The sequence below is a fragment of the Vidua macroura genome, chromosome 2 (genome assembly GCF_024509145.1).
Source record: "Vidua macroura isolate BioBank_ID:100142 chromosome 2, ASM2450914v1, whole genome shotgun sequence".
Classification (NCBI taxonomy): Eukaryota; Metazoa; Chordata; class Aves; order Passeriformes; family Viduidae; genus Vidua; species Vidua macroura.
The window spans coordinates 100204724-100348902 of NC_071572.1; the positions used below are offsets into that span (position 1 = coordinate 100204724).

Consider the following 144179-nt stretch of genomic DNA (forward strand, 5'->3'; position numbering starts at 1 on the left):
TGAATACCAAGGACCAAGTCTGGTGGAGACTGCAGACAGAAGCCTGCTGTGCACAGTGCTTTACTGTCCTGTGCATTATTAAGCAAATGATCTCCAGTATTCCATGGATGATACTTACAGAAAAGACCTTTTAAAAAACATGTGAAGGGAGCAGTCTGTACTAAAAAGGATTTTTTTCTCCACTTGTCTTTGATTCTTAGTGTGAGAGACTTGTACTGTGTATCTTAGATGTGACAGGACTGAGAGGAGATTGCTAAATACATCTGAAAAAAGCAATTTCTATCTAGATGAACTAATATCTCATTGCTGAAATCAAGTATGCTTATTTTACAAAATATGGCAGACTTTAGTCCTGACAGTTGTAGATCTAAAATAGCTCTTGGTGATATAATTCTGCTGGTTACCTTGGACAAGAACACAGATCACCAGTAAGCTGCAAGTAATCACCTGTAAACTCAGCTTTCTCAGGGCTCAGGTGGACCTGAATCATTGCTCAAACCTTGACTCACTCTTGCCAGAGGAAATGCTACCACAGATGTAGGATGGGTTTTCTTTTTTAGGCAATGCTGAATGATCTCCTGTGTCTCTGGCTCCTGCTAGATTCTAGGTTACATTCTAGGGAGGCTGGTGCTGGTGACAGCCTTAAATTATGCAGACTTGTATCAGTCTTGCATCTATTTATTCATGAAGTAAGCTCTGAAGGCTGGGAAGATACAACTGTGTGCATTGCAAGAGCTCTCCAGAAGGAAATTATTGCAGAAAGGTCCTCTGCTTCCAAAATCCCCTATCAAATGTGAAGAAGTACAGCCCATAAAGTCACCTGTTCACTAAGGTAAAGATACTCCATTAGAGAAATTGGAATCTAGGAGAATCTGTACTTGGATGACTTCAGAAACCTGCATGGGCAAGAGAAGGCTGGATGCTGTGACCTGCGCCTTGTTTCTGCAGCCAGGGGCAGAGCAAAGCAGCTGAGCACAGCCCTGGCACACTGGGTTATCCCCAGGGGCGAAGGTGTTACTGTGTTTACTGCTTGGATTCAGTACCCTCCAGGAATCTTCAAGTTTTGTTTGCTGGAGCAGAAGGCTGCAGAACATTTCAGGAGAAAAGGCTGCCCTGTAGAGAGAAGAGTTAGAAGTAAAATGAACAACTCTCATATACCAATGTGAGCAGGAGCAAACTGAAGGAGGGGTCTCCCCCCATCTCCCTGAGCCCAGCCCAGCCCAGCTGTGGCAGCAGAGGGCAGATAATTCACTGCCACTGACAGACTGGCAGGAGGCCTTCACAACAGCAACAGCAAAGCTGCAGGGAGAACACTCCAGGTACCCAACAGCTACCAGCCAATCTTATGCCTACTTTAGCTGCAAAACTCCTTTATTTGCATCACATCATCATATCATATCATAATCATATTCCCCCAAACCCATAATTTCTCCAACTACCATGTCTTTTACAAGAAATCATCAGTCACAGGGATAGGCATTAAGGGGTTTCTGCAAATAATATAGTTTAATTGAAACTACAGTAAAGATTTTCTATATACATTATGTTCACTGCAGAGGGTATTACAGATTTGCCATGCATGTTTTATTGCACATATAAATATTGTACAAAGGATCATGAAGATTCTCTTTTTAGCCATACAGGTTAAGACTGCATAAAAAAAGCTGTATTACAAAATACTTAGAGCTATTTATTTACAGCCAACTTCAAACAAATACTGAAAGACACTATCAGGAGAAAAAACAAAATTTTAATTATGAAAAAAACAAGATTTGTCAAAATAATTACAAAGCTTCATGTTGCCATATATACATTGTAAAAAAATATTCAGGAAACCTGCATTTTTACCCTCAAGATGCAGAAATCAATATTCCTATTTTTATACTTGATCCTTGAATGCTTCTAAAATTTGATAAACTCTGACTTGAAAACTTATTTTCTTTACATTGCTCGTGCTTTTTGACAAAACAGATATTTGTGCAGCTCTGTAAAATATTAAAATACATTTTCATTTAGTGTTAAAGTGCACAGTACATTTTATAGGAAACAATATGCTAGCTGCCAATCAAATTACAATTTAAGTCAATGTTCCCTCTATAAAATAAATGTTTTTGCTTTGGTTGAAGTAACTGGATATTCCATGCATACTGTCTGGCTCATTGTCTGCGAGTCCACTTTCCTCCTCCTCACACGCTGCTGTCACTACCTCCCAGCCCCATAGCAAGTGGTGGTGTTGAAGTGTGAGCTCTGCGTCCAGCACCATCTGAAGCTCAGCAGCTCTGCTGCTGAACATGGGTGGGTTTAAATGCAGTGCCTGTGAACATGTCTACAGCTGCCTCGAGAGGGGGTCGTGACAAGTATGCATCACTCTGCCCAAAAACCTTCATACAATAGCTCTCTCCACATCCTTGTGCTTAAATATTTAGTCCTCACACCCCCTTGCCTCTTTTTTTGCCACTCCACATTTCACACTCCCTGCTTGTGTGTCCCCAGCTAGCTTCCCTTTTCACCACATGCAGTTGCCCCATCCTGCTTGCCCAAATCCCATTACTGGCTTATTGTATGAATGAAAATGGCATGTTCCAGATAGCAGAAGAATCACTGTGCTGGAACTTTTTGATCTAAAATGTGTGATGCCTTAATAATAAATTATACTTTTCAAAATCTCTTTGAAAAATGTAAAGTGGTAAGAAGGAGAAGAACTTTTATTTCCTATTGCTGACGTGAAGTAGAGGTCTGATGCTGCAAATGTGCAGTACAGAACATTGTGCTTAATTCTGTGGATACTTTTATAGAGAAGCACTGTACCCAGGCAGGTTGGATCTGGAAGATCAGGTCTTTGAGACTGCCTTTGGCAATTTCAGTAATTTTGTCTCCTCTTGAAGGAATCACTGAAGAAAACAAGTTAATTTTTTGGCTACCTGTTAATCTTGTTAACATTCTTGTGCTATTTTTTACTATTTGTTCTGTAGTGCTGTAATCTTTAAAAGAAATCAAGTTACAGTGCAAAATTACATTTCAAGACATATGATCCTAATGCACATAAATAATTCTGTTGTGGCAAAAGTTAAATGTCTTATGCATAGTAAAATAAGCAATCAAAAATATTTTTTCACATTTATTTTTCAACTTTACATATTTCCTTTTGTTTTTAAACATCTATATACAAAAAAAATGGGTGTGCTCTCACTTTCAGCCAATTTAGTCTATCTAGTGAGGGGAGAGATGTTACTGGAATGTAGGAAACTCAATGGAATGCAGACAATTTTTTACCAATGTTCCATAGATTCAAGAAATAAAGAATGCCATTCCAGCTACCTGTTCTTTTAATAGAAGCACCTATTTTGTTTGCTTTTTATCTTACATATTAGAAAATACAATTTACGGAGATCTAGAGCTACTGCACACCAAGTAGAATAAAAAATAACTAAGTATTTATATTAAAATAAAGTGTTTAACCACAAAAAAAGCAGTAATAAAATACAGTTTCCTAATTTACATTTTGCATCCAAAGGATGAATAACAACTCACTAATAAATAATATTTATATAAATATTTAATGTCTGGATATTTTTAAAAGGCAATAGCCTGAAGCAACTGCAGAAAAACCTAAGGTGGTAGCAGTCTGATTTACTCTCCGTCTCCCTCCCCCCAGGTGATTACAGTGATTCTTAGCTTAGTAATACAAAGGTATCTTGCTGCAAGACAGCTGTGTACTCTACACAATTTTAAGTGGCAGAGGGGTGGTTGTTTTAGTAAGTACTGTACAAAGTGACCTATAAAAGCAATGAAGTGCCAACTTCCTCTAGAAAACGCTTCTGTTCAGTTTCTGCTTTGTAGTTTGACACATACGTACAGTCTGAAACATGGCTTTAAAATCGTAAGAATACTCTTGGAGTACTGGACTTGTTTTCAATGCAGTTTGAAAAAATGGGCAGTTTTTTGATTCATTCATGGCACAGTGTAGCTGGTAACAGCTGAGAGAGTAGTTTCATGTGAATAAAGCTTGTTTCACTGTGGTTACATCTAGCAATGCTTGAACTGTTATGCTCACTTTTACCAAGCCCTTTTCTTCTAGGATGTGATGTGGTAGGCAGAGCTTCTCCTAGAAAAAAGAAAAAAAAAAAGGAGTAAAAATTAGAATAGTCAATACTCACTACAGAACCTCACTTCACATGATCACATTTGGAAGACAAATTCCAGCAAGCAGAAGTCATTTCCTATTTTTAATTTGAAAGAACTTCCTGTGATTTTGACTGAAAGCATCTAATTTTGCTCCTGCTACATTAGAGTTAGTGAGAGATATGTTAATGCTCTGGGCTCCAGAAGCCAAGTTGTTCTGTGGTCATTGCAGCATGTAAACAACTAAGAGTGAGGGCCAGCAAACACGCACCAAACTTTCACCTACAAAGCAGGATAAAACAGCATTTGTCCTGTTATGACTTATGTGTGAGATGGGGGATGGAAGGCTGACTTTAAAAAAAAAAACAAACCAAAAAACCCCTATTCTCCCACTGAGCTCTAGACAGGGCCCAGGATATGCACTTTGAAAACTACACACTAGCACGTACAGGGAAGTGTGTGCAATGTCATGCATTCGATGGGCAAAGTATTTAGTTTTGAGTATTGGCACTTTATTTGAAACACCCGGGAATCAACTATTCACCATAAGGACACCGCAGTCATGACCGGGATGGAACTCACTAGCTGTCCACAGAGGCTCTTATAGCAGGAGACAGTCAAGCAGCAAATACTGTATCTCCTACAGGGAGAGCAAGACACCCACCCATGAATAATTAGAGAAAGCTTTAGAGGAGAAGCCTTGTATCATGACTGGCTCTCTCTTTAGAAAGTTTTTCTCAATGTTACTAGGTATTCTTGTTAAGAAATCAATGAAATTATGAAATTGGGCAGCAGGTCTATAATAAATAAATGGAAAAGCCAGACTCCATCACATAAACCATAATTACAACTGTGAGACTCACTGCCACAACAGAGAAGCCAAAAGCATAAGTGGGATGACAAAAATATACAGGTAAGAGAAAAATCCAAACAGAGCTACTAAACACAAACACATGGAAACAGTGTCTGGCTCATGAAGTCCTTCAGCTCTATGTAATTGCTTTAAGCATGAAAAAGACACCATCTGTGTGGTCTAACCTGTTTGTTCCCAAGACACCCATACGTAACCATCAGCAGACTTGGAATACTGATTTTTTGCAGAGAGAAGGTGGTTTTGATATTCTCATTATTGAATATCTTAGTTATTCAATAAACTTTCAGCTTTTAAAACTACTGATGCATTTGAGATTCTGTTTTAATTAACTGCTGTCTTCTACTTAATATTCCTCTTGCATCTGTAAAGTTAACTAAGGGTGTCTTATTTCTATCTTTATACAATTCAAGTCTGCTTTTCCACACTTCCTCATATTGATTACTTCTTCAATTTAAACCTCACTGATCTCTTCAACCTCTCTTCTCATGACACATTTTTTCAGCTCTAGTTCCTTCCTTGATGCCTGTGGACCCTTACAACTCAATACAATGGAACTGGTACACACAAGAACAATTCATACAGTCTTTACTATATTATGCACCTATGTTTAATTGTTTTTATCTCCTTCCACTCTTGTCCAGTCCTTGCTCAGGAGACCTCCTCCAGTGGGCCACAGCTCCAGAAAAGTACCAGTACTAAACAGCTGTTCCACTACTTCTGGTGTTTATGACTTTCTTTTGTTAATGAATATTTCCCTTATGCATAACCAACATTTAGCTTGCTTAAATTTCTTGTGAAGTTCCTCACAGCCTCAACGAGAGGAAAAACTGCAAAACATAGCTATTAACTACTGAACCTGAAGATGAGAGCCAAACTTCATTCACAATCACAGCATTTGATACTGATAACTATAATTTATCTGTATTTTGTTTACATTTTGTATTTACTACTGAAGTTGTTCTAGTATTTATTTTTTTTATGTTTGAAAGATTTCTTTAAGACCCAAGAAACAACTTCAAACAGATCATTTTCAAGGAGCTTGGCTGAGTAGGTCTGCTGGAGATGGTCAACATACATTTCCCCACATGGAAGAGAGTATATATAGTAATATTCTTGCTAATGCTGAGTTATTACTTCCACTGAGTTTGTGGATTCTGATTCACATTGACCAAACTGTTGTGGCAACAGCCTCCTGTTCCTGTCAGCCCTGCCCCTCTCTGCTGCAACTATTTGTCCAGTCAGGCCAAGGAACTACCCCCATCTTGCAGCCCATTCCAGGTCAGCAGTCACGTTTCCATTCCAAACCTACCTACCATAAACTGATCATTTAAGTTAAGACGGTGAGTCTGCAGTTCATTCTTCAGAGATGGTTCCCCCCAGCTTTTATTCCTCTGGAAAAAAAAAGTGTCTTTTCCAGAAAATCATATAGTTTAGGATGCTGATTAGCTCTGGAGTAGCTACATAAGAAGGTAGATACAGTGATATCAAATAAAAGGGTGAAAAAAAAACACCCAATATTCTTCTACTTCAAAGGTGTGATTTCTACTAGACATTTTGCCAATCTACTGTCCTGGGAGCAAGTTCATCTAAAAATCCACAGTGCTCTGATTTTGATAATTTTTTTAAAAATAATAATCCCATTAATCTTATTTGAGAATACAAATCAGACACTTGAAGTGAAATGTTATTCTTTCCACACCCTTCTACTTCTTTCCAGTGTCCTTGCGCAGTAGGCTCTTGTTTCATAAATTCGGTGGCCCTCAGCGTGCCAATATTTCATTATTCTTCCATGCTAGACAAAAGGCATTTAATAAGAAGGCCTGCTGAATCCAGTATCTGAAAACTAAGGGACTGGCATTACACAGCTGAAGGATATGGACTGAACCCAAAAACCCAACCCTAAGAAAACCTACCTTGCTAGATATTTATGTTTGAAAATATTCTACATTCTGCTGTTGAAGTCCGATTTGCTTAAACCACCACAGTTAAGAATGTTTACTTAAGAAAAATTTAATTTCCAAACCCACTGTTTTTGTGGCACCTTGTAGCACCCACTGAGCTGTTCTATCATGCTCTCTTGCTAGGATTTTTGACTTTTCTTAATGTGTCACAAATCAGTTCTGATATGTAAGCCCTAAACACTATCTTAAAAGCTTTGTAAATGGCTTTCATCAACCCTGTCTCTCATACTTTTCAAATCAGATTTTTTTGAGTCAGAATATTTTTCTCAGACTAAGAAAAGTCAAATCTTGCCAAGATGGCAGAGACAACAGCTTTCCATAACAGCAGTAACATCCCAGGTGTCGCCATACTTAAGTTCAGCAGCTGTCCCTGCTTTCCATGTTCTGCCTCATTCCCTCACCAGATACAACTGCTCTCTAGAAACCAACAGCAAAGCTGCAAGCCATGGAGATTTCAAATCTTTCCTTAAATCCTAGCAATTTGAAGCAAATGCCTGACCAACCAAGAGGAGAACTTGCCCCTGACTCTGAGGACACTCAACTTCACTCACTTCTCCCTACATTAAATAAAATTTCTGTACCAATTACAATAAACACATTTCTGTAGAGAGGTGTGAATTCTCTCTCTAAAAACATCCCTGTCGAAACCATCACTGAACAAACTCCAAAAGAACAGATGGAAGATATGGAAACTAATTCTACAGACCAGCCTAGAACAACTGTGGTGGGAAGGGCTGCCTCTCCTCTCACAGCAGCACCAATTTCTCTATTCACTACACAAATGAAGATCTAATATATTTTTACTGCCTTTTTTCTCTCTAAGAACACAAAGGAACTTAAATTACTTTTTGCAAGCAAATCAACTTCTACAGACACACAGCCATTTTGAATGAATAAAGATGTTTTCAAACTCATAATGAAGCAAAAGAACAAACTCCTCCTGAAGGAAAAAATGTTAAGAAGTGCACAAAAAGGAGGCAGCAACAGGAGGCTGAATCATAAAGCAGCACAAAGAGACAGTACCACAGATGTACCCACAAATGTGCACGTGTGCATGTGCTTGCCACAGCAAGTTTCTAATCCTGGAATGAAATACCTGATTTAGGATAGAAGTCAGGAATACAGAATGACACTAATCCCTCAAGAATACATGACACACTTCACATACATATCTATTTTTATTTGACACTAGATGACTTCAAAGTCAAGACAACTGAATTAGTTTATGGCAGGGCAAGGAGCTTGGCAATTCAGATACAGTAAGTATTTATAAAAAAGATGTTGCTGTCATAATATCAGATTGGTAAGTGGTAAAATGACCACACCATGATAAGAGCAAGGCCCAACTGTGTTGCATCCCGGAGCAGCCGCCCAACTGTCTGTATTTGTTAGTAAAAATACAGAGGAATGGAATGGAATCCCACAATTCAGCAAGAGCCTTTCTCTTTCTTCCTTGTACTTGTAGAATGTGAGATTTCAGATGTACAGGGGAAAAATATTAATAAAACAATGAATATTGGAATGTGCAATTTCTCAAAGCACAAATTAAAAAAACTAAGTCCATGTAATGCCCATTATTTCATGTTTGAAGCCAACTATTTTGAGGTGGGATGTCAATAAAAGAAATTTCAGGGCATTACACTTAATCAAACTTATGTCCAATATACTCAACCTTTGCATATTTTAAAGACAAAACCAATTTTCTTTCTAAAGGTCAGAAAAGGAAGCTATAGAAAATATTTACTTCTTCATATATCTAAGGCAATTTAAAATTATGTCCTTCTATATATTTTTTCCTTTTCCACTATTACTGTTGATGTTTGTATAGGCCCAGATGCCCTGAACTACCCTTTCAAGTACAAATGAAAAGAGATATAAAAAAGCGCAGTAATTCAAGCTATACTGCAGCTGCAAAATCATGTACTTGGTGTCACAGCCAGTTAGACATCTCAACAGGTGCATCTTCTGCACATTCAATAAATTGAAAATATTTGCAAAACTGTAATTTCCGATGCCCGAAACTTCAAGGAACAAAAATCTTCATAAAGACAAGACACACATGAAACAGTAAGAGAAAACAGAGTCTTACAAGGGAAATAAATACCAATTATAACATAAACTTACATATTAAATTCTGAGAAAGTCATAAGTGTTTTGTATCATCAAAGCAGAATACCTCATTACCTTACAGTATTTTTCTACTGCTCTTTCTGCATAATACAGCTTGTGTTCTAGAAATGAAGGAAATGGCAAAGCTTCACAAAACCAGCTGTACTGTTTTTTTTCCTCAACTTGCATGTATGACTGGATTTTTTTTTTTTTTTTTAACAGGAGAAAAAAATTTGTGAAAAATAATGACATGGCAATTCTTTGGTAACTTATTAATGTATTCTGAGTAGAAAACTCTATTAAATATTTGCTCAGATCGAATTCAGCCCCCATTCACATGAAGTTCAACTTTCAGAACAATTATTAGGAGCACAATAGGATCTATATACAGCTTTCAGCTATAAAAACTTGTTAATATACAAAAGGCATTTGAAGGACTACTACACTGCATTACACTGCACTTGGAAATATTTATCTTTTCTGGATCAAGGAAAAAGAAAGCCAAATCCTCACATCAAAATGCCATTTGTGATCCAGTGCAAACACATCTGCCTGCATGAATATCCACTACAAGCTGTATTTATTATTTTATTGCTGTATGGATGGGATGACCTCCACAGGACATGAGAGCATGATGGTCACAGTACAGACTGGAAATCCATTAATTAGGATATCATGGTTTGAAAATCTCTGATGATCACTGCAACACAAAAAAATGAATGGGAAAATAAACAGGAGCAAATATAATTAATGTTATTAATGAATATAGGGGTGAACTACAGTGCACTTTTTTTATTTTAAACCCAAGGTGATCACCCTAATTATGCGACTGGCTATGAGCAGTAAGTACCAATTATATCTAACTGGATATCTCAATATTGACATCATCTCAAAGGTAAGGAACTATCAAAGAGTTGAATTGTTTGATTCACAAGTACTAAAGCCACAGAACAGCAGCAAAGAAGCAGGACTCTGAATTTAGCAAAGAACCCATTCGAGTAGATTAATGATGTTTTAGTTTCCAGTTCCTCATTTAGTGTAAGAATTACTGACTTCAGAGACAGAAAGACATTTTTCATATTTGCATTACATTTGAAATATATTTTGAGAAATTTTCTTATATTCAGACTTAGAAAATGCAAGGGAAATTTCACTACTTCTTCCCCTGTAAGATTTACAGATATTTGGAAACGTAATCAATAACAGCCCTCAAAAAATACCAATCTGGGTAAGTTTCATGTATGTTGCAAGCTGTGCTTGTCATGAACCAAGTAGGTTTGGTGTTTTTCACCATCTGTTTCAAGAGGCCTTCACCATTTCTAACTACCAGAAACTGCACATAATGCTACACTTTGAATACCAGATATTGTCATAGCTGAGAACAGACAGAAAATGGTCCCTAAGTGATGACTCTGTTTGCATGGTAAGCATATACAAAGTTAGGACACAGGACAAGTTTAAGAGTTAAGTGTCACTGTGACAGGGGGACGTTTACTTGATCTACACTGGCACAACAGTACTTCAGTTTCTAGCCCAGTGTCTACTCTGAAAAAGCATTCAAAACCACTGAAGAAATGAACTTCATTTCTGCACACTGAAAATGCAAAACACATTGATTACTCCTCTTACTGCACTCCAAAGTATTGGATACAGTGGATAATCAGATGTGCTATTAGACAAATAGACAGACGTGTATTATAGGATGGTAGCAAAACCTTTCTCCGTGTGATTTTCTAATTTGAAAAGATGAACTCATACATGTAGGTCAGCACTATACAAGGAGGGCACAACACAAACCATTGACAGACCTGTTTACCGCTTATGGGAGCAGTAGCAAAATCCCAGCCCTATAGAAGATGTCACTTCTGTCTCAAATGCCAACACTGGATTATAGACAAACATATTAGTAGATTCTGATCTGATTCAAGCCACTCAGTTTCATCAGAAAAGCAAAATAATTAGAACAAGACAACAAAAAATCAAAACAAAGATCTGCTCAAAGTGGAAGCTGAAATGTCAAGCTGTGACTGAATAAACAAGTGTCTGGTGTTGGAATTGCTGAAATTAGGCACACAGGTAGAAGACAAGCCTGTGCAGGATGAGGGAACAAGTCTATATCTACATACCAAATAAAAAGCTTTGAAGCACTCATTGAATTCTCACTTGGCCACAGATGACACTCTTTACAATAAAGTTGTTATATGTATGCACTGGAAGCTGCTAGACACCAAACCCTTTAAAAATTTTGATTTATCCATCCACGGACATTAATTTTTTCATTGTAAAATATGAATCTAATAATACATTTACTACTTTTTATGTATGCATAGACAGATATACATATATGTAGATATTTGTCTATATATGTATCTATCTGTATCTGTATATTTAAGCCACAGAAACCAGGAATAGAACTGCATTTAGAAGTTTTAAAATTTTACAAATATCTGTGGAGTGGGAATATTTCTAGAGCAGCATTAAATAATAACTGTATGGCCAGAATAATCAGTAACATACAAATTCTTATCCTAGTTATACTCTAAAAGTCTATAGCTTATTTTATACTGTAGTCTATAAAGTCTATAGCTTATTATATACTAGATGGGGGGAAATGAATGCATGTATTTCCAAGACACAAAACTGAGGTCCTTTGGTTAGCTAGCCTGAGTTACAAATTTAGGCAACAGAATCTAGGCTAATATTGCAAGGTCAATATAGGTTTGTACTCAAGGGTTTGCATTTTTCAATCAATTTTCATTTGTATATTTCATGTCAATAAGGAGAAAACCCAAAAATTGTCTTATTTTAAGTTTAGAATAGATGAACAGAGCCCAGAACTGGAAGGGAAATGGAAGTCATCGGTCCAGCAGTCTAACCATAGGCAGTGTTCAAACATACCAAAATAGCTCCTGCCTAATGTATGTCTAAACTGCTCTTTAAAACTTCCTAGGATGGAAAAGCTAGAGTCTTCCCAGAGGATCTGTTTTCCTAGCTACATTGTCTTACATTGGTTACACAAACAAACAAACAAACAAACAGTATCTGCATTTTCACAGGTGATGAAACAGAGAAGATAATGATGGGACTTGCTTGACTACTTGCTGGACTCGCCGCACTAAAGAATGGCAGGTAAAGGAATCTAATAGCTTATTCTTAAACCGTCTCGCTGTACCTGAAACATTCTCAAGTCCCTTAGATTCTATGGCTTTGCTCATACCCACTGCTAATTTACAGTCACCTTTGAGGCCTAATGTAGCAAATGTTTAAAAGGAGTCCAACACTGTTTTGTGTGACAGAAAAAAAAAGATTATTCTATCATAGGAAAACATAACTACTCCAGTATGGAATTTAATCAGAACAGTAGAGACGAACAATAATCTTTAAAGTTACAGTACTCTTGTTAATATATAAGACTTTAAAAAAAATCACAGTAATTTGAAAGATAGTTCTCTAAGTGCTCTTAACACAGCACATGCAGAGATAATTAGCACCCACTCAGAAAATACTATCACTTGCTGGAAGTGCCACCTGAAGCTGCTTCAGTATCTGCAGCATTTTTGGATTTTCACAAAAAGTAAGAGGCTTAGCTCTATTTAGCTTGTGATACACATCTAGCCTACACCCAAATATGGAACAAGAGGAGCTTCACTGCTTTAACACATTTAGTGAGTAGTCTAGGCAACATGAAAGAAAAGCTATAAATAAAGAGATACATAAGTTCTTAAACTACAGCTGGAGGGGATAGAAGACATGGGACTTGCCTTCAAGATGCTACTTCTCTCTTCTATTTCAAGAGATTAATAAAGATATTACAAGGAAGGGAAGCAAGGGAAAGGGAGAAGTTTGAAAGGCAAAGGAAGGAAATTAAGTACCTGTAATTTTTCAGAGACAAAGCAGAAAGTTTGTGCGCACATGCGAACAGGTTATGCTGTTAGCAAATTCCAGTGATAAGTTATATACATCAAGACTATAAAAAGTATATGGAAAAGACAAAAGCCTATTAGATCCCAGGAGCGAAAAGTAGAAGTTGATTGTGGGGGTTTCTCCCCGAGGGCGAGCAGAGTGTCAACAGTCTTTCGAATGTGACGAATATCCGACTGCAGGATGTCATACGGAGAGCAGAGGTCAGCCTATCCCGAAGGGCAGCCATTAGAACAGAAAAAGAGTGCAAAAAATTACAAATACAAAAATAGAAAGATATTGATAAATAAACTATCACAATATTCTAACATAAACATGTAGGAATAGTTTCTTCATAGTATCTCCTTAGTCACTAGACATCCCAGCTTTCTTTTATTTCCTCTAAATACTGAAGCTACCATATAACATCAGAATGTTAAGACAGAAGAGCTCAGGCTTTCTAATCCTTCCAAAATTAAGCCCAAGTTCACAAGGGTGAGGAAGCGCATGTGATCCACTCGTTCCAATGATGTCTGTACACTAATGCACATCTGGACCTTATTCAAATGCTTAAATGGAATCAACTGAAAAAACTACCTTATAAAATAGCAAACAGTGGGTTAGAAAGCTGTTAAAAGCACAAGCAGCAGCAATATGAAGTCTAAAGAAAAAGTACTTACAGAAATCATTAGGAGTATGCAAAATTATCTAATATAATAATCTAAAACTTGGTATTCAAATATCACCTGATACTTGAAAAATATCTGATCTTTGAAAAATGATACCCAGGGATAGAAACTCAAAAAGGCACTATATTTAATTTTAATAAAGTTTCTAAACTGAAGCATTGGACACTAAATTTCTTACATAGCATTTTAAAAATTATTAACAGGTTAGATTCCCATACCTTTTTTGGAAAGTACCAATGACTTGCTGTGGCAACTTACTCTAGACTAGCTATACAATATGAAGTGCAATATGTAATAGTACCAATATATTCATACAATATTTAACATTTAAATCAAACCAAGCAACACTAGTACTTTCAAAAGGCTATCTAAGATACACCATTTTACATTGCAAATAAGGGCTTACTGAGATAATGAATACTTACTGAACAAAATTACATGCAGTAAGAGTTTGAGACAACACTGTTCCTGTGGAAGCTTTTCAGTCTCACTTCCTTAATGAACTGACAGTACACCAAATAAACCAAGACATGGAAGTTCAATGTCTGTTTTCTGTTGGTGCATCGTTTCAAGCTCCAGTTTGAAATAAATTAAACTTTAAATAATTTAAATGTCCTTCTATCCTGAAAAGTGGCTAGTGAAACTGGAAGTCAAAGCTGTCATTCATACACAAATTAAATAGTGACAGTTTTTTTTTAATTCTTTTTTGTTTTATTATTTCTTACCATGAATGGTTCTAGCTTCACCAGGAGTCAAAAGCTGCAAAATTTCATTACTTAGGCCAGCAGATACAGAACAGGGAACCAACCTGCCTAGCAACAGCATTTTTTTTGCAGTTTTTTTTCAGAATTTAACTCAAAACTCTAATGTGATAATAAACTTCAGTGCAATTCTGTTATTTTTCAGAGTATGAAAACTCACAGACAGCACCAAACACACTGATCTTGTTTAAAAATGGGATAGAACTAGTACTGTATTTGAGAACACCTACATCCACAAGCTGCTTACTACAGAAACAAGTTTTAGTGCAAACTATTCGTGACTACCAACTACATAATATATTGCATTTATACCAAAGACACCAATAAACCCAGTAAATGCTGGATTAATTTTGGAACAACATCCTAGACTCAATTCCTACTTACTGCAAATACATATCAAAAGTAAATATCTAAGATACATTTACATTCAACTTATATTTTAAAAAGAAAATGCCAGAACTTTATAACAAGGACCTTTTAAAATTTTTGTCCAAAAAAAACCCCAAAACAATGCCAATAGTCCCTACTGCAGTCAAATAGAGAAGGGAGTAATTTCAGATTTTAGAGAATGAGAGCTGGTAATAGGTTGACTTTTTACAGATACTGATGAAGTTGCTAACCCAAGATTAACATCCTAAGCAGCATAAGGAGAAGCCAAAGCGCACAAAAACAGCCAACACATGCAGAAGAAACTTTCTACTGAAACTGCCATGATGTGTTTTAGTTAAATTCAGTGAAACTTGGGAACATCTATTTTTGTGTGTTCTGTGATGATGGATAATTTGGTATTATATTCACACTTTATAATGTAAAATATTTTTATTTTATGTATTTTAGATTTCTGTAATGTAACTACTGTAGATGAAAAATACATCGCTTTTCTAAAATGGTAGAAGTATTTCCACTTATTGTACTGATATTGTGCAATAAAAATACAAAACTAAAACAGGACATCATGAAATAGTGAAAAAGCACATGCCCTCCATACAAAATCTCAAAGATAATCACCCATCCACCCATCTATGACAAACACTGCCCCTCTCATTTAGGGGACTGAAATTACTGCTAGTAAGAGTGACAAAGATACACCTATTTAATCATTACATTTATGGCCTGACATTTTATGTCTATGAAGCTGTACGATTAAATCATAGAGCTGTCAATCATGCACACAGAAAAAACACAGTAAGACAGAAACAGGGCAGCAAAAGCATAACCAGCTGTTTGTGTGCACAAACCACCCTCATTCCACATGCCCTTGCAGTGACTGAAAACAGACAGCGTTTCAGAACTGACCTCCTCGGATTTACACTCTGGTAAAAAAAGTCAAGAGTAAGTTTGAAGAAGTGCATTAAGGAAAGAAATCTGTAGTGCATATGCACTATACTCAAAACACAAATAAAAGGAATCTCAGAACTCTGCTTTCAGGACTGTAACTGAGAATGTATTGAACCACTTAACTCCATACCGTCGGCCAAACAGTGTCCATTACCGAGTCCGGAGGAAAAAGGTGGAGAATGAATCATACTTGATAAAACTTACTGCAACTTCATGGATGTCTAATGAAACTATGGAGAAGTTACTGATTATGTGATTAGAAAATAATCAGAAGTAGCAATGATAATACACCTTGCATTAAACTGAAAAACATGATTACCAGTTGAACAACTAACAGGTGGATAGAAGATAAACCACTTTACAGTCACTGCCTGGCTGCCTCTTTTACTTTGTTTTGCTACTTTTAGAATACAAAAGCCTCCTGTTCTGTTTTTCTTTATTATTGTTTTACTTAATTTCCAATTCCTACACTAACTCAAGTCACACTGATTTTTAGAGCAATTCTGTCTGACATTGCCACATAGTGAGTGGATCTCATTATCAGAGGAGAGGCTGATACACAGTATTGGATCCCATTTGCAGAACTCAAAAGTCACTCAGAAGGGGCACAGACAAACCTTTCGTAGTCTGCATCTTTGTACAATGATTTGAGATCCAAAAAGCCATTCCTTATCATCACCCCCTTTTCTGTTCAATATGTTTACACAATGTAAATGACTGAAAATTTAAGAGATATGGCAGAAGTCTCTTATTCCTACCCAAGGTATTATTTGTCACACTAAATCATGCTGCATCACTGCTGATATGCTGGAACACAGACACTTAGTAAACCTGCTGGAACATTTGGCTGTGAAAGATTTTATTTTATCACTACCTTTTATAAATAGAAATTACCATTCTAGTAGTAATCATGATAACTTCAGTCTATCTTTTTTTTTTAAACTATATGACGAGCAATACAGTATGTCATGTGGGGAAAGTCTTTATTTCCTTTTTAAAAAGATAAATCATATTTCTCTGACCTGATGCCATAAAGGGTCAAAATATGCTCAAGTGCCTAAAGTGTTACGATATTACATTAATGTAAGCTGAATACCATAAAAATTAATTCCTGTCTTTGTAAAAAGCTAATTTCATGGACATTGAAAATACTTCATTTCTTTTTCAAAAAATGCTTAGAAGATCCTACTTCTGATACCCCTTATTTGTTCATAACTGAGAACGAGAAAAAAATGCAGACCAAAACTTATAACTTTTGTCTTTCAAACATATTGCATGTACAGCTTTGTTTTCGTCTAAATCTTACTTATAGTAAAGTATCATTCAACCCACCACAAATCAATTATTTTTAACTTTTGAAAGGAGTATTGGTTAACACTACTGAAATTGCATAATACCCTGTAATATGGATTACCAGGAATAACAGCTACCAAGAAAAAAAGCTCAAGTTTAATTAAATTATTAATTTACAGGTTGAAATAGGAAAGTCTACATCCTTATTCCTAGTATGAATACTGATTTGGCAATGACAATTTGAAGAAATTTTCATTAATATTTTTGCCTTTATTTACATATATTGTTACTGGTTTTATGAAAGAGCAGTTGTAAACAAAATAGTTCCATAACTCCACATACAAGGTAATGTGATGATAAATCACTCTTCTGACAATTTTTAATATCTCTGGCATGAGATGTCACTAGGAAGAGTAAAACTGCAATAGAACCATTACATTTGACACTTTGGGGGCCACACTTCCATGGAAAGAGAAGTAAAAAATCCAAATTTATTTTTCAAACCCACAAAGTATGAGAGGGTGGGTGCAGCATGGATGAACTCAGTAAGCAGTGAGGGTGCTATTGTTTGTGGGTTCACATGACATTAAAATATAAGTCCCATGAATGACACAATCCAAGTACTGCATATCACTGAAAAATGTAGCAGAACCTCAGTCCTGCTGAGGTAAATTGGGTAATTTGATGGGTTTTAGTTAACAATGTAAAATATTCTTTAGCGGTTTTCTAAGAGACAAAGATTGTGCCTCCTGAGGGGCGCAGGAGACATTTTCTGAATCTTCATGCTTTCAGATACTTATCTGACAACATCCCTTTCTTACATCAAATAAAAATATTGTTTTTTCTCAAAAAGTGATCTAAGACGTTCACTGATGAGGTGCTACAGCAAAGCCTAGTGGCAAAAGTGGACACAACTTGATTGTTCTGCAATTCTCACACTTTTGACAGCCTCCTGGTGCAGCCAGAGCATTGCTATTTAGTTTCTTATTAAGAGTAAGACGTCAAACCTCCCTTTTGTGTGTGATCCAGTACATTCCTTCTGCATGCAGTCAGAAGCATCAAGTGGCTGTTAACAGAAATTAATTTCAGTGTGTCCCCCACTGTACTGGAACTCTCACCTGGCAGGTAATGGCTCTCAGAGTTTTCTACATACCAGTCATTATAAAGAGACACTGATGTTCCTCAATTTTATATTTGCAATTCTTTGGTCAAGATGCCAACTCCTGATACTCAGTGTGACACATTTAGATAGCAGCTGCATTGTTCTGCATTTGTATGAAACTTCCCAGGATCATTCTGGGAAAGCAATTTTGATCCAAGAATTGAATGCTGAAAACCACAGAAGTAAGAAACCATGCACATCAGCACAACACAGCAATTACTTAGCTATTTTCTTATTTTCATTTTACATGACTAAACAGGAAGTTATTCCAAACCTGTGGAGTTCAAGAAACAGCACGTACTCTATTTCTCAAATAACTGAAAACAAACCAACACAAATTATGACCATTTAAAATCCTTTTCAAACCCATGCAGCAAAATTTCAAGTCAATTCTCAGGAACTAGACATAGGCATAAGTACCACAGAAAAGCCCAATACCTGCAGGTATATAAGGACTCAAAAATAGAACCCATCACTTTCCCACATAAGGTGCTTGTTTTAAAAAAGAAGTCATTCACTGCATTCCTTTTCCTGGTTTCTCCAGAGATAGTTAGGCACTGCACAACTCATCAATCTGAAGGAGCATGAGCATGCCATCTGTAGCTCTTTAAAAACTTTGACAGCTGACTGTCATACTTGCTATTACACAATTTTGCATTCCTAATCCACATCCCTGCAACACACAGCAAAGTTCTAGCATCTACCAGCTAGTTCCACAACATGATGTGTTTTCACAAAATATAGCAAAATTTGCAAATTTACATTTGCAAATTACCGATGGCTAATCAAACAGAATATGCTCAGAGTACTTAAACCTATTGTAAGTTTACAATTGCAAGCAATTAATTTAATGTTTAAGTGAATGAGTTTTTCCCTTCAAGAGAAGTTAATGCTTATTTAGATACATAAAGATGGTTAGTTTACAAATCAGACTGGTAAGATGTGGCTTTGAGCCCAAGCCTCCATGCAACTCTCCAACAAATAAACTTTAATAAAGTTGTAAAAAATCCTAAAGAATTCAACAGTAATTTTGATGAAAGGATTAAAATTGAGGGTAATAATATATGGAAATGCCTATTCACATAATACCAAGAAGATATTTCTCCAGAGAGTTTACTTAGAGAAATCCAAAATCAAAAAGAAGGAAAGATTTCTGAAAGATCTCATACCAGCAATGAAAATAGAACTCAGCCTTTTCTTTCCCAAAAGGCTACAGCCAGGAAAATCGGACCTGTATTCTATTCACTGGTAATTTATGATGTATCAGAAGAATTTTGGGGTGGCTTAACAAATGCTCTAAGTCTAGAAGTCCACAACAATGAGATTTTCATCTTCTCTGAAGTGAAATTTTACCTTTAATATGAAATCATTCTAATATAATAAATTACATAACTACAAGAACTAAATGAACCATTACAGCTTAAGAGACCCAGCCATTACACTGAATTGTCAAATTAAATTTATGATGAACCATTCATTGGAACTGTTAAGAAAGTCTCCCCCTCAAAATTCCTACAAATAGCAAAAATGATCTGTCACTTTTGCTGTCCTCCAAATCAAGTGCTAAAATATAGATAAAACAAAGAATTGAAACTAGAATTCTTTCTCAATGTGAAATTTTGCATTACCATCTGCTCCCCAAGGGGATGGTGGTGGAAATCACACAAAATATCTTTACATTTCAGCATTCTTGAAACAGACGAAAAAGAACTCAGCCTTCCTTACACTGTCATATGTAGGCACCAGTGAAAATACATAATGCAATTTTCCTGTGTTCAGTTTAAAATGACCTTATATAACACTTCACCTTCTTTTGAGGGTCACGTATTTGAAATTTAACTCTTTCTTAATAGGTTCTTCTAAACCATAAGGGAGTCTTTGAAATAATCCCAATGCAACTCCAGTATTCATTACATTAGTTATGAAGAGGAGAATAAATTACATGATGAGTGATGCCATTCTTAAATTAAAATCAGAAAACACCAAGCACTGCAATTTCCTTGTTTCCAACTTCTGAAACACTTATAACTACGATAGAATCTTACACACATATGCTTTCCATACTTAACATACAACGCTTTCCATACTTAACATACAACGCTTTCCTTCAAATCACTGCAGAAATATTTCAATACAAAAGATGAGTCTGTTATTAGTCACCAATGCATAGAGTACTTAACATTGTAAAAAATGGAAATATGACAAAAAAAGAAAAAATTAAAAACAATGAAGTTCATATTCTAAAAGCTTGAGATAAAAATGCAGTTATGTTGTGCAATGAAAAAAAAATAGCAAGCTTTTGGCTACTTACATAATATATTACCATAATTCCTTATTTATTTTCCATAGTAAAAAAAGAGGTATTAGAGATAATAGTGAATTACTCTTTTGAGACAACACTTGAAATTTTTAAGTGCTATGAAATAAGCCATTTAAATGCACTAAAGCAGTATTAAATCACATTATTTAGCTCAGGTTTTAAATTCCATGTCTTTATTGCTAAAAACCTGTAGTTCATAAAATTATCCTTCAGCTTTCCTGTAATTAATGTATTTTCATTTTTGAACATCCAGAAATAACAGACTTAATTAAATTACCTCTGGTATCCCCAGTTTTCTACATGCATCCAAAAAGTTTTCCACGTTTCTCCTGCATTTGGCCATGCTAAGTTTTGGCTGTAGAAGAGAAAAAAAATTGTCTGTGGCTAAAGAAGTCATGAAGAACAGACCTAACTATAATTAACAGGATCACACTTTTAAACTCACAAATTTATAGTAGCTATACACAGTATTAATGTGTCTGAAGAATCAATGTCCTATTACCTTAGAATCTCAAACATTTCTACAATTTGTCTCACTCAGAACTATGCATCAAATACTTACAGAAGTATCATGTTACTAAAAAGAAAAGCCAAAACCCAAACTCCTCACTATTTTAGTTTCTCAATATCAGATGTGAAACAATGGTAATTCCTGAATATTCACTTAAACCAAGAATTCACTGTAGTAGCAAGGAATTCAAAGAATTAATTTTCCAGGCTAAAGTAATTTGAAGTCTGTTTCAAGAAAGAGAACATCAATATAAAGTTGAAACAAAATGAAAAAAAAATTAAAATATGTGCATTTTGTTACAGAAAACACCACAAGATATTTATTTTAAAAAATCAGCATGAGAAGTTTTTACCCCAGAAACCCAAGTTTGCATATTTTGGCAATGTCATATTTTTACCAAAGATAGAAATTATTTTAAGTCAAGGAACAGCAAAAGAAATTCCACTAGAATGTCTGAAAAATTATACTTTTCTTAAATCTGTCTTCTTGAAAGTTCTTACAGGTTGCCTCCAAAATCCACATGGTATTCTCAGAATTGAGTATCAGGGTGCACATGGCAAATTTTTACCGAAATGTACGTTAAAAAGAAGAAAGGCAAATAGTCTGAAAACACACAAAATCTCTTCAGAACCAGACTGTTACCAGAAACCTGGAACAATGATCTATTCAAGAAATAGACATAAACAAAGAGAGAAAATGCAATACTGTTTTCTTAAGTTTTAATAAGTGCACACAGAATTTATGTTCTGAAACCTTCAGGTCCTTAGATTTAGGCAAGTCAAAATTAAATCACTATAGTGCAAGTTTCTGTTCTGTCTGCAGGTGAAAGGAATCACCTCTGCATTTAACCCAACAGCACAAATATACTGGTAACTGTTTTAAGCGCTTTAGTAACATGACATCTGCTACGCCATACATTGCTGAAGAAAATCTCACTTTTTTTCAATCCACAAAGGAGAGGCTAGTTTTCTTTTTTAAGGATGTACTAGAATGAAAACTTGCAATCAAAGCATTTCATACTGTTCTGAACAGAAATGCCATAATGAAAATACCCAATCTTGTTACTAGATCAGGTACAAGGCAGGGAAATTTTGTTCATTTATAAATGTGCTTGTATATATATACACGTATACCTAGATGATATATATAAATGTATTTTATATAAAAGTTAATGAACATTTGCAATCATGTAAATGTTGCCCTTAACAGCAAAGATCTTTCATTGAACAGTAACATGGTTTATGTACCCAAATATCATTTGGGAGTGAAACAGTAATCAATAAAACATTTCAGTGCAGGAAGAAAGATGCAACTTACTACTGCTGGTGAGGGTACATGAATGCTCCCGACAGACCGAGGGCGAACGTGATTTACTAAATGGCACAGAACGACACCATCCATCAGAGCCGAGCCCAGGTCTTCGGGCAAACAGATCTTCAGTCTTGTTTCTATGTTCTGCAAAGGAAGAATGCAGGCACACTTTGATACAGAAATGCACAAATGGGACAAAAAGGGAATAAATACCCTCGTCTCCTGTGCTGTAAGCACATAGCCAGGATTGGAGTTTTTATTACCAAAAAATACAATTCTTTTATATAATTAATTCTTTAGAAACTAAACCACAACGTCTTTTATGCTGGTCACTCAACTACATTAACTTCTTTAAATGAACTCAACACTGCAATTCTGCTGCCACATGAATATGCATGTGTTTTTATACAGAGAGGTATAAAAACACATCTGCATGCAATTAGTCATGTGACTGAACTGCACGTGGTTCCTTCCTTTTACCATTCCCCCAAGTCTTCTACTTATCCATTTTAAATTTTCTTTATCAGCAGAAAATTGAAACAGAACTACATTGACTTAATGACTAAACAAGCAGAGAATAAAAGGCAATCTTTCCCTAAAAATTACTCAGAAAGATTTAGAGTGATCAGAAAAATAGGTAAGAGAAGGCAAAACATTCAGATGTAAAAGAGAAATTCTGGATACATGTTAAGAAAAATGGAAGACTCAATGAACAGAATTTGATATTGCAAAATAAAATACTTTTGAAAATATTTAAGTATTAAAAAACCACCAAACCCAATAGATTGTTATATATGATGAGTTTCCTGAATTGTGCTCCAATCTTGAAAACATTCCAACTCTCCACTTAGAGATAATTACTCCCCATTATCTTTAAATAGCTATGTCTTAGTTGAACCTCTTAATGTCATTACTCTCTATTAATATGTTACCTCAACCTATACCAGTTGAATATGAGTATCTATGAATAGATAATTATTTTTAAAATAAGGGAAGTAGGTTGCAAGAGATTTTTGGAGGTCACAGTCTAACAAATCTGAAGTGACACCAGAGCCCTGGTTAGTTAAGTTTTGGATAGCTGCAAGGACAGAAAGCCCTCAAAATCTCCAAGCAACTTTATTCAGTGTTCCGCTGCCCTTATGGCAAAGAATTTCCTCCTTATAACTACTTGAAATTTCTTTCTCTGCAATTTGTGCCACTGTTTTTCATGGGTTCACTGTTAATCTTTGAAAAGCCTGGCTTTACACCTTCTCTTTTACTACCCTTCAGGCAGCTGAGGACAGTCACATGATATTCTCAGCACTCTAAAGCAGGAAATCCAATCTAAAGAAATCTAGCTCTTCACTTCTTCCTCATACATCCTTTATTTGGGTGGCCTCACCATGAAATAGCCTCCACTGAAGCACTCTGGGGTTTCATTATATTTTTTCATTTTTTCTTTTACTAGACACACTATTCAAGTACTTACACGTAGGTTTCACAAGTGGCAAACAAGGGAATGCCTCATGTTCACTAATACAATGTTTTGTTTTCACCTTGGTTTAATTCACAAATCAGAAAACATTTTTAGTAAATAAATACATAAAAGAATACACTTTGAGACTGTTTTTACAAAACCTGTTACAAAAATATTTATATAAAGTTAATAAAATAAAAATGTATTTGTTAGAACACTGGTTTGTCTGTTGGGAGACTGTGCAGTGTAGACCAGGGTATGCTTTTTATAGGAGCACAGTGCATCTACAATACCAACTCAATGCCATTTCATGCTGGAGTTCATGGCTCCGTGGAATCTCACTACATGCTAACTTACCATCGAACAATTCAAAAGCAAAATTTATTAATATATGTATTTATTGAATAAAGTACAAACTTTATGACTTATATGTTATGGGCTATTTTCTTGTGCAGTACATAATCAAATGCTCTGGTGGTTACTAATGTCACTAAAGGACCCAGTATATCTAAATAAGTTTTATTAATTTTAACATCTCATTTTGTATTTTCAAACACGGTCAGTCTTCTAGCTCATTGACCTGTAATTAAACTTCTCCCAAGAAACAAAATAATTTGCATACCAGGACATGATATTTCAGGGTGAGAGCAAAGGATCGTGAGTGGAGCTAAAATGTAACACATTAAGACAGCATTACTGGTAATACCTAATACTGTGTAGAGATAGCCTTATTACTTCTCCACAATCATGCCTGACACAGTGAATAACCTTGTTCTAATTTTCTTTGTGAGGATTAACTGAACTAATGCACAAGGCAGGAATTTTGCAGAAATTACCTATGATTATTTTTAGGAACCATGGTAACTCTTCAAAGAAATGTTTAAAAGCTGCATTGATGCTGCTGAACAGACTAGCTCAGAATAACTACAAACTACTGCAGTTTATTACTGTTACGTCCCCACTGCCACATTTTGTTTCCCATTGCTAATAAGTCTGTCTCATCTAATTAATGCATCTTGTCCTTTTGGCATCATTCAGGTTTAGAATTGATAATACATTACGTTCTATCAACTATGTTAAATCTTTAACAAGACCTGTTCTGTTAAAAAATATATATAACCAGCAGGGCAAAGTTAGGTTAATTCATACTTAGAACAGGCGAGGGCCTGAGGTAAGACAACGCAAATCGACAAGTCTGCATAGTTCTGCATTAAAAATCTCACCATTTAAACATTTTTTGGTAAAGAGAAGAATCCTGTTGCTTTAAAATTAAATATCTAAAACAAACTGATAATTTTTCAATTAGCCATTCCATGAGGATAATGAGATTAGGACAAATAATCTTGTAATTCAAATGTGAAGTGAAAATCACTTATCACTTTCAGGATTTGCAGTTATGTTAATATCTGTCCCTGTCCTGTTAATGGGATATAACTGGAAACCTTGACAGGTTCAGGCTTGTGACATTCCTCACAGCAAAGGTTGTCATCTCTTTTTGTCAGCACAACCAGGTGTCACACAAACATTGCTACCCAACTATTGTGTAACACAAATCCTATGCACCAATTTTTCCATCAGGTTCTAGCTCTAACATTCACGACAATGTATCAGGAAATCACCTTCTGTATTCAGATTTTCCAGTGATGAAATACTGATTTAATTTCTAAGAAAGCTGCTTCAAGCATTAGTTAACTACTTTCAGCTTAAACTAATAAATTTTACTATGCCTTTTACATACAAAACTGAAGATTTCTCCAGCTGCTTGGAAATAGTTCCTAGACCTCTCTCTCTGTCTCTCTCTCAAGTGCTCACTTCATCCTTTCTGATTAAATTAAACAAATAATTAATTCCACCAGTGCAAGGCATGCTGATTAACTGGATGTCATTCAGGTAACTCCCATTATTATTTCTCATTTTTACAAAGTCTTTCCCGAAACACAGACATCTGATTGTGATAAAGAACTTCAGCAATAGTCTAATCAATGTGATTTGCAGAAATAATATTGCCTCATTTAACCTTTCTTGTATTTTTCTCCTTAGGCAACTTTCCCAAAGAAAAATTTAAAAATACATTCCATCAGCATAAATTAATTCTACCAACACTCACATACCTCACGTAGCTGTTCCACAAGCTCTCTCTCTTCTCTCATCTGCTCCATTTTTCTTCGAATTGTGAACTGTGGATCTATTGATTCCAAATTTCTTTGTGGTCTTAAGAACACTGTGATTTTTAAAAAGAGAGATTTTAGTTTAAGAACAAACACTTTGATTTATTTATTTCTAAATTAAGCAAAACCCTTAGGCATTGCCTCCAGCAAAAACAGTTAGAAATTTTTTTTGTCCTCAAGAGGACAGAAAAATCTGATCTTGGATTACAATTATGAATGGCTGCTTTTTGGATATTGCTCTGGCCAGTGTCCTGAGGCACCAATGGTGCAGATAAATTATCCAAATCCTAATCTGAAGGGGCAAGTTTTGTCAGATGATTAAGCACCAGCAGTGTCCCTTACAGAGTCTGATCTATACAACACTTTGTATTTAACATGGCAGGAAACACCTCTTACTCTTAAGTAGAACTCTCTCCTAACAAGATGCTGAATTGCGTAAAAAGCTGTGACAAGCCTCCTACACAGATCAAAATGCTTACTAGATAAGGTTATGCTAAAAAAATAAAAAACAAAAACAAACCCACCAAAGACATATGTAGGAAGACTCAGCCATTCAGTAAGTGCTTACACTAAATAGTCATATTGCAAACGTCGCATTGCACACACCCTTGGCAGTTCTCCTTCCTACCAGTCCTGTCAACTCTATCACTTTGCCCACAATACAGCTCCTTGAAATCATTACATGACATTTCTGCAAATATGCACCTCTACCCTTCCACTTCTGTGAGCAGTGACTGCTTTGAATGGGTTGGAAGAACAAGATGTACAGCCAAAATGCAACTGTCCCTGTTTGTGACTCTGTTTGCCATCTCACACAAGTGTAGTCATGATGAATCTCACCCAAACTGTGTGCAGGTTCACCTGTATACAGGCTGTTTAAGTAATGAGATGAATGATCTAAGTTACTTCTCTAATCAAAGGGATAGACAGACAGCATCTATGGCACTTCAGCCAAAAGGCAGAGTTCTTTCCCCTAGCTACTATAAAAAGCTTAAGGCAACAAACTCCTTGTATCTCTTTAGGCTATTCATCTTAGGCATCAAGACACAATAAACCATGGCCAGTTACTAAACTTGCTTCCTTCCACTACTTGACTCATACAGTCCTAATTTAACTTTTCTCAGGGAACTGAAATTTGTTACATTGCTGTAATTTCAGTAAAAACAGTAATTTCTGGAATGGCATATTAATGCTGTTTGTTAAACAGAATTGCTTTTAAATAGAACACCTAATATTACAGTTCTATATTAGTAAACTCTATTCTTTATAATGTCGTCAGAAATCCCAGGGACAAAGTGGGAGAGCATCCTATAGAGAATGTGCAGGACTGAGAACTACAGAGTGACTACAGCTCAGTTCCCTTCTCCAGGTGGACAACACATCTTCAGTGTCACCACCCAAAAGCCTCTACACAGAGGTGCACACATCATAAATAAAACCATTCTTCACGCTGACCTGCCACACAATGCATGAGAGTAGCAGAGCCATGCCTTCAGATGCAAAAGGCTCACAGTTTTACTGATATTTAATCTTCCGCTTTGTAGCAAGCAAACGCAATATTCAGAATTGAATTCTAAATCCAAATTACGGTGTATGAACAGATCCATGCTTCCTAACATTTTGTAGAAAGGTGACACGTGATTATGACTGTTCATGCCCAAAAACACAGAGGCTGTTAGAACACTGATATATGGTGAAAAATATCTAAAATGTTATTTATAAATTGTATCATTTAAGATGGCTAAAAAAAAAAAAAAAAAAAAAAGTTTTTCAAGAGCAGAAACCCTTATCAAGGACTTCTATTAACTCCAGAACTGTACTGTATTAACATTTCTGCATTAGCAACTCTAATAATTTCCTGGAGGCTGTTTCTAAATTTTTAAGACATGAAATAAAAATCTCCTATCACATTAATTAAAAATAGTAGCTGCAATTAGTAAGATTTTCTAGTTTCTTGCACAAGTCTAATAGCTGACCTTTGCTCACAGATTAAATACCTAGATAAAAATCCTTCTTGAAGAGTACAACCACGGTTTAAATGGTACTTAAAAGCCACTGTAGCTTTATTAGCAGTAGCAACATTTCAAATAATTATCTACAAAACAGTAGTACAAAATTATGTTCAATTTTCATAGAATGAGAGTATAACTGTGGTCTTCATTCAGTTTAGCTGGCCATAGCTATCCTTTTTTAGGTCTTTATGAAGTCAAAGTTCCAAGATTTACCTCCTTCCAGTTTCAGATTACACATGTCTGTTACTGAAAGGTTTCAGCATAACTTTGTCAATTCCACCACAAGAAAAAGGCAGGCTAATCTTAGGCAGTGAGAAACTACAATTAGAAGCTTTTTAAAAAAATAAGTTAATTGATTAAAAAACAGAATTAAAAAACCTCCACACCCTAAAGCATTAACTACAAAAGTTTTAGCTATGTACTGAATTTTTTAAAAAGTGCTCCCATAGAGGAAGTTTTGGCAGTCCTAAATATTGCTTACTTCTCAGCATTACACACAATCTCCAGCAAGGGGAGCCCATACCTCACACACACCTGAATGTCAATTTTTCACTCTTTCAAAGAGTAGTTTCTGCTTTTTAAATCCATGCTCAAGCCAGGTTATTAAGTAGTACTTGTTCCAATAATTTTTCTTAAAATTATTTTGCACAAGTGTCAACAAGTTAGATGAGTAATAGTTAATAACATAGTATGTACTCAACATACCACAGTCAAGGACAAACTTCCTGGTGAAAATTTTCATCTCTGCACTGAATTTTAATGCACATTTCTGTACTATTAATTGTACATCAAGGAATTCAATGTACTGAGTACTTAGTGTGACAATGTCATCCTTCAGGCAAACCAAAAAATGATTTAACCTGACTCTAAATATAACTGACAAAAAGAAGGTTGGACTATGACAGGAAAGCTGAAGTCAGGCCAAAAGTTCAAAGTTACATTTCTCTTTGATTGACTTATTCAGTCTAAATTTAAGTAACAGAAATGCAATAGATCCAATTTAAAAAACAGGCAGGTGTAAAAGCAGTTTCTACTCTAACACTCCAAGACAATAAACGCTAACATTTCCATTTGGCTTAAGATTTGAGTGACAGGAGGCTTCTGTATGTTCCAAATGCACAAGCTAGTCTGTGCCTCTCATTTAGAAGATTAAACACTAAAAAATATGGGTTAATCACAGACCAAATTCTGCACTGATAGAAGAAGCACCTCTAGGTTTCTCTGTTACACTATTCATCAGTGAAATATTAACTTAGTTTCAGACCATCATGAACTAAGTTCAGTTTTTTCAAGGTACCAGTATCAGAATTCTTATATTCCACACTCACTTCCCTTATAGAGCAGGTTCCTTATGTATGCTTTTATGGTTTTATAATCAAGAACTCTGAGGCAAATAGGAAATACCCTCAACTAAAGAACTGAACTAAGAACCAAACAGCCCTTGTGAAGGGGCTTCAGTCCTTAAGTCTTGGGTGATACAAGTGTGACTTCCAGAGTGGCATCTGAATAGTCAGACAGGAAAGGAAAGTTAAGGATAACTGTAAGCTAAAGGTTTGCATTTATCATTCAATATTTGTGGTCTTCGTTTCAATCTGATGAGTTTGACAGTTTCGTGACCTTTTAAAATCTAAACACCCTTCTACTTCAGGGCAACTGGCAAAACATAGCCCACTTTGAATATTAGTGCTGTGACTTAGTGTATTATGACAATAAAACCTTGGAGAAAAACAAAACAAAAGCAGCAGTAACAAAAGTCCACTAATGTACCTGATGTTCACTGTGAACAGCTTATTAACAACAGTTTCTGTTGGACAGAAATCACTATTTTTGCTTAGCTGATTGTTTCAGCTTTGTTTCTTTATGGATTCTTCTATTATGCTAGTTATGCACCTGCACTAATAAATACAAATGGAATCAGGATATTTTAATAGTTAAGTAACTTTCAAAAAATAATAAAAAATGCAGAAGAGAGCAGCAAAATTAACTGCTGTTTGAGTACAACTTTTACAACTCTCGAAAATAAAGCAAGTAAATAAACCCACATTGAAAACAGTTCTTGCAATTAATATCATGGGAAAAGTTGTTTTGCCAGAGAAGAGTGAAACTTCACTCTGACTTTTGACACTACCTATTCCAGAGCAAATTAAAGTGCATTTTCTGAGGAATTTAGTCTTATAAACATCCCCTGGAGAGTATTGTCCTTTGTCCTTAACCACGTGGGGTATTCACCACATACTCATGTTTCTGAAAACACAAAATTAAGTAAATTATATATGGAACACCTACCATTGTCACTGTCTCCTTCAGATGGGATACTGTAGCTAAAGTTGTCCCATGTTTGTGCCTGTGTAAGTGTGTTGAAGGAGATAGGAGGAAAACTGAGGGATGGGTCTGCTGGAGGGGAGTGATAACCAGTCCAGCCATGGTGGTAATAAGGACCGGAGTGGGGATAAAAGTGGGCAGCAGCATTTTATATATGGCATTAGGATTGTATGGTAATGGCAAAGATGCAATTCAAAGGTGATTAATACAAAATGCATAAATTTTGAGAAAAGAATGAAAGATGGTGCAGAATAAAAAGAACGAAGAGTTAAATGTTAGTATTTGCAAATCATACATTATATGTGCAGTTAAGGCTGTCAAGCTTAGTATTTTTTACAAGATCATTGTAACAATAGCACTTCACACAACTTGCTAGAACCAAGTTTTAAGAAAAAGTACCCATAGATTTTACATTACTGTTTGATAAAAACCTTGACTCTGAGTCAGAAGGTAAATATACCAGCTGTGAAGTTTCAAGAAGGAAACTATCACAGAATCAGGATTTTTATATATTTGTGAAACTATGTAATAAGAACACTTCTCACAAAGACAAAGAAAATTTACACATCCATATGAAAATATTACTGCATTACAATTTCCAAGCTGATTTCAGAAGTAGCAACTACATTATCACTTGGATTCTCATTTTGTTGAAGGATGTTCAGTAAGTACATGTACCACAGTTGTTATCACTTCATAATAAATGAAGCACTACCTTTTTTTCTTGCTAACTCCCCCAGCAAAAAATTCAAATCTACAATGGGTCCACCACACTAAGTAAGTACTGGTCCTCCACAACTTTTAGAGGCTTCCCAAGGACAAGAACAAGCATAGAATACCCCCAAAGGCTGATGCTGAGTTTGCACAACAGGCTTTGGCAAACTTGCACCATAGACAGTCTTCTAACAAACACAGCATCATTAGTTATTCGACTGGGGTCCCTGAAGTACACAAGACTGTACAATTCCACAGAAGCTGCAATAGTCTGCAGATTATTCACCAGATGACTGTAAAAGCATGTTATGCCTACAGTTCATGAACCCATTATGGAGCTAAATTGGGGCAGCAATACAGCTTCTTTTCTCCCTATCCATTCTGCCTTTTCTCCATTAACTAGTCACAACGTCACCTCTTACTGATCCTCAGATCCTTCTGCAGAAATTTTTTTCCTTCTCCACCACATCTACTCTGCATTTCTGTCTCGTCTCGACTGTGGCAAGGATTCCTGCCCAAGCTTTTCTCAAACCTCCATTCTACAGTGATGAGAACTGGATACTGACACCCTAAAAACATCTCCCTACTGAATCTCTTCAGAATTTCATCCATCCTTTCAAAGCTTCATACTGGTTTCCTATTTTATGACAGAGATTTAAATCTCTTTTCTGCCTTTCACAGTGATGTTGCTCCTTAATGAACTCTTCCTGTATCTGATCACAACATTCCTTACCACTTCTGCAAAAAAATTATTAGTTCACTCATTTTTTGTTTTTCTTGTATCTTCACATTTATCTACTGAATCCTACACACAAGAGACATTCATGCTCCTCAGACCAAACTAGAGATTATGAACTACCTCTGCTCTAAATGCTAATCCATAAACACAAATCAATCCAAGATTGCTGTGAAGATCTAAAAGCAACAAAAACCACTTAAATATTAGAAGAAATTCCAAAGTAATTTACCATAAGCGCAGAAAGTCCCTCTTTTCTACCATTCCAAACTAATATTCAGAAGGAACTTAATCATGTAGGATTTCTCCTTCCCACAATTTTGGAATCTGTACTAACATGATAGTAATTCAGACTGTGTCACATAAAACTTCACCTTAAACTTTTCAGAGTTCCACAGCTCTCTTTTTAGACTTTCCCAAGGCTGGGTCATTGCTTCTGGCTATTGGGACACCAGATCAGTTGAACTCAAGAGTCAGCACAAACTCAGAGTCAACACTGGGTAACAGTATACAGATTTATGGAAAAAGATAAACACTCTGACTCTAGTAGCAATTGGGTTTCTCAACTGTTTTCCAAAGTACACAGATAATGCAGTTAGGGAAGAAAACAAATACATGGAATAAATATCCAGAAATAGAAAAACAGTAACAAGCACTAAAATGAGAGCAAAATACTGTCAAGTTTCATTATTCATTATATGTTCCAACTAACTTCAAATACAAGCATGTCTACCATAGATACAAACACTGTGCTTCAAGTTCTCTACAAGTCACCCAAACTGAAGGCACTAGATTCACAATGTTATGCTACGTGAACATTTGCAAGGGAACAACTTCTCACTTCAGAATACAAAGTGCTTTGTGTCTTTGAGTTTTGTCAGTACTTGCTTCAGCCTTTGACAGTAGAATTTTTTTTGTCTGTGTTGCTGTCTCTTTGTTCAGCAGAAACTAAGAAACACAGTGACCTAGAAATGGCACAACACAAAAGGAAAGACAATACATCTTGATTGCAAGATGTATTAGAAGCTGTTCAGACTTGAAGGTCTGGTATATTAAAAGTACCATTATATACACCATAAGGCCATGGCAACTCTCAATTTCAACAATTAGCACCACTTTGAACATTTTAATCAATTTATGGATGAAGGAGGGAGAATTTAAATTTATTTGCTATTTTGAGTGATTCCTTTTCAGAGAGCTAATGCACTTCCCAGGAGGAAAACTACAGCTCTAAGAAAACTGTTTCTGTTCAATGGAAGTTTTTTAAGGTTTTCAAAATTAATGTGAATTTGAAAAGTCCATACTCTCTGAAAATATTTTAAATACAGAAGGAAGTAATCCGAAAAATTTAAAAATCCTTTCTGCATTCAATGTAAACTTCTGACCCTTGGAAAAAGTCTTTCAAGAAATGTAATCACATTCATTACCTTTTAAAACATTTTCTTTGGGTACTTTGGGTTCTTTCTGTCAGCCATCAGATATGAATTTTCCCAATGTTTTGCCTAGCTTAAAAATGAAAGTATAAAAGGACCTTCAGTCCTGAACACATATCAGTAGGTACTAACACAAGTTTCAGCCACTGTGGTTTAGCCTCTGGAAGCACTTATATTTGTGTGTGTACTTCAAAAAACTGGAATCTTTTACCAGAAGTCTAGAACAGTTTACTTTCACCTTTCCAAGAGACATAAACCATTATGAAATGATGAGGACGACAGAAAGTCAAATAGAAAGCAACATTCATTTTAAACAGATGAAAATAAACACAGTGAAAATAAACTCTCAAATTTCAGAAAAAATATGGTTGCATATATTTTCATTGAAAATTTGCCATTATTTTTTCCACAGAGCATGATGGACACATTTCAGTTAGAACACTTCAATGTTCTTTTAATGTTGCACTTGGATTTAAGAGATTTATAGAGCCAATTAATTCAAACGTAAGCTCTAACAAAGTTAAACAGTTAGAAGTCATAAGGACTATTTAACTTTATTTCCAGTAAATTTTAACATTTCCCTGAAGGCCATTAAGAACTGAAATGAAAAAAACCTATTAAAATACACTACCAACTATGCTAAAAATCTTTCCTGGGTCACAGAAATGCTGGACCTCTTCACTAGTTCAGGTCTATGACAATAAGCAGTACATAATTAACAAGTACAAACTCCAACCAGTAATAGAATGGCTCAAATGCACAAAACTTATACAAAGTTTTACAGGAAATACAATGAAGGAACTACAGACCTGCCAAGCAAACCAGCTTTAAAAGGAAAAACACGCGGGCTTCACAAACATGCCAGTATTTTCAGTCATGTACTACTTCTATTTGTAAACATTTCTTGCAGAAGATGAAACAATATGCAGCTTTACTATGCCTTTGCAAGGTTTCATTTTGCTACATGGTGCTACATAATATACTGTATTTTTATTTGAAATTGGATGTGAAGTTTTACTATTGCCAAGTTCCCCTATCTTACCATGGTATAAAGGTAGATGACTGAAGCTAGACATGATCAGGTGAGAAACTGTGCACTAATGAGTCTTAGTGCCTGTAGTGTCTCAAATGGAAAAGAAAATAAATTCACGTTATCAAGTTTAATGCAACCATAACGTGACCAAAAGACACTCCAGTACTGGCATGCTCAAAGCTTTTACAATATATGAACTTCAATTAGTACAGTGCAGAAAATCAGCAGGTTCTAACCAACTGACTTTGGTATTCAATGAGGCTATACACAGGTGCAATATATAAAAAGGGGATGAAGTGTAGGACATCTGGTCTTGAATCATGTGACTTGGAGGTTTTGTTGCAAACATTGCAATCCATTCTTTCTAGAAATTGTCTCAAAAAAAGAGTCACTAGGCTATTTTGCCTGGACCTATTCGAGTCATTAAGTATAAGAAGCTCAGGCACGGTATGCCAAGATCCAGAAGTGCACGTTAAACTAACCCTTGAACAAGAAGTCAGTGTCTTGCATATTCTTCCACAAAGCAGCTTCCAAATTCCCAGCAGCAGATTTCACTGTGGGCTCAGAACACAGCCCACATCCTGTGAAAGCAGCAGAGGGCCCCTTTGCTTTCTTTCTCCTGACAGTGATATTGCAATATTGCCACTGGACTATGTGATATTACTCAATGTTTTATTTTCAACAGATCCTGGAAGGACCCATTTGCTCATCATTTAACCCATATTTTAAATTTATGTAGAAATATCAACATTTCTAAATCATCAGGAACAAGACAGACCCAGCATTTAACATTCCAACAACCAAAGAAATGCAGCTGAACAGATCTGTCTAACTATATATCACAACTACATGAGAAACTTAAAGTATATTCCTTCATAAAAACAGCTTTTTAACACTTAATAAAAACCCCAAACCAAAAGAAACCAACTAAATCTATGGGTACAATTTCATAAACATTTTTGCAATGTTTCACCAGCAGTTTCACAAACTGCTGCCATTATTACCAAGTATTTTGTTATGGAAACTACAAGCTTGTAGGGGTTTACCATCACTTGATTAAAAGCCTTTGGTGGTGAATGAGAGAAATCAGAACTATGGTCTTAGTATGCTGAAACATACTGAAAACCTACAGGCACGCATTAGAGGTGACATGGCATGAGTTAATATTGACTACATCAGCACAGAGAAGGCAAAAACTGAATTAAATCGTGTTGCTAATCCAGTTTTTAAAGGAAGTTGTTATTCAAGCCCTCAGATACACCTCTAAGTTTGGGAGGTATTTGTTGTTACTTGCTTTTAGGTTTAGTTTGTTTGTTTTTAAATAAACTGCTGCTTGTTAAAAGACTGGTGGTTATGCAGATACAGCGCATTGGAAATTCATTTAATTCAGTTGTTGGCTGTAGTAAAGATGTAACCTTTCCATAATGCTTGATCTTTACTCAAGCATAACTACTGACCGACCCAATGAAGTGAAAAATTTTCAGAGCAAAACAAGTGTTTTCCAAAATAACCTAATTATTTGCATATATTATTCAACAAAATCTAAATTGTATCACCACATACCAATCAAGCAAAAAATCTTATTTCAATTAGTATGTCAGCACAGATGATAAATATGTATATGCATATAAAATATGTGCAGTTATATCCAAACACATTTTTAATACACATATAACTTTATAAAACACCCAATCTATAGTAATGAATGAAAAACGATCCATATATAATGTGCCAAATAAACAGTTCTTACAAATTCAATCTTGATTCAAAACTAGAGAACCTTAAAATGTTCAAAACTTCTTCTAACTGTTGTACAGAAAATGTTACATTGCTTACTTTTAAGGGAGAAAAAATAGAGATATCTAATAATAACAACAGAGATGTAAAAAACCCCAAACCAGTACACATAAACTGGTTTCCCACATTACCTGATCGTGGCTTCAGGCCAAAAGGGATTGTGGTATTTGTAGTAGGAGACATTGTTGGACTTTTATCCCTATTCTGTGTAATTCAAGAACATACATCAAAGTTAGAATAACACCCAGAATATATCTCAGCATATCTGACCATACAAAATGCAAAGTTAACACTACTGCATGCTATAACTATTCCCATAATCTGATCACAATATAGTCCCAAACCTATGATAATCTCCCTTTTTTATTGCACCCTATCTCTCTGCTAGAAAAGAAGAGTTTCTGACAAAAGGCAGCAAGATATTCCCCTAGTTATATACAAACTCAATTATTTCTCAGTTTTCTCCCATGTCTTCACTTGGTTCTATCAAACATACATTTTGTGGCAGAGTATATTTAAAAAATGTGTTTTTTCCTAAGACACATTTGTTTGTTTCACAGAATTAATTACGATTCTGTGTGGTATTTTCCATTCAACACCAAATTTCTGCATTAAAAACAGAAAGGAGGAAATTAAGCTTATGTCTGCCTCTTATGCTTAAGAGCAGGATCTCCCCTGACCCTGAACTAGGCTAAGAGCCCAGCAGGAAGAATGGAGCAGCAACATACAGGAGAGGGGGAAGTATAACCATCATACCACCAATGGCAACACAGAAAGAGTCTTATGACCAAACTCCATAATGGGAATCCTTTTTAAAAAGTGATTCCACTGGGAGCTGGGAACTACAGAATTTCCATCACCAAGACTGATGGACAATGGCCGAGTGCTCATGAATTTGCAAGACGCTTATGCCCAATGCAATATAGAGAGAGAAGCCCTATTTCTGCACAAAAAAAAAAAAAAAAAAAAAAAAAAGAAAGTAAATCTCCATAAGGAGCTCCATACAGTTTTTACCTTTTTGATATTCCAATGAGATTTACACTAGAAAGCTACAGGAACAATAAAATCAGATTCCTCTCTGAAAACTAATCAAGGACATGAAACAAATGTGTAAAAAGAAACTGCATTGAAATCAATAGAAAATCTTGTTGAACAAGGAAGAATTAAAAAAAGAAAAATTTAAGAAGTGTGTCTGAATGGAGAAAATGTAAAAAAATTAAATGTTTTATACTAAACTGCATAACTCAAACAAACTGATCAGAAAGTATATTTTTATACCCTGGTAAATCTCTGAGATTACAAGATTAAACTACATGCCAAGCAAACCACATTTTCATTTCTGATGCAAATCTCAGTCATATGTTCTGTGGAATTCAATTATGATTCATTTAGTCTATGAAACATTCATATAGAACATATACGAGACAAACAAATAACATCTTACCTCATTGTGAGAGGTTTGCCCACTTGTGTTCCAAACAATTAGATCATTCTGCATGTTTGGAAAGTAAAAAAGAAAAAAAAAAAAAAGACAAAAAACATTTCAGAACCTATATTAGTGATACACTGCAATGGGAAATTTTACTAATTATACTTAATACTTAAGTTTTTTTTGTAATGTATTAACACATTAATACTTAAGTTTTTTTTCACCACAATGAATAATTTGCATGAATCATAAATACTTCTATTCCTAGGTGAAGAACTTTTTTTAAAATGCATGTGGAGATGATTCACACAGATTTGTCATTCAATTTTTTGCTTCAATACAAAGGGATTATAAGTGCATTTATAAGACTAATGTTTGTTGATGAAAATGCAGCATATTTCTTTTAATTAAACTATCATGAAGATTTCATTTGCAAATATAGATTTTTCAATACAGATTTGAAGAGAGAGGTATTCTGTAAACAATTACATTTATAAATGCAACATAACATACCTTTTGTTACCTCTTCTGTTATAGTTACATTGGAAACATGTACACCACATTGATAAATATGAAACAAAATCATTAATTCAGCAGTGAACCTAACTCAGCAGAAAAACAACTGGCATAAGCAAAGGTAAATTATAACTCAATCCAAAACATTTTCCCTAGGGTCAATTTTTTTTTTAAATGACAAAAAATGGAAACAAAAAAGAGCACTTGGAACATTAGGTCCCAACAGTCACAGAGCTTTATCAGAGTAGTATTTGATATTATGATGATTATACATAAGAATATTTGAAAAGCATCAAGATAAACCAAATAAAACCCCTATTTCTGGATGGAACACACAATATTAAGGTACTGCCAATATAGACACCATCTTCTGTAATTTTGTTCTCACAATCTCCTTGCCAAGTGCAGTCACAAAATCCCTATATAGCAAGTTCTGAAGCAGTAACATATGCCCCAAATATTGAAGTTTTTTCTGTAGCTCTACATTTCTGGATCATTACAATGTACAAATCTTAAAATATTTTTAAAACTTTAAAAACTATCATCTCAACCTATATACAGTCTGCTTGCAATATTAAATACAATTAAAAAAACTACTGTTAACATAAACTTAGAAACTTCTATAACTACAAAAGAATATTTGGGGTAAGGGGAGAAAAGGAGTCAGGTACTTCATTTTCTTGAAGATCTAACATTGAGATGACATTTTTTCCAGGGGAATGCAACCCCTGCAACTCTTATGCTTTTATTGGATATATTTATTATATAAGTTCTTTCCAAAGGGATAGGTCTTAATCAACTTTCCATTTACAGTCAAACCTTGAGATTCATGCTAAGGCAAAAAAAAAGCCCAATCCCCACACTGGGCCTAAACCCATTATCCCCACACACTAATTGACAGAATGCAATGATCCATTCCAAATGTTTCCACATTTACTGCATCTGGATACTTCCATACCTGGTTCAATGACCATTTTTCACCCTGTTCACAAGTTCTTGCTTCAGGCTTTGCTTTCTCCATAATCAACTCCCTCCTCCTCTGGAATTCCAGTTCCTCTTCAGCATTTTCTCTCTGCAAGATAAATAACTCTTCTGTCTGTACTACTGGAAATAGAACTTTGTTGGGTTTTTTTGGTTTTGTTTTTTTTTTGCATAGCATCACCTTGAAGTCTTTTTTACAAATACTGTGATGAAAAGCAGGCAGAAAAGGAAGTAGATACTATGTAAGTGCAGTTCCAGCACTAACAGGTGGATAATGTAAATCTAAACTAACTACTTCATAAAAAACATCATTGCACCAGACGGGATACAGAACAAATAATAAGCAACATTTATCACACTGTAAAACTTAAACCCCATACTTTAACTATACTCTCTTTACCTATAGTGACAGTACTCTGGAAAACCACTAATTTTTATTACACAATTTATTTTGGGGTTATTCTTCATGAATATACTGTTTTCCTACACCACAGGGTGGAGATGGGGAGAGGGGTAGGTCTAATGGTAGATGATGCATAGCTGAACTGGCATACAGGAAGACAGGGTGGGGAAACTAAAATGAAAAAGTAACAGAGAAACACAGAAAAATTATACATATACAGACACACACACAGACAAAAACAAACAAGCCCCACAACAATTCCATAAATATGTTAAAGAAGAATTAGTTTTGCCCTTCAGACTACTTACTTTTTACCTTCCCTACTTGGCAGATTACCAATTGATGAAATTGTGGGCTCATTTTCTGTCTTTCCCCCCGAGAATATTTTGTAATTATACACTCATTTAACATACCTGACCAAGAGAAGACATGTCCATCTGCATTTGACCACTATGTATAAAGACAAAGGCAAATATGTAATTGATTGTGCAGTAACTTGTACATGATGCATCTAACAAATTAATTTTTTTTTCTAAAGAAGGTGCATAGACGCTTTACTGTAGACTTGTGAAATTCTAAAACCATTGCTGGTTCTGTGGGATACAGATTCACAGCACTGCTGTCTGAAATATCCATGCTTAATCTGCAATCTCAATCTTAATTGAAATAAAAACATTGAACTGGGCTATAACTTTGGTAAACATTATGTTCAATATTTAATTTCAAACAAATATATACATGAAATACTTTTATAGTTATCATTTTAACCTGTTCCGTGCCATCTCTTAAGAGCTTTTGGAAATGCCTCCTGATGCTTCAGTTCAGTCTGAAGCATCATTCATGGTTTCATCTGCAAAGTACCACCCTGAGCAATAGCTTATATCAAAAAAAAAAGGACCTGTTTACTACCAACAATCATGTTGTTATCTAGAAGCCTGCAGATTTCTGAATCTAACCTCTAGAACTCAGTGTTCAAATGGAAGCCACAGTCCTGCCTAGATATTTCCACTTAATTTACAATGGCTGAAAATAAAGCAGTGAAACAGAAAATGAAAGAAAGCAGGAAATATAGGAAAGCAAATATAGAAATACAATGTGAACATTGAAAATATTAAAAAAGGTTGAATCTGAAATCTCTTCCCACAAACAAAATGCTGTCTATGTAATAGGATGTGCAGATTTTAAACTCTGCAGAACACTAAACCTACAGTAACTGGACAAGCACTTTACAAGTTTAATAATCACACCCACTAGCAAAAACAGCTTGAAAGAATTCCAGTCAGTGCACCAGCATGACAACTGCTTCAGCCCCTGCAGTATTTTCTCCTAAACAGTCTTCAGTGTGAGATAAGGATGGTCCTAGACAGAGTTAGTTATTTCAACCAGGTTACCTTGACTAGGCCACCAGAGTTTTATGGATGCACAAAGGAAACTGGAAAAATTATAATGGTTGACATGCTCTAAGTTTAAGTTAAAAGCAAATTCCAGTTTTGTACATCTTAAAGTAAGGACAAAAGCATTTACATTCCTTCCTGGACATAAAACCGCTTGAGTATGAGAAAAATAAATTCTCACACTGCTTTATATAAAGCAAGTATATAACAAAATGCCATAAAATCCAGTAATTATTAAAAAAAAAAATTATGAGGAACCCATGGCCCAGAGGACTGAAAGTCTATAGCATCATTTGACAAGTACTGGGCACTCAAATGTATCTTGCTGCTTAGATCTGGATGATAAATTACAGGAGGCCTATATTCAAAAGTCTACATGGCACTCAGAAAATTAAATATAAATGCTCATATTTTAAGGTTAGAAAAAGAAAGTGCAGCCACAAACGCCCCAACATGCTGTAAAAACAACAGTAGAAAAATACACACATAAATTACATGATTATCCACTTCTAAAAACAATTTTTGAAATTTACTGTAGTATTACTAATGAAAGTATGTATAAACAAAAAACAGATTTTCTGTATTTTATTGACCTTCTTAATTTAATAGAAGTACCTAAATATGTAGGAAATATTAGGGCAATGTCTGAAAACAAACAAAATGACAAAATTTATCAGGCTAACAACTAAAATATTTTTGCTGGTGTTTTTTCCAAAACAAGCACTTTCCTTTTTTAACTACAATACCCTTCTGAGAAAGTAATAAGCCTCATATGAGATGCAGAATCAATGGTACTAGGAAGCTAAAGGAACTAAAGAGATTTCCTAATTGTTTCCTAATTTTACAACATTTTATTAAGCATAAATATTTTTGATTCAAGTATTTAGTGTATGATTCAAAAATTCAAGTATTCTTTACATGCTGCAAAATAAAACCAGCTGTCTTTCTAGAAATACTAGCAGGAATCAATTTCTGTCCTAAAAGTACAAAAGTCTGCTTTTGAACTGAAAAAGCAGTTCAAAACAGGCATTTAAAGTAAAGAACAGTGTAGTCACAAAAGCAAGTAGCTATCAAGGGAGGAAAGAGAACCAAGTATACTTAAGGTTGAAGTGACAAGGAAGTTTCTGATCTTCAGAGAAATGAAGCTGCAAACCAGCTGCTTCATAGAAGTAAGAATTAAAATGAGTTTTGAAATTAACTTAATTTCTGAAGGTGATAACACTAAGAAAAGCAATAGCAAGCATCCGGACAGACAGAACTACAGGCACCACTCTTGTCATGCTTTTCCAGTAGGGCAATCACTTGCTTACTTCTAAATACTTACTCTTTTGTTTAGCCACAGTTCCAGAGCTATTCTTTGTGACTCTGGCCACATAAAATTGGCATCTAAATTATAAAAGCTTGTCTTCTGTAGTCAGGGCAAATCTAAATAACTTTATTTGCCTCTTCCTCCTTTGGATTTCAGAAAACTAAAGAAACTCCACCACTAATTCAGGCACCTCCTTTATGTGCTTCATTGAATTGGCATGAAGATGGGCCAGAAGCCCTTCTCATTCCAACGATATATAGCAAGCATGAGTAAGAGGAAAATTTATAGTCCCTAAAAGAAATGTGACAATCCTACACAAAACTTCAGATAATCACAGTAGTGTACATGAGATGAATGGTTAAGGGGTGTCCTCACCTCTGGTTTCTTTTATACTTTCTTAATTTACTGGGAATCTTGTCTAGACACTAGAGAGAGAAGTTGAGTTTCCTTCTTAACTGCCTTGCACACACTGGTATGCTAGCAAAGCACTTGGTAACTCCAGAAAGCTTTCAGTTGTAGGTTAAAAGACAACTCTAATATAATTCAGAAAAAAAAAATAAATATATTACATTATATTATTATACTATTATATATCAGCTACTGTAAGCATACCTGTTGGAATCTTGTAATAAATCTACAGCTTCTCTTAGTTGTTCTATCATTGCTATATCAATAGTTTGTTCTTCTGATAAATTTATTCTATAACAGAAAACAAAAACATTCAAAAAAAAAGGTACAACAGCAATTATCAAGGGTAGTCTGAATTTCAGTGTGAGAGGTGCACCTTCCAACTAGCATGCAAACACTATAGGGGGAAAAACAGCCTCTTTGCACATTGGGATTTGCTGAATTTATGGAAAGAACTTCTTCTGAAAAAAACTCTCCAACACTTCGTCCTTAACTAAGCCCCCCAGCCTAATACATACATAAATAAATGTGATGAAGTAAAACTTTAAGCATTCAATTAAACAAAATTACTTCTAAAATTGAAAATTTATTTGCCAATATCTGACTCTTAAAGTCACTCATCCCATGTATTGTTTCAGCATGAATAGTATATACAAAGAGTTTTTATAAAGGCCAGCTTGCTTTCTTTTGCTTTTCAACATTTACAGTTCTTTCTAGGGATTAGAAATATAACCTCCCATTAGTTCTGCCAATAAGGCTTTTTCATAAAGTATTTATTCTTTCCTCCCTTCAGGTTTGGATCTTTTTTTAACATTATATAGGACTACACTGTTCTGATGAGTGACAATTTCGCAGTACAGTCATGTTGAATTTCCTTCCCTTATGCACTTAACAACTGATGTTCACTTGTTCTACTCTGGAAGTAATACCTGTAAACTAATGATTGCTTCAAGGTTAAAATTATGACAAGTAAGAAAAAGAATACAATATGTTTTCTAATTAAATTGATTTTTAAAATGTACATTCCATTTAGATCTTACAAGTTTGGATGTTCTTTTTTCAGCAATGACTTTAATAAACAAAATATCAAAGTACCTAATTTAAAAAGACTGCATTCTACATAGATAAAAAGTTATTGGGGCATACAAATTATTAGTATAATAATCCACTCTATTCAGCAATAAAATGTAAAACACTGAGCACACACAAAGTGCAAGGTTGTGTTATTGTCATGCCTCCAAATCTACAAAATTATTAAACAGCAAAGTCATACCAATCCTGGTCAAACTAATTAAATGACATAGCTAATTATTAATAGATAGATAAAAATTACTCACATTTCGTCTGCTTGCCATTGTGTGTCCTCTTCTATTCTCAACAATTCATCACACTCTGCTGCTCTGCTCTGTAAGCAGACAAAAGTGATAATGAGAACTGAACTTTGCAATTAAGTAGGCGGATAAATTTTTCTTTCCGACTCAGCCGTGACCTAATTTATGTAACATCTTAGGTTGGCTGGTTGAAGCAATCCAACACTCTGCTCCGTTTCTCACTCTTAAGATACTGATCACAAGATCTTCTATTCAGAAGATTTTATTGAGGTCAACAGCCCTTACCCTCCCTTAACTGTGACAAGAAAGTCAAGCAGCATAAGAATTCTTTGTTCTATGTCCCAGATTCCATTTGTGACTTTCTGGCATATAGAAACAATGCTTCAATTAAGCACGATCCCAACTCTCCTTCTCCTTGCTCTCCTACTGCAGCCAGATTTGTTTACAAAGCAAGGAAATTCTAAACATGCAAACAGTGACAATTATGTACTTCACGCATAATTATTAACAGGATTCATATGTGACAATTTTGAAAGCCATGAATCATTTCTTTTTTAAAAGAAACAAATTGGAACACAAGTTGCATCCAGGAATTCATATCAGTCAGCCAGTTATTTTGGGTTCAATGTAGTCATATTAGATTCCCCACACCTATAAATATGAAGTGCTACTTATTTGAAAAACTGAATCCCTTTTATGCTTCCACTTGGTGTCTTGCAACTCTTTCATCTCAGACAGACAGGAGCACTGAAGTAGTTCAGCTGCCAGTAAAGACAGAAGCTCTCTGAATGAATATGCATTTATACTTCTAGAGAAGAAACAGCAAAAACAGAGGCTTATCGTCTTTTGTGTCATGTGTTTAGCACATCAGTTGCATCATCCTGTACCAATAAATTCTACCCAATTCTGCTGTATATGACACTGAAGAGTGTACCAGCTTCTCTAACACTCTCCAATGATGGCTCATTTCCCAGTGACAATCCCTAGTAGAATGAATAAAGCCATTCTTTTCCATCTTTCTTCACCTTACAGGAATAAAGACCATGATGTTTTCTTGTAACAAGGGTACATACCATAGGACAACAAAAATGCAGCACTTATTCTAGGTGATTTGATATAATTTGTCTTTAAGGATCTCTCAACTGCTACTATAAATTTAAAAAATTGAGAAAATGTACTTTACTTTACCATAACATTACTTCAAAACTTTAGCCACCACAGCTAGCAAAGTCATCTCGCATCTTAGCAATGTAACAAACACAATAAGTCACTGGATTCAAAATATAAAACTAATAGCACAGAAAAACTTGCCATTTTTCTTAAAGCCTTAAACATAGTTAAAGGATAACTCTCACATATCCTAAATAAAGTTTTGGGTAAATTGTCCTAGATCAATTGTAATAATTTTAAACCTACCTGCTTATTTTTGCTTTCTGTGTATTTTTAAAATAATTAATATCAGCTGCAGTCTCTTACTCATTAAAATATCTGCTATTTATCATTCCTGTTTACTCTGCACTTATGAAAGTAGCAGAAATATTTTCCCCCACTTAATATTGTTACAAGCTTGCCTTAATGTAGCTCATAAATTCAGTAGTAAGAGTATCTGCTTCATCAAACTGGTTTTCTGCCTCTCGTGACTTATTGACAAACGTGTGAGAAGATCCTTGATGGAATTCCACTAAAACAGCAATGAAAAAAAAAAAAAAAAGAATGATTTGAAAAATGAAGTTTAAATTCTCATTAAAAATTTCAAACAGGTTAAGATCCTGTCATAGTAAACAGTGATTCCAATTGCTAAGTTGTAATAAGTCCATTCCCTGGGCATATACAGTTGTATATCAGAAGGGCTGTGGCTTATTGGAGCCAGTTTTGAACAACACCAAGTCTGTCCTGCCAGTACAAATACAAGAACACAGCTGGACAACTGTGCAGTGTTTTAAGAAATTCAGATGTCTTAGGCAGCGACTTGCAATTGATTGCAACTTCAGTGTTACCATGCTGTAACAACCCATCAAACAACCAGCAAAATTATTTTGAGCCTGTCCCAGTCTTTTGCCTACATATACTATTTCCAAAGATATGATCCTATGACTTACCCTCTCCAGTTTGCTAATACATGCAGGATAAAATTGTTATCTCTCTTCATATTCTACCAAATTCTGATGATTTCTCCATGGAAGTTCATTTAAGTGGGTAAAACTGAGGATGTGCCATCTCCTATTCATGTGGTTTCATGTGCTGACTTCATTCTGCTATTTATTATTACTATGTGCAGAACTTGGAGAACCATTGTTTATCAGTATTTAGTGTAATTTAGAAAAATATAAGTTACTTTTTAAAAATTGGATAAAGTTAGATCTCTCACAAAACACAAAGAGATTTGCTTGTTTCCAGAGGTGATGCTGACTGACTAAAAAAGCTTTATATATACACTAAGTGCAGCTATAGAAGTAGACTCGGTTATTGAACTTTGCTAAATTACTGAACATTGATATTAGTTGAAGGATAGCATGGCTCAAACCAACTGTAACATTTCTTCCCTCAGTCAGAATCAGATCTTATTAACTCTTGAGACAAGTTGCAGCAAGTTTTTTGGAATTGCTATTGAAAATTACTAGACTGAATTCAGTATAGTAAAAAAATTCTAAATAGCATACTTTTTTCATTTTTACACAACTGCATATGCATACATAAAGCCTTCTGGGTAAGTAGGCAAGCATGCAATCAACAACAGAATTTCCCTGTATTTAGCTTTCATGTTTGTTACATTCCAACCTTTTCTTGAGTTAGCATGGTGACCTGAATCATCCTTTATAATATGATCTTCTTCCACAATGTCCGACATTGGAACATTAAAGCTGATAGTATCTTCATCAGATGGCTAGGAAAAAATAAGAGAAACACTAGTCCCAGCTCAAACCAAGAATGATAAAAATGTACATGTTAACCAGATTGCTCACTAAAGAGCTGCAAATTAACCTGGGAGAGAATACCAGAGCATCTAACATTACCATATCCTGTTGTAAGAAGTTGTAGTCACACTGAATATATCCTCAAATGAGGTTTGCCAAGTAGAACAATTAAAATGTCCTCTTTTCCTGTCTTACTCACAGCACTAGTCATCTTCTTGCACTGACACCACTGCACTGTGCTGCTCTCTGTGCTTCCCTGGGGCAGCTATAAATGGGGCCTCCTTGTAGTCACCAAAGTCTGTAGAAACACTGAGCCTCATACCATAGCCCTTTTTCTTTCCCCTCCACAACTCTTCTTCCCTGCTTTACCATGCAGCTTCAGAACTGAATGCCTACAGCAAGCAAGATTAACATCAAGCAAGGCATCATCTTTATGTTAACTGACAGAGCTGAAAAAAAAAAAAAAACACAGACTCTTAAGTACACTAGCTTTTTCTGACTTAAAAGCTCACCCATTTTTTCAGCTCTATTAGCTGACTTGTATCTTGACTTGTATCTAACAAACCTATCTATTAGCTGACTTGTATCTTGACTTGTATCTAACAAACCTATAACAAAGTCTATGATATATACAGATATAGATATATACAGATATATACAGATAGCAGCTGCACAACAAAGCACAGACACAATTCTGTCCCAGGCCACTATGGCTCTGTTTCTCTGCAAGGCCAGTTGTGACCTGCTCATGTGGGACTCGCTCACATCCCCTCCTGAGGTCAGCTAGAGCAAAACCACAGTTTGCAGAAGAGGCCAAGTTTTTATTCTTGCTCCCCTGAGACAGAGAACTTACCACTACAACAGTCTCAGAACTTTGCAAATGTATTTTCCAGAAAGTCTGTGAGTGCTGCTGATTCATTATATGCTCTGTGTTTCTGTAACTTGCTACTCTGTACATACATTTTCCATACATGCATTCTGTAATTATAACTGCTATAATCCAAATAGCACTTTGTTCCATATCTTTGGAAAATATTTTTAAAGGAAATTATATTCCCCATTTTATCAGTTCAGACCACTGTATCAAAAAAGATCTGTAATGAAATGTGTTACATATAATCAGTTATTTAATTCTAGCTAGCTTCTAGTCGAAGTTGGCATTCTTGCTACTTTTAGATGTTCATAATCTACGTAGAAAGTATTTTTTCTAACTCCTGAAGCTACAGTTTGTGATACAGGATGGAGCAAATCCACCTTGTCTTAAAAACCCTATCAAAGATACATATGGTTATTCCTATTTTCCAAGAATACCCTGGACATGTTGTAAACGTGGACCACGATGAATGTTCTTTCTGATTAATAAACTGCACGTTATTAACTCTATGAATTCACTGGCTCTATTCTTCAGCTTAAGGAGAAAAAAATTAAGGAGGAAAAAAAAGGTGCTTAGGGGCTTCAAAAAGCCTTTTCAAAATAAATTTCAAATTTTAAAATTAATGATATTTTAAAATGAAACCAAGTAGTACCTCCAACAGAAAATAAATGACACTCCAAGTACCCTAAGCACAAAAGTCTTTTAGATCTGAAGCAATGACAATCCAACAGCTTAAAAAAAAAAAAAAAAAAGAGAGAAGACAGGTACAATATAAATTAATTCAGACAACGAAGGTAACAGTGAAGTTCCTTCTCTTTCAGGATGTATCTCATATGACATTTAAATACTAAATTTGATTATTCTAGATCAAAGTTCATGCTGTGTTAATTTTTCAACTATCCTTTTAAAACAGTACACTAAAATGTTCCTACCCACATTATTAGAAGTTCTGGATCCAAAACAGGTACCATCTTTTTTTTCCTCAGCAGAGTAACATATTCTTTGAAGAAAATATTTTGGAGTGTTGGTATAAAAAAAAGGAACAGACCATTCAATTTGGCAACAAAAAAATATTCCTTTAACAGGTTATGCCTCATTTTCAGGACCTACAGAATTCTGCAATTAATTTTCCAGGTGTTTCCTACCACAATACTATGAAACAAAAATTGTCCAAAGCAGCCTTGGATAATACAAAAGTATTGCTCCTTCACAGGGAATACTGTATCCAACTTCCTTCTTCCACAGTTTTATTTTTTATTCAGACAGCAAGAGAAGATAATAGAAAAATCAGAATCAAAAATGCACTTTGAAAGATTCTTCATATATATTCCTGCTGGTACTAATGCATCAATCATATAGGTAATAAAGCACAGACACCATTATAATTTCATTCTAATGAATTTTAACAAAAGGAAAAATAAGGGCAAATGAAGGGAGAAAAATTATCAAAATGCTGTATTTTTCTTAAAAGATGAGGTAAATGGTAGACTGCCTTAAGGCAGAATTTGTCTTCAAGTTGCAATGATCAATTTCACAGCAATGCTACAAGATATCTTTTACTTGAAATGCCCAGAATGGCTATAGTTGGGAAAACTGATGCTGTAAGGACCCTACAAAGTCTAAGAGAGATATATGAACAGTTTGTTTCATCAAGTACTCCCTCTTCTGTGTATTCATCCAAAGTCAATTAGCAAGCTTCCTAAAAACTACATTACTGTTCAAAGAAGTGATTAATTTATGTTAAGTTACACATGAAAAATGACATTGTAGTATTTTCTGTAAAAGAATAGAAACTCAATAGCCACTACCCTCCATACTAAACAGAAGTGTATATTCATAAAAAAAACCTCTAGGAACATGTTTTAATGATTATGACTGATCATTTAATGTTTATCCAGAGTTTGGTATGTAACTTTCTGGATGTAATTAACAACACATGTGAGTCTTTATTTGCATCATGCTATTATTTTTTGCACAATTCCCATGTGTTACACAGGTATTAAATGTCACATCAGAAGGAAAGTGCATGGTAAAATTACTACCAAATGCATTCAGGATTACTGATCTCAGCATCTATTTCTCCTTAAAAGTAGAGCAGCAGTCAGGTGGTGACAGAATGAGCAAATCATTCTTATATAAAAAAAGTTTTGTGCTATTAAAAATGTATTGGTTCATTGTTGGTAGTCTTCAAAATATTTTTTGCAACATTTAAATTGCTATCTTTTGATTACAGGTAACATGATCTATTTTCTAAAGGTGATATTTATAGCTAAAGAGGAAATCCTGGGATAAAAGTTTCATTAATAAGCCAACTGAGCTTCAGGAAGAGTAAGACTGGTAAAATGGTTTGTAAGTGTCTCTAAACAGACGGAATGCTCTTACAGCTAGAGGTAAACCATTAGAGATTTGTCTAGAATTCATAACAATTCTACTTCATTTCCATCTACCAAGAAACTTGCCCAAACACTTGGAAATCCACATGGGGATTTTTAAAGTAATATTGCATTTAAAAGACCAATCAGTGAGTAAGTGGATTCATGTTCAATTTGCTTCTGAGTAACTATAAATTCAGTACCTAAGCTTGATTCTTCATACAATTGTTTTGTCCTCAAAAGAGGACAAAAACACTAAAGAATCAGTGTAAAATCATTTTAAGTAGCAAGAACGTCATCCTTTTAAATGTGAGGCATTTCCCATTAGGTCAGACCACAAATCCCATTACTGTGTATTTCAGAAAGATCATCATCACTGATTTACACTTATTTATCATTATCTATTCAGTTCAACTCCACACGGGTTTAGTGCCCTGTTCTGCTGAAGAGTGCCTCAGAAAAAAAACCTGTGAATCAGTTGTAACTGCTTAGGACAACACTAATCCCACAAAGCTACCCTTTCTCTTTGCTCAGTCAGACAGCAAAGTTCAGAAAAAGATCTGAAGGTTTCTTTTCAGCATTGTCTAGCTGCCAGAATATTTAAACACATTAAAATCTGCAAAGTTTCTGAAGTTTCTACACTATAGCAATCTGCCATAACCACATCACAGAACATATTGAGACTGGGCACTGTAAATTCCCAATGGGAAAGAGTAATCAGGCAAAGAGAAAAATATGTAAGAAGTCATCAGCTTGTAACCTGTTACCATGTTTACTTTGTTGAAAAAAGCAGAAATGAATTCTGGTTTGTTTCGCATTCTCTAGACCATATAAACTGCCAGAAAACTGCAGAGGATTTTCACTATTGGTAAGTCTGTAACCATTTGGAAGCAAGCATCTCATGCCCACTCCAGACAGTGGACAGACAAAAAATTAAAAAAAAAAAAACAAAAAAAACCCAAAAAAACCCCAAAAAACTACACAGTCTCCTTTTATCTTTGTTTTATCCATTTCTTAGTGTAAAATTCATGTCAAGGATATGGTTGCAGAGGTTTGAGTCCAAAAATCTTTTCACATTATTACCAAACTTAAAATACAGTCAAAATATGAGTGCTGGGAGGGGAGTTTGAGACAAAAGGCAGGTAACTTACCTCTGTTGCTGACAAACGTTTATCACCATTATCACTACCAACACCTGAATCTGAGTCCTTTTTACTTGGGTAGATGTCATCAATGCTAGATGTGAATAAAAAAATTAAAAATCAGTAAAAAGCTATCATAGCATTTACATTCAAATTCTGTTCTGGTTTCACTTAACTCTGAGCAAATTTCAAACTATTCTTAATGGCAGAAGATGAAATAGCTTAGTACAGTAAAACACCAAACATTTAATCTGGTGATGGTAAAATAGATTAGACTGAATGGCTAGTTAGCCTAAGGATTAATGAAATAACAGAAATAATCTGCTACTAGCTTTCTTTTGTCTATACACTATGCAAAACTGCTTAGTTGCTTGCTAAGCAGCACAGAACTGAAGCAATTTAGCCATGGGAGAAGAAACCAAAATAGTAAAACTCAAAGTGGAGTCAACTGATATAATTGTAACCAGTGATCCATCAAAACAGAACTCATATCTCCCTCAGGTTTGAAATAATTATTAAAACAGAAACCTCCTTTTGGTGCCTTAAAATAGACCTTGGAATTTAGGTTTTTGAGAAAATTACTGCAATAACAGCAAAGGCTCTCTATTCTGGTTTCATTACCCAATACAACCTCTACTCATTTTAAAGTGCACTATTAGATGAAATACTCTCATCACCTAAATTTTTTTTCAAATATACCTTATGTCCCTTTATTTGCTGTCCTAAAAGCTGTGATACTGAATTCAGATTGACACGGCAATTTAAGAAAGGAGCTTTATCAGTCTTCACATGAATAAGGTATCTGATTCATTAATTCTAATCTTAAATTATCTCTTATCAGAAAACACTGAAGATTGTTTTGCAGAAACTACCTTTGGAAATCTAGTCTGTACCATCCCCTTACCCTAACCTGTATTCTCCAATATGACCAAAATAACAGACAGGACATGACATTCCTGTCAATTTTCTTGTATATTAAAAGAACAAAATAGAAAACCAATAAGTGTTTCCCAAATGGAACACCTACTCTTCATCCTGGATTCTTCTCACCTTTGACATTTATCTGATAGAAAGTCACAAAGGGCTCTCCAAAGGTTGGACAAAAAACATTTGATTCAAATCTTATTGAGATGACTGAAAGGGGGATTCCAGAACAGCTTGGTTTTTTTCTTCCCAGGATTTTAGCAGTAGCATCTCTACTATTATTCACATCAACACTTTGTTTTCATTGAGTACTTCTCTTCAGAGATATCATACTTTCTCTGGTTGGTTATATTACACTGCCCTTTTTAGCAAAGAAAGACTGGGCTAAATGCTGATTTCCAACCAGCTATGGAGATTCTCATAGAAAGGAGCTGCTTTGTATCTGGTTCCTGTCCTTAAACCATGGTACAAGATGCCATTTCCTACAAGACTGATACAAGATAGAAGATTTTGCCTCATTTTGCAAACAAATCAGTACACTTCATTTTAAAAGCATCTCAACATTCATGCAGTTATCTTTGTTTGCTAGGTGATTTTGGATGAATTAAAAAAGATTAAGATGTCACAAAAGTGCAAACATACAAATCACATATAAGTCATAAAACTCATCATAAAAATCACAAAACACCACATGAATTTAAAATTTATTTAATGTGTAGATAGATTGATAGATAATGCCAACATCTAATGTAACTACCGTCTGATTATTTTCAATGTATTCCAGGAGTCCACCAGAGAGAGGTTAGATTTAAACTAAGGTTCACTTTTAAACTCTTAACTAATGTGCTATTAACTTTAATCAGAATTGATTTTTCAGTTTCTGAACTCTTATGAAGATTGCATTAGAATAAAAGTAAATGAAATCTCTATGCAAAAGTACACTCTGAATAGCATCTAAAGAAACAAAACTGTGGAACCTAAAGATAAATACTACTTTATTGTTTGTAAGTGTCACATGAAAAAAACAAGTGAGACTTTCATACATACCTCTCTTCCACAGGTTGTGGCAAATGCTGTGGTTCAATGGCATTAAGATACAGCGAGTCTGCTGTTTTAATCTGACAGGCTTGTACAGTCAGATATTTGAATATATGCACCTTACCCTTTGTACAAATCTGTGGGACATGGAAAAAATTAGGTTTATAACTAGAATAAAAAAGCAATTTATTCCAAGAGTCACTTAGCATAAACCTCCCTGAAATTAAACTAATATTATAAATTTCACTTAAAGGAAAATAGATTTTTTTTAATTACTAAGTACTTCTCAATTATTTCTCAATTACTAAGTACTACTCAATTATTTGTGTGTACCAGTATAAAGACCCTCAGAGACTAACAAAGAAAATAAGAAAATAATGTACTCTTCTTTAAAAAAATCCAAATGAGCTTCTAACAAAAAAACAAAAATTAAAATATATGGTATGGCCTACTACTAAATATAAATTGAGTAATTATTTTCAAAATTAGTGTACAATGACAATTAACTAGTGTGCTCTCTATATTCTTGGTCACATTGTTTTTAATAGTGTCCAATCATACTTACTATGCAATTCACCTTCATTTTAGAATTTTAACAACAAAATTGTCCTTAAGCAGCAAATACAGGTTGCATTCATTTATCTTTATTACTCAGAGTGGCCTACAGCTCCAAAGAGGACTTTTATTTCTTTGTGCATCACAATCTATGAACTTACACTATAAAGTGAAATGAATTTAATATGGATTGTGTTTTAGACTATTTAGGCACATTTTTAAAGTTAGCAAATTGCTGTAGAACCTTCTAGACCTGGATTCATTTTACCAGAAAGAAAAATTACCCAGGAAGTTTATCACTACTGTTTTTCAAAATTATACACATATTCCAATGTTAGCGTTCATATGCAGATAGAAATCACAAAAATTAACAGCTAACAAAATGGACATCTTCTAGATGTGTGCTTAAGTGCTGTACAAATTCATATTGAGAACAGAAGCTATTTTTTATGTCTTATTTAGATACATCTTATCTTATTTAAATATCAACAACTATCAACAGTCTGTGATCACTGAAATTCAGAAGCCTGCAATTGCAGAAGGTGACATTTTACACTCCAAAATATGTTAGCAGCCATCCAGTATTAAGCCACAACTTAAATTATTACTTACTTGTGCTGGTGGAGATTGCAAAGGATTATTTTCAAGCAGTAATACTTGTAACTGCACCATCTTTCTAAAACAAATTGGAATCACTAGCACTTTATTGCAGGAAAAGTCAAACTTTACCAAGGGAAGCTGTACTAGTTCTAAAAGTAATAAAAAGGAGAGAAGGTGTTATATCTGTTGTTATTTTTGGCATAAAATAATAACATTTTTTAATAACCCTCCTTTTGCATTTAGGAAAAATACAAACTCAGGGAGGAATAAGATAACATTTACTCGATTTTATACTGGGAAATAACTGAGTGTTGTTACACAAGTGATAATAAATTCTAAAACAAATACTTTGAAATTTTTTTCCCTGAAATTCAGCTGACAGTTCGCATACAGCATTCAGACACTTGTTCAACTTAAAGTTGCCTAGAATCATAAAGATACATTGAAGAAACCTCACACGCTGTTCTTCAGTGTATACCAATGAATGTTAAATTCTGCAGACCCAAATGGAATAAATTTGAACACAAGGTAATAGCTACTTTTTAATAGTATCTATTTATATGATTAAAAATACTTTCAAAATTATAATAAGAAGAGCTACTGTAAAGATATTTTTTTTTTTGTTCATTTGCTTTTACCTTGGGGTAAAACTTCGAGGTAATTTCTTCTGACATTCAGTTCTTTTAAAGATTTCAGCTGGCCTATCTGCTGTGGCAAAGCTGTGATTTCATTACAGCTGACATCCTACAGTAAAACAGCAATTACAAATAATAATGAACTTTCAGCTCCTACATGTTCCATCATACAAACATATGATATTATTATTGTGACACTGTTTTAACCTGAAAAAATGCAACAATCTATGTCCTGTTGTCACAACAAAATAAAAAAATACATGGGAAAATGTTTGCATGTTAGTTAAAACCAGTGCAAATTGTTATTTGGAGAACAAGTTAATTTTGAAAGTTAATTTCTATAGAAATATTCAAAACTACTTAAGTTCTAGTTTTTTTCTTTTTTCTTCATCTAAGAATTCAGTATAGTGATTATATAACCAAATATGTTAGGATGAAAGGTAAAAATCCTAATGTGTGGATCTGAGTCTTTAAAAAGGTTCTTGCTCTTGTAGATTGAATATTTAAGCAAAATAAATAATAATAACAATACTAGTAATACAGCAGTAATATTCTGTAATGATGCTCAGTAAAGGCATATATTTGATCATCATGGCACGTAGTAGACCATAATGAAAAGGGACAGAGCTTATTTGGCATTAATTAACTATTTCAAGCAAGAAACTGCTATGAATGTGTATGAAAGAACAACTTCTTGGATTAAGTCAGTCTGGTGAGACAATTGTTAAATACTAGCTATCATTTTTGCTGCCAAATGGACACTGACACCTCAGATCACATCCCAGGCAACCTGCAAATTTCGGTAACGTTCCAATTATGCTGTCATTTCAGTACTAAAAGCAGGAAATAGTATCTCACAGTAAGAAATCTAAATGGGGTAATGCCCAATTTTCCTGAAAAGCAAACTGAATACTCCTACTCTTTCAACTGTTTCAAATGCATTTATAAAGCATCTGGGAGCTCTTAGACTACACAAGTTCGAGAAGCCAGGTTTCCAATCCAGTATTTGAAGATGCTTGCTTTAATGCCAGTCAAAACCATTATATTAACTCCCTATCTTTGAGCCTAAAATCTACTTAACAAAAATAGGATAGTAAAACCAAAATGTGACCTGGCAATGCTGTTCCCTGTAGCTGTCCTAGGGTGACGGTATGGTGTTTGTATCCCAAATCGTGTGTTCTGTTTATGCCTGATATTATGTTCTGTGCCTTCAGGACTGACTCTGAAAGTGAAGGATTGTTTTGTCTTGTTATCAGCCGGCTCACCTCCCCCCATGCTCTGCGTCTAGGAGAGGCTTGGCTGGCTTGGGCTTGCTCGCTTGCTTGCTTGCTAGCTTTTGCTTATTAGTTAGTTTAGCTAGGCAATCCAATTTTTACCCTGGACTGTTTCTTTTTTCCCTTCCCTTTCCTTTTCCTGAATATCATCTGAACCTGCTCTGGACCTGGGAAACATCAAGAAACACCGAGAGTCTGCATTTTGTGACCTGCAGCAGCCATCCCCAGCGCTGGAGACTGATAGCTGGGCAACCACTCCCAGGAGAGACTTTCTGAATTTGTCATCTCTTCAGAACGGTGAAAGGGTTTTGTCATCTGGTGTTGATTTTTTTTTTTTTTTTTTTGTATTGGGGAATGTTTTTGCTTGTTAAATAAACAGTTTTTTTCCATTTCTCTCTGAGGAAATCCTTCCCGAACCAGGTGGGGGAGGGGCCATGGGGGGTTTGCTTTCTGGGGGCTCCTTCTAGAGGTCTTCTCCCAAATTTTGCCCTAAACTAGGACAGCATCCAACAAGCTTCTTCTTGTAATAGAATCCTACTGCTGCCAAGGCTTCCTTCCCTTCTCAAAACACAGTCAGGAAATTACTTTTAGCTTTTGGACAAGGGAAATTAAAAATCCCAGCTAATGAGTACATTTTTGGCCAAGTAGTCACAAAGTTGGTTAATTGCACTGTTCCCTGACCATTTATTTTTAAAGCTTTACTGTCCTATTTTTAGTTTACAGTCTTTAAATTACTTCATAATTAGATATTTGATTTTTAGGGCACAGAATTTAAAGTCACCTTGTGGCAAAGAAACTCCAGACCAAGTGTACTTAGGCACGCACACCAGAACAAGCCAGGGAAAGAGACAGAATTCTAGAGGAAGCATCAAAAAAAGAAAAAGAAAGCTGGCAGCGTGTAACCTCAAAAACAAAGTCCACTTCCACTTACAGCCTTTCAAAACATCCTCAATAAGACTGATCTGTTGTGACAGCATGTCAGCATTCACAAGATCTCTAGAGACAGCAGTATCCTTTAGCCTACTAAACACTGTAGTCCAACTGGCTTTTTTTATTACTGTGTTTGAATAGCCATGGAAAACAAAGACTTGTAACATTTATTCGTAGTTATGCTCTTGACTAGTATTAGACTTCATGAGTGTGTATGTGACAAAGACAATGTTAAACTTTCTCGCTGCTTTGGCAGTAATGGAAGCAATACTATCAAACACCTATGGTTTCCAAGATAGTAATTTTTTAAGGAATTATGCAACCACCATTTTGGAACTTGGCTTCAAGGACATTTACAGGTAACTGAAGTGCAAACACTTAAGTTCCATGGGGAACTATTATTTGCTGACAGACTTCTTGTATTAATTCTATTCTGTTCTCACCAGATAGACCATGTCCTGCCATGACAAGACAATTTGTCAAAATCAGAGAAATGTAAGGGTCTTATTTAACATTTATTAAATTAAGGAAATTTAACATTAATTTCTGTGGCATGAAAGCAAAATCATCAATTGTTTCACTTTGTTTATGGTAACGTTTAAATGGCCTTAAACCAATCCAATTCAGCATGTATGTTCAGTAAGATAAACAGAAAAAACAATAAGGTACTCTGACTCCACGTTAACATATTTATTCATACACACACAGAAGTTTAGCCAAACCATTCAAATTGAGGCGAACTTCCCCCTTACATAACTTTAAACTCAGGACTCCTGACTGAGCCATTATTCCTAAAAAGCACCTGGGTTCAGTCAGAGCTTGTGACAGAGAAGCCATACTGAAGAGTAAAAAGAAGTTACACAGTATGTGAACACATGGACCCTTTTAGAAAACAGCAGGCAGCTAGTCCCACGTGGTCAGGCTGCTGTCTCTGATTAGATGAATGAGGTAAAGGACATAAATCCCAGGTGAGAAAGTTGAAGGCTTCCAACATGAGATAGGAGCATCCCAGAGATAGAGGGGGCTGTTATCTGAAGAAGGCAGAAGTGCAATACTGCCTGATAGGATGGAGAATGGAATTTTACTGTACATCTGATAGTTTTGGGTACAATTACTGAGCCATCTCTGCATAATTACTTTTCCTTGGCAGAAAGCAAGTTTCAGATTATCTTCACACTAATCTTGCACTCTGCTGGCTGACAGTAGAGGCATGATTGAGTCAAAGATTTTTTTGCAGCAAATAAAAGTAAACTTACCAACCAAATTTTTTGCCAAATAATTACAATGTATTCCACAGGGAGAAAAAACTTATGCTACAAGAACCAAAATAAGTTAGCTGTCAGAACCCTAAATTTAAAAGAATACCTGGAAGTTTTCTGCAAGTAATATCAAAGTTGTTCTATGCTACAAGTATGAAATTCATAAAAATACATACCTGTAATAAGAAAACCATTACCTACCCCAGTTTGGAGGATAGAAGGGAAAATGCAGAGTTTACTGGAAAGATCTAATTTGCAGCAAATTATATTTGCATCATTCTACAGTGACTATAGGGGTAAATTTTGTATAAAAAAGTAGTTAAAACAACCCTTTGCTATGTACATACAGATCTCACTGCAGGCAGCTTGTGAAACATCTGGGGAACCTGAGGTTGCTCAGAAATGTCCTATGGATATGAGAACTGCACAGAGCCAGGTGGCATCTCAGGGTCTATCCTGTGGCCCAGGCCAGCACCAGCACTGTGTACACACCACAACAACAGAACTCCCTGCCAGAGGGCTGGGTGATGCTTCTGCTTGAATCCCATGCTATTCAGGCTGGCACTGCTCTCACACAGCTGAACTTTTTGTGCAACAACTGCAATATGACTTCATGTTTTTTTCTTTGTTTCTTTTACTCATTTTAGAACAATGATCACCTTATTATCTAAAGTGCTTTACAGTTTACATGCCAACACAGATTCCCCACTCTCAATCCTACCACTATTTGCTTCTCCCAATACATCACAGTTATGTCATTTCCAGTTAAATAGTGCAACTCATTCACTAGAAATGTACCAAACACACATGGTGGCATCAAACTGTGTAATCAGGTCATCTGAACAGACTCATGCTCAATTTAACAAAAACTTGTTTTTCATTCAGCCCCCCCCTCCCCAAAGCCTTCTAAATCACAAAGAACAAGCATCAGACCTTTTTCAGTTGTCATGTATCTTCTAGGCTACCAAAGTGACATGTAGCTAGAGCTCTCATATGAAATACTTTTTTAGAGCAAGAATTGTTTTGCTCTTCATGACAAACAGTAACACAAGCTATACTATAACTGGAAAGCAATATGAAAATCCAGAATTTCAAAATTTAAACACATGATATGCTTGAACTTAACAAACCCAATCTGCTTTGGGTATAATCAACACTGATTTCAAGCTTTTAGTTTTTACTAAACTTTTTACTAAATTTAACTTAAATTATTTATAAAGCCGGAACCATCACCTTCTATTGTGTCTATTTTAAGCACAACAAAAACAGTGCTATAACTTATTTTTAAGAATAATTAAATCAGAACCATCTGTGTAAATCTCATTTAACCCACCACACACAAAAATTTAAAATATTTGATAAGATAAATTAATAATGCTCACGAAAGAAAACAAACTTGGTAGTCTTGAACTCAGTCATAACTCAGAAAGGAAAAGGTAACTACCCCCACCATCCTCATCAACAGCCATATCAATTGTAATATATAACAGAAGCCTGATACCACAGGATGCTGCTCAAGAATATCAGAAGTAAAAAGCCCCATAGTTGCCACTTCATAACACCTATGAAGAATCAATAGCAGGGTTGGGGTCTCAAGCAATGTTATTCATTTCTGTAATGTAATTTATTGGAGGAACTACTATTATAAAAACAAGAATATGATAATAAGGGACTTTCAGGCACAGAAAAGCAATGCAAGGTAAATGCTGTCAATGGAGATAACAGCAGCTGGAAGGGAGTTCAAATCTGATTGCTTTACTATGCATAAATTAGCAGTGTCAAAATATAGTTTGTCAATTTGTATCTCAAAAGGTCAAAATCAATAGAAATAACCAGAAGACTTATGTCATAAAGAATTCAGAGTCTCAACCTACAATATATAGCAGAAGAAGTTAAAGGGAGAGAAAGGGAAGCATTCTCATATATATTTTCCAGAAACATGTGCAATTAAATTTAAATTTATTTTATGTTATAGTACCAAATAAGTTTTGCTTTTTCAGACTGTCATTGACTGGACAATATACTCTAAATGATCAACTGCTTGTAGAAACTGAATTTGACAACAAGGAGTATAATCATTTTGTAGATCTGTTTAGATGTGTGTTCCAGGAAAGGAAGGTTGCATGACAAATGTAGTGAAATAAAATGAAAATAGACTGATAAGACCAGTATCTCGAGTGGAATGCAGTGTGGTAAGCAGATAGTAAAAACACAGAAAGGAAGCAGGAGGGGAGGGTGCTACAGAGGGGTACAACCTTGCAGAGCCTGATGCCAGAACTTAAGGACTTGATACAGTGAAACAGGGAGCCAGGGCAGGCAGTGAGCAACACTGGTAAAGATGAGGAACTTTGAAACTGAGTTTTGAATGAACCAAGGGCAGTGATGTTGTTTAAAATAGTCCTGAAGAACATAAAGGAAAATCCTATTGTGTTATTATCCAACACACTTGAGAAGTTAAAAACTTAAGGTCTGCAAACTACATTATAGTATTGAGCACTTGTTCAAATATATGCGAAAAGTGAATTTTACTGTTTCTATTTAAATTCAAAAGAAGTCAAAATAAAAAGTGAAAAAAAAATCAGTAACATACCAATTCCATTAACTGTTTTAGCTGACCTATCTCTTCTGGAAGGGAACCTAGCTTATTGTTACTTGCAATTAAGACTTTTAGAGGAAGACCACACAGGCAAGCTGGCAAAGAAGAAAGCTGATTTCGACTGCAACAAAACAAAACAAAAAATATTAAAACCATCGGTGATGTTCTACTGTATACTCACAAACTCTGAGAGCTGTAAAATGTCTTCATTTTCGTGGGTCATATTTTATGCATATAAAATTGAAATTTTCCAAAGGCAATAATTAAGACACTTGCAACATTAGAAACACCTGATTATTGACTAACAATATTGCAGAATATACCACTGTGGAAAAAATGCATTGTATCAGTTTAACAACATTGTAACAAATCTGTTTGTCACAAAGAACAGCTGTTTCCCTTTCTAATGAATACAGGAAAGTCAACTGAGATTTAAACATTCCTGTGGTTTTATGTGCCATTAAAATGGATGCCTTTTGTTCCAGCTGAAAGACAAATATATAAATAACAGACCAAATGGTTATTTTCTCAATTAATTTAAAGTACATTTATAGTTGAAGATTTCTTGGTATATCTTGTTCTATGGTTCTGTGCAATTAACCCAGGTAAATACAGCAAAAATTTCTGGGACTATCACTGGTTCATTTCTTCCCAAGATTCAGAAGCTAGAGCTTAAAGATGACAAATGTCCTGAACCTTTGTGATGTCCACAAGATCATAAATAGTAATTTGTGGCTCAATTCCGAGAAGAAACTTCATGCTTATCAGAAAAACATAATAATTACTCTCTTCTGGAATATTTAAAAATTTCCTTAAAATATAACATTTTCTTTCTTATGATTATTAACCTGTAGTAAAACAATGAACAGTAACTTGAAGGGGTACTCCAGTATAAACTATTTTTATTAGCTCCTGCCTACATGTTAAGGCTTCAGAAAGCAAAGATATGTGACTACACTCTGGAACACATGGTAAAAATTGTCCTGTGTAATTTCAGTAGGAGTTGCAATATTGACATGAAACAAAGACAAGGAAAAATTAAAATTCCACAAGTCGCAAAGCATTTCTTCAAGAGCCAGACCAGCAGCATGCTACAAACCTGCATATAGAGATGCATATTCATGCTCTACAAAACAGTCTCAAAATGTTGTACAAAGCAAACTACCATCCTATCTCTGTTGTGCGTGCCAAGATACAGAGATATCAAGTAACAAACCCAAAGAAAATAAAAATAAGAACTCCAACTGTTAACCAGCAGAAGCTGGAAAAAAGTATGAATGCTTGTTGTGGAGCCAGGTTTCTTAATTCTAATGTCCTTACAGCAAGACACAACATTTTTGAAAAATTACCTGGAAGTATTTTTTCAAGTTCAAAGAACTCAAATGGAGGAAGCCTAGACTCTAAAACAGTAACCCTATGCCACAGATCAGACACAGATAAAAAGTAAGTGAAAACAATTTTTAAGCTCCACAGAACTCAAAAGCAACCCAGTAAGAGATAAGGAACAGAACATAACCAGGGCAACTGAGTAATAAATCATCATTAGTTTCAAAGGAATTTCTTTAAATAAAACATGAACAGTATCCACCAATGCCAAAAAACTATATATAGATCTCTTGGCATCACTTTCTAATGCTATTCAACATATGGGCTCTGCTGGTAACAGGCAGAAAAATATGCATTTTAAATCTATTATGTATTTCTTGCCAAGAAGTAACGTGGTTAGAAAGTCAAAGCTGTATTTCCTTCTTCAGACTCTTCAATACGTTCAAATACATGAGGAAGGGCACACAAAAGTGAAGGGGGAATTTTAAACTGAGAGAAATGACCTTACTTAATCAAATTAAAAATTGCTTTTATTTTGACCAAGATACTGTCATATGTGATATAAAATCTATTATAGTTTGTGATGATTCAGACAAATTCTATCACTATACAGAGTTTTAATTCACTGTTTCATGACATTGAATTCTAACTGAATTAATTCCTAAATTTACCAAGATGTTTTATGTATATGTAATAACTTAATCCAGTTTTAAGTTCTTCATGTATATCTAACATACACTAATTCAAAATCTCAAGTCCTATTTCTTGTATGTGTGCAGATAATCAGGACACACTACTCCACTTAAATTTTTAAGACAAAATAGTGTTCCACAGTGGCCAAAACTGCAGTACAGTAATAATATAGACTTGAGAAAATAAGACATGAGAAAGATCTTCAGTGTTGATAAAACTGATGATCAGAACTTCATTCCCTGAATTTAAAAGGCCGAGAGCCACTTCACCTTCTACTCAGACCTCATTCTCACAAAGAGCAGACTGATATATCTGCACTATTACAGTTTTTACACATTAAACCGCAAAGAAAACTCCACACCTTGCCCCAACTGAAAAAGCGCTCACCTGCCCTCCATCAAGAGCACTTGTGCATTCACCTGTACTTTAACTAACAGCAATTCTCTACACTGATTAGTATTCACACAGATTTTTCCTGGAAAGGAGGCAAAGAAGTCTAATTCTTTGCCACTTTCTCCTCAAAAAGGCAGCAGCTGTATTTCTTTCATAATATGACTATGCTAGAGATAGATATAGTATCACAGTCTTCCATTCCATTTCCCATTGTGAAAACTATAAATCCTCTGTCCCTCCATCTTTTTAACTGCAAAATGTACTTCAAACTTTACAAAATTTGTCATCAGAAGTGAATTTAAAAAAAAAAGTGAATAAAAAAAAAGTGGACGTGATTAGCATTTCAGATTTATTAGAAGATTAAGGGACAGAACTGGATTTATTTTCTTGGTTTTCTTTTAATAATTATTTTTACATTTTGGCATTTACAATGCCTTCATACAGAGCTGTCTCTGCAGCCAGTGAGCTTTTGCAACACCCTTTTCAGTATCATAAAAAAATGCAGTCAGTTGTTCCGTAACCTTATAAAGTGCAGACAAAAAAAGCTTTACAAATTTGCAAATAAACAAAAAAATGTAGCAAAGATAAACTTACCTCAAATTTAAGTAAGTTAGCATTTGCAAGTTTACTATGGCATCTGGTATAACTTTGATACAATTGTGGTATAGATTTAGTGTTTCCAGTGACACAAAATGGCACAACTCCGTAGGAACTTCAGTTAACCTATTCTTGGATAAATCTGAAAAGAGGAAAAAGACAGAAGGTACATTTTTTGAACCATCAGAAAGACATACATTGAAAAGCTGCAATTTATTAAAGTAAGTGAATAAATATAATTTACAGGGAGACAGCAAATTAGTTCAGTGTCTTTATTACACAAAGTAAACTTTTACTTTTAAAATTCTGAAATGGAAAAGCTGCATATAAAAGAGCAAACATTCAATTAGGATTCATTAGGTCTAATAAAAAGTAATTATTTGCAGGACTCAATATGCTGAGGAAATAGTTGCAAACAGATTCCAAAGCTCATATAATATACCCAAAGATCTAGCCAATACACAGTTAGACATCTTCAAATAATGACAGCATTGAGAGAAAACAAGCAACCAGGATTACATCTTTGAACAGATAAATAAAAAATTCAAGTAATTCTTCAAACTGGCCTGTATTTTCTGGGTCTAAACCATTTATAAGTGAATGCTACACAAAGAAACAGTGATGGTCTTCAAGACCATTCTAAGCACACAGTCACAAAGGAAAGTAAGGAGGAAAAAATGTTCCTGAGCTTTGTTACTTAACTATCACTGTGTGAAGAACAAGGTATTATAGCACTGATGTGAGCTCAAGTCATAAAGTAATAATGCATGCCAGCATTCAACTGAATCAACTGGGTTCAAATCATTGTTTAAATAGTGTTGCAGAACAAATATCTTATTCTCAGAAACTACACAAATGCTACCTACCCATGTCACCAGCCTGATAACCTCACCTGAAGAATGGTCACATGTGAAGTGGAAAGAACAGGAATGTACCTACGCAAAAAGTGAAATGTCTGATGGTGAGGAAAAAATAGAACTTAATGATCTCCTCACTTCACTGCTGCTATTTTAAGCCTAGTGCCTGATCCTTCAAAGCTTATTTCAAAGCTTACTTAAACTAAAAAGCAAAAAGCAGCCAAAGTATGGATTATTTCCATGGCCCTGATGATCTGTGTCCTGGGCCATAAATCATATATTTGCTTTTTGTGAACAAACAGGTAGAAGTCTGAAGAATTTTTTAACTTCCTTTCAAGTTTGCTGTGCAGAAGCACAGCTTGAATTCAAATCTATCAGTAGTCAGAAGGACTTATTAGTTTTGTTCTTGTCTCCTGCAATGTGAGTTGAAATTCAGCACATTCTATTCTTGCCAGCCTCCACTTGGCTTCACCTCATTGCTTCCAACAAGAAGTTGGTTTCATTACTCCATCCCCTACCAAGACAACTGTGATGGCCTACAGGCACAGTAACTGAGAGCAGCTCTGCTGACCCTAATGGTAGCACGATTGAATCCAGCACCTCAACCAATTATTCACTTCTAAATCACTATACAACAGCAACTCTAATTGCTCTGCTTTCTCTTACCAGGCTTTGATGGTTAGATGCAGCATTACCTTACCTTCTCCTTCCCTTAATTTCTGACATCAAACTAAAGCATTTCCTGTTGAGTGACTGTTACTACTGTTTCAAAGCAGGAGAAAGCTCTTCATGGTTTCTCTGGTTTAGTGCTTTAATTCTCTACTGTTTTCTATTTAACCGGAGAGCACTCGTTTACCAGCATGGCATTCCAAAAGAATTCTGCTGCCTTCCTAGCTATGTTTATTTTCAGATATTAACAGAAGACTGCCATGCTGTAACTTTTCGAATCATGCAGGAGCTATTCATATTTTACAATTCAAGTGCAAAGAAAACCTCACTTTTTAAAAATCATGCTTTCCTGTGGTGACATTGCCAGGAATATCCTGGTCACTTTCTCCTTTAAAGTGGAAGGAGCAGCAAATGATGAGTGAACTCTCCTTTCTAGGGTGAAAATAACCTGTATGGCACTAGATGGAGAGTAACAACCCATCTTTCACCTGATCCTTCTCCAGTGATACACAGATCAAAACCTGTGAACACTAAAATGTTACTTATTCTCAAGCTCCTAAAACTGCAGCCTGCCACCTTAACTCCCTCTTCATGCCTGTTCTCATTTATCTTCACATCAATAAAAAACTGCTGCCACAATATTTGACTCACGCTTGAAAAATTCCAGTATCTCAAAAAAGAAAAATAGCAATGAGATTGACCCCACTCCTAAAACAAGCAATACTAACACAGTTAAATGCCCTTTTAAAATTATTTATTGCTATCTTTTGTTCTCAAAGTTTTAACTCTGTTAAACTGATGAAAGAAAAACAAAAACCACACAGATCATCACAGACAAATGCCTTCCTGTCATCCACAGGCCCATGGGTTATAGGACACACTATATGCACAACAAAGGAAGTCCATTATCTGTTGCTGTGTAGTTATCACAGTAAGATAATTTCAACACTTGTATCTACTGTTGCTTCCTAAATAATGATAATGATAACAATAATTTTTAAACATCTAATCTATTCACAGTATAGGGCAGAATAAAAACTGCACATTTTATTTACACTGTTGTAACATAACACAAAAAGGAGAAGTTTATCACTATCATTTACTGATAGAAGGTATCATTAACAGGACATCCGAATGTCTTTGTGGAATACAGTACTGGAATGGAATTTGACATACAGAATGCCCATCACATTTTTAACTTGTGATATAACTTTTCCCAAAAAATAGACCTCCTTGATTATATGGAAGTTAAAGAAGAAAACAGATTGCTATTGTACAATCCTAGAATGAATGTGAGCCTCTGAACGTGATGCAGCTGTGAAGAAAGCTTAGCAGCTTTCAGAAAATTCCACACAGGAAAGCACATGTTGTAAGAAACTAAAAGGAAAACAGCCTACATAACAGTTTTATACAGTACCTTATAAGCCCATACAAACAGGTAGAGAAACCTCTGAAATTCACATAATTATTATGATACTACTTTATATGAAGATACTTTTGCCTCAAATTTCTGCATCTTACAGTAAGTTTGCATAAAACTCAGAATTAACCTGAAATACAAGTTCTAGTATAAAATACAAGGGTTAAGACTTTAGGAAACTCCAGAATCATTTGAGCATACTGAAAAAAAACAGTATGCCTGCACCTCAATTTTGTCACCATTCATAAACTTTCTGAAATTTTTTTTGCTAAGGCATTCTTGGGTTATTTAGGGAAAGGAAGAATGCAGAAACTACATTTTTAAACCACTTGTGACAATATTTTTAAAGTACAGAAACAATAAGTTGGCAAACCTTTAGTTTCTTCCTGCAATTTTTTAACTCTACACTTCCCAAACTGCTAAGCTGTACACTCCCCTTATGGCACTAATTTGAAGAATAACACTTCATGGTAATTACTAATAATGAAGTTATTACAGACTTGGCTTTTGCTAAAGAAATGGAAATGAAGAGAGGGGTGGAATTTGCTAGTATTTAAAAGAATTTTAAACAATTTGCTTAGACTATGCAACACAAGGGAGATCTAATAAATTAATGAATTTATGGTAGCAGAACAACATTTCATGGTTGCCAAGACAGTACAGGTAGGTTTCACCTGAGGCCACTATTTCCTGTAACTTCCATTATTAAATAGGTGACACAAATATGAAACAATGGGGCATGGGAGTCCATGCAATGGAGTGAGCTTCCTGTTTTAAATTAAATACACCATTCATTCATTATTTGTGACACCAAGACATTTTCAAACTACATCTGGCTTCTCTTCATCTTTCCCTGCCAAGAACAAGTTTGTTAAAACTCCAAAATAAAGTAACAGAACACAAAAAAATAAGCAAGCCAATTTAGAAAAAATATTAGATGGAATCTTGATCTTTAAAAGAGTCAGCAGAATTCTGGCACAATGACATGGCTTTTGTATGAGAAGTGTTACTATGTTGGAAGCCAGACAGGAACTACACAAAATAAGCATTTCCTTAGCTGGGAGTGAACAATAAAAAGCAAAAAAGTTCACACTGGTAAATAAGCATTTAACAGGAGACTCCAAGCCTTGTTTGGTAACTAGCACACTGCATGGCCAGGAATCACACTGCCATTACAGTAGTAATTACTGGCCCCCATCCCTGCGGCAAAACCTTTTCATTCCTACAGCTCTGACAACCTCCACCACAACAAAGCGCTACCACTGAGTAGGACCTTCCTGACTTCACAATTTACAGCCAGATAACCAAGTGCCACTATACATATATATACTATATTTGCATGGTATAAAAAACTGCTCTGCAGAAGTCAAAATGGTTTAGTCACAATATCCAAAATAATATTAGAAGTCAGATAGTTACATTTTGTTCACTATAATTACTGAAGTGCTCCAATTTCACTACTTTCCGGTGAGTCATATATTTTTAAATATCAGTAATTAGTACATTATTAAATTAAAATTGCAGACTATTTATGGGAGAGCTAAACAACTGAAGACTTTAAATTGTAAAACTAATTCCTCAAACAAATATGCACATGCACTACTACATCATAAATCTTGAAAAAGAGCTTTAAAGAAAGCAGTTAATTAAAAGGAAGTGATTTACACATTTCAGATGTTAGACAAATTCAAGTTTATGTTTTATAAGTTTTATAAGTTTGTTTCTAGCACACAAACCTGCAATAGACAAAAACTGAAATTGTGCTATAAGCATCTATCCACCATTGAACAAGAAAAAAATTAAATATATCTATATATAGATCTATATATGAAATATCTGTATTTACTATGAAGTTCCTGAAATCAAGAAATTGCAAGGGAAAAAAGTCACCCAAACAACTTTAATTCCAGCCCACTAAGTTCCTTTTTTTTTCTGTAGGATTCAGCACTTACTGAATAAAAGATAGGAATCATTTTGAAGAAGCTATTGGTGTTTGCACTAAGATACCATTCAAGGTATTCAAATGAGATGTCTGAAATGCATTTGACAAGGAATTCAAACAATTCACTGCAAAAGCTTAAAAAAATAGTAAGTTCAACCCTAATTTCATAATGTCAATAAGAACATTAGAAAATACATAAAGAAGTTCTACAAGGCACAACTACATGGAGCTCTTCTTTTTATACTGTAAGCTCCCCATAGTTTTATCAGGCTTTGAGGAAGCCAGTATTTCCTCATTAGCAAGGTACATCTTCATTGGGAACTGAAGCCACAAAAGACGTATCTTGTACACCTTTTGGAATATCTACTTAAAGGGCACTTCAGATCTTTGGCAACGCTGTCCCCCACTTCAGCAAAGAGGGGAAGTCATCTACTATCACTATAATTGCACCTATGAGAATCAATCAAATGTCAATGCTCTCTAATGAAGCAAGTACTTAGTTCTAGCCTTCTGCCCAAATGGTAGGAAAATCCACCATTCTAGAGACAAATGCTATCCATTAGTCATGAAAACACTATTGGAACAATGAAGTGCTACATACTTTTAAGACCGGCCCCATACTCTCCATACTCACAGCAGATACCTACTCATCCTCTCCCTCTGCCACAGTTTATGAATAATATCCTGGGTGTACAGTTAGCTTTTACTGCAGTCAGCAACTTCTAGGACAGTGATGCTACGTGAGTGAAAAAGAGGCAGCAAAGATCTCCACTGCCTCTGGCATCAAATGCATTCTGCTTTACTCATGACAGTTACACCAAAAAAATGCATGGCACTTCTTCACTAAGAAACATTTCTATCTCGGTTACTTAGCAAACAGAGTAACAAATAACAGAAGACAAAGAACATCCAGTAAAGTAAAAACAATTCTGCTTCCCTATTAGAAAAAAACATGAAAAAACTATGCATAGGAATGCATAGGCTCAAAGTTTTTCCTTCTGAAAGTACAACTTGTATCAGATTGAAAAAAGGATAGCTCTAAAGTTGATTCCTAGCAAAGTCATCATTACTGATGCCATAGTATGCAACAACAGCATCTGAACATTGATCAACCCTGAATCCAGATGTACAGCTGCTGACTCAAAATATGTAGAAAGTGCATCTGTCTCAGGCAGAAAGATAAAAACATACAGACCTCACAAGACTAGTATTTTGAAGATATTATGAAGCAACTCTGCCATCTCATACACTTGGTAAGTACTTCTTTTGAGCACTGTCAGCATGTTGTACGTTTCCATCTGTCTCCCATTCATTAATTTAAGAACCAACATTAAAAATCTCCACCTCAAAGCCACAGTTAAATTAAGATCACACTAGAGATGTAGGAAATTTCAAAGTGATCATATGTCTACTTTTGTATCCACTTTTCTTTCAATCACTAGGTTTAACATATCAAAATTTTCTTCTTTACCACTGTGTATAATACGTGGGCAAGTTAAAGGGCTAATACAGACAAGAACTAAATGCGGGATTTAGAGAAAAGGGGAAAAAACCCAGACTGAATAAAAACAGGCTGAGAGCAGGAAATCGTAGAGCCTGGCAGAGATGTCACCACTAGAGGGGGCCCCGATCTCACAGACTTGGCCAACACCCTGCAAGGGTGTTTCCCCTTTTGCTTCTTTCAGAGCCCATCCCCAGCGGATGCAGGGGACAGAAAGAGGAAGGTTCACTTTAAAACCACCGCTGGGCACTCCTGTGAACCTGTCGCCCACCACAGTTTTCAAAAGATTACAAATGTGGCTGCTCAGTTGCAACCATTACTGTAGGAAGCAAATATATACCCTGATTTCCAATAGAGCTAAGCCCTTAAAAAGGAAGTCTATTCTGAAATAGTCACATTGAAGTACTTTTCCCCAACCTTCACGCAGATGATACAAGAATATAAGGCATCCCTGAACCCTCTGTAGTACAGCAATAGCAACGTTTGGCCAAAATGATGATACATTTGACAAAGACCCTCCTTGCATTCCACCCCAGCAATTCTTATTTACTCTATTCCATCCATCACTCCACAATGGAATACACAAGTTACTTTTCTACAGTAACCTGCAATAAAGCATGGCCAAATGTAAGAAACGTGCACCCTACATTTTTTTCTCAGGTAATGCACTAACTAGCCTGGAACAATCCAGCAGCTTAAACTGGCTCTCCCAGTGATCCCAAAATTTTGTGCAAACATCAGGGTTTTTTGTTTCCTCTATGTGAAATAAGAGGGGAAGGAGGGAGCAAAAGGCTAGCATATTCTTATCTCCATGGCACACTCCAGTTCCAAGGACATGAAAACAAAATTTCTCTGCAAGAAACATGTTCAAAAGAGCACCACAAGTCTGAAGGAATAAAAAAAATGAAGGTTACTATAGTAGTCTGCTTCATTATTGTACCTGCTTTTAGGTGACAACATACAACATTTGAATTTCTCCTTTATCTTCTATTTCTTCCTTTTTAGGACAACAATGGTCTGGGGTTAAGATTATCAGAAAAAAACCTGTTGATGAATCTCCCAACAGACTCCCTAAAAGACTCCCTGAAAACAGACAGTAAGACTACAGGATTATTCCTGAGACCTCCATGTGGGTACGAACAGATGTGGACTGATCCCAGCTAGCCAACAGGTGCCCACCCAGTGCCTCTATCACTCCCACCTTCAGCAGGACAGAGAGTCAAAACACAAAAGTTCATAGATCAAGATAAGGACAGGAATAAACAAATTAAGTTGTAATAAATAATCAAAAATCAGATGCCTATTCCTAGATAGAGGGGGGAAAAAAGGGAAAAATAATAAAAATACTTCATTGAACTGAAAACAAAATGAGCACAGTACATATTTTTTCCATCCTTTGAGAAACCCCAAACAAACTAAAAACCACGTAGCTGGAACCACTAGAACTACAGGCTTGTAATTTTTGTACTAAGATCTCTATCCTATGTAATTGTTCCCATGGCTCTTCCTTAAGACAATGTTTCTCAACCTTCTAATTTTTCTTTCCTTCACAATCAAAGAACCTTGCCTTCTTTGGGGAAAACAAAACCAAAATAGATATCCAGTATGCTCCTTGTCGGTCAGGGAGGGGTTGGATGGGTAACATGCAACTTCTTTTTTTAACTTGTTTTAATAAGCCACAGTTTACAACAGGATTTTAATCTAACATCTTTATAAGATGAGACACATCAAATACACAGACTCCAAAAAGACTTGGGAGGGGGAAGTAAAATTTACACACACAGCCTCTACTTATAAACAACCCAGTGCCTGTGACTAGGCAGGTAAAAACCATCTAATGTTTGCCATAATTCTTGCTGGGGGATACAGGTGGGAATAAGCCAATAGGCACCAACGGCACTTGTGGGCAGCCTGAAATCACAGCTAAGTATTAGTGCTATTGCTGTGTAACAACTGCATGGCAATGTGTATTTTGAAGAGACAAAAGAAAGTCTCCTTCTGGTCTAATTTTTTCCATTTGGTGTTTTTTTGGGGGGTACACTTCACAGATAGTCTTCTGAAATGCACAAAATAATTTAATGCTCATCAGTATAGCCTACTAAGCCTGGCCTAAATTTCTGCTTATGGTGTAGATTCATTTCTACTTCCTTATTAAATTTCCTTTCAAACCATCTTCATGATGTCAAAGTTCCACCTTATAGGCTAAGTATTATCATGATATTTTTCTTTAAGAATGATTTTGGACTGAGTACTCTTTCTGAGGAATTCTGTTGTGCTTTTGCTTTCATTCCTATCTTACCTCGCACATTCCTTTTAGTTTGATGGCTCGTGTGCTCTCACTGTGGTAACAGTGGCTTATCACAGACACAGAACAGATTGCACAGAAAGCAGGAAAGGAAAGTCTTAAATTCACAATGCCATCCCTATCAATAATTAAACAAAATGTAATGAACTACAGACTCAGAAGTCTTATCCTGAGGAGGCTACATCAGCTCGTTTATTTATGCCTGAATGAGACCCTGCAGGTCGATAATGAGGAGTCCTGTCAAGAGCTGATGGACAGCATCATTTCCCTTTGGTTATCGTAGCCTGATGGGTACACAGCAAAGGCTAAGCAAGATTTAACTGATCTCAGATTTAAGAGGTCCAGTAACTGCAATACTATAACACTGTTGATATATTTTTAAAAAAACCAACCCAAAACCTCAACCTTTTCCTCAATCTTTCTTCCTGGTGATAAAATATAATAATGCTTTAATTGAACAGTTGGGGTTAAATTACCCTTGTCAGAAGACAAACATCTTAATTGCACAAGCTGTGAACCTGCTCAAATCAGTGACAAGTAACATTTTGGTACATATGCTGCTGCAAATCCAGGTCAGGTTTTGTGAAAAACAGAATAAGGCTAAAAGCTTCAGGCCTAGAACACAAAAGATTTGGGAATACACCTTAAACTGCGGCAGCAGAAAGTGCAAAAGATTTATTGGGTGAGAAGTTAAGAACTTTTTGGCTTTGTTTATCCAGCATACAGATTTTAAAATCTTTACTATGAGATGAACTGCTAACTTTTAATTTTGCCACCAGAGGAGGTGCTGAACCTGCTAACCTTATACGACCACTACTATTACTCAGTGGCTAAACTTCTACTGATATTATTAATCATATCAGACTGATATCATACCAAATGTGCAATTTTGAGTTAATTCAATTTTTAAATCATTAATGCACTGCAAAAACTCACTGATTAATAACATACTTTTAACGGTACCCTCTAAACATTCTGACTCAATAACTGATATTTCAAATGTACCCCAACAAGTTCATTATATACAGGTGAAGAGATCCACTGGTGATTTAGACAATTTTGTGACTTTCCAGACAACACTAAAAGTCATCCTGTCAGGATTTTAAGTCTTGCCAAATCCATTCTCATGACTCAGCATCTCAATGTCAAGTAGTTCAGTCATGCCTAGGAAAAAGAGATTACAGCTACTGAGAAAACTGCAGTTTTAACTGAAAAAAATGCCTGGCATTCCCACATTACAATTTATCTTCTGCATTCAAAAAACAACAGTCTCACATTTTTATCTAACTCACTCCCAATTCAGCCTCTTTTTACAAAAAAGAAGAGAGGAAAAAAGAGAGGGAGAGAAATAGAGAGAGGGAGAGAAATAGAGAGAGGAGAGAAAAAAATAGAGAGAGGGAAAGAAATAGAGAGAGGGAGAGAAAGAAATAGAGAGAGGGAGAGAGAGAAATAGAGGGAGAGAGAAATAGAGGGAGAGAGGGAGAGAGAGAAATAGAGAGAGAGAGAGCGAGAGAAATAGAGAGAGAGAGAAAAAGCCAAGAGTTCACTACAGGCTCTAAAGTTTTTATTTGGACTTCTCCAAAACTGGGTAATCATTGTGACTGACACATACTCTCATCAGCTCACATCCCCTCTTCCCTCTGCGTCATCAAAACATTTAGATAGGAAATTCATTATTTTGGGAAGAATTTCTAATGAGATTCACCAGCAAATGTACAATTATAAATGCATTTTACTTCATAAAAAAAAGGCTCTGATTATGCAGAAATTATGAATCATTTCAACCAGCAGTTTTTTCTCTGCAGAGATGACAGTATCACATACCCCCATGTGTTTCCTATGCTTGCTTAATGAAAGTCTCATCTCTGAAGTTTGTTTATTCCAGATCAGCAGATAGCAGAAAATCAACTCTAACACAGAAAGCTTCTAATGTGGCTTGTGCTGAGCTCTCTGCCAGCACACCTGCAGATACACTGAAGGTCTCATTTGAGACTATTATCCCAGAGTTATATACTCTGTGCAAGATAGGAGACAACTGTTGTGCTATATACTGTCAGTTGCTCTGTTTTCTGTACACAACAGTATTTGATTTCATAGAAACTTAATTTTAACTCTTGACTAAGGACAGAAATATCTATTTTGTACCATGCTCTTCTAACAAGTGGAAAAGGTTAAAAGGTTTTAAAACTTTGTTAAAAGATAAACTTATGCTTTCAAATCAAGCATCTCAAGATTTTAAAACGCCAGGAAGCTTAAGATATATTCTGTCAATGTCTGCTATATCATCTGAAATCTTTTGCCCGAAGCATTTGTGAATAACAAATTCTCCTACAGCTTTTTTCCAATGCCTGGCATACAGGAGGCTTTTTTCTTGATTCTACTGCTCACTTGCTACACAACCACCCACAAGGATATGTAACACTAAGGACAAAGACTGCCCTTTAACAATTCCTCCCCCCACTTTTTTCCAGTGATATTCATGAGAATATTATTTTCTCCCAGTCATTCTTCTAAAAAGATAAGCAAGCTGGCTTCTTCTAGTTCCCTCTTGCCACAGTTTTGCTGACCATTCAAGTCTTTTTCTGCACCTGTTCCAGTCTCAAGTAATCTTCCTTGATCATGAATGGGACAGAAACCACTGTAGAAGTTTTATGTTACAGCATTGCCATGCATAAAATCATGAAAAATTTCTAATCTGCATTGAAATACGTCTTCTGATAAAGCCTCAAGACAAAATCAGTCATACTGGTGGCTTGTGACCATCTTCACAAGTATCATATCCAGGCTTTCTTCCTTCACTAATTATCAGCGATGAAATCAAAACTTAGAGCAGCCACTTCACTTTGTGACCCTTTAAGTTTTCTTCTGGAGCATTCTTCACAGAACAATGAATGTTTCCAGTGCTAAAGGTACCTTGAGTGTTGTCATAAATCAGCGTTCTCACCATAAAGAAGTGAAAGTGCTTAAGAAACAGAACACTAGATGGGAAAAAAAAAAAAAAACTCAAACCCTGATACTAGAAAATACTTTGTTTCTATAACAAAGTTTCAGGTCACAGACTAAGTTGCCTACTTCATCTGAAATTAAAGAAAACAGAAACAAGCAACACCATAAAAATAAAGAAGGGGAAAAAAACCACCAAACATTTTTGCTCACAAGTAGACTGTAAACCACAGTATTTTCTACTAATAGTTTGTAACAACAAAGTGTTTGGCAAGTATCTGCAAGCATATCTGGCATTACAAATCTCAGTTGTAATTCCAAAGATAAAAGCTATGATCCTTTAGTAAACTATGCCAATAGCCAAACCAGTGGTTTATCAGTAGATTATTTGAAAACATGTGTATTGCCATTTGTTACTAAGTTTCGCTAGGTCTGCTTTTCTCAAACATCTGAAAAGAATCTTGCCCACGTGCTTCCTTACGACCAATACATCAGCTGTATCTTAACCAGGAAACAAAAAACATATTCACTTACTTTAAGGTTTGTTTTAGAGGTTAATAAAGGTCTAAAGCAATGTTTATTAAAACAAATCACTTTCACAACATAAATGCTTGAACCAAGTATGAACAGATTAAATTTATTTTAATAAAGGATGCATATGTTATTAAGAAATAGTTTTTTATATAAAGCATATATAATTTATAAATACACATTATAAATTAATAAAGTACACTACAGCCATGGGTCAGTCTGCTGATGTGATATCAGCAGATATCAGTATCAGTAACTCCCCATCAACAATGCAGAGGTATGCACTAGCATTTCCATTTCATGCTGCATCTTTTCCAATGTGACAAAATCCATGCAGACAACCTCATCAGGGAAGACTCATCTGTTATCCCACAATTCATTTTTAATTGAAAAACAACAAAAAATGCTTCAAGGAGGCAAGGTAACTTACAAATCTGGACATGGTAGCCTAATTCCAAGAACATTATTTATAAACTATATACACACACAGGATTTATGTGCAAATATTTTTCGAAGAGGAAAACAAATACTAGCAGACACAGAGGAAGGAGAGAACTTAGCCTTTCCTTCAGGCACGATGAGCAAAGCGTCATTAGCAACTGTGGCACAGAAACTGGGCAATGTGTGCACACCAGCAGTTCCCTGAACAAACACAGTGACTGTCCAAGAGGACATTGGCAGGAGCAAGGAGAAGCTGGCACAGACCTGGACCAGCATCCACTTCTTCAGGCAACATTGTAACAAAAAATACAGCCTAGTCTGCTGGAATCCTGTTTGCATACACTGGAGACAAAGTAGGAAGAGGGAATAACAGCACCCAAGACAGAAAACCCTTACTTGCTTAGCTCCAGTGAACAAGCGATCTTCAGCACCATGTAGGACACAACACTTAAAAACATTTCAGAGCCGTGAATTAAAGAATGACTCAATCAGAGTTATTAACAGATCCGTGAGATCATTGCCCTGGACAGAAAGGAAGGGAAGGCAGCGCCCGAGTTCTGCCTTTCAGCACATGAATGGTAAATGTAGACTGCACTCAACAACCCAGTTGCCTTTGTTTTTCCAAGCAGAAAAAAGCAGAGATGATTTTTCCCAATTTTTTCAAATGTAATAGTTAAAAGATTATAACAGAATGAGCATTTTCTCCTCTAACTGCAGTTCTACTTCAGATGAGCAATGCATACAGTAAGTTAAGAGTTTATCCTCCTGTATTATTTCAGGCTACTGATAGTGAAGAGGAAAAACAAAATTTAGTCACTGCCATCTCTATATCAGCTCTTGAATGCTTAAAGACAATGTCAAAGCTGAAAGCAGAATTTTCATTCTAGGATAATTAATTAGTAAAAGGATAGTCTGGGATCACCATATAAAATGCATCTGGTTTAGGTAAAACCTGAACAAATTAAGATTCCAACTTAGATACATGCTTTAGAGGAAATAAAACCCTTTTACTAATAAGACTGCATTATTTTAAGGAGATATAAAAAAAGGTTGGTCTAAGGTGTGGGGTTTTTTTTAAACATTGTAATTATCATACTTGTTCATCAGTTGACATTATCATCGTCTAAATGTACTCAAATGGCTTTGGATTTCTTTAAAAGGAAGTAAATATCAATTCAGACATTGAGTGACTGTTACAAAAACAGTTTATCATTGACTAGAACAAGAAAATAGGGGAGGAGGGAATTTCAATTCTTGCATATGCTACACTCATAAATAAGCATGGATAAAAAAACCCTCTCAAAAGCACAAATGTCACTGACATACTAACTCTTTAGACTACAATAGTCTAAATATTACTATTATACATGTAATATTATATGTATATAAGTGACAGCATGAAAAAAAAATCTCCTTAAGCACAGCAGTAATTACTTGAAGTCTCTTAATACATATTCCATTTCTTTTCTTTTGGCACTTGAACAAAAAACACCTGATAAAAAGCGTATCACTGAGTTGCCTCAAGCTACTTCTAGATGTGGACAGGGGAATTTATTGCCAGCAGGAGTGGTCTACATTTTTTAAATTGTTCCTGCATTCTCTGTATACAGATTGTCAAATTATTTGCATGTGGTACTCATGTCATTTCCAGCTGCTCTTTGGTCCTTACTGTTTTGCACCAACATATAACAACACTGAGTACAGCTTACTGAAACTTGACCACAGAGCAACAGTATATTCCAAAAACCACAACCAAACATGCAAAACCTCTCTCCCAGTTATTAAAAGTTATAACAAACAAGAAACATAGCCTTTCCTTAACAGCCAAAGCAAACAACTCAGTAGCTTTCATTCATTGTGCTTTAGCAGTTTTTCCTGCGCAATTCTGACAGGCTAAAATCCCCTTTTAGGCCTCAAAGTTTGCTTAAAACTAATTAAGCAGTAGTGTGAAGTGCCTTTTGAGACTTCCATGAGTCCTTCATATATTTTCAGTAAGTCACATACTGATTTTAAGAAGTCTTACAATAACAAACTTGTATCTAAGAAATGAATCCAGTTTCTAAATATAAGACTGCACTACAAAAGCAGCTGGTGAAAGTTTATCAGAACTCTTCAAAATTTATTTCTAGATTTTCATATTAATTTTTTAGTTGTTCCTAGAAGTTTTCTGGTCTTAAGTACTTCCAAGAAAATCCAGGTGTACACGAAATTATATATTCTTTGCCTTCACATGGGTTTCCAATGTTGACTTTGAAACACAACTAATCTTGCACTGACTTAGGAAAACAGTGTTTAAGTAACTTTATATGATTATAAATCATAATTTTTCAGAGTCCTAAGTTAAGTGAGCTAAAAAGTTCCCCTAAATTCACTGCAATGGTCAATGAACTGTAAAGTTCTAAGATTTTAACCAAGTCACTGTCTGAGTACCGTAAATATGAGAAAGATCACACAGACTGACAGGTAACCCATACAGTATCCAGATTATTAATTCAATCAAAAAATTAATGAAGCAACAGAAAAAATACTCCTGATTTTAGACCCTGCTCTGAATTATTCTCCTTACACCATGATAGAGGTAAGCTGGTGATTACCCTCTTTGGAGGAAATGGATGAGGTAAAAAACATTCTAATCAGCAATCTAGTACACTTCAGTCAGAAAGAAAGCATTGTTTCACATTGTCTTTCAGAATTAAAAAGAAGTTTCTTAAATTTAGTTAAACCATCCACAGCACTTCTCATCCAAATTTATACAAAAGTCCTCTCCAGTTTGCTTTGGCTACATTCCTTGGCTGAACCCTCTTGACTGAGGTTATGTGACCCCTAATACTACCCTGCAATAACAAATTCCCAAATACACAAGCCAGAGACTTAGATCCCATAAGATTTTCCTACCAGCTTCCTGAACTACTACTAATAAAACGAATTAATACCATTTTAATTTCTTACACAACTTTTGGCCTATTTTCTACAGAGAATCACCCATCCTATCAGCAAAGAAAATAGTATTTTAACATTTTTTTAAATTGAATTAGATGAAGAATTATTTATTTTTTATTTTCTTACCAGGAGTTTTAGACATGTGCAGTTAAAAAAAAAAAAAAAAAAAAAAAAAAAAAAAAAAAAACAAACAAACAAACAAAAAAACAAAACCCAAATGACTGAAGTAGTTTGGAAAGGCCAAGGAACTGCAAAGATTAAAGTATCCTCTTCAAACTCAACGTGTAGGGCTTACAAGATTTGTATTTTGTAATTACTTTGTAATCAAGTCTGGAACTCTGGTATGCCCCTGGCATTCAGGGACACACACACAAGAGCAAGAGGTCATAGGACATCATCGTGCTCTTGGTCTACAAAAATCTACATTTCGATATACATGTGACAGCAAATTACAGGATTCCATTTTGTATTTCATACCAGCACTGTTCTGATTCCTCTTCAAGACAGTTTTTCAACTCACCAGTGATTACTCAGACATCTTCAACACAGCAACATAGTCCATGAATATTTTCCTAGAACACTGCAAACTAATCTAAGTCTGAAGACCAGAACATTTGCCCAAAATAAAAAATTCAAGAAAAAATAACCAGCATCTTAAAAATAAAGCTTCACAACATGCTATTTTATGGCTCCAGGAATAGCTAAATCACAGGCAGATCAAAGTGGCTGTCCATATGAACATAACGCACAAAATTCTGAAGGAGTTTAAATGTCTTCATTGTAGATTGCAATCAGTAGCTTGTGCCTACCAGTAGACAGGAATGAAAACAAGACCATTACGATATGTAGCTTTCAATTTAACCTTCTGAAGTTATTGTCCAAATCTATTTGAAGTGGTGAGTTTATGAGGAAAAAGTGTTGACTGTGCTATTATTAGTCATACTGCAAATTTATTCCCAGACAATTGAACTTTCCCAAATGTTGTTTTGAATGCTTAACATGAACTACAGCAAACACGTATGGCAAATGGACAACTCAACACAAGTAAAGAAGATAGAAGCTCCTGACAACTGCTTAAATTCAGTAGAGACAAAGTAAAAAAAAAAAAAAAAAAAAAAAAAAAAGAGAGAGAGAAAAACCATATCCAGAGCATCATAAGACACAACATAATTTTACCTTTATTTTATACTGATGTTTTCACTGTACTACAATTAATTTAGTAAAGTGTACTGTGTACATCCAAAATATACTGCATTTTACTCTACACTGAACAAAGAACTTCTTAAATAAAAACTCTAATTACTATTGTTCCCTATGGGGAAAAAAAACTTCAGTGTCCCTACCCTTGCTGTCAGGAGGTGAGAAGTTGTTTAGATATAATACTCACTACAGCTAAATGAACTCACGCAGCTGAATGAACTTACATTACATTGACATCAAACATGCCCAGCCATGTAAACTACTTTAACTGGGAGCCCCAAAAAGAACGTCAGTCACTATAAATGTCTATATAAAACAAACTTAAACAGCTTGAACAGAAATTAAAATCACAGAAATCTAATACAAATTTCTCTGCAGAAGTCTAAGAATCTAAATTAAGAAATAAAATAAATTTTAAAATAGTGTTATGAGAAGGATGTATTGCTTCTTCTTACTGCATGTATTGCTTTTTCTTACTATTCCATCTTAGTCTGATCTTACAATTGAAAAGTTCTCACCTATATGATTTTCAGCAATGTCTTTTACCACTATTTAAAGAGGTTGTTTATCCTCCAGGAATTTAGTTTCCAAATTGTTAGAAGTTAGGACTAATGAAATCAAATAAGGGGAAATGGGTAGGAGGCTCTTGTGTCTACACATGCAAGACAGTAAAAGAGCAGACCACAAGGCCTTTGGCTTTATTCCTCTAGAGCTACAAGATGAAAATAGGACATTAGAGGAAGGAATGTGAAGAAGGTATGATAAAGTTATCAGGGTCAGATCAAAGCAGTTTTATAAGCTGTTATCTTTCTAAATGAGCTCAGCTTTTAACATTTATATTGTACGCTGTAAAGTAATTCTACCTTGACTAAAGGGAGAAATTGGGAGCAGCTGTTCAAATGTCCACTTGAATATATTTCTCTATATTCTCAGTAAGTCAATAATGCTGTTTGCATTCTGTTGGTCTAACAGTGGCCTGCCAGACAATGACCTAGTTAACCATTCCAACCCTGCAGGTGATAATACTACACTTCCCACACCTGTAAAGACAAAAGTCAAATAAGCGTTGTCAAACAACACGAACACTGCGCAACCAGTGCTACACACAAAAATGAACTAAGCATAAAAATAATGAGTATGGCAGCTGGAAAACTGATTTAACACATCAAATAACGGGATTTAAGGCATGGGAAAATAAAATCTTCATCCAATGCAGCCTATTAGAGTGATATACAAAGTTCCCCAAAAAATGCAAAGTACTGATAGAAGATTTGCAGTGTTCTGGTGTGTTTAATACTTTTCCAAATCCTAGAAAGAGGCATTCAGTGAGCAAAGCTGGATGACACTTTTGCCCCCTTCTTCTTCACTGTATGTTACTTCAGAGGATAGAGATTTTGACTTCTATAGGATTATCAAAGAGCAGCACTCAGCAGTGCTCATTATGAATTGTAAAAGTAACTAAAACATTTGGAAAAGCAAGTAAGGAACAATGCATAAACAGACTAAATGCAAATTACTATGTCCCAAATAAATCCACAGAGCTATGGACCTATTTTGAAGACTGTATATGGTTCTAGCAAACTCTGTACCAAAAGAATATGGTCAAAAGAAAAAGGTCAAAGAAGCAAAAAAAACCAATGAAAGTATCAGAACAATTTCCATTAAAAGGAAGATTGAGTTGCTTAAGACTGTTTGGGATGGAGACAATCTGGTGGAAGAGATATGGGAGTCAAAGTCAGGAATGGAACCAACTTGATCAATAGGGAATGGTAATTCAACTATCTGTCTCTGTAGTACAGGGAAAAAACCAAAACAAAACAAGGCATGCACTTCCTTACAAGTGTCTACTGGAATTCAAAAAGGAACAACACAAACTTTCAGAGAGAAATAGCCACCAAGGACTTAAAAGACAACACTTCTGCCTCATGAAGCAGACTTTTTGTAGGCTTTAACTGAGGGACTTCCCTCAGTTGCAAATTTTTGAAAATAGGCCATATGTTCTGGGGGGGGTAAGAACACGTGCCTGGCTAATCAGTTCCCTTCCCCAGGCACATATGGTGGGCCACTGAGACGGGCTCCTGGGCTAAGCAACACCTCCAAGCTCTCCAAGCTCTTCTTTTTCATTGGCATGTAAAAAGCTCAGATGAAGTTAAAGCCTGCAAAAATTCAGAGAAATGGCTTTGTTAAAACTGCCAGTCATACATTATGATTAATGACTGCAGTTCGCTGATTTACCATAGTCTCTTTGCTGCACAACAGTGGACAGCAAAGCTATTAGTCTGTTTTACTGCCCAAATCATACTTTTGTCATTTCACTGTGCCACCTGCACTGCAAGCCTGCTTTACAGCAGGTTTTTACTTCAACAGCAGTTATTTTAAGGTTAAAGCAGACATTTAATATACCTCAATATACTTGAAGACGTTCAACCCTAAGTTCTGTATGCATGACTGCTGGATATTTTAAAATGAAAATAAGACTTTTAAGGGAAAATGGGTGCAGCCCCTCTGCCAATGTAATGATGGCTTGTGAGTTTGAATGGAATATATATGTACTCTCCTAAAAACAGACTGTAAAAAAGCTTCTTCACATCCCAGCAATATACTAATTTAATAAGATAATAAACAGTATTTTTTTAGGGGCACATCAGTATAAAAAACCCTACAACCTCTATAGGAGAGTTGTGAACTTTATACAAATAACAATCATGTTACTCAAACAACAAAATCATCTCTTTTCTAAAAAGTTATGAAATCTAGACATAGGCAACTACACACAGAAGATGTGTAACGTGCATAAGATTACAGGCAAAGTTGTCAGGAGACCTAAGTTCTACATGAACTATGCTTTCCAGTAATAATGATCCACATCATACAGCATACCATTCAGAATGTCACTAAATTGCACCATATTGGTTTTACCAGCATGAAACACAACAAAAAAAGGAAATGTAACCCACCTGCTTTCCTTCATAAAAACTCTCAGATCCCTATTAGAATTATTTTTACCAACAGATAAAGGGCAGGCAACAAAAAGTGCTAAATAAGACACCTTTCTGATAGGACCTCACATGTAACAATAACTGAATCACAGCATCAATTAGGTTGGAAGAGAACTCTGAGATCATCAAGTCCAACCTATGATCAAACATCATCCTGTCAGCTAGACCATGGCAATAAGGACCACATCCAGTCTTTCCTTACATAGCTCCAGGGATGATGTCTCCATCACCTCCTGGAGCATCCATTCCAATATCTCATCATCCTTTCCATGAAGAAATTCTTTCTGATGTGCAACCTAAACCTGGCACAGCTTCAGACTGTGTCCTCTTGTCCTGTCACTGGTTGCCAGAGAGAAGAGGCCAGCCCGGCTGCACCCTCCTTTCAGGCATTTGTAGGGAGTGATAAGGTCCCTCCTGAGCCTCCTCTTCTCCAGGCTGAACAGCCCCAGCTCCCTCAGCCACTCCTCTTAAGGCTCATGAAGTTATATGCTGAAATTCCCAGCTTTGTGAGATTTCAGAATAGGAGCAAAGTTGAGACAAAAAAAACACATTGCTTGAATCTCTGGTTGGCCAGTTGAGATGCTTTCTCCAAAACTCTCTATAAATTATATGAGATAAAGCAAAACATGCTTGATTCAATTAATCCAGTAATTACACCTAAGAAGATGATGAACCTGAACATGCATCTAACACCTTTGTGGGCACTGATTTACAAGCAAAATGGTGACAGTGAGCTTAACACAGGAAACTGAGTTCCTGTGAAGAAACAAAGGAACATTGAATTTATTATGCCAAATATTTGACTCTCAATTACAGTACTTCACAGCAACCACATTAATAACATAGTCACCATTCTGTAAACATGAGAGAGTTCAAGTGTAACTATTCCCATTTGCTTCCCCCTTTGGCTTGAACATTATGCTCTTCTGTCACACTATGCTCTTCTGTCTAAGAAAATCATGACCAAAATAAAATAAACTGATTAGACAGAAAAACAGATCCTTGGTAATTCTGGGCAAAATCAATCAATCCCCTGCAACAATTTTTTTTTTCAGCAGCAGGTGACTAAATTGCAAACATCACAATGGATCTATGAAGGGTGATGAATTTTTCAAAGCTTTTCAAGAAAACAGGGTTGGTAAAAATTTCAATTACAATCAGAAACAGCTTTCAGCAAGCTCATCTACTGACAAGATGTGAAATAATTTAAATTCAATTGTTGTAAAATCTATTTTTATGTAAAATGTTGCCTAGCTTGGACCTATGACATTAATTTTTATATAGAATTACTTTAATGCAGTCTGACAGAGTAAAAATAATTTTACCTGGAATGGAACTTGATCAACCTGGAAAAAAAAAAAGTGCAAACTAGATGTGAGTGTCAAGTGACTTTTTACTCAAAAAACACATGATGTTGCCTAAGAGATGCAGAAAGAACGTATGTCACATATAAAGACTGATTGGAATAAATGACAAAACATTTAAAGATATGTGCCTAGATACTTTAGGAGACCAAATTCCATCTTCAGTGATTTTGAAGTCTAAAATCACTAAGAAAGCTGGTGCTTTGAAAAAGTCCATCTACCTATACAAGCATATAAGCATTTACCATATAAATAACAGTCCAAAAGGCTTTCAAATAAGAGGAAACTCAACTTAATTCAGCATGTCAGAACTCTCTGCATATTAAGGCACAGGGGAAGAGAAACCCCATTAGATTACTTCAGTAATTCATTACCAAATTACATCAAAAGGAGACAAAGCAGCATGCTTGATTCAGATGTTCTCAAATCAGTTTGCTGTAAAAGCATTTCTAGCAAAGCAATGCAGACGAAACCATTTTAACAGACCCAGAAACACGCCCCAGATTTTACACTACTGGTAATCTTGGATATATAATAACCACAAGATGAGCGCTTAAAACAAAGAGTCATCTTGAAAAGATGGACAAACATTTGTGCTTTGTTTATAATGGAGGATAGGAAGAACCTCATAATGGCAAGAGACAATCAACAAAGCCTGACTAGAGGATGAAGAAATCACCCCACATCCTTCCCAATGCATGACACCCTCCTGAATGCCTTGGGGAGCAGCCTCCCCACAGAGTGACACAGGCAGCCACACTCCAACCAGCAGGGTGGCAGTCGGGAGGGCAGGAAGTGGGAGAGCTCATGGCTTGTGTGGGCTGTGGGACTTGGGATAGGGAACACACTATTGCCAGTCTACAGCTTAGCAGATTGGGTGGCCTTGCTATAAAGCTGGATTATCCATGCTGCCAGGAAGAGGTGTGTGCAATTAGGTGAACTGACACTCCTGGAAGAACAAGCGCTGCTTGTAACTCACACTGCCCATGGAGCCTGTGTGCCAGCAACTGTGGGGCAAGAGAGGGATTAGAACTTCTCATGAAAAGTTCTAAGAGTGTTTAGGTAGTTGTAGATGTTTATTAATTTTTCTAATGGTCTGACAGTCTGGTTTATCTGTTGTATTCCTCATATCAATCCCAAGTATACAGTTTCCTGATTGCTGTTTACATTGTATTAATAAGTCAGTAAACTGCTTTTTGTAGTTTAAACTACATGAACTGAGCATTTTTTCCCAGCAACAGTCAGCAATACAAGTCTTTGAATATGTCAATCTTTACATTAATTTCTATTGTTTCTTAGCAGCTGTCCATAGATAATACAGACCAAACATGGTTTTTTGTAGGTAAAAAGAAAAACCCAAACATTTCCTCGGAGATGATTCATTATTCAGCTGCATCCATTTAACTTAAGATACATCTTTCAACTAGACTTAGACTGAGGAATACAAACCGAAAGAGGCATTCAGTACCTTTCTGAACTCTTCAAATTCCTTCACTTCTGATGAAATTCAAGGTGGACCTCTCCATCAGTTTAGTTTTTTAAGATCTTATGCTAGCCTGTTTTCACAGCATAACATTACATCCAGCATAATCAGAAATCTCATACATATGCATGTTAGTTAAAAACAGTTCTAAAAGAAAAGGAAAAATATCTTGAAAATGACTAGACAGCAACCATGAAGCTTCACACTGCAAAGTAACAGCTCATATACAAACAAACAAACAGGCACAGTTCAAACCACTTGCATTTTAACAACTAATTCCAAACTGGTTTTACAGCCTCAAGTTTTCAGGTTTGTTCAACACTGCTGAGTAAGGTAGCAAAATTTTTACCTCTAGGGAATTAAACACAAGGTCAGTCTCAGAAATACAGGTCTTGCCTCAGCAAGTTTACCTCAGTAAAACAGAAATACTTGTCCTCACTGCCAGCACTGCCCACGCACAGTTACCATGGTTAAAAAAATTTGAGCCCATGCCATTCCCACTACTATTTTTCTCTTTTAACTGTGAAAGCAAAGCCTCAGTCTGGGCAGATGGCTTCAGGTCTCCTGAATCAAAATGTCCCTGCTCTGAAGAACTACTTCATTATTCATATAATATCAGAAGAGAATTGAACATGAAAAAAAAACTTCTACTTATAGAAGAAGGACATATGATACTTAAATTAACAACATCTTTACCCAATTATCACCTTCACAAATGGAAGCTAGGCATTGTAAGCAAGGCAGACTGATGCACAACCCACACCCCCAGATCACACTAGGCTTTGCTCCTCACAGTCATCTACCTCAGAAGTGCCTCGCAGGAACAAAGGGAGTTTAAAACTATATGCAAAAAACCCCAAAAATCATGACTCACAGGAACAAATCCTGATCTAAAGAAAGAGATAGCAGGTGATGATGTCACCAATAGTCATCAATATTTTTGGTAGTTTGGCCTGTGTGGTCCATCTTACAAACAAAACTAAAGTAGCAGAAGAATAAGTAAGCCCAAATTTAAATTTGCTTTGGATCTTCTGGTACAAGCACAGTGCTCAACCCCACCTAACATTCCATCAGGCAGTTTCTTTGAAATGCACAACTTTTAACAAAAAGCTATCTAATAATTTCTCTGATGCAAAAATTTTAAATGGCTGAGACTTGAAAAACTACCCAACTCCCTTCTGAATTTCCATTTTGCACTTCTAACATTACAATCCTATAAACTCAGCTGTTTCAATATCCTTCCAGAAAAAGCTACACCTGAATTTCTAACATGAAAACCAAAGGGCAGGGGGACAAAATGACTCAAGGCAGATGTATGGAGGTATTTCCAAGTTTTACAACAGACTGGTTAAACTGAAGAAACAAAAAAAGTGAGCAGCTACCATAAGCCACTAACAGTTTATACATTTGTATTTTGAAATAATGACTGGAGTAAAGAATTAGTTGGAAAAACCCCGCAGAAAGTCATTTATACTGCACAAAAAGTGCAGTATTTAATGATGTATTATATACATAACCACTTTTCAAAACCATAAGAAGCACATAAAATCTAATCCATTCAAACATATATGCAGTATGTTGATTTACATTGGGGTATGAATTGTACACCTACAAATCTTTTTCCTTCAGTTCTTTCCAACCAGTGCAACTGGCTCCCTGCAAACTTTTTATGAATGTTTACCAGTCTCAATGCCAGTGCTAGCTAAAAAAACCCAGCCAAACAAAACCCATTTCTTCATGGTCAGATATAGTTGTACAACAAAAATACAAAATACTTAAGGCTTTGAAATTCTAGGATTTGTGTGAGGTAAAAGAAGTTGATGGAAATCAGGATTTAGTTTTTTTGTGTTTGACTCTATTCCAAGTATAAGACTCTTATTTCCTGAGGAATGTAATTAAGTTGTGGAATTCTTATACCACAGTAGAACAAGTTCAGTTAAGAGAACTATAAACAAAACTGAATAAATTATTTTTATAAAGTAAATATAGTACCATAAAGATTCACCAGCATTTTAAACACTGTTAGAAATAGAAGGATGCTAAATATTAAACAAGAAGCAAATTTATTAGTGATTTGCATTTTGAGCCCTGAAACTTAGAGAAAAACTGCTCCTGCCAATTGCAGATGATAACCATTTTCAGTGGAGAAAAAAAAAACAAAAAACCACTGAAAAGCAGAAACAGAAATATTTACTGTAAGGGAATTCCTAACAATCATTATACATGGCAAAACAGACTTCTTTTATTGTTATGAAAAAAGTTTTCTATGAAATTAATTTATTAAAAATCTGAAAAATTATTTTTTGCAATTCCCTAAAAATTCCCTGTTTTATTGCCCCATTAGAGAGACAAGTCAAAGAATCTGTGGTATGCCAGTGACATGTACAATTTACATACCAAAAAAATAGTTTCTAGAGTGCCTTACAGGCTTGCAGATGATGGATTTTCTTTTTATTTTTTTACTTCAAATGTGACTTTTGATCAAATTCAAATACGCTTTTAAAATTCTGGTGCATACAGAAGTAAAACCAATTGTATTCTGACAAAATAAAGCTTAGCTTTTTGTGCTGGTAAATTCTGATTCTGAAATTTCATCTGAGTCAACAGACTTCTCTTTTGCTAAGTAAAAAAGATAACACAATAACAACATGACTATTCCAAACACATGGGGAATATCATGTAATGGATCACTGAGAGAAGAAAACTAGTCACCCATTCATCAGAATTTTAAGTGTTTTCAGAGCTACAAGCTACCTACATAATTCATTTCTAAGAGGTCAATACAATTGTTTGTTCTATTATTGTCTTCGCTAAATACTCAAGAAAGAAAACATGTTTTGATTGAATGAAATACAATACAATAAAATACAATATATGCAACATACCCACAAGAAATGCCAATGGGAAACAAATTGCCCAATTCTTGGAATTTTGCAACTATCTCTGCAGACATACTATCAAGTCAGTAAGACAGACTGGATAAGCAAGCCCATCAATCACACTCCCTTGGTTACACCAGCAGGGTTGTTTCTCTACACTAGTGCATATTCATTACCTCCAGATTTAGTTGTATTAAGTTATTCAATAACCTCATAATATAAGCAACATACTTAACTCAGAGGATACACAAATTTTGCACCCCATGTTCACCTTCTATCTTTTTCCATCTGATAAAATGTAATACTTTACACTTTAGGGACTTCTTTTTCTGTTCTACATTTATTTAAAAAATTGGAAGATCTTGACAGGGTTTTATGGCAATGTTAGTTTTGCAATGCTGTGGACTTGCAAAAAAAAAAGAAAATAAAGATTGATAGCACATAATAGGAGAGAGCATCACTGGAGAAAACTTAGCTTTGAAAAACTTCCAGTCTTTCTTGGCTGGAAAAGTGGCACTACATAATAAATAAAAACAGTGTTCTCCTCTAAAGCAACACCACATATCATGCTTCTGATGTGCCTGTATTATTTTAATTTCGTTGGCTGCAATTCAACAGGCAACTGAAAATCAAGATTACCTAATATCTGAAAAAGGATGACCTATTATAACACTTTAGTGTTAAATACTACTGTTCTGAAAACAAAGGGTGATCACATCTTGGGCTTACATACCTGCTAGAAGATGAGAAATTCCAGCGGGGAAAACCTAAGGCAAGGCTGTAACTATGAGCAGAGTCCATGAGGGACAGTGTGACTGCATGAACTACAAGAAAGCTAAATTGCAATCTCAGGTAAAAGCATTCTCTGGGGAATGCATCCTTTAGGAAAAGAAAAGGAACAGCTCGAATTGTCCATGGCTGTCAGTGCTGTAATTAACACAGCTGTGCAAGAACCTGGCCAGAAGTCGAGTCCATTTTTCTAAAAAGTCATTGTTTTTTTTTGGTTTTTTTTTTGTTTTTTTTAATATAGCAACAGTGCCAGCTTGACCGAAATTTTTATTTCCTCATTGTCTTTTTGGGCTCTCTTTTTTTCAGCCAGCTGGCCACATAGCAGTCACTTCCATGGCAATACCACAGCTTGTCATCGGCCATTTCCTAATGTAAGGATTATGTTTTGGGTGCCTACAACAATCACTGCATCTACTGCTTTATTATTGAGCCTATGGCTTATACACTGTTTTTTTTAAGTCCTACAAATTCTGTATCTTTTACTACTAGCAAATTTTCACACTCTTTATAAAGCAAGAGTAAGTGGTTGAACTTCTCAACCTAACAACATCAAACAATATTTTAACAACTGCAGAAGTGATAGGTGATACAATTCCCTCACTTTTTTTTTTTTTTTTTTTTTTTCTTTTTTACTTGCAGTCACACAGTCTTTCAAAGTCATTACTAGCACTGGGGAGCACATCCTTTTCACCAGGAATCAGGACAGTATGCAATACAAACCTAGGTAAGCGACCTTGCTTCTTGTTGGTAAAATGTACCCAAACAATGAAGTTACATCCCATACAGAATGGCAGGCACACTGATAATTCCAATTTGTTTGCTATAAACTGCAAGTGGCAAATTACTGTAAAATTTGCCATCCCCTGCTAGGAGGAGTTGACTTAAATTAGTAGGATGCAATCAAGACATTTTTTCTTGGCAGTCAGATACTTCTATAATGTTTCTAGATCACAGTTACTCTCTGTCAAATCCATAACAAACAATGTTTTATGTCTTAACTAGACCTGGTAAAACTCATGTGACTTGGCAAAGTTGTACCACTTTTTTGTTTATTACAGAGCATCTAAAACTAGAGGGAGCACCCTGATGCCACACATATGACCCTCACAGTATTCACCAAATGAACCTGGAGATGACAAATGACTTAAACTCTCTTCACTACTGCATGAGAACACAACACTCAGTCAACTAAAGGAAAGTAAACAGTAAAGTGGAGCAAGACAGCCTTACATTTCTAGCTAGAGAAGGAACAGATGACTAAGAACTAACTATTCTAAGAATTCAGAACCAGCTTTCTAAGAACACTGGTTGGCATAAAGCTGGCATGAAACAAACTGTTCAGGCTTCAGAGATTAAAATCACGTTGTAGAAGCTCTCTACTTCAGTCATTGTGTTTATTAACACAATTAACCACAAATCTACCAGGCAGCTTTTGTTAAAATAAAACCAGAACATTATAAACAGCAAAGCTTTCTGAAGCTCCCACTACACTACTTCTAATCACACTCTGTAGTATGGAGGCAAGCTTCTCTCACACAAGCAGTGTCCCTTATTTCCAGTTATGTTGGCAATAAAATGAATGAAAGGAAATTATACAACTGTTGCTTGTTCCTCTTCAAACCAATATTTAGAGTTGCCCCTGAAACATCCAACTATAAAACCATGAAAACCATTAAGAAAACTTGCCTCCAAATGTATCTTGCAGATTTTCTTTCCCCTGACATAGATGGTGCTTCAAATCAGCTGTATAGCAGGTCAGTCCTTTGGATGGCTGAGCTCATCACTGAGTTAATCCCTGAGTTAAAGTAATTGGATTCCTTGTGGTAAAGGGACAAGTGAACTAGGATTGCAAGGAAGACAGGTATACCCAACAGAAAAATTATTTCCTGAAGTTTACACTGGATATCAAGTTTTATATTAACAGCACTTCACGAAACATTGGAAAACAAGGGTTAGGAATGGGAGTAATCCTAAAACACACCTAACTACTCAAGTTTACACCTTTACCAGTGCTTGTATTAAAACAGTTTTGCATCATTTCTCATATGCTTTTGCATAAAAGCCATTCAATCTCTCTCCCCCACTATTACTTCCTACTTGTTTCTATTAAATAATTTTATAGCAGTAACAGAAGACTACCTAAAAAACAAAACCAGAACACTTAACTGATGTGCTAAAAAACACACTGTACATATAAACCAGTTACAGTGTTTATTCACTGTTATGGAAAGAAAGTTGTTAGAACTCTGCAGGCATTAAAATCCAAAAATAGAAGTACCCTAACTTTCAGAGGTGATAATCACCCAAAAGACTTATCAAATTCCAGCAGAGTTCAGGGTGTTAACGATTTTTTGAATACCAGGCCTCCAACACTGAAAATTTTGTTCTGTGCTGTTAGATGCAATCCTGATACAGAAAACTTGCCTTGAGGGCAGCATCAAACTCTGCAAAGGATCCCTCCTAGAACACTAACAGTAAAGCACACTGAGGGACTCACAGAAGCCCTCCTCTCCTGGCCTGCTGAATAAGAGCTGATGCTCCCTAGAATCCTTCCAAGCATAGGAAGGTGGAGTAGTAATTCCAAAGGACAGAGACAAGTTGTAGGTAACACATCTCACCACAAACACACAAATGAATAGAAGGGAGCAGTACTGCACTGAATGCCTACACAAACACAGACACCATAGACAGATCCATCCTGTTCCTAAGGACCAAAACTAAGAGATAAAACCCCTTCACTATTTTCCCTATTAGCTTTTGTCCCTCCACTGTCTCTCACTCATTCTACTTACTTACTACCAGCCTGAAGCCTGGTAGAAGATCATGCACACATCCCATAGACATTCATAAGGCAGGGGAATGGGAAGAGAAAAAGAATTTTAAAAATAGTTTCATAGGTTAAACCATAGTAATAGAGCAACAGAACTTCACTAGGCAAATGTACTAGCCTGCTTTAAAATCTGTTCCCGTTTATCCTTTCTTTCTCTCCTTTTCCCACACTCCTTCCTCCCCACTTCACTTTGATCCTTTTCCACTCCTGATCCTTGCCTTAAATAACCCATATCAGACCCGTACAATCTCAAAATTCTTTTATCCTGTCCCCAGTGCCACTCTAATACATCTTATGCACCTTTTTTAACAGTTACCTCCCTCCCAGTTTGCCTGGCATTCCAAAGAGTTTCTTCCAGTGAATCACCTCAGCAGGTTTTGCAACAGGGATAATGGCTTCACTGGTCAACTTTGCTCATTTTAGAAACAGTTTAAGAGATTAAGTGGCTCAGTTTTCCACCTTATGACTATACCTCTGGTCATTATCTGACTATCTGAATAGCCAGTAATCAGATATCATTACACATACCTCAAAAAGCAACAAGCTTTGAGACAACTTAGTTACTATTTCACCAACGTTTTAGCTTTTGTATTGTATTATCATGCTCTGTTTTTATTTAAAAACATTTAAACGTGATTTAACAAATAAGCATGATTAAACAATATTTTCACCCATAATTTCATATTTTCAGTGTACTACAGTCATTGAAAAATAAGAGGCCAGAAGAAAAACTTCATGACAGCTTAATGTAGCTGCAAATTATACCAAACTGTTAAAACAGCTGCAGGTGAGCGCAAGGCTACTCCTTCCTACTACAGTACAACCCATCTTTCCCGCACTCTTAGTTCCAAACTTTTCTCCATCTTTCCCTATTCATTCCCGCACTTGTTCTTGTATCTTACTGACACATTTTAATGAGTCCTGAGATATTGGTGTATCCCTCTTTATTACACTTGCTCTCATACTTCTAGTACATAAAAACTGCTGCTATTTTACAAGGAATTGAAGGCACAGTGACTTCTTTGAAATTAGCTTTTCAAAGACACCACACATCACTTGCTTCAAGAGCAGTGGGAGTTGTCTTATCCATATTTAATAAGTAACAAAACCCAGCAAAGCCAGACTAATAGAGAAAAGCCAGATTTGTCTGTCTTACCCTAGATGTATGTTCTAAGATGACATCTTATTTCCCTAAGGGAAAATTATCAGGCACAGAGGCTGTAAAAGGATTCAGAGGAGGAAAAAAAAATGCACAGTAATATTGGTGAAAGCAGCAGAGAAAGAGCGAAGAGAGAGGGACTCTCTATCTTTACTACACACAGTTTTAAAAACCAGGAGAGGAAGCCAGCTTTTGCCTGAAGAATCCCAGATACTTTCAGCTTATTTTTGCTGAAGACTGAAGAGTTCCATTGCCCAGCATTTACTAAATGTAAATGTAAAGATTCAGCAAACATACCTACATTGGCAAAGTTCAGGTTTCTGGTTTGTGCTGGTGTCAATGCATTAACAACAGTAAGACTGCAGACCATAAACTAATAGCAGTATAGAAGATACCTTTTGGCATGTCTAATGATATATGGCCTTAAAGATCTTTTTACCTATGATCCTATAAAAGGATAGAATAAAATCCTATGAATTTAAGATTGGTTCCAGCATTTTCACACCATTTTTAAATAAGACACTATTTCTTTCAGAATTAAAAAGGGATTTGCAATGCTTTATACAGAATCAAAGGCTAGGAATTCATTTAAATAGCCAAATGCTTTCTTCTCTGTTTTTCTGCTGTGCTCTTACATAGCAACTATATTCAATAATAAAAAAGGCTCAGTTCTACTGAGAATTTAGATATCACACAGGAATTGCATGTCAAAAATGGGTCTGTGTTAGCATTTGCTATCAACATAGTCAAGAAACTGTGTCCATACTGTGCTTAGTCTATTTAATTATGGCCAACCACAGGCTACTAATTTGCTAAGTTATTCCTAGGTTTTCTTATGTTTTTTGTTGTATGGTTTTATTTGCTTTTCCCCCTTTGCCCAATAGTGACATTTTCATACACATTCATTTCAGACAATTCTGCAAGGAACACAAAAGCACTGACAGTGTCAGGGACTTCAGCATAACCCTTAAGAACCTACATTCTTTCCTACCTCTCTTTTGTTCAAAGCCTTGCAAATTAGGCACCTCAATTATAAATGCACAGAAGAATTCTAATAAGGCAGCATTAAAAATACAAGCCAGAAGAGAATTTTAAACTTATTTCTAGTTTTCAAATAAAAAAAATAATTTGGAATATTTCTAAGTATATTGTAAAAATATACTATACTTTTAAATTAACACGGAGTAGTTCTGAACTTTAATATAAACCAGATATTTAAATCAAGGATCTTTTCTGAGTCTAGAATATTCATATAAAGTGCAAAAAAAAAAAAAAAAAAAAATACCCAGAGAGCTGAAGTTGTTACATAAAAAAAAAAAATTCCTTTCTAGACTCTCTGGACTAGGTAGCTTAGCTATCCTTTAGAAAACTGCTTAACAGAGAATTCTGTTTCTGTCTGTTGCTTGTATTTTCAGCAGCCATAAGGGAAAGAGGACATTCTTCAGAAAATCCTCAGGTTTCACATCAAGGATCTGCAAATAGTTTTAATGGGATGCCACTTTCAAGCTTTTATGCAATCAATGTTTTTCAGTTTGGAAACCACTGCTCTTGAGAAACTGTCCAAAGAGAAAAATCAGTACAAGATGTCTTCTGCAGTGAAAAATCAGAACAAGATCTCTTCCATCTCCAATTCCAACACATCAAAAACGCTTACATAAAGTCTCTCTGACATGGAATTTTCAGCAACACAAGTTCAAAGAGAAAGGTTTTCCATACCTTTGTTTCAGTTAGAAATTATAAGTCACATCTGAGTAAATTTTTACACACACTTGAATGCTACATATCTGACAGCATTGTTAAACACTTTTCCTACCTTAATCTATTCTTTCAAGTCTGCATACATCATATATCTGATGTGACAAAAACACAGGGATGCCCTGGCTGTTACTGTGGTCCCCATTTCTGCAGCTCCAAAGCATCAGGACTGTCTAAAGAGACTTTAGGCATTTGCTGCCACCATAGTTACAGACACACCTGCATCAGCATTACAATACTCTTCTCAGATCCTAAGCAATCTTGGAAATAATGATTAAAACCTATATGGCCATACCCACAGAAATCATAAAATCATGAGTGAAGAGAAGGGTAAAATACTTTTTTCTTATTAAACTGTAACGAGACATACTTAGAAAAACAACTGCACAAGGACACAAAATTAAAAAGAGTAGGATAGAATTATGAGGTGCTAACACTCTTCTACTACATACTTTACCTGTAAAAACAGAATAGGGATTTTAAACCAATAATCAGCTGCATTCTTTACACAAGATTACTACACAACATTATACACTTACATAACAAAGTAGCTAATGCTACATTACTACCTAAACACAATAAAGTGTTTAGATATGAAGAAATTATTGTAAAAATAACATAGCATGTATTGTGAGTAGCAACCAAAATCAGAATGAAATATATATGAAATATATATACCATTTCTTTGAATAAATTCTGCATAAATCACAAAAACGTAAAACTGGTCCTGAAAAGCTCCAATGATTACACTAATTACCTCTAATTTTAAAATTATGGACATAAAAGTGTGTCTTTTTTTTTTTCTTCCAGCTACAAGAAAATGAAAGCCAAAATTTTCGGTCCATATGCCTGAAGTGTGTACATCTGTTTACATCGTGTCCCACATGTCTATGGACATGGGTTTGTACATACCTACAAATGAGAGAATACAATGCACAAAGACTGGGGCAGTTCTTTATCCAAATCCATCCTTGCTTGACAAACTGCATCATACAAAACTCCAGTTAGCAGTAATTTCAATAGCCAGTATGATTTGAAATATTCTGCCTGCATGTACTTATGAAACTCTAAACAGATGTGTCTTTATGTGAGTATAAGAAGATACATTCTCCTGGCTTAACTGTAGTTCTATCTGGCAAAAAAACTACCAACCAAGGTATCTTTCCTACCCTATCAAGGCTAAGAGAGGCCCATACCTTATAAAGCACTACTAAAAAGGAAAGAGAAATTCTTAGAGGATGCCCTTTTCAAGCTGTTACACTTCAGATTTTTTTTTTTCTGCAAAAAGAGAAGGTGGGCTCAATCTTCTGTTCCCCTCATTTTTCCTTGGTGTCAGAGGGAGGCCAGAAAGCATTTGCACCAAGACTCAACTTTTCAGTGAACAAACTGGTTTCATCACTGTAAAATGAGGTTAAACCAAAAGAGGTGAGAAAAAAATTTCCAAGAGGTATCCTAAAATTCAGTATTGCCATCTTACTCTCATATATTGTACAGCTCTATTCATTCTGCAACTGCAAGTTAGCTACTAAAACACTGTGCAAAACAATAAATTCATGCTACATAATGTACAAATTTTCTAAACCAGCAAACTGCATGAAAATGGCTAAAAGTGTAAAGGTAGCTCAATGTTTACATAGTAGTTTAATGAGACCAGAAGTACAAGCTTATTTTAACAGCAACAACAAAAAAAAAAGCTGCAGTCTAAAAAATTACCTATGACCACAGTAGAAATCCAGTGGAAAGTCCCTAAAATATTTATAGATGAAACAGTCAAACAAAATTATATTTAAACACTAACTTACTCCAGTTGATTTATTGCAAGGTACACTGACTGACAAACGTTTTAAATGAAAATTGAGGAACACAGAGCAATCCCCCAAAGAAAATACATACTATTGAACTATTGCTATTGAACTTTAGAAATACAGCACAGTGGGATATAAGCTCAGTTATTATACTCACTATACTTCCTTTTTCTTTAAAATGTACAGCTGACTACTTTTATGAGAACAATAAAAGAGACAGTTTCAGATTTAATCACACAAGTTCAAAACCATTCAGTGCACCTAAGACAGTAAAACCATAACTCTATTTGCTACTATTTTGCCTAATAGTTACTCCTTGTTTCTCTACCATTAGCTATAAAGGCTAAGAGAAACCACAAAAACCCAAACAACAACCAAACAAACAAAAAAGAAGGCATTCAGAGGGCTAAAAGTATTTAAACATTATTTAGAAATTTGTTACTTCCCACTACACCTGCTGCCTTCTCCATTCCTCATCAACTTCTGCAGTTATACCAGGAAAATTCTCACTAGTTGAAATCTACTATTCTGAAGATTTATCGCCCTTGATGGTTGTTATGGGAATAAATAAAAAAAACAAATACTGTTAAATGCCACCTTAATGTTTTACTAGGAAGAAACATATTGGTAACCATGTCACAAAGCAGAAAATTTAATTAATAGAAGAGAGTTTTGTGAGAATAACATTCCAAGATATCATTTGATTAAATTTTACCATTCTTCAAGAAAATATGGCACCAAAGAAAAAGCCCAAAAAACCAGACAACAAAATCCAACATAACAATAGCGATGCTGAATAGCACCATCCTCAGTGCATTTCATTACACACTAATACATGGCTGAATCACGAAAGTAATCTGGTATCGTCTTGCCACAGATGAGTTCTCCTGCAGATTTTCATCTGATTAAATACAGAAAACAGGTTCCTTTTAATAGCTACAGTTTCCAGTCATTTGTTGAAGAAACTAAAGAGAAGAAACCAAAGAGAAGAAACCAAAGAAAAACAGTTGTCATGCATCATATATTCTATTTCTCCATCTGTGTGGGAGGAGACCTTTCACATCCTAAAACCATATTTCATGAAGTTATATAGTAGACACACTGCATACAATGAAAATATATTGGCAGAAACATCAGGAATAATTTTCTAACATTCAGAGCCTGGAATATAAGAACAAATTCTCCTAATATTTTATTGTTTACATTCCTACTGTTGCAGATCCTCCAAGACAGTTAGAAAGAATGAAAACCACGGCATAACGTGCAAGACTATACACACTATCTAGTGAACAAGAATAACCATATTCCAACAGCTCTAACTGCATTATAGTCCTATTATTTACTGACTATTACAGTCATAGTGACACTGACATAGTCAAACTCCTGCTGAACTGAGAGCAGGCTAAGCACAGCAGCATGACAGGAGACCTTGCCCAGAAAGTAGGTTGAACAAGCCTGTGCTGAGGTTTATGCAGATGAAAGAAGACTGGTAAACTTCCTTACACTGCTATAACCCAGTATCTGAAGTATCATTTGTTTTAGAACATTAGAACAGGGAAAGTCCCATATACATCAGTCAGAAGGGATTTTGCCAGTAACTTCACTCATGCCCAAGTTTCGTGCTACCTGCATTTGCATACCAAATTTTCAAAACAAACAAACCCACCCACAACTTATTTTGCTTTGTTTGCATGTACAGCTTTTCCTTTGTCTATTATTTTCACTATCTCAACCCACACTTTTAACCCTTCTGACTCATTTCTCCATTCCACTGTGGGGGAGTGAGTGAGCAGCTGTGTGGGTCTTAGCTGCCTACTGGGCTTAACCCAGTACAAATAAGTAAAATTTACTGCCATACAACTTTAAACAGTTTAGTAATTCTAAACACAAACATTCCACAGCTGCCATCAGAATTTAAAGGAAAAAGAATACCACACAGTATCTCAGCATGAGCAAGTCTCTATCTCTGAGTATTTTTACTAAGAACTCCAGTCTTGAGCGCTACAAGCTCCTCACAAACATCTTTCTAATGGAGAAACCCCAAGGGGCACAGAACAGGATTTAAAATTAAGACCTCATCACATTCTCTTTTGAAGTGTTGTAAAAGCACTTCCAAAACACATTAACCTAGGTACTCTCTTCAGTATTTCCTTAACAGACTAACAGAGTCTACATTTGGAAATACAGATGCAAACGGTGTCAGAATTTATGTCAATACACAGCTGGAGCAAAACTCTACAAGTAGGTCTGTGGATAAACATGTCAGCAAACAAAAGGTGTCTGAATAGTGTATTTTGCGTAGCTGCAAAGTAAGGTTGTAAAACAAATCTAATCACCTTGGGTATTCTTACACCACAAAAAATGCTGGGAATTCATAACAGACGGAATACCTGGGACTTCAAGATACTTGGGATTGCCTCAAGTAAATGAAACATGCTTCAGCTGACAAGAACAGATTGAACAAGTTTAGATTTGGCCTAGCTTTGAACTGGTGGTTGGACTAGATGATCTACAGGGGTCCCTTCATAGTTATCCTCTGATCCTATAAAATTTAGATACAAAGTTAGAATAAAGTTTTTATTAAATTAACTACATATTTTAACTGATATTTACAATTTATTTACAAACAAATGTTCTCTTAAAGAAGCTGTTTTTGTGAAGCTGTAATCAGATCTTAACCTAAAGTTTTTAAAAAGGACAATTCAAATGCCAGTGGAACGAAAATTATCACAAGTGAGAGAAAAACACATATAAGAGATCCAAAACAAGTCAACAGCACAGCTCTGCCATACAAGAAAGGCAGTTGAAGGGTTATGTTATAGATCACAAAATGACCTGGAACATACACTAGAATTATTTATAGTATTTTAAATGGAATAGGTAAAAATCCAAACCACCTACTACTCTATCTTTATTAGATCACCTTAGATTTGATCACCTGGACATCTGTACATCAATTCACCTTAAATAGTAAAACTGCTTGAATGCAATTCCTTTTATGTCACTGACGCTGCTAAAGCTGGTCTTTCTGTATCCATAACACCAGTACATAAAAAATTCTGATGTAATCTGCATTCCACCAAGGGTGGAGGCAGGCACTTTCTCAAAATGAGTTCCCAAGAAATCCACATTCATAAAACCAAAACATCCGGTTTCTATAAATGGAATTGTCAAGCAATCCATTCTAGGACAGATATTCAGGGAGGAATTCTTAATTGTAAAGCAATTTTACCTGTGTTTGATTTAAAACCTTCCTCAATATTATGCATAACCTTCATTTTTATGTTCCTAATTCACAGTGCAAAATATGAAAGGAGACCTAAGTGAAAAATTATCGCAAGAAGGAAAGTCCACTTTGATATCTTTAAAAAAACATAGTCATAAGCTAGGATTTGCACAGTGTTGAAACAAATCATATTCTACAACCTCATACAAATATACTATCTACTATAAGATTTTTTATTTGCTCACACCAGAACATCAGTCATTTTAATATGGTTGTAGAATATTAATGCAACATCTATTCAGATAAAACGAATACCCTCAAGGAAATCATTAAGTGTCTCGCACAAGAAATCAGTTTTATTTATTTCTTCACAACCCAGCATCAGTCAAGATTCTCAAGACTTTCCTCCCTAGAATACAAAGCCATTGCTGATAAAATCTGCGAGTGACTGACAGTAATGGTGCTATAAGTAACAGCAAGGCCAAGTTATAGATACACGGAGACCTGGAGCACACGGTAGGTCACACACAATCAAGGTCATATTTAACTCTGTCATATGAAAATTTAAAAATACAATAAAGGAAGAATACAATCACAGAATCACAGTCTTGGCAAGTGATAGCCTAAGCCTGGAACAATGACAATCATGAGCTCCCACCAAGTCTAAAGATGCAAATTTCTAAAATGAAAGTTGGGTGAGCTAACAGTGACTACTGTGAAATAAGCTGAACACACATTACCCAAAGGAAGGTATTTACAAAGCAACTCACAAATTTCTATGTCCAGTTGTTAATAACGAAGCAAAAGACAATAAAACTGTTAAAGCACCCAAAAACCTGTTTCATGAACCTGCAAGATTTGGGATCTGAAATCATATTTCACAGCAGAACACCAAAGGTTCATCTGTTTAGGACTGTCTCACAAGGCCTTGCAACATTTAATACAGCAATGTAAGATAGGAGCAGCCCCAACTCTGTCCCCCACTGCTCTGAGGGTGGTTTCCTCCCCATGAACAGGCACAGCAAGCAAAAATCACATGCCAGCTCCTTAATGCCACAATTCCAATCCTGTCCTAGGAGTTTAAATCCACCATCATCACCATTTAGGTTGTCACCCTATTTACATGGCCAGTAGTAGCTTTCAGCAGGAAGTTAGATGGACAATTGCAATGGCATCCTAAATTACTGTAATTGGAATTATCTCTCATTAATCAAATACCTAAGTTTATTAAATACAAAAGTGAAAAATAATTTATAAACTGTAGAAGAGTAAACGCTTGCTACAGTAGATTAGCTGATCTAGTTAAGAAAAAAGGAATAAATGACCAGAAGTTGAAGCTAAAATACAAAACTGCTGTGTAATCTCTTATTTGTTTCCAAAGGAAATATATAATCAATCATACTATTATCACTGGCATACTTTAAAATTGAGACAGTACACATGAGCCATAAATTTCTGATCTAGATACACAGACTCAGCCAGGGAAATTGACGGCCGGCATTAGGCAGAGGGACAAACTGTATCAACATAAAAGTCTCTTTTATGAAGACAGATCAATTGCTTCAACATGTTTCAGCAAGGATAATCCACTAGCATCAGGATGTACACAGCAGCACAAAATAAGGTGAGACATCTGGTAAAGAACAATAGGACAGACTAAATACTCTGAGTATTAGAGAAATTCCTCTAAATCAAAAAGCTTCTGGTCATAAAGCAAAAAACCCTGGTAGCTTACTACCCTCTACCATCTTCATTTGTGCAAGACTACTTCCCAATTATTTATTTACACTCTTCTACAGGAAAAACAAAGTTGATATGTTCACACAACCTTAATTTAATAACTTAATCATAGTAATTACCAATTAAGTAATATATTTCTCCCTATGTTCTGTTTTTTCACACATATTCATTGGGTTATCCTCATGCTATCATTACTTCATGTACCAAGGAAGGGTTTAGAAAGATATGAAAAAGTAGAACTCTATCATTCATGAAGTGGAGCAGGTAAAATATTTTTACATATATAATACATACTATATATTTAACACACACAATGATTTAATGTAAATGCACTAAGACTGAGTAAAATCGATACTTTCTTTTTTTCAAGCTGAATCGATTACAAGCAGAAGAATACCTCCTATTTCTGTGATGAGAACATTAAAAAAAAAAGATGGTTTTGTTAAGAGACAAAGAAGAAAAATTCTTATACACAGACTAATCCCTTCAAGTACTATTAACAAAGAATGTGATTTATCTTCAATAAGTATCTTAACAAAAACAACTTTTAAAAATAGCAAACATTCTATAAAACGATTTGGCTGGAGGCTACAAACAAGAAATGTAACCAGCATATAGTACATAGACATGAAAACACAAAACAAAAGACTCTGTTTTACAGGGACACCTGTATTTAGGAAAACTGACAAGGTTTCTGCTTAGTCCAGTAAGCAAAATTCAAGCTTTCTGCAGACTGAGCACAGGTATTCTACAGAAACAGAGCTGTAATTACTCTTTTTCATAAATTGTTTAGAACAAGAGGATTTGTATTTTAGAAACTGTAACTTTGGAGATAGATAGGTCTCTGAGATGCTCACGCTTTATTACTCCCATACCACTACCATGATTTATTTCTTCATTTTAGAGCCTCAGCACCAATAACAAAATCTGATAACTGTCTTTGAAAAGCCATTCACTAGACTGATCATCTAAAAATTTGCGTGATCACAAATTTGATCAGAACTCACTTTACTTTGGCCATATTTCCAGATTACTGTGTTAACAAAGCCTTACACTGTAAAGTTAGAACACAAAAAACCCAATACTGATGTCTTGGATGATTTTAAAATGAGGGTTCTATGGATATTTATGAGCTATGTCAAGAAAAACTCTGATTCTCATGCAGAATTTGTCCACTTTGACTTTACACACAAGAAGAGAAAAAAAATGGGGGGGGAGGGGTTTAAATGAATTCTATTCCTGAAAATTTTACTTTCTTGCAGCACCATCCATTACTTCTATTTAGTCCAATACAAAATACTGGGGGAAAAGCTAACAGATTTGTGAGGCACATAGAGGGAAGCAACCTCCAGTCTTTTATGCAGATCTTTTATTGGTATAAGACTTTCCAGATTTAACTAGCCTGTTCACTATTCCCTGACTATTTCAAACTCCATCCAAAGTATTTAGAAATCATTCAGAAACTTCTATTTATAATAAGCACACATTCACATCTAGTAACTGGTACATTTGTTTCTTGGGGGAGGGCAATGCTAGGGTCGGGGTGGATTTTTTTCCCTTTTAAAGGTAAACCCTGCAACACTGGAAAGAAACACAAGGAAACTTCACAGACTCCTTCTATTGCCTACATGTACAGTCTCAACTGCAATGCTTGAGTTTCACTGTTCCCACAGCAATACCCTGATTTATTTCTTCATTTTAGAGCCCTTCGCTGTAGAGGGTAAACTCTACACTGTCTCTTACTTCCCTTTAACAAGTACTTGTAGAAAAGCCTCTTTTTCTTCAGGCTACCAATGCTTCGTAGATAAACATGGCTTAATTTTTTCTGATAAATGGGATGCTGGAGGGATCCCAGAGCCACATCTCCCACAGCTTAACATTTAAGTGCATAACTAAAATGCTTCAGTGAGACTACCAATCACTGCAGTTCTGTTACTACTGCACAGAACTGCTCAACACCAAACGGAGCTATGAGATTCCAGAAGCCATTTTTAGCCCAGGGCACTAGGCCAAAAATAACCTTTTCAGTTCTCTAGGAAGCCAAATGTACAAAGATATGAAAACTGGCAGAAGGAATACAGCACTTCTTGCCAAAATACTGATTTTTTTTTTTTTTTTTTTTGTTATTGTACACAGTTACTACTCCTTCATATTACCTGATTCTTAACTGATTGCAAATCTATAGTGATATTCTTTTCAAGACTATTTGGGAGTTGTGTGTCTGTGCCGGAAGCTACTATAAAGTGAGTTTCTGCATTGTGTTAATACATTTAAAACCACTCCCAGGACTTAAGACCTTAATGGAAGCTTTAAGTCTTTACTGCTATCCCAACATCTTCCAGAACAAGACTAATTCAAATGCATCAACATCCATTCTTCAAGCTATCATACACTGGCAGTTAAAAAAACACCAAAAAAAAAAAATCCAAAAAATCCCAGAGAACCAAAGATGGATTCCATTCACAGTTTTGTCTCTGATCTGTTCTGAGATCTAGATTAAGCCATTCAAAATTCCTGCTTCTCAGTTTTTCTAATCTATACAACCAGGGATAATCTGTACCATTATAGAACAATTAAATAACTCACTGAGCAAATTCTGTGTGGTAATTTTTTAATGGAAACACAAAGGAAGATTTATGCTAGGAACAACCAGAAGTAGAAATCTTAAAGTCATTATATTAATGACTTAAAGACTTAAGCTCTTAAAGTCATTACATTAACAATCAATATAATTACATAAAAGGCTTTCAAATTACAAGAAATTCAAAAGACTACTTTCTCTACCCTTAGAAGTTCCTGTCTGGTTGGCTAAATGTCAAAGTTAACACACAGCACACTTCAACAGAGCAGTAATAGCAGCAAAACCATGATACAAAAGTGTCTCATGGTCTACACCATGATCGTGTCTATCTTATTTCTAAATACACTTACAAAAATGTTAGCAAAATGAAGTTACTGGTTATTTTAAATTAGTTCATATTTTCTTTCAAATCATAAGATCCACTCCACTTGCATGAAAGATTTTTTTGTGGAGAGTCTGCCAGATTATCTTCACTTTTTATGGTGAATTTGAAACAGCACATTAAAAAAAAAAAAGTTCTGAAGATGGGGGAGAAACTTGGCAATTTTTTAAAATGAAAAACAATTTCAGGGTCTGCAGTCTTTTTTGTCCCCCTCAAACAAAACCTCAGAAAAATAACATAAAACTACATAATGCCAAATTAAAATAATAGTTTTCCATCAAATTTGAAAGTTCAGACAGTGAATGGAAACATCCATTCATTATAACATGGCTACAATTCAGTAAATCAGTCTTAATTCCTGCACATTATGACTAAGAAGCTACATCATCATATTGACGCTGTACAGAAACTAGAAGGAATGGTACTGATGGGTCTCAAAATAATACAAAGTATGGAAACATTTCAGATGGATGGCACAAGGAGGATGCTCTTGTTCATTCATCTTCCTTCAAACACACTGGTAAGCAAGGGGATATAAAATACCATGTCTAGCACACCTTGCAAGCGACAGGACATGTGTGAGTGAGGAAAAAATCAAGTCAGTAACACAAGGCAATCTGAACGGCTGCTAAGTGGAATACAAGCAAGGAGTAGGCATTCAGCCAGACTGGAATTCACTTTGGAAAGGGGATCACAGACAAAACTTACCGAGCAGGGAAACTACACTGTACAAAGTGGAAGGCAAAAGGACAGTTTTCTTGAACTGGGATGAACTCAAAAAAAATCCTCAACAAAACAAGAAAAACAAGAAGCCCTAGCAACACAACATAAAATGAGCATGGGAAACCCTGGGTTAAGTTGTTCCACTTGATCAATCACAGCTGTATTTAGTAACCAGGGCATCCTTGTCCTGCCCCAACTGCTGAGAAAACTCCTTTCAGCTTTGACCAGACACCCATTCCAGAAATCTTCATAACGGTCTGCATTTTTTAATTATATAACATATGAATGACACTATATTCTTCCTCCTTCCCCACTGAACAGACACACAGCTTTGCTGTTAATATGCCTGCCCTGCCTTAAAAAGACTGAATTGAATGAAGCCTCACTATTCTCAAAATACAGTAATATAACAGCAGCAATAGACAGGTACTACCTAAAGTTCAATAATCCCTATTTTTACTGTCAATAAGTTTTTAAATAGTTAAAAGTTCAAATTGTATAAAAAGTCATTTTAATAATAAAAGCTTTGCTAACCATGATAACAATTTCACTGTCTTTAAAATCTGACTTAAGGTTCTTACTTTACATAAACTATTGCACTTGCTTTTTTGGTATTTTGCCTTACCCTGTAAAGGTTACCCAAGGGCGTATTCTGCTCCACGTCTTTTCTTGGCTTACCCTCTGATTCAATTTTCTTTTCCTATCCCATTTCTTGCCCATTTTACAAAACTTCTCCATCAGTTTCAGTGATTTATCTTTGCACACACATTTTATGAACCCGTTTCTTTCTGTTCACCAAAAAACAGATCCAGCTTCTTACTCACGCTTTTCTCTTCACATTTAAATGTGGTGGGTTTTTCCTGCATCTTATTTTTCATGTTTACTTTTTGCCTGTCTAATGTAATGCTACAAAGGAGAGGTGTCACTGCAAATATCACAACCAAAGATGCAGACTTCAGAGGCTAAAAAACCTCATGTCTGTTCACACATGATAAATTGAAGTGAAAGTGTCATTTGCAGTCACTTTGCTTCTTTTGAAACATACTAGTTTAGAATATAAACTAGTATTATAATAGTATTGTAGTATTCTTTACAGTATAAAGAAATCAAGTCATATGCTATATTTAAATATATTCCCAAGATGTACTTTGCTGAATTTTACTTAATTCAAAAAATTATTTGCTTTAAATCCTTCACACACATATTAATGCCAGCTGCTCCAGCAATGTCACTTCCTATCAGAAATAAGTATTTATCAGGCTACCATAGTAGAAAACACCTAGTTTATACAGTTAAATCCAAAACCTAGAAATTAAACCTGTTACTAATCTAGTATTTTAAAGCATCACGGTCCTGAAAGGAAATAAAAATATTACAGCTACTGCACTTCATACCAAGGAAAAAAATCACCCATCTACAGAAAATCAACACAAAAACCTTCTCCATTCAGCAGCACAGGTCACTGCTAACATTGGTGCTCAGCTATTTTGCCCTTGTTCTGCTTCTCATAAAGACCAAAAACTCTATTCTCATATTTAAAACTTCCAGCTACTTCCAGTAATTTCTCTAACCATTCCTAGAAGAACTACCTCACATAATCACCATGAACTTATCAGTTAGCTTTTAACTACATCCACACAAGCTGAGCTGAACATGAAACACTTCATGCAGATTCAAAAGCAAGTGCAAACCTCCTCAGGCTCCAAATTAAGTGCAAAACTAACCCCCACTTGGCTCTGCCATGATCATCATCTCAGAACTTTTGACTTCTTGTTTTTTCCTTTAAGAATATTTCTCCTACAGCCTGGCATAGGAGGACAAAAGACTATTAATGTTATTTCTATTTTTAAATAGTTAGGAGGTTTACAGGCATTAGGGTGTTCTGCACCATACAAGGAAAAAAAGAATAAAAAGCTGGCCAGCAAGACACCCTTAGAGAAAGACGCTGGGGAGAAAGCGTTAGAATTTCATAAATGAACTCCTCCCACAAAGACACATCTACGCACAAATTCAGCAGAAAGGAATTATTCCTCCAGAAGCTTAACCCCTCAGTAGCATTCCAAAGAACTGCTGATGGGTGTAAAATATCTTGCACAACATGGTCAGCAGAGAACAGTCAGAAGTCAGATGTAATACCCATTTCCAGTTTTGACAGTGATCCACTCACTGAACACGGGATAACGTTTCTGGCTCTTTCAGATTTATACATCAGAGGACAATAAATGAGTACACTTTCCATCATTCTGGTCTCAGCAGAACAAGTTTAACATATCTCTGGCTTGGGAAGTGCCATTTCAATTATTTGAATCATATTGATTTTAACTGTGAATTAGCAATCTAACCAGCTTGGGAATGTTCACAAACCTAGTAAATGCCTACTAACAGTCAGCAAGAGCACAGCAGGCAGAATGATGAGCAGTCACCCTGTGGCCCGGAGAAGTTACTCATCCTTCCTAGAAGGATGCCTTTTTTGCTGAAGACAATAGAAACAGACCAGGGAAGGACTAAAAGAAGGCTCACAAACAATAGAGGGATATTTGGCTTCTACCTCCCACCAGTGATCACAGGTGAATGGACCTGCAAGACTGTTTGTCTAAAAGCATTTGCAAAGGAACCTGTAGCACCTTGACTTTCATAACAGCACTTCTGAGCTCTGAGTCAGTCTTTCCCAAGCAGATTGGCCAAGGATGCACAAAGCAACAGTATTTGTACAAAAGTCTTCAGCTTTTATTCATTTATATGCACAGCATGTCCAAACATAGCAATTCTATGCAGAGCTATTTAAAAAACTGCCACCATAATGGGGAAGTTCACTTTGAGGGTAAAGGTTCAATCCACAGCAGAGCCTACTCCTGCTCAAACTGAGGGGTTTCACCCTTCCACCCATCCAAGGGTTTTTAGGCTGGCCTCTCTCCTACCTCTTAGCCAGTGCATTAGTTTTGAAGCCTCTCTACAAAGCAAGCAAGTCAAAAAGAAAAAACAAACAAACACATACAAGGGAAAGACACACACAGAGTCAGCGGCAGAAAGCCATTAATCTGAAAGCCACATTCTGAAACAGTAACCAGGCAATTGTGTACTCATAATTTGTTCCATGCAACAAAGACAGTCTGAGCTAATTCACTTTATTTTGTGCTGAGGAGTGTCTAACAGCACCTGCAAAGACACTGGTGATATTTCAGCTATGGGGGCATAAATCTCCAGACAAAAGAGTTAACTTTCAAAAGCACCACTGACTAGACTCCACAGCAAGAGAACTAATAGACTGTTTTCAATAGAACTCAATAGCCTTGATGTTTATAAGATCCACAAGCAAGGATATAGTCAGGCTCCAGGAAGAATAAAAGGGCCAAGAGGGTTTGAATGGTATTCTGCAGTTATAAGCTGCTATGCACATCAATGTTTCTAAAAGAACTCTTTTAGTTTGATAAAGCTCTTTCCCAAAGCATTGCTTATGAGTAAATACAGAAGCTAGAATATGTTGGCACAGAGATGTCCAGACAGACCACACGATCAGGTGGTGTCAGAAACTGTTAAATACATAATAATGTTACATATACTGCTGGATACATACTAATGAATACAAAATTGATATTTCTTCATTTTTTAGCCATAAGAATTACATCTCCTAAGTTTTGGCTGCAGGGTAATATTCAATTCATTGGTGATAGTAAGCAAACATATTTATTCTCTCTCTCCCTGTCCTAATATACTTCAGATATTATTTGTGTAAAAAAAAAAAACTAAGGTTAGAAATCTTCAAATAAACACAGAAAGGCTGTAGGAATGGACTGACTTTTGAAATGAAAAAGAATCAGGGTTCTATTCTTTTTTTAGTCTTATAAAGACATTATTTATTGATATAAGTTTAAATTAAATGACCAAATGAGAGGCTCTCAGCCTTATCAAAAAAACCCCACAATTTAATCAAAATATTAATTCAAAATTATGAATTATTCAAAGTAATTATCAGAGAGAATTCTTAAAAGGAGAGGGGCATATCAAATATCTTTTTCTCTAGTGGCCAAATAACAATAAAATTCTAAACAAGAGTCCATATAGTGGTCATATTTGATATTTGGAAGTGTACAGTAGCACAAACAAACCAGTCTGGATGTGTGACATCCTGCCCAGTACAACCTGCACTTAGAACAGGTGGAACCAACTGCACATCTACTGCTGGAATTAGGAAAATTCTCAGACATGAAGGAAGAATTACATTAATAAAGCAGGTGGAGAAAATAAGTAAGAATAAATTACAACAATCTAATGTACAAAGAATCATAGAATGGTCTAGGTTGGACTGCACCTTTAAATGTCATCTAGTTCAACTCCCGTGCATGGAGCAGCAACATCGTTGACTAGATATGGTTGCTATGAGCCCCATGCACATAATATTTAAATTTTCAAAAAAAGGAGGGAAACAAGAAATACTACTGTTGTTATCAGCAAAGAGGAATGAAAGGAACATATTTCACCCAAACCAGCATCAACGCTCACAGTGATACTATGATTTTTCAACCAGCTTGAAAGCAAATCCATAGTTATACAGTCAAAACAACTATTTCAAAGATGCCAGGCAAAGGTGTCTTCAACACAGCATTTTCTGACAAGTATAGTCCACTCAGAAACACTTTAAAAAACAGCAGGTAGGAGCTCTTTTATCAAGAGAGCATTTTATTGCACAAAAAAAAAAAATATTCCTTCCAAAATTTCATACTGTCCAATGTAGCAATAAAATACTTCAATTTGTAATTATTTTCTAATAATCTAGCATGTACTTTAAAGAATTTATTTTCTTCTCTGCCAGGTCACTACCAGCAGCAGCAAGTAATCCCTCCTCATGTGCCTAAGTCACCCAACAGAAATGGATGAAGCAGGTATTCACCAGAAAAGGTTCAGAGGATCTGTCTTCAGAAATACAGTCAAGCTGAAGTAATACAGTAGGCAGCCATGGTTACATCTTTGGGGCCTTTGCTTGCTCTTTTATAAAGTAACATGCTTCCAGCATTCCCAGTGGTTTGGAGGGATATAATTGCATGCTATTACTTAAGAACTATGTGATTACTGTGCCACTGCCTTCCGCATAACCCAGCCTGTAATAAAAGTGATAAGAATAGCATTTATTATTTTTGAAATGGTTTTTGCATTGCATCCACACTGATGTGGTTTAAAACGTCTGACTAAACTCAGCACACTTTACATAGAGGTTTTATTTTCTTCTAACAGTACTAAACACCATGAAAACTCCATTCTGTGTGCAGAGACCTGACCAGGTCACTCAGCACTTGTGCAGAACTCTCAAAGACTGAGGAAGAAATGTTCTATCACATTTCTATAACAAAGATGGATTTAATGTAAAGAAAAGTCACAGAAGAAAAAGTATAATCAGAAGCCACAGGAATAGAAAGGGACAAGTACAGTTCAGCCTCTGTAGTTATTACAGAATGTAACTGCAGTGAGAACTAGAAAAATCAAACTATCCCATCCCAACTGCTAAAACAAGTCATGCCCCTTTCATAAGTGCATCAATTGCTATATAAAATCTGACTTGTAACTTCAGAAAAAACTACATGCATGAACAGAGAAGTTGATCACTTTTTTCTTCCTCAGACCTACAAAAAGCACTCAGAACATTTCTAGAAAACAAATTTGATAATATTTTATTTTAAAGAAGCTGTAGATGACCACTTTCTGATTCAAAAAATATTTTCAGTCTGCAGTACTAAAACACTGTCAAGTGAAGACATGGTTTCAGTTTTCTGGAAATTCCCTGCTCCTCAGAGCTCTAAACTTAACCCCCCTTACTAATGTCCTCTACATCAAGGAGTATCTTAATTTTTCAGTGAGACTGGCAATCCTCTCCTCCCCTCAAAAAACCAGTGAAAGGCTACCCCTATCCCAAAAACCAATGTTTCAGGACTTCAGAGACGTGTCAGCACATCAGATCCAAAACTATAAATCACTCATTTCAAGGATCTATTCCAAGTAGCATGAGAAAATTTTCCACTAGGCACATTTATGGAGAGGAAGCAGGAGAGAAATTCCCATCAAGAGTTTGTCCCAAGAGTTTCAGAAATTTGGCCTTAAGCCAAGCATCTCTTCTGTTTATATATTTGTTATGTAATGTAACAAATGAAAAAAAAACATGGATTTTTTGGAAATATATCAACACACAACTTTCAAGGCAGTTCCCATTAAACAGTTACAACAAGCTGTTACAAACAAAACCTTAAAGCAACTATAGATTAACACAGCGTTCTTCTAAAAAGGGACAATGATAAAAGGGCTGCTGTTGTCACAAGATTAAGACACGGGTTGATCTACACTGCTGTTTATACCAAACAAAAAGAGAATGAAAACATAATTCTACATTCAATTTCATATTGAATGCTTTCCATGTAAACTCTGACAAAAGCATAATAATACTTGAAGATACAGACTACCTTTTTCCTAGAAAAATCAGCAGAACAAGCAAGCATGTAAGAAGCAGGTGCTACCTCTACATACAACACACAGCTCATGCCTGTACAGCACTTACTTACACAACACACAAATACTAACATCCAATCACTACCAAGCAAACCATTTTCTTCCCAGTATGCAACCCCCTCAGTATACAATTTGGTTTTCCAATGGTTTGGTTCAATATTAAACAAGCTCAGTTTCTGGATTTCCAAACTATTTATCTTGTATTGTGGCATGTCTGCTAGAATTCAACTTTGAAAACGAAATGATATAAAAAATGCCTTGCTTGGGATGACAAGCTGAAAGTCATTCTTCTAACCACATAGAGTTCCCCTACCATGCCTATCCCTTTCACATCTGCTACTGAGTCAGCTAATGGTTAGTACAGTAATTCATGCTATCAATTCATGGTAGTGTCATTCATCAAGTTTCCTTCACCTTTTTTTTATTGATATAATGATATAGGTGCTCACACAGACCAGCAGGAAATCCACTCAGCGACAGCCATCAAGTAACAAAGTTAAACAACAGTAACACATGACACCTACCACACATCTGAGGCACTAACTCAGGGACAGACACAGTAAGCAAACAGCACATGTGTCTCCATATACAGGAAGGCATAAATGCCCTCATGTGCAGGAGTAGCTGAGAAATTAGATTCATGTTATCACATGTCTGCATGCAGGTATAGCACCTGCTGTTTTGTGGGACAAAAACAAGTGACTACATGTCTCCTGCTCTGCTGCCACAACACAAGTATCTCCAGCAGGCAAATGGGGACACAAGGGCACGCGGAGGCCGTGTACTGAAGACCTTAGCAATACACTAATACATCCTTCTAATGTGGGTTTGCACCCTTTTACCCAGTGACACCGTGTAAAGAAGGGATTAGGTTCCATCACCTGGGATAAACAGGAGCAGGAAAACTCACATGACCCTTTGAGATGGGTCTGCCTCACTAGGTGACAAATAACCGTGCCCTTTTTTATGCTGGAAGAAAAGTGTGAGAGCAAGTTAACACAGACTGAATATATATCCCCTCACCACTCCTGCCTGCAGGGTTGTCAGGCCTGTCCCCTCTGCAGATTTATGTAATCATGGTGTCCCCCACTGTAGAGCACATACAGTGCCTGTGAAGACAGGGATTTCTCCCTACGTTTGCCCTGGAAGATAGCATTGCATAGAGCTGGCACTTGTGGCTACACGGCTGTAAGGACACTAAGGAGGCATGTCAACCCCAGTGCTGATCGAATGGCATTTGTGAGAGATGGCATGCTCCCTGGGGCACCTGCACAGCAGTCTTCCTATGGACATGTCTCCCCTTTTGGCATGCAAATAGGCGACACGTTCAGAGGCACATGAGTATCTCAATGTGGTTACATAGGGACTTGGATCCCCTCCATGCCAGGTGGGTTCACCCACGAGCAGAGGACAGAAGCAGCAGGTATCCACCCTGGCACCGTGTGCATTCCTCCCGCGGCTGAATCAAAGGTGGGCTGGCTGCCACCGCAAACCTCAGCAGTCAGGGAAGGGTGGCACAGAGACGCACATTCCCCAGAAAGAGAAGAGGACAGGTGCGAGCAAGAATTCCCCACACATTCCCCCAGTGTGCCACGGGAGAGGCAGCTCTGTCTCACCAAACGCCGAGCGGGGGGATGGAGGGGAGCGTGCACAGATCCAGCCATATGGAAGCAACACCTACCTCATGCACCAAGGCGGGCGGAATAAAGAAAGCACAGGGTCCACGGAGAGATGGGGGTGGGCTCGGCTTCCGTGTGGGGACGGGCCGCGGAGGAAGGCGAACGAAAGGGTGGGGAGTGGGTGTTCGCCTCACAGGGAGATTGGGGGGCACTGATGTGCCTGAGGGGGCGGGGAGGGGGTCCCGGGCGATTCAACAAACCCGCTTTCGCCGCTCCCCGGCCGCCCCCGCCCGCTCGCCCGGGCTCACCTGCCCGCACCGTGTCGGAGAGGTCGTGGCTGGGGGCGGCGGCGCTGCGCGGGAACTCCTTCAGCTTCCTGCCGCTCAGGTTGAGCCCCCCGGAGTGCGCCGCCTCCTCCAGCGCCCGCTCCAGACCGCGGTTCAGCGGCGCCTGCAGACCCAGCGCCCCGCTGCCGCCGCCGCCGCCCACCCCGGCGGCCGCCGCCAGAGCAGCAGAGGGGAAGGGCTGCGACTCGCCTCCCAACGTCGCCATCTTTCCCTCGCCGCTGGGGCTACCCGAGAGGGCAACCGGACCTGCCGCCCCCCTTCCCTTCTTCTCTCCCTCCTTCCTCCTCCTCCTCCTCCTCCCGCTCGCGGCGGCGGCGGCGCGAGCAGGGGGCGGAGGCGCGCGGCCCGGGCGAGGCGCGCCCTCTGCGCATGCTCCGCCCCTCCCGGCACCGCTCCCCGCCGTGGCGCCGCCTAGCGGCCGCGCGCTGCTCCCGGCGCTGGAAGCGCCGGTGGGGAGGCGGAGAGGGGGCGGCTCTCCATTGTTTCCTTGCCACAGCATTCCTTGTAAAGCCGGCCCGGGAGGCCTGCCCGCCGCCTACTTGGGCCCCTTCTGCGGGCAGCCGGCCGAGCTGTCCCCCAGCAGAGCCCGGGGGGCGATGGCGGCGGGGCGGTGCGAGCCTGCAGGTGTGCCGGCAGCAGCGTGTGCGGGCTCGGCTTTCCTCACTGGGAAGTTAAAGGCTGCAGCGGCTGTTGCCACCGAGCGAGGCCTTGGGGAGCATCTGCCCTGCAGAAGGGCTTTTTCTGTGCCGTGCTTCTCCTGCAGCGGCCGGTTCCCACCTGTCTGTGCTCCTGCGCACAGCCTGCCCCAGAGGGACCCTCGAAGGATTTATAGTGACAATCCAAGCATAGGAACCACCGTCCGTTCAGTTTCCAGCGGGATGACCTTTCCGAGAGGGTGAGGATGCTGGGTTTGGTTTATTTCCCCCTTCCTCTACAGTTTGGCGAAGCTGAGCCCAGGAGAATGGGGGGGGGGAGCAAGGCCGAGTGTTCCCACACGAGTTACAATGTTTAAAGATAAAACAGGACTGGAACAACATCACCCCTGACCTGTGCTTTACAGACCATTACATTTCACTCATTTACTGTGAACCGTGATCAATGGTTGACATTAAACCAAAGCCTTCCCAGCTCCAGGAAGTTTAACGCTGTGTGCTACAGGGACAAGGAAGACCTAACTGGCACAAGGAAATAAGCCCAAGTTTCTGAAAAACAGGAGACATCAGAGCGAGTTTAGCAGTCACAACCAGAAACAGCACTGGGGAAAAATGTATTAAGAAAATAGGAGGAAGGGTGTTAGAGGTGGACCTTTTCCCATAAAAATATCATAGCATTGATTAAAAACTTGTTCTTTATAATTAAGGTATGTTCTCGGTATCAGCATTTTTCATTTATGTTTTATATGCATTGTATCACTGCAAAAGTGCCAGCAAGCAGCTTAGCAGTGTTTCTAAAGAGATGCCTTACATGAAGGAAAGAGCTGTAGGGGAGATGGGTAGAAGGGGGTTATTTTACTGTAATTACATTTATACTACACCTGAAATACAACCCCTGAGCTTAATCTCCAGTGCAAATTCCCCTCATACCTACTACTGCCAGTTCTTCATGTTTGATGCAGAGAGCTTAGAGATCTTTTTGGCATGACCAGTTCAAGAAAATTTTGGATGCACCAGAGAGTAAATCTTGACAGCATTCCTTGGAACAGCCCCTAGCTGTTAACCAACAGTTACCACAATATTTGTGCCCAGATATCACATTGCTTTTGACAAAGCTTGTTGGTGGGTTATGAAGATCGTATTACCCACAAATTTCCACTAGTCACAGCATGTTTTGGTTTTGTTAAAATGTTTCATTCCAGTTTGCGTGCAATCTTTGCATTGCTGCTGGAAAGCATAAAGAAATAGTTAAATAGCTACGTCTTCTCAGCAACTTAAAGAAAAGTGTTGATAAACAGTAAGTAATAAAAACATTATTCAATTCAAGCTGAATAAACTGTGAATAAGAACTAACTGCTAGGCTCCCCCTATATTTTTAATGCAATTTCTTAAATGCAAGTTTAATGAACTAAGTACTATATTCTTTTACACTTAAATAAATCTGAAATATATATTACTGAGTTTTATAACTCAGTAAATGACTTTGCATGGGAGATTTCCTGTGTATTAAATTACCCAACATCATGGAATTTTATTTGGAAATTTTAAATATCGAATGAAACATTCAGGCAGCATAGATGAAAAATTCCTCTTCCAGCATCAGGTCTTTACAGTCAGGAATCAGGCCTATCTTGAGGTGAAGTTTTCTCACCAGTGGAACACCATGTCCCTTCCTCCCTCAATTCTGGAAAGACATTATTTCTAAAGCTGATTTTTATTAAAAAAAAAAAAAGAAGAAAGAAAGAAAAAAATACGGTTTTATTTTTGTCTTCATTGGCCTCACACCATAACACTAATCCTGAGAACTGATTCACAGCATCTTGCTGAAGGAGATTAGCAGTGATATTTTTCTCAGCCTTATTTGAAGGTCAACTCGTCCTCCTTTGCAGGAGGTACCCAAAGCCCAGAGGAGGCACCAGGTTACCCTGCTTGCAGGCAGACACCGTGTGCCCACCTTGCCTGCCCTGCTGGGCTCACATGAAGGGCCTGTGGCTGGCAAAGGCAGACAAGTCAGCACAGCCTCCCCTCTTAAAACATGCAACATCAGGACAGCTAGGATTACAGATAGGCTGGAGCTATACAGGCACTTGGCCTAGCACGGGATAAAGATGTAGGTTTTACTTTATAGCAGTGCAAGGGCACACACCAATACTCAGAGAGCAAGACTGATTTAAACTGCTTTTTGATCTGAGCAGCTGAGCTGCAATGCAGACATGACCTGTGCTAATCACACACTAAGTTGAAACTTCTGGAAGTAACACTATGAAAACTGTCCATGTTACCAAGATTGTGGAAAGTAAAAAAAAAAAAAAAACAACAAAACAAAAACAACAACAACAAAAAAAAAACAAAAAAAAAAAAAAAAAACACAACAAAAACAAAAAACCAAAAAACAACCTGCAAAGAACTGAGGCTGTACGTTGCCTTCACCTTCTCTCCTCTCTGCCTGAGCACTGTGCCAAATCTAACTTTTCCTATAGATACAAAGGACTAGAAACTGGAAGCACTACAGAAAACAAAAAGATCAATCAAAAGATCACACCAGTACCAGTTTCCTATCTATGCAGATGCATTTGGAAGGTCACGCTCTGTATTTTGACTTTGGTCACATCACTAAGTGGGCACATCCTGGCACAGCAGCTAAACTAAGCTAGTGGCAAGGTGTCACTGCAAGCAGCCCTTCCATTCCTTGCCCCCACTGGTTCCTATGTGACAGTATTTGCTTTTGTTTGTCTCTTCAATAAGACCTAGAACAGCTTAAAAGGAGCAGCTCTAGGAGGAAAACAGTGGATACTCTTCAGCAAGCTGATACGAGTATAGCAGAGGAGAGAAGATACAGAAGGAAGTCTTATGGATGGTATCAGAAGACAGGTTTCTGTTCTGCCAGTTGGGTCACACATTATGGTTGTGAGAAGAAAACTCATATCAGAAATGCACAGAAAGTACCACAGCTAAGGGAGACATGAGCCTCAGAGTTTCGGAGGGAATTTCTATGACTATAAATTGGCAGAAAAAAGGCAAATGGCAAGGTGCATGTGTCTTGTGAAGATCAGAGTTGGGTGGGGACTTATGTGCAGGGAGTTGGTCCCTCACAAGATAGCATGAGACTGTTGTGGGACCTCAGTATGGGTACCTGTCCTGTGCTAGACATGGCACTTTCACAGCAAGGAGCAGGAGAGCCTTACGTTACCTCAGCATGAAGACATTCACCTCATGCTCCATGTGCTCTAAGATAATGCTGAAGAAGGAATTGTGTGAAGTAGTTCAGACACAGTCAGGGTACACCAATGCTTTCTTCACATGAATATCGCAGGTGGACAAGCTGTCTGGTCTGGAGACAGAAACAACACACACATTAAGTAAAACATCAAACAGAAATTGTGTGGCACTCAACTTGCAACACTGCCTCTGTTTGGTGCCACACAAAACAGCAGATACAACTCAGGATACATTATACATCCTTGGTAGGTTGACAAACAGCACCAGGACAAAGAAAACTACTAGAATAATCTCAAGAGAAAATGTATGCAGACTGAATCATCAGGTGGCACAGAGTGAAAGCTGTTCCTTTCAATTATAGCACAGATGCCCTACACTGCTTACAGCATTCCTGGGACGAGCAGTTCATAGCAGACACACCAGAAGGATTAGTAGCCTACACAAAGCAGACACACCAGAAGAATGAGTAGCCTACGCAGAGCAGACAGTGCACTGGAGCTTCGTTGCAGCAAAGCTGGTGAAAGGAGTTTGAAAGGCAAGGAAGCTATATCAGGAAATTGCTCAGAAAAATCAATCTACAGAACACCTACCTCTCAGAATACTCAGAAAGAAAGGAAAAAAAAAAAAAAGGGTGAGGGGAAGAAGAGAACAATTAATTGATAGGAGACAGGAGATCAGGGGGAAGCTTACATATAAAGCAAGAGTTCAGAAAGTAGACAAGCAGGATAGTCACTGCTCAAAAGACAAACAAGGTTCATCCTTACATAGACTCAAGCAAGCTCACTATATAAGGGAACAGAATTATTTAATTGCTACAGAAAAAGAAGCACTTCTTGGTGCCTGCCGCTGATTGTGCCAAGCATTGGGAGCCCAGGAAAGCATCTCCCTCACTGTGTCCTGGAACCTAGCAGGTAGGCAGGCTCAAAACACACCCTGAATGTGGGACTCAATTGCCACAGGATGGATCTCAAACACCCCTACATACACTGGGCAAATTGGCAAGGTTCATTGCCACTATCATGGTAGTGATGCTCTGTACAGACACTGATGCAAGAGGACAGAAGTTGCAAGAGATCATGACCATAAGCTCAGTTCTCAACTAACTGGTCATGAAAATAGACCTGAATGCAAACTAAAACCAAAATGAAACTTAGTATCACTGAAACACTGGAAATGACTAAGGAGTTAAAGGCAATGCACTTACATGTCCATGCTTGAAATACTAATTTCACTCACATTATTAGTTGTAAAATGGCAGAGTTTCTTTCAAGTTTTTCAGACAACCTTGAAATATGCAATGTGATAGAGTGATAACTATAGCCATTCTTACCTCATATCGACTTCAGCAGAGGTTCAGGGGATTGTAACCATGATGGGAGCCTTGCTCTACAAACAGGAAGAGGCGATAGGTGTTTGAACTATGGAGAGCAAAACAAAGACATACCTAAGCTGGGAAAGGATTGTCTTCCAGGAGTTTGCCTTTATGAATATTTGAAACAGCATCTGGTAGGGGAAGAAGCCATCAGAGTAAGATATAACCTGTCTTCTAACAAAAATAGAGAAGACAGCTAGTTATTGTCAATAGCAATGAGACAACATCTATGGAGACACATTGCTGGCAGCTTCACAATACCTCTGTATGCTGTTGAAATAAAACAGTTTATATGTCTGTTGCAAAAAAAACTATGCAAACCTGATTTCCTACTCACATCAGACTATTAGCATAGACACATGAAATGAAAATTGAAATAGCAAGTCATCAGTCTATTGCAAAATTCAGAAAATGTAAGGAGATAGAAGGCATCAGCCAGCCAGCTGAATTCAAGTTTCTAGGTGGAGCACACAAGGAAAAAACTTTGTAAAAGCCGTGTTAATGATTATGGGAAAGACAGCAGGTAGAATGCTTCATATCCCCTTCAAGAACAGCAAAAACATTGGGACCAAAGAGAACTACTGCCTGTTAAACCATTGTGATGTAGAAGGGGAAAGTGAAGGCTTAAAGGCCAAAAGCAGCAGTGGAAATGAAAGAACAGCTCAATCCTACATGCAAGCCCAAATATATTCCTTGCAAACCACACAGATCATCTCTCTGGTATAAACAAGTTCTTGAGACACCTGGAAACTCAGTAAGAGCTGTGAACCAACACAAATATGGTGGTTGCAAACCACTCAGCTGACTTAAGTCAGATAAGTGATTTTAATTGACCAGTGCTGTGTTTAGGCCTCGTCCTCACTCATTCCAGCCATGTTGCTAATACCAGTCAACTGGCAGCAATGACTTTGGAGGTGAAATTGCAGAGAGGGTACCTGCCACTGGGAAAAAATATGCACCGTGCATGCAGTTCTTGAATGGGGAATTGTATCCAAATACATGTTAGTAGCCAGATATGCTTTGATAATGAGCACAAATATGGATCCATTGCAACCACCAGCACCTCTCTGTCCAGAAGGTGTTCCACCCCTAAGAGGTATCTTTGTTTTCCAAATATGTGTCCAGGGACACTGAAACAAGAGTTATTTGCAATAACAGCACCACCAGAATAAGACTTTTTCTAGGAAAAAGTAACCTCCTCCTTGGCTGTCCTAGTAGCCCCCAAACATCAATAAGGATGGCAAGATGCAATATTTTATGAAGAGTAAGTCACGTGCCCTCGGGTTTAATCACTTGGTTTAAATCACTTTCCATGGAAGTGAAGCTGTATGTGTTTTATAGACACATTTTGGCCCATATGGGGATGTTGCCTTGGTACATGGCTGTGGGAAATGCTGGCCTAGGAGGGAATACTCAGTATACTTTGTATTTCAAGAACTGTGGCTGCATAGCTACAGAGAAAATGCATGTCTTAGAGCAACCATGATTCTTTTCTATTTCATATATGATGCCAGAGCAGCTGATAGTGTCTTGCAGGTGATCAAAATTAACTTAAATCCACATTTGCTATGCCGCAAGTACTGTGGTACAGGTCTTGAAAACCAGTGGCAAAGAATCAAGATCAAAGTTTACCATTTAATTGCAATTTATGTCCTCATCCCTTCCATAAAGATCAAGGCATTCAGCAATTCATATTAAACTTCCCAAAACCAATAATTTTGCTTAACTAGCAAGAAATATATAATTTCCTGGTTTCTTTCACAGAAAAACAGTAAGTTATCCTGTTTCATCATAACTCTCCAACACATCTAAAATAACTATAATAACTCTATACCAAGTAAGTTTGTAAACAATATTTTAGAGGCATTCTATTCACAGTTAGATACAGAACACACCACTTAATTTAGAGCAATCTTCGTTTCTTTCAGCACATAACAAAGCCTCAAACCTGTAATTACTTGACATTAGTTCCCAGTTTGTGATCTGGATCACTGGAGCTCAGCATGGGCTTAGCTGGGGTGCAGTGGGAATGTGGAGGAGGGGACCTGAGGAGGGGACCTGAGGAGGTGAGATGGCTCTTCTAGTTTTCTAGTTGTGACTTTGCTGCCCACCCACAGCAGGGAGCACTTCCCAGCACTGCTTCACAAGCTGGCAGCATCTGTGAGGTGAGCAGCATCCTCACACAGCAGACCCTTGGTGCCTTCCAGTGAAGTCTGGATCTTGCAATCATGTACAGGGATGTGAACCTTCCACCACTCCAAAATCTTGTGTGCTAGGTACGAGAGAGAGACCACACACTGTAGGAGGTGGGTGGGAATCACAGGCAGGACCAGTACTCAGATGAACCATGCAAGGTGTATGAGAGAGGTAGCACTCTCCACTGCAGCCTCACTCCAAATTCCATGTAACTTGTCCCTTGTCCCTGTCACCTTTCAAATCACACCATTGTATGAGAGCATCTCAGTCTTTGCCAAAGATGACACTAAGTGACAGATTGTTGTTTAGGGATAGTTCCTCTTATTTTTATTTTAAAAGTGCAAGAAGACAATTACTGGCTAGAATCATTATAAGAATTAAATCATATTAAATCATATAAGAATTAAATCATATTTCATATATACAGGCCTGCATGTTTGGTGACTGAGTGCATACCATGAAGTAAGAGGCATACTACCAAGGATCTCGATGGAAACAATAGATTCCTCTTGGGAAGAAAAAGTATGCACTGTTCCTAGTAAGACTGTCTGCAAAAGAGCTCAAAAATAGTTCACATAGGGTAAGTCCAGGTTCTTGCAGTGCTGGGCGGACAATACCCCTCCCTTTACTTCCTCCTCTTTCCAGATACACACTGTCAGACTGGGCAATGCACAGCCAGCAGAATAACTTTCCTTCTCACTGGCAGGTGGAGTTACAGCCTGCTCTTGGACACGGAAAAATAAAGGCAACCCTGTTAGCTGCAGACTTTCATATCGAGCATATAGTGAAGACCAGGAAAGTGCCCAGGTATGGGAGGTGCTCTGGCCGCTTTCTCCCAATGGCTTGGCTCCTGGGAGATGCCAGAAGATCCTCCCATGCTGCAGAAGCTGATGGGAATGAAGGGTGCTCACCTTCCTGCAGAATCTGTCTGTGAGAGACATCCTTACATTCTCAATGTGCACCCATTTAAGGACAACTACATGAATGTCCTTTCCTGTTCTCTCCCGGTTTTGTTTCAACCATCTCCTTTACTTCAAGTGCTTTCTTAATGTCTCACACTCTGTTTTTAACAATAGGAGCTGAACATTGAAAGAGCAGAGCTAAGTGAAATGTATGTAGAGAGAAAGGGAAGGAAAAGCAATTCTTCACCCATCTCCCCATCTGTGATTGGTATATCTCTGTTAATGTATAAAACACAGAGCAATCTGTACAGCCTACATTACATGTAGTAGTCCAAGTAGAGATGTTTCTTCCATGTGCTGCCGATGGCACTGAAAACACTGCTATTACTACAACACCCAAACAATAATGCAGCCTACTGGTCTTCAGTGATTCTAACTGAAATTCTTCTCTTTCTAAATAAAAGAGAAACACCAGAATTCCCTGGGGAAAAAAAACCTTTCAGGGATCTTGCTGCCTTTCTCTGAACTCATTTGGGCATATATTTGGGCAAGGGTATATCCTTTATCTAATTCATGAGAGCCTAGACAGCTGTTTAGAAAGTATGAAAATAGCTAACAAAGTGAAACAAATGTTCTTAGTACTCTGAAGAAAAATAAAAGTAAGAAGGAAAGTGCTAGTCAGGGAAAGCATCCATTTAAATCTTTCCATGATAGGTAGGGGATAGAGATTATTTTACAGAAAATGAATGGAAATAGGAACCAGATGTTGAGACCAGTGCTTTACTGGTTGGTTGGTTGTTTGGTTGGTTGGTTGGTGTTTTGTTTGGGTTTTTTCCACAAAAAAAATTCTAAATTCTCCATCCTTGCAAAGAAACAATTGATTTTTCCCAAGATATTAAGCTGAGAAATGATTAAGATGGTTGCTACTGTAATGTTTCTATATTGTAGAAGCTTCTACAATGCTACTATAATATCCTGTGCTCTGATGAGATACCATTCTCTGTAATTACAGACCACAAAAATGAAACATGTTTCATAAACAAGTTCAGAAGTCTTATTCTGAACTTATTGCCTTTCTTTTTGTGCATACAACACAGTTCAAGTTCACACAAACCAGCAGCAAGCTCCTCACATCTTTCCTCTATGGCCACTTCATTCTTCTTCAGGCCAGCGAGTCCTTCTGCAGCAGCATCTCTTACAGGACAAATCACAGGGCTCCACATCTCTCCCAGCAAACTCTGCCTACCAGCACTGGACCACAGGGAGCTTCTGGTCCAGTCCTTGAGTGAGTTTGGCTTGTTCACAGCAAACTTCTAAATGCCTGTAGGACCTCCTTGAACTGCCTTTGTGTGGGTATTTATGCCAAGTGTGCCTAATCTTGGACACTGCAGTTTGTTAAAACTAGGATTCAGGATATTCACATTCACATGAAACTCATAAAATGTCTCTCCTGAGCTCTGTTGGAGGTACATGTCCTAGGCACTTATTCATAGCAACACTGCACCTTTCATTCACAGACAGCATCTCCAAGTTACCTGATTTTTGTCAGGTCATGGATATTAACCAGAGAAGTGAGGAAGACTGATTTCAAGACAAGCATATATTTAAAGCCTAATTACCAGGTGTGCCTCATGTTTGCAACATATCTGCAATAAAACCTCTGAAAATTGGCCAGCACTTGTGTTTTTAACAGAACACCACCCAGTATTAAGCCAAAAGCCTTAATAAATCTAAATATATTACAGTATTTTTATCAGCTAACTATATAAATTCCTCAAGCAAGCCTTAAATCAGGCTTGCTTTACAATAGCTCATTTTCACTAAACCACATTGATGGCAATAATTATATTTGTATATGTCAGTTCCTTTGAAGCCCCATGCCATTTTTCTGTCATTTTGCCTACAACTGATGTAAGCCAACAAGCCTATAATTAGTGGCTTGTCACACCCTCTGAATTCTGGCACAGACTCAGAATTTTCCCAGTCTTCTGTAATTTTCTGATTGCAAGGTGTTTTCTGAACATCTTTAACTGCTGATATGTTGAAAGTCGTGTATGATTCTGCCAGAATACAAGCATACCCTGCTGTATTCTGAAGAATAATTTTCTGAAATACTTCTGCCTGTTCTGCATCACTGATATTGTTTTTTCTGCTTTTTCTAGTGATGGGCCTAAACCATTATCATTGTTCCTAGTAATTGAATGATTTCATATTATCCTTGGCTGTCATTTGAAGATTTTTATTTACTTATTTTCAGCACATGATGACTTCTTACTTTTGTGGATTGTTCTTTTTCACTATAGAAGTTGTCTTTTCAACAACTGATTTCCTTCTGCCACAGAATCATGACTGATGTTTAGTCCTTCATTGACAAAGGGGATAATGTGACACTTTTCTCTCTGAATAAATGTCTCCAAAATAAATTTCCATATTTATTTTTATTTTTCTATTTCTATTTCATTTCCCATACACTTTTCTCTTAATTTGTCCTGCGTCAAGAATTTAATTTTAAGGATAACCAGTACAGATACACAACTGGTAGCCTGTGTGCAGCTCTTGCCCATATTAAACATAGTCAGATCATGGTCAGTGACCCCGAGGCAACCAAAGCTTTCCACGGTAGCCATTAATTCCTTTTTATGAACAGAGACTGTAATGCAAATCCTGAGCCAGCAGCTAAATTAAAGTCATAGAGATTCTATGAATTCCAGGAGTTCCTACCTTTTGAATATTTGGTTTTTACAACAAATCTGCATGTTCTTCTAATATAATGCTATGGGGGGAAGGTAGGAGTGCATAGAAATTTTTTTTGCTTATTCTTCCTTTTTTAAAAACACCTGAAAATGCACCTGATTCCTTCCCCCCTGATTTTGCTTTCAGCAGAATGGTCAGCACCAGGGCTGGAGCTGACTGGCTCAGCAAGTGCCAGAGGAATGTAGGACACAGCAGAGTGTTTTGCAGGTGATTGTCTTCTCAGTGGCCCTGTCCCTGAGAGAACAGGCAAGGGTCAAATCTGTCTGTGGATTAATCAAAATCTATGGTCCCCTCATGGATTTCCCCTTGGCTTTGCAGGGATCCTTTATAAGCAGCCACATGTTTTCTTCCCAGTCCTTCTCAAATTTGACCTCTTTTGCTCCCAGCCCATCCAGACTCATCTTTTCCCATTCCTGGCTTTTCATTCCCAGTCCCAGCCTCCTTCATTTCCTCACCCTGCCCAAATCTCCCCTCATCCTCCCATTCTGCCTTTGCTCTATCCTTGTCCAAAATATCCTTGTCCAAGTTCTAGCTCTGATTTTTCCTATATTTAAACCAAACTTATCTCTCCTTACTACCACCTGCCAGAAAAAGAGGGACATTAAGAGGCCAGGAAAAACAGAACCCAAGGCCATGACAGCCCAGAGCTGCAATTACACACTCCAGAAGGAATGGTGTCCAGCTCAGATAGACTTTTCAAGGTATTTAGCAAACAGCTGCAGCAGAGATTTATGAAGCGTGCTAGCTGCATTTTTTCTGCCCTAAAAAGTCTACAACTTGGCCATATTTGGGTTCATTTTTCTGGAGATACTAAGTATACAAAAGTCATCTACAGTTAGTTTCATGTCCCTCCTATAAGCATAGGGACCCACTGGAGTTTCCAAATGAAAGACAGAAATTAGCATCATAAAATAACACATATTTTCTAGCCACATTCTTGGAAGGGACTGAACTGTTTTATGTATGCACTTAAATTTCAGCTAAATGAGCAGATGCCCAGCAGGGAAGCTTTTATTCCCTATTGTTACCATTTGGCAAAGTTGTAAACATAAGGAACAGGAGCTCATCATGGAAAGCATTGGACAAATAATAGATGGTGCCACCATTAATACAAATATTTTTATTTTTAGATTTCCTATAAAATCTTCATTAAGTATGTGAAGAATTTGAAATACTGTTCTTCACTGCAATTACATGAACATTTGACTGAAACCTCTGGGGAATCAATGAGAGCTAATACCACCAAGAAAGTGCAAACCAACTGCTGAGATGGCTACAACTTGAGATTTTGGAGGCAGCTTTATAATAACAAATAGTGTGTTATGAAATTGGATCTACTGGTTAAAAAATACTGAGGGGCAGAGGGGAGAGAAGTTGTGGGGAAAGAGCAAAAAGTTAGAAAACTAAGGGAAGTAAAGCTATTAGCTGAGTTTGTGTCCCTCTCCACTATAGTAACCAAGAATCTATTTTGACTGCATATAAGAAAACAAATAACAATAAGAATACTATGTTAAAGTTATGAACAAAAAGATAAACAGAAAATAGGAGATAAGAGAAACTTGAAGAAATTGTCAGCTTGGGACAGTGCATTGTACCCTAAGATTTGTATTAATTACTCAGGTGGACAGACAGCAGTGAGAAGAGAAGGGATGGAAAGTCCCCTTTCTGTGGTCCATAATAAGAGCATTAAGACAGCAGATGTGCACTGGTACAGTTCTCTTGTGTGCTCAAGTGCATCAGAGCTGGGATCCTTCCTCCAACTGAGAATTGCACCAGGCATGGCCAAGTGCAGCCTTCACCTCATGTGGCGCAGACTTAGGTTACTCTTGTCCTCATTTTGGTTACTATCTTTGTCTATCTTAGAAATTCAGCTACCTTTTGCCATTTGCTTCACACCATAATACATGAGTTCTTGATAGCAACACAGTGAGGTTGGGAAGTCTCATTTAATAGACAGGAATCTGGAAGATCAAGACCAAGATATTGCATTAGGAGGCCTTAAGCAGGAATTAGGCAATCATTTCTGTATTTTGTTCCCTCTGACCGGAAATTACTTGCCCAAAGATGCAGAATAAGTGGCAGAATCCAAGTCTAGAATGTCCTACCCTAAGGTTGTAGCACCCATCTTCCCTTAAAGCATAGGCAGTTAGTGGCATCCTGACACTGTATTTCCACATTGAATGACAATGTTTGAGACTGTTCAGCTTCAGGAATGTTTGGGAACAAACCTCTCATGAGAGTGTTGATTAGTCAAAAACCAAAATCTTTTCCATGGAAAAGAAAAGAAAGGAGCATGGCAAGCAAATTTGCAGTTCAGACCCACCCAAGGATCAAGATCATTTGGCCTACGATGGCTGCTGCTGTAGCCGGGTGATTGCAGGCACCTCAGCTGTTTTTGGCACTTCAGCACTTCTGTTCAAGGTCAGTTCAGTGCATCTGCATTGCACTTATGGCTCTGAATGCAGCACAGGCATATGCTTTGAAAGTGGGTCATAGCTTTCAAGATGATGAAAGCTAAATCATACAGTAATTATGCTCAGGATCTAATCTGTTGCACTAAGAATCTCAGTGCACTTTGACTCTAAAAATAAGAACCTTTAAGTAGACTGTGCAATGCTAGTTCAAAGAGATTTGTGCTTTATCTAGTCCCAGTGCAATTATTTTTAGGTAAAACTTTAGGAGACCATTCAATCTGCAGCTATTACCAAAGGTCAAGTGTCTAGTCTGAAAAAAAAAAAAAAATACTAACTGTGGTGATACTCAGTTTTGCTGACCACGTCTCTACAGATCAGACCCCTGCAGAGCTGCTGCTTACCTGGATTGCAAGACAACCCAAGTGTCAGGTGCTGTGCATCCACAGTGACACAAAGATGTGAGAGTCCACAACATCCCTCCCTGCAATGACAACTCCTTTCTCACTGCATTTCCACCTTCAGAACTCCCAAGGCAGGTGACATCCCACCTGTGCCAGCAGCGTGGACATCTGTGAGCTGAACACCTCCTGCAGAAAAGAGAGGCCAGAGAGGCAGGCTTTTAACACAATAGAACTGCAGGGCATGGTTTGTAACATACAGGAGGGAGACGTTTAGAGACACCAGTTTAGCTCTGAGTCATTACTGCCAAAACACATGGAAACAATGCTTAACACTTCTATTTTCATAATATATAATTCCACTGTCTGGGCCTTTTAACAGTAATGTAGGTTGTGAATAAGATAGATTCAGAACAATAGAAATGTGAGCCTGGGTACTGATAATCTTTTGTTACTTTTTAACTAACACAGGAACAAGAGCATTTAATTCCTCAATGAAAATGACTCAGCCTGTTTATTTCCAACAAGGCATCTTAAAAGATGTAATAGAAATAGGTGTTCCAACATTCAGTACCTTGCAAAAGCTGGGTTATATTCATGCTTCAATATAGCTGAATGCATTGGAATTTGAAAACTATGGCAGAAGTTTGTCAATTTAAAAGCAGTCATCTCTCATCTTTTGAATGCTTGGATATATATATATATATATATATATATATATATGTATATATATATGTTTAATGAGTGCTGTTATTGCAAAATTGTAAGATGTGACTGACTGGACTCTTCTTTACACATTGCTGCTGATAAAAATTTCCTTAAATTAAAAGGTGTCAGATGCTTTGAGAAAAATACCCAATTTTTGTTTGCCTCCAGTGGAGGCTGTGGGCTAGCACAAGCAAGAAATAGACAGAAGCAATAATGTTCATGCTGCTGTTGGCCAGAATCAACAATATTGCTTCCAGCTTTGAGACCCAGAACATCATTTCCATATTCCTCTCTATACAAAAGACAACTGTGGTTCAATAACCTTCCCTAATAAAGAATTTAATTACCTTTTTTTTTTTTTTGCATAGCAGTCAGTAGTATGGGAAAAGGTCATGAAAGGTTTATTTTCATACAGCAAAATTTTCAAGGTCCAAGACATCCATAAACTTGCTTTTTGTGATGATCTCCATATTGAATAAAAATATTAGCTTAAAATATAAGCTAAAGGCATTCCAGAAGAAATGGTCTCTGTAGTTCATTGATCATTGAAATCTTAAGTGTAGCAAATATAAATATACATAAAATACCTCTGCACCAGGATCAGATGCAAGCTTTAAGGAAGGAAGTTATAAATTTAAAGAGAACTAAAGGGCTTAGTTAAGAAGTAGAATTTTGGTGAGATTCCACTACAATACAATGTATCTGTGGAGAATTTGCCAGACACCACATGAATTCAGTAATGCCAGAAAGGACCAGAGCTGCTTTCAAGTCCTTCTGCCTTCCTACACCTTGCAGTTTCATATAGCTCTCTAAATCCTTCTCTTTCTTACATCAATACCTATGCCAGCTTTGCATGTCTCCAAAACGTGGCAACAGATTGGTGTTTTATTACCTTTGGAGTGCTGTAAGGGAGGTCAGCTGTAAGGAAAACAGGAGACTCTGCCCTCTGCAGAGCTGAGCGTGAACCACGGTGCACATTTTATCCCCTGGGGATTAGGGTGCTCAGGACAGCTCTCGAGGCAAGAGCAACAGGACTGAGAAGCAAGTAAGGTGTTCTTGGGAAGAAAGGGCCTGTCCATCTTCAGCTTTACAGCAACTATTTCTCATCTGCAGCTTCTCAAGGCTCATTTGATAGCTCATGAGGAGGAAGAGAATCAAACCAACCCTTAGGGAGACATAGCACGATATGATCTGCTCCTGTATTTACTACAAGTCACAGCAAACATCACCAGGGGACAGGAGTGTTCTGGTAACTTTCCAGCCTTAAAAGCCTCTAATGTTTGCTTTTAGCTGCAGTGCTGAAAAGAGCCATTACAATGACAGAGTGACTCGAAGAGCAGCTCCACACAGTGTCAGTGACAGCTCACTAAGTCCTATTTATTCTGCCTTCCCCCCAGAGTTATCTATGCAGCCATGCAGTGAGCCATTCAGGGAAATGTATTGGATTTTATAGTTTGTGATTTTTTTACTTTTTGTTTTTGAGGTGAGGAAGTTAGACTGGATGTTTGGACTGAATGAGAAGATAGGAAAATTTTTTTAGGGAAGAACATAGACCTAGCAAGCTGGATGAGAGGGCAGCTGCTGGCTTAACACTTCCACACAAATGTCAATGCCACATGAGGGATCAGCACTGCTGGCTGGAATACCTAGTAGCTCCTCTAACAGATTAATTTTATCTTCAGAGTTTAGAATTTTTTTTATCTGGATTTTAATAGCACATTAAAATCTCCAAATGAGTGGTTAAACTGCCTTATATATATATATACATTATAACTGCATTATATATATACAGGACACAAAGAAGGAGAGGAACAGTCTGTTTTGATTAACAACTAATTTGATATTTCTTGGACTAAAGGCATTGATCTGTAGCAAACATTGCTTCATTTATAATTCATAAGCACAGGGAGTGCCAAGTCCCACTGCAAGGACAGAGGTAAGATTAATTATGTGCCTTTGCTGTAAGTTTCCATATGGCACCATATTTTGTTTAGGTTGTTTTCTGGTAAGTTTATTCTTTATTCTGAATTTTCTTGGTTTGCAGTGCACACTTGTGCCATAAGGAAATTTCTTGTGTATTTCATCTTAGCCCTTTGTAACCTATTTGTATTCCTGACCATCACCTCAAGTGTATCTAATCCTTAATTTTCTCTTTGGCATCAATTTCTCAAGGAAATTCCAGATTTTATTTTCAAACAGAAATGACCCTCCTTAGAATAGCTTCAGTTGGCTGAGGTTTGGCTAAAGACTGCCTCTGCCTGAACACTGCCCTGCATACATTTGCTAGCACATAGGAGGAAGCATCACCTCCCTTGAAGCAAGGATGCCTAAGACAGACCTTGAAAGGCTTTCTGAAATTTGTTCACCCTTCGCTGTTTTTTGTTTTTTTTTTTTTTAATGCAGTAAGTAACAAAAGAGAACCAGTTGCTTTGTTTTATTGAAACATTTCTGAACTCCAGTAGGTTTACAAGCACACAAGAGAGCTGCTGCCAGCCAGCAGCTCCAGCTTTCCCCCAGGGCCTTGTGCCTGTGGCAGGAGTATCCCTGCAGGAGCTCCCACAATGCACAGTGGGTTGGAGGGGGTGAGCAGTGATGCCTGGTGTCATGGCTACACTGCAGCCTCAGGGATCTCCCTCCAGGAGATTTGTTGCCAGGCTCCAGCATGTTCTCAGCTCCAAGCACCAAGATCACCTCCAGCAGCAGGTTATCCCCTGTAGGCAATGATTAGTTGGGAAATCAAAGGTGGCTCCTTTGGCAGTTCCTTGGCACTGGCAAAAAGAGGATATTCCTTGCACTGTACATTTTGCATACATATATATATATATATATATATATATATATATATATATATATATATATGTTGTAATATGTTTATATTATATATATATATTCCATAGCAATAAAGACTCAGAACTGAGATACTTGAACTGTAACTGGATCAAAATATTTGGACTCATTATTAGGTCTTTTCTGAGAAAGAAATGGAAACAGGACTGAAAAACGGTATCTATATATTGGTTTAAAGTGATGGTTCAGTGAAGAATGTTGTGGTATGACAGATAATTTTGCCTTTTCCTTGCCCTTTGCCCTGCCTCTTTAAGCCAACCACAAGTTAATTCAACAAGCTGAGATGTACTGATCTGCATATTAAATCATTATAAGCCCATGTTGAAACAATTTCAGTCACAGCTGAAGCTGCTGAATCAAGGGTTCACACCTAAATTTTGCAGGCTGCTGTAGTAATGTACCATTGTCTGCTCCACTAACACATACAAAGTGAGAATGTGCCATGATATCATTATGCCTCTATGAAATGGACTACCCAAATATAGAAACTTAAAGGCCTCCCTTCACTTCCACTAAGTGAGCTCCACTGATCTCCATGAATTTACACTACCATACCAAACTGGATCTAAAATTATTGTAGGCAGAGGGATCTGTTGGCTACAATAGATCATGTCCCAGCTGAACCACTGAAAGCTGCCTTTCTGACATCCTACATTGCTCATCATTACTTCTTTACCCTCTAATATTAAATGTAATGAGATGCTGATTTCTTTAAAACCTGGCAGAGTACTTCAGGTCCTTCACTGAATTGGACCCCGAGTGACCATTCTCATCACTGCACTTGCTCTCCACTTTCTCAGCCTGGTGCATATGCCAGACAGATAAACTGCCTATAAGATTGTTCTCTAACAGTTCAGAGAAAAGTACCTTCAGTACCTTAAAAAATATCATAAATACTCTTTGACTATTAAAGCCTGATACACTTCATCTGAAAGAGGATTGATTGGGAGTGAATGTACAAGCAAACAAACCATCTGTCGAGAGATGGCAGGGACACAGAAGCAGACAGAAGTCTCTGTTTACACCAAAAGCAAGACTGAAGCTTTTGATTGCTCTTTGTTGCAAAACTAGGGCCTCTACCCCTGGGAATGTGCGACACACCGGGGACAAATCAATGCCATCTAACCTGACATCTTTATGGAGAGATGTCTATATCTGAAATGGCATCTCTATAAGCAAAGGAGAAAATAAGACATTTCTAAGACACAGATGATATAATTTTATATGGTACCATCTGCTTCGTCCCAATTCTCTCTCTCTGTCTCTCACCATGCCTTTAGCTCTGCCTAGCAGGGTAGCCAGAGCTTCACATTTTCCTTGCTTGCATATAGGAAACAATATTGACCAGAGAAAGAACATGGAATACATCTTGAAACAGCTTCCTTATACCTGCTGCCCACTAGAAAGGTCCAAGTATTTATTGATAGCTTCCACCTATCCCACTTCACCATTCTTGTAGTCCTACATCACTTCATCATCCACAGTTTTTTATCTTGCTGGATTCTGCCTCTTCAGCACCTACTGATGTCTAGTGAGAACCAGCTGTGTTTTCAACAGTTGCTCCCAACCTGGTTTTCATCTTTCAAGGGGGTCTGTTATTACCCGCTTCCCAGATTATGCCCCCCATCTCGCCTTTATATTGCCTATTTTGAGAAGTGTATTGATGAAATTGCAAGTAAATGTCTTGTCTTTGCCTGTTAGGTTTGGTTCAACACATTTATTCAGGGTCACTTGTAAATGAGAAATGAGAGGAGAGATGAGATGAGATGAGATGAGATGAGATGAGATGAGATGAGATGAGATGAGATGAGATGAGATGAGATGAGATGGGTTTGAAGACCCAGGCACTGCCAGGCTGTTCCTAAAATGGCTTGGAAAAAATGCATGTGTGCACATATATTAAGGGCTTGGTATACTGCTGTCCCTATTTTGGTTTACTCTTTACCTGCTAATTAATTTTAAGAGCCCAGTAGAGAATTCACAAAGCCCAAAAAGAGCCTGATTTTCCTGTCACTTGATACACTTGTCTCAAGATCTGCTGTGATCTACAAACCCTTCCCAAGCCCCAGCCCCTGTGGGGGCACTCACACACCCAGCAACTCTGCAATATTTTTACCCCAAGAAGAACCCTACATCCTGTCAATCTTGTACCACCCAGCTCATACCCACAGTTCTTGGGGCTTTGCACTCTTTACTCCAGAGGTGAAAGGAGAAGAGAGCAACCAATGTGTTCCTCCTTGCAAGCTGAGGAAAGCATCTAAGAGGTGTTTTCAGCTCCTCTCCTTCTTCCCAAATGAGATGATGAAGGAGGAGTAGTGAGGACCAAAAATGACAGGTCAGGGAGGAAGATTTCTTTGGGTTTCCAGTGGGTTTCTGTTTTCCCTCCTCAAGGCAAATCTTGGGGAACAGCACTTCTTCCCCCACCAGAGCTAGCCAAGGAAGAGAGCAGGGTGGTGGAAAGCTGTGGAAAGGGCCTTTCCTGAGAAGGAGATAAAGATGTTTGATACTAAATAATCCCCAGAGCTATTTGAACATTTTCACTTCTCCTCCAGTGAGCACTGGCACTGTGTGGTCTTGGATCAGGCAGAAAAGGTGCCTTTTACAGAAGTAACTGTTAAATGATAGGAAAAGCTGAGGTCTTCACTGAGGCAATGATGTGTGGCTTGTACATACTCAGAGAGCTCAGCTTTCTGGTGGCAAGGGGTGGGGGATATGGTCCTCCCCAGAAACTTTTCAGAGCCAGCCTTCCAGACATGCTCCATGCCACAGGGGCAGGGCGCTGACTTAGTGGGATGATTCCAGGGTCTTGAACACCCCGTCAGTCCTTTGCCACAGCAAACACCTCCATGCAGTTGTCCTGAGCTTGTGCAGCTCAGAGCTGACACTTTGAGCATCATAGAGGCCATGGCTGCCCTTAGGGTAGTCACTGAAATAAAGGCTCCCTGCTCCCCCTGCCCTTATCCTCCATCAACTGTACACTCCCTCCTGTGCTGCATGCTCCTAGAGGCTCATAGCTCCCTGATGCTGGCAGATTTTGATCTGGCTCTTCCAGTTTTGTTACATTCCCATCAGAAGCTCAATAATCACAGCAGGTGCTGTAGCACGATCTGTCACATGGGTCAGCAAACTGGATCCTCACATCCTGCTGGGCAGAGGCTGCATCTGTCTGTCACAGGATAGAGACAGCCACTCTGGGTCTCACCACTGCTATGCAATTCCTTTGCATTTCTTTCATCTTCTTTGGGCCATACCCTGGTGGCTACATTTAAGCAAAACTTCATCAGAAGCTGATGGAGTTTTACCTGTAGAAAGTGGGATTTTTCCATGACTTTCCAACCCATTTCAAAGCAAACATTTATCTAGCCCAGGCTGAACCAGACTGGTCAGGTTAGGGAAACTCTGACTCTTCATGTCCCTCTAAAGAACATCCTTGCATACCTTCTTATCCCAGAAAAAAAGGTTCTTCACCCTGGGGGCATGGGAGCAATCTTATGAAACTAACAGAGAAAAAGAAAGGTTGTCTGTCTCTCTCTCTTCTCTCTTTTTCTTTTTTTTTTTTTTTTTTTTTTTTTTTTTTTTTTTTTTTAAATAAAGCAGGATGGACTTGTTAGCAATCATGGGATTTCCTGGACAAGAACACAAGCACCCCAAGCACATCATTGTTGCCCCATAGCTGCAGAACTTGATCAAAATAGGGCTGTACTGGCTGCTGGGGTAGAAGGTAGGATTAAGAGATACTGGAAGGTTTCCAGGCAATTTTCTTGGGGAAAACCCAGCGTGACTGCAGCACTGCTCATTTGTCAGAAAAGATCAGCTCTGCAGGTATCATCCCACAGGAATCACAGTGTAGGTCCTTCACCAAAAGGATGGAGCTAAAAATTACCCATTTAATCAGAGTGAAACATGCATTGAAAATGGCTGGAGATGCATTACCATGATTTCTCCATCCCAGGAAAGGGCATGACATCTCAAAAATAGCTCCAGTATGTGCAGGCTGCCTCTGTACAATGAGGTGGTGGTTCTCCATCTTGTCGCCTGACAGGAATGGCTGCTGGATTTCAAGGGTGAAGTCTGAAAGTTGGTGAACAGGGAAAACAAATGACTCTGTGGCAATCTGTTACGACAGTAAACATAATTCCTTCTCAGCCTACCGAGCATATATGCTCCTTCCAGCTAGGGGTGAGAGAGGAGGCCAGGATTGCTATTTAAGGGAGGGGTTTTTGTGTTCCTGCTGATGAGCATACCAGAACACCTCTTATCATATTTTGCTAAGACTCACACACAGCCCATCTGCATTTTGTGCAGAGGAGTTTGTTTCAACATATCAGATGTGCTCCACAGTCTCCAGGAAGCCAACAGTGCCTCAAAGACCCTCCTCCAGAGGAGCTACAGGTCTCCAAAGCAGTCCCTACATGATACACTGGCTTTTTTCCCCACCCCCCCTCACAGCTCCTGATTCACTTGCTTACAAGCACATTCATGTTTTCCTCCTATTTTTACACACAACAGTCATCCTGGTTGTGTGCTGCGGTGCATGATGCACGCTAACATGACCTGACATCCTTCCTCACATATATGCGTATTTGACTCGACCTTGGGTCAATGCAGGCAAAATCACACAGGCTGGTCTTTTGAGTGTCAGGCTTGCATTCATCTATGGGGACCTTCTATTAGGATAAGCTCATGTGTCTATTCACAAGCCATTATGTGATGCTCTGTTATGTCTGGATGAACAAGACATCCAAATTAACTTAAATGAATTTATCCATATGGCACTGCAAAACCCTAGGAAAGAAACAATGCATAGAAATATCACATTCAAATTTTTCAGTGGTGACCCCTGATACTGGGTGCCCAGCATTCAAGTTTTTCCTCTCATGTTTGATACATCTTTATCTATTCTGCTTGCATTGAAGACTTTGCTATTTACTGTATTTTGAATATAAAGCTCCAGTTAATGTCAGTAGAACTTCTGCTTGCAGATAAGGGAGGAATATTAAATAGATCTGCAGTGCAGAGAGAGATGATATTTTAGTTCCTTTCATGCATTTGAGTTAGAAAATAACACTGTAGTTGGTTGGTGCCTTAAACTCCCAGAGATTTCAAAGTACTCTGCCCAATACCCAGGCAGAAAACTTCCCACCACTGAAGGGAGGTTTCTCCTGATGTGGGGATCATTGGCTAAGCCTGACATGGGATAGAAAAACTAGCACACTACAGGTGAACTAGAGTAGAAATATAGAAAGTCTTCCATGCCTGGGTTAAACAGGAGGGATTGCTCAGTGCTGGCAGCTGCAGCAGAGAGACAGTGTGGGGCTGAGCTGCAGGCACAGGAGCAGAATAGAACAGTTCATCTCAGGCAGAGGTTTGTAGAGATGATAAAGCAATTTTTGCCTTGTTGGGTAATGAGCATGGAAGCATTTATCAAATGTCTTTTTTTTTTTAGATCTCCAGTGTCCCTCACTGGCTATTTCAGGGAGTAATTCGGATGCTTTTCAAGTGCTGAAATTGAAAGAGCATTGGACTTCTATATGACTAGAAGATGAACATGCATTTCCAAATGCCCTTATTGTTGATCACTGCATTAGTGCAATTTATTTGAACTGAAGACTTTGTCTGGAGCAGTTGGGATGTGCTTTTAAACAGCATCGCCTTAAGACTACTGGGCCTTACACAGCACCCTCTGTGTGCATAGTTGTGGAAATCTCCACCATAATGAGTAGTCAGATCTGTTTTTGTCTTCAAACCTCATTTCAGGAAGTAATCTGGGGCTTTTCATGCCTGCTCCCACTCACAGCAGGACATTCTTGCCCTCCTTTGAGAGACAGAATATCAGAGGAAAGCAACATTCTGGTGATAAGCATATGCTGGCAGGAGCACTGCTATAAAACTTGCAACAAAGACTTTAAGGAGCCAGTGTCATAGCAATTAGAATCACAGCATCTATCAAATCATAATTCCAGCAGCACTGAGGGTGAGAGAGCTTGTCACATAGAGCCAGCACCTCTTCCTACCTCTCCAAATATCTTTTTGCCAGAGCAGTTTGACAGGTTATAGAAAGAGACTTTGATATGGCCAAAGTCACTCCTTTAGAAAGTTAAGACAAATATTTACAAGAGTGTTGTATTAGTTGCCTAAAAATATCCTTCTATCCATCTAGGCATCTGCCTTTAGCACTGTCATCGAACAGGAATCGGCCATGAAAGCTTAGGAGACAGGGAGATGGCACCTCCAGCTGGAGGGGCAAGGGGCTGGGCACGGGAAAACAGCCATGGCTGTGCAGGTAGAGACGTGATGTAAACTGTAACAAGCGCAGATGCAGAAACGGCAGCATGAGAAAGACAGCTGCCCCAGTGCCTCCTGCAAGGGGTCTTCAATGCCCTAGCCCTTCTCCCTGACACTCCAAACCCCTCCAGCAGCCTGATGAGGCCAGGAGTGGGCTGCCCACCTGCCCCTGGGGCCCAGCGGGCACGTAATAGTGCAAAGAGCCGAAGGAAAGGATGAGTCATCTGCTGTAGCAGGGAAGGAGAAGCTGGTGAAGGCACCGGGGATTGCTGCAATGCCACAGCAGCTCCCCTGGGTCTCTGGGCTGGTGACATGCCTTCCCCTTTCGGGCCGCCTTAGCATAATACTGCAACTGGCTGTTTCTTTGCAGCTATAGCCTAGGGAGAAATCCACACAACAGTAGAAACAAGTGAGCAAGTGCAAAGCAAATGGGAAGGGCTTAGGAGCGCTGCAAGCGCTCATCATCTAACTCCACCAGAAAAGAGAAGGGAGCAAGAGGGGAGGAATTGAGAAAAGCGTAATGAAGTCACAAGGAGCTGGGACACTTCTGGACAAACACATTGCTTAGATGAATTAAAGGGTACATCAGCAGGTTTCTACTTTTGAGAAGTTCTTTGAGTTTAGCAACAATGTCAGGATCAGGGTTTTAAACCACATTTATCAGATCCTTGAGCAATAGGAAAATGCCTTGAAAATAATGAAAGGTTTTTCTTTGTTCAGTTTTTAATTTTATTTTATTTTAATAAATGGTAGGTTCTTTCAATTTGCCTGCTGGTTTCTGAGCCTTTAGGGCCTATTTAATTTGCATATTCATGTCATCTCATGCAATGATTCAAGCCTTTTAAAATTATCTTTTTATTAAAAGCTCGGATTTTCCCAGAATCAAATTCCAAGTAATGGCAAAATGCCAAATATTGTCATGGTAGTAATAAATTAACAAGCTAAATTTAGTAAGAATTTTCTGATAAAGAGCAAGTAATTAACAGACTGATTACAGCAATCATTTTAATATGCTGTTGACCCAAATGCCATTGTATATTCTTTTCATGCGCCCTAAGTGTGACCTGACTATATTAATGTATGCACAGATCCCTAGTATTCTGCAATTTGGGAGTTAATAATATGCTGAAGTAGAATTACAATAATCTGGTGAACTTGTCATATGGTCTTTTCCTTTAAATTACTTTATTTGTATTTCTATTTATTTTTAATTTAATTTGTTCTGTCCTTGAGAATCCCCATACAAAGGTATCAGATTGGAGCATTTGTTCAGGGAATGTTGTGCAAACTCAGTCTGCATGTCTTATAGACCTCTGGGAAGTATCTTTTGATAAGCAAGTAACCATTCTTCAATGGTTTGAACTTTTGTTTTATTTTTCAGCTGAAATGAGTTTTTCCCCACGAAGCAAAGCAACCCTTTTTGTTCAACTAGAGGACGAGTGTCTTCCTTGATGTAGCCTTTTGAGGATACTGAAGAAGTCAGCCAGTTCCAGAATTTTGTGGTGTCTTAAAGGCAACCATGGGCACAGCCAATTTATTTAGGGAGGAATCACAGAGCTAGGAAGGAGTAGGGAACTGATGTTGTGTGACATGATACTCACTGACCCTAATTATCAACTTCAAAGCAGCTCATGGGTAGTGGAGTTATTGCCTCCCAGCAGACAGATGCTTCTGACTTATCTCAGCCCTGGCCACAACCCAGTTGATGTCAGCATCATTTTTAAAGACTGCAAGTGAATTAAAAATAATGTCAGGGAGCAGGGAAGGAAAGACAGTGGGAGAAAGACCAGTGGAATCACCAGCATTAGTGGGAGGATGGCCAGAACTGGAGGGAAAACTGGAGCACATTGAAGCCCTTTGGGTAAGGGAGAGGAAACTTCCTCCTACACGGCCCTGGGCGTGAGGGTGGGCTGGCAACACCCAAAAGAAAGGATGTACACGAGACCGGCAGTATGACACAGATTTTTAGAGTGGTACCTGGGGGTTGGCAGTGAACAGGACCACATGTCACACCAGAAAGTGTGACACTCTAAAACTGGGCTGGCATTAAAGAAGGCTGCTGAGTTACACAGTCTGTTTGCAAATTGAGTGAGATTAATAAGCTTGGGCTGGAGGGGGAAAGAAAATTTAAATCATTTGTGGTAGGATGAAAGGTTTTCCTCACAAAAGTTCAGGACATAAAGGCAAAATACAGCCTAGTGCTAAGAGGCACTGGGAAGGGAACTGTCCATCCAAACTGCAGTCCAACAGGGATCCTTCATCATGAGTGAAACGAAACTTTCTCTGGTGGATTTTCTTGTTGTTTGTTTGTTTAAAAGGGGGAGATTTTTATGCCTTTTATTCTTCACTGATGTCTTCCAGTATCACACAGGAACATATGCAGACTCTAATCCAGGGATATTATAGATCAAAGTGGTGCCCCAGCTGCTGCATCATATCAGATATGGCTCTTGTAGCGGGACGCCGGTTTTCCCTTTTCAGGCAATTTTCCATCAATAAAAAACCAGCTCAAGAAAAACAAAAAACGGAGAAAAGTGCTGTTATTAAAGTAAAAACTTCTTTTTTGAGCTCAATAGCTAAGAGACATCCAGCAATCAGCATGGGAGAGTGAAGTACCTCCTTACCTTTAGAGGCATAGAAGCAGTGCCATTTCTCTGCATTAGGTACTCACATTTCATCCCTCCAGGTTTGAGAGCTACCTGTGTAACCATGTTACAGTGCCTCTACCAGTAAGCATAACATCAAAGAGGATTTTGGGGCTCTGAGAATGTGATTGTAAGAAATATCCTGTACTTTGTGCCACTGTCAGGATACCTCTTTGGGCCACTGAGCTGTTGGAAACATCACTGCAAGCAGCTGTATTAATCAAATGATGGTGAATACCCAATAACTTGGACATTCCTGCAGCTTTCCTCTTTCACTGTAGCTAGTTTAATTCTGATGTTGCTAGGATATATCATCTTAGAGAACATAAACCCTACAAAGCCCTCACTGACAAGAGGATTAGAAGAGTCTGTCTACCAGTGGATTATGTATATGAAAGAAGAATAAAATCCAACATAAAATATTTCATTTCTGGCTAAAATTATGTAATTCTATGGGTGTAGAGATGAAATGGTCAGGGTGGCTTTATCTGTTGTGCACCCCCAAACAATAACGCTCTGCTCCAGCTGTTCTTCCAAGACACATCCCTGCATAAAGGCAGTGGTGGTTTAGGGAATACCACAAACTTCTCTGTCATCTGATTAAATGTAGACAAATCCAAAGTAAACATAAGTACTCACTGCTTGACCTAGGTAACCTTATTTCCCATTTATTCAGTGTCAAGATTTGCATGTTTTTAGAGAATGAGTCATTTCACTCTCACATGGGGCTGAAATTGTGCCATTGGAGTACCAGGCCAGACAGGTCCAACACCCTTTGCGGGTCACCCCACCAGCCCTTCCCAATCCAGCAAGGGTTGTAGTAGCTGTGCTTGCTCATGAGCCCCCACCTAACTGCATCAGCAGAGCAAATGTATGTACATATACGTACATATACATGTAGAGACATATGTACACATATATAAATCCCCAAAAACTTAAGGACCTCTGTGTATATGTGTCTATATATGTATGTATGTGTATAAACTGCTCCTATGTTGTTTTATTCATCATATTTAGGTATCTCAAATTTTGTGACAATTTCCCCTCTAAGCATTGAATATGTGATTAGAGAAAACCTGCCTGTATCCATCAGGCCTTTTACCTCTTTCTCAATACCATCTAACTGCTCAAACATTAAATTGTTGCATTCCAGCAGTCAGTCTTGGACTTGACATCTGTGTGTGGACCAATGTGACTCAAGTAACCAGGATCCAGCAGGAGTTCAAGTCTGTGCTGATTTGGGGTGGGGTAGAGATACTTTTCTTCACAGTGGCTGGTAAGAGGCTGTGTTTTGGATTTGTGCTGAACACAGGGTTGTTAATACAGAGATGTTTTTGCTATTGCTAAGCAGAGGTTACACAGAGCCAAGGCCTTTTCTACTTTTTGTACTGCCATGCTGGCAAGGAGGCTCAGGGCACACGGGAGAAGACACAGCCAGGACAGGTGACCCAAACTGACCAAAGGTTGATCCCAGACCATGCAACAATATCATGCTCAGTATATAAAGTGGGGGAAGAAGGAGGAAGTGGAGGACATTTGGAATGATGGTTCTTGTCTTCCCAAGTACTCATTACACATTATGGGGTTCTGCTCTCCTCAAGATGGCTGAACACCTTGCCCACCCAGGGGGAGCAGTGAACTAATTCCTTGCTTGGTTTTACTTTTGTGTGCAGCTTTTGCTTTCCTCATTAAATGCTCTTTATCTCAATCCATGTCTTTTCCAGCTTTTACCCTTCTGATTCTCTCCCTGGCCCACTGGTGAGGGACTGAGCGAGCAGCCACGTGGGGCTTAGCTGTTGGCTGGGCTTAAACCACAACCAAGTCACTGCTCAGTGGAGTGTAACTGCATGCATACAGATATGCTCATACCAAAATGAATAGGATTAAATTAATGGATTGCCGCACTGGATGGTCAAAACCACCTTATTTAATCCATGAAAGAGTCAAATAAATTGCTTGTAAACCTAACAGGAATACTCTGCATATCCAAGTCATGTGTTTAGCCTGGGCTTAACTCCAAATTTTCCTTCACAGCAAAACTCTCTCCTCTGTGGCACCCCTAACATTTGGGGGCAAAGTCAGAAAGTGATGTAAACCTTAGTGAAAGACACCTGATAATATGCTACAGATATTTGTGTCTAAACACTACACATCCTTGTGTCTAAAGCACCACTCACTGGTACTCAGCAAACCTTAGACAGAGGGAGCAAGTAACTGGAAACCCATCAGATTTCGTGACTGATCTGTACTGATCTGTACTAATCTGTAGTTGTTTCTCTACTGTGCACTTCAGTGTCTGTAACTGTGTCTGCATCAAAATGATGTGCTGTTTGATCTTGACCTTTTACCTGGACTTTGACCTTGACTTTTCCACTTACTGTCCTGACTGTGATCTCTTTGGGAACTCCAGCTGATATGGAATTTCCCTGATATTCACCTCTTTATGTGACCTATGTGCCCCTATGTGCCACACTGATGGCCACATGCTTGGCCATGGATACTCTTCCATAACACCATATGAATATTTGGGATATTTCAGTCTCTGAGATCCCAGATGGCAATTTCTTTTTAGCCTGTGCACAAAATAAATAAACAAATAAATAAATAAATAAAACCCAACCAAACAAAACCAACAACAAAAAAAAACCAAACCAAATTATAGACAATGAATTCCACTTCTTGTTTTCTTCTGAGTTTTGGTCTTATTTCCTAATTCAAGTTCTCAAACTCATTAATGTTGCACCTTACTGGTCATGCAACTCTCCACCTCCCTGCTCTTGCCCTGCACAGCTACACCACAAGTCTCATTAATACTTGCAGCATTAAATACTGTGAGAATCTCACATAGTTTGGGTTCTTTCCTTCACCGTTTTCACAGAGCAAGCCCCCTCTCTTTAACAGGCCAGGTACTCTTCAGGCCATCACAGGCAGACACTGGGATTGTGACA

The 144179-nt window shown here is 37.1% G+C and overlaps 1 protein-coding gene across 1 annotated transcript; it reads right to left on the reverse strand.

Moving 5' to 3' along the window:
* Window positions 1-1479: 1479 nt before the first annotated feature.
* LRCH1 (leucine rich repeats and calponin homology domain containing 1) lies at window positions 1480-115050 on the reverse strand. The gene is made up of 19 exons (XM_053971102.1): window positions 114800-115050; window positions 63914-64058; window positions 60902-61028; window positions 54852-54957; window positions 54226-54362; window positions 53068-53195; window positions 51106-51190; window positions 46572-46677; window positions 45365-45474; window positions 43800-43867; window positions 42667-42753; window positions 39765-39801; window positions 38926-39039; window positions 37467-37514; window positions 36154-36226; window positions 25919-26028; window positions 22358-22495; window positions 20807-20884; window positions 1480-4105 (listed from the first exon to the last, which is right to left on the reverse strand). Exons 1-19 carry the CDS (start codon window positions 115041-115043, stop codon window positions 3992-3994), a joined length of 2055 nt encoding a protein of 684 aa, XP_053827077.1. The 5' UTR covers window positions 115044-115050; the 3' UTR covers window positions 1480-3991.
* Window positions 115051-144179: the final 29129 nt, after the last annotated feature.

Bases quoted from the DNA above. Each gene is read 5' to 3' on its own strand.
- LRCH1 (XM_053971102.1), bottom strand. From the start codon at position 115,043: ATGGCGACGTTGGGAGGCGAGTCGCAGCCCTTCCCCTCTGCTGCTCTG. The intron at 54,958-60,901 runs GTATGTTACTGA...GTTTTACTGTAG, and splicing joins TAAAACAGTTAATGGAATTG to GATGTCAGCTGTAATGAAAT. The intron at 22,496-25,918 runs GTATGTGAGTGT...CTTCCTTTGCAG, and splicing joins TTGTGGAACAGCTACGTGAG to AACATAGAAACAAGACTGAA.